At 44.1% G+C, this 137,313-nt stretch overlaps 9 protein-coding genes and 1 long non-coding RNA gene across 21 annotated transcripts; 2 read left to right on the plus strand and 8 right to left on the minus strand.

Annotated features, from left to right (window-relative positions):
• Window positions 1–12,853: 12,853 nt before the first annotated feature.
• Window positions 12,854–28,654, minus strand: LOC111847646 (uncharacterized). The gene is made up of 3 exons (XR_002839143.2): window positions 28,458–28,654; window positions 16,210–16,276; window positions 12,854–15,656 (listed from the first exon to the last, which is right to left on the minus strand). It is a non-coding gene; the product is annotated as an uncharacterized lncRNA (long non-coding RNA).
• Window positions 19,116–38,728, plus strand: prkacbb (protein kinase, cAMP-dependent, catalytic, beta b). 6 transcript variants are annotated; one of them, XM_072704106.1, is made up of 11 exons: window positions 19,116–19,496; window positions 21,084–21,147; window positions 28,871–29,048; window positions 34,001–34,062; window positions 34,346–34,474; window positions 34,995–35,093; window positions 35,200–35,409; window positions 35,563–35,658; window positions 35,790–35,912; window positions 36,274–36,438; window positions 36,662–38,728. In XM_072704106.1, the coding sequence occupies exons 2-11, from the start codon at window positions 21,112–21,114 to the stop codon at window positions 36,785–36,787; spliced, it is 1,224 nt and encodes a 407-aa protein (XP_072560207.1). In that variant the 5' UTR covers window positions 19,116–19,496; window positions 21,084–21,111; the 3' UTR covers window positions 36,788–38,728. The 6 variants fall into 6 exon arrangements, with proteins under 6 accessions (XP_072560207.1, XP_072560208.1, XP_023674792.1 ...); XM_072704107.1 differs by lacking the exon at window positions 28,871–29,048 and having other exon boundaries at window positions 19,118–19,496; XM_023819020.1 differs by lacking the exon at window positions 19,116–19,496 and having other exon boundaries at window positions 20,273–21,147.
• Window positions 38,729–38,938: 210 nt separating this feature from the next.
• Window positions 38,939–51,857, plus strand: LOC111847643 (sterile alpha motif domain-containing protein 13-like). The gene is made up of 4 exons (XM_023819029.2): window positions 38,939–40,751; window positions 44,638–44,680; window positions 46,500–46,611; window positions 49,778–51,857. The coding sequence occupies exons 2-4, from the start codon at window positions 44,643–44,645 to the stop codon at window positions 49,919–49,921; spliced, it is 294 nt and encodes a 97-aa protein (XP_023674797.1). The 5' UTR covers window positions 38,939–40,751; window positions 44,638–44,642; the 3' UTR covers window positions 49,922–51,857.
• Window positions 51,858–52,351: 494 nt separating this feature from the next.
• gng5 (guanine nucleotide binding protein (G protein), gamma 5) lies at window positions 52,352–54,939 on the minus strand. The gene is made up of 3 exons (XM_023819031.2): window positions 54,741–54,939; window positions 53,457–53,591; window positions 52,352–52,646 (listed from the first exon to the last, which is right to left on the minus strand). Exons 1-2 carry the CDS (start codon window positions 54,819–54,821, stop codon window positions 53,472–53,474), a joined length of 201 nt encoding a protein of 66 aa, XP_023674799.1. The 5' UTR covers window positions 54,822–54,939; the 3' UTR covers window positions 52,352–52,646; window positions 53,457–53,471.
• A 1,441-nt stretch (window positions 54,940–56,380) lies between these two features.
• Window positions 56,381–67,136, minus strand: ssx2ipa (synovial sarcoma, X breakpoint 2 interacting protein a). Its single transcript, XM_023818981.2, has 14 exons — window positions 66,924–67,136; window positions 65,183–65,318; window positions 64,565–64,719; window positions 64,204–64,407; window positions 63,786–63,896; window positions 60,082–60,217; window positions 59,866–59,941; window positions 59,604–59,784; window positions 59,363–59,510; window positions 57,888–58,024; window positions 57,619–57,792; window positions 57,405–57,504; window positions 57,192–57,327; window positions 56,381–57,105 (listed from the first exon to the last, which is right to left on the minus strand). Exons 1-14 carry the CDS (start codon window positions 67,119–67,121, stop codon window positions 56,961–56,963), a joined length of 2,037 nt encoding a protein of 678 aa, XP_023674749.2. The 5' UTR covers window positions 67,122–67,136; the 3' UTR covers window positions 56,381–56,960.
• A 2,621-nt stretch (window positions 67,137–69,757) lies between these two features.
• On the minus strand, window positions 69,758–76,462 carry LOC111847628 (lysophosphatidic acid receptor 3-like). The gene is made up of 3 exons (XM_023818985.2): window positions 75,298–76,462; window positions 73,789–74,562; window positions 69,758–71,521 (listed from the first exon to the last, which is right to left on the minus strand). The coding sequence occupies exons 2-3, from the start codon at window positions 74,519–74,521 to the stop codon at window positions 71,196–71,198; spliced, it is 1,059 nt and encodes a 352-aa protein (XP_023674753.1). The 5' UTR covers window positions 74,522–74,562; window positions 75,298–76,462; the 3' UTR covers window positions 69,758–71,195.
• Window positions 76,463–76,611: 149 nt separating this feature from the next.
• mcoln2 (mucolipin TRP cation channel 2) lies at window positions 76,612–85,309 on the minus strand. Its single transcript, XM_023818982.1, has 14 exons — window positions 84,922–85,309; window positions 83,927–84,086; window positions 83,435–83,608; window positions 82,829–82,970; window positions 82,394–82,478; window positions 82,213–82,309; window positions 81,529–81,628; window positions 80,888–81,000; window positions 80,652–80,801; window positions 80,235–80,336; window positions 80,024–80,146; window positions 77,970–78,176; window positions 77,699–77,820; window positions 76,612–77,361 (listed from the first exon to the last, which is right to left on the minus strand). The coding sequence occupies exons 1-14, from the start codon at window positions 84,963–84,965 to the stop codon at window positions 77,325–77,327; spliced, it is 1,656 nt and encodes a 551-aa protein (XP_023674750.1). The 5' UTR covers window positions 84,966–85,309; the 3' UTR covers window positions 76,612–77,324.
• Window positions 85,310–90,250: 4,941 nt separating this feature from the next.
• Window positions 90,251–98,591, minus strand: mcoln3a (mucolipin TRP cation channel 3a). Of its 5 annotated transcripts, XM_023818765.2 has the most exons (14): window positions 98,403–98,591; window positions 97,981–98,093; window positions 95,464–95,736; window positions 95,171–95,338; window positions 94,448–94,601; window positions 94,098–94,182; window positions 93,784–93,880; window positions 93,323–93,422; window positions 92,986–93,095; window positions 92,750–92,899; window positions 91,916–92,017; window positions 91,400–91,522; window positions 91,082–91,238; window positions 90,251–91,002 (listed from the first exon to the last, which is right to left on the minus strand). In XM_023818765.2, exons 3-14 carry the CDS (start codon window positions 95,671–95,673, stop codon window positions 90,797–90,799), a joined length of 1,662 nt encoding a protein of 553 aa, XP_023674533.1. In that variant the 5' UTR covers window positions 95,674–95,736; window positions 97,981–98,093; window positions 98,403–98,591; the 3' UTR covers window positions 90,251–90,796. The 5 variants fall into 5 exon arrangements, with proteins under 5 accessions (XP_023674533.1, XP_023674532.1, XP_023674536.1 ...); XM_023818764.2 differs by lacking the exon at window positions 97,981–98,093; XM_023818768.2 differs by lacking the exons at window positions 97,981–98,093; window positions 98,403–98,591 and having other exon boundaries at window positions 90,251–90,999; window positions 95,464–96,315.
• Window positions 98,592–105,967: 7,376 nt separating this feature from the next.
• On the minus strand, window positions 105,968–128,330 carry LOC111847636 (rho GTPase-activating protein SYDE2-like). 2 transcript variants are annotated; one of them, XM_023819000.2, is made up of 7 exons: window positions 125,836–128,330; window positions 122,880–123,443; window positions 113,374–114,425; window positions 112,456–112,582; window positions 108,991–109,172; window positions 108,379–108,610; window positions 105,968–107,232 (listed from the first exon to the last, which is right to left on the minus strand). In XM_023819000.2, the coding sequence occupies exons 1-7, from the start codon at window positions 127,760–127,762 to the stop codon at window positions 106,679–106,681; spliced, it is 4,638 nt and encodes a 1,545-aa protein (XP_023674768.2). In that variant the 5' UTR covers window positions 127,763–128,330; the 3' UTR covers window positions 105,968–106,678. The 2 variants fall into 2 exon arrangements, with proteins under 2 accessions (XP_023674768.2, XP_023674769.2); XM_023819001.2 differs by having other exon boundaries at window positions 127,651–128,325.
• A 1,843-nt stretch (window positions 128,331–130,173) lies between these two features.
• On the minus strand, window positions 130,174–135,987 carry bcl10 (BCL10 immune signaling adaptor). 2 transcript variants are annotated; one of them, XR_011984525.1, is made up of 4 exons: window positions 135,349–135,987; window positions 132,632–132,920; window positions 132,047–132,503; window positions 130,174–131,897 (listed from the first exon to the last, which is right to left on the minus strand). XR_011984525.1 is itself a non-coding variant. In XM_023819002.2 (3 exons), exons 1-3 carry the CDS (start codon window positions 135,397–135,399, stop codon window positions 132,100–132,102), a joined length of 744 nt encoding a protein of 247 aa, XP_023674770.1. In that variant the 5' UTR covers window positions 135,400–135,984; the 3' UTR covers window positions 130,174–132,099. The 2 variants fall into 2 exon arrangements, 1 of the variants encoding a protein (XP_023674770.1); XM_023819002.2 differs by having other exon boundaries at window positions 130,174–132,503; window positions 135,349–135,984.
• Window positions 135,988–137,313: the final 1,326 nt, after the last annotated feature.

Below are 137,313 nucleotides of genomic sequence, written 5' to 3' on the forward strand. Positions count from 1 at the left end.
CATCGGGTTCCTGAACGTCAGTTTTTCCCCACTTGCTCGATGCAGTACTTGTCATTTCAGACTTCCCTGGGGCACTGAGGGGTTTTCAGTCCTGATGTTGTCTGTACCAATAACTGTATACGTTTGTATTGGTTCCACTGGAAAGTGATTACCGTAGCTACATTGTCATTTCACATACCCTGTTTTGACTTCAGCTATAGCGATTGCTGTCGTCTCACTATTACCGGCTGTGAGGGCATCTCAGAGTGAGGAACCACACAACATCGGTACTTGGCAGCCATCAACAGGTTTATTAAAATGTGTATTCTCCTGTTCAAGAATAGGCCAGGACGGGCAGATGATCATGGGCCTGGGTCCCAGGTTACTGGAGGCGAGACACAATGGAATACAACAATAAGTACCCCCCCCCTCCCCCACCCCAAGACAATCAGTGTCCATGCCCCCCAAGCATATTTGTGCTTGTGACCAGATGATGTAGACCTAGTACAATGAACACAGGTGCAAGCAGAATGTTATTCCAGTATGCAAAATAAGCTGATATTAATTCTGTTCTGGTTAGGTCTGACATCTGACATTAGGCCTTACCCTGGCCAGGAGCAAAGCACATCTGTCATTCCCCTAACATTTTTAAACTTAAACATGCTAATTTTATTCATGTTCGGTACGATTTTCATATTTTCTGCTGGAATGACAGCGCAAAATGCTTGCGCAGTAATGATCTGGCCCGTAGACTCGTACCATGGCTTGCTAGTCGACATCTTACATTTGGTGTACGTCTATAGGCACCCATCACCGTACGATCGAGTGCAAAATGTAAATTCACAGCCAAAAAGGGGAAAAAAACAGCCAGATTTTCATTCCGTAGGCTGAGAACGACAGAAAAACCGGAATGGATCTTATAGCGCAGAACAGAACGTATTAGTGCTGAACTTATAAACGTGTGGTTTGAATATTGAACATTGTGCAGAACTGAAAGACTAAAACTTCAAAAACATTCTGGGATACAGTCCACAACCATAAGTACAGACTCTTTCTAGAAGCTTCAAATGGGAGCCTTTTGTTTCTTATTCAAAGTAGCTGTGGTTTAGAAACAGAAGCAATAATTTCCTATTTATTTTTCATTATACGCCTGGGCTGTAATTTGAACTAGGCAAACAATTTTTGAACCCTGTGCACATTGGTTGTCAGCGATTAAATCAGAATCAGAGAGCAGGGGAAACCCTGTCAAAACAGAGAGGGGTGATCATAATCTTAAAGTTGCAGCAGGTTTATTTGTCAGCATGTTGTTTTACCACTTCAAATAAATATAATAGTTATCAAATATTTATTTCATGTGATATGGGTTAGGGTTAGGGTTGTGTATACTTTTTTTTTCAATCACAACTTGTAAATGAAACTTAAAAATGTATTATTACTTCAAGTAATATTCTTGCTTATTCATTTGTTATGTCCCTGTGAAAATGCATTAAAATATCATTTTATTCACAGATTGCTTCTTACCTGTAGCAGAGTTTAGCTAAGTAAAGTTTTCAAGTATAGTTCTCTGTAGGCTGGAGTAGTGGGTGTATTGAAAGGTTTCTTGGGGTGTGGAAAAGTGGGCATGTGGAGAGGTTTGCGGGTGTGTTGAAGGCGGACAAGTCAAAAGGTGGACATTTCAAGAGGTTTGGAGTGTTGAAGGTGGGTGCGTCAAAGTGAGCATGTCTCGAGGTTTGCGGGTGTGTCGAAGGTAGGCGTGTCGAGAGGTTTGCAGGGGTGTCGAGGGTGGGTGTGTCGAAAGGTGAGGATTTCAAGAGGCTTGCGGGTATGTTGAAGGTGGCAGTGTCAAACGGTGGGAGTGTCGAGAGGTTTGCGGGTGTGTTGAAGGTGGGAATGTCGAAAGGTGGGGATTTCGATACATTTGCGGGTGTGTCGAAGGTGGCCATGTCGGAAGGTGGGTATTTCAAGAGGTTTGCGGATGTGTCGAAGGTGGGAATGTCGAAAGGTGGGGATTTCAAGAGGTTTGCGGATGTGTCGAAGGTGGGGATGTCAGTTACGACTCAGGACTAGGAAAGATAGGAGGTTGGGTGACTGTATTACACTTTGTTTATGAGCATTCAGAGGTATGAATAGGAAACCGATCCTTACACATACGCTTATGCATGTCATATGTATGGTTCTGCGAGAAACAAAATAAAGTAAAAATTGCTGCAGTCTTTATATTAACAACAGCAGGCTAAGCACACTAATGTAATGCACATCATACCACATAAGAGCCAGTATCTCGACGATCTGCTGGTGCATGTCACTGACTTCACTGGGGAAATCCAGAACCTGGAGACTGTTTTCTTTGTGATTCAGCGGGCAGCCCTGCAACTGCACCTCCAGAAGTGCTCTCTCCATCAGTGTAAGACACATTTCCTGGGCCATATCATCCACGGGGTAGGTGTGGCTACTCACCCGGAGAAGACTGCAGCGGAGCAGGGCTGGTCAACTCTATGTCTTCTTTTTATTCTGGACATGGATGGACATATGCTGTGCTTTTGCAGGCAGGACCTGGAGAGAAGTGCATGGTTGCGTATTTCAGTTGGACGCTTAGTAAGCAGGAGCGCAATTATTGCGTGACCCATTGGGAACTGCTAACTACAGGCATGTAAACATTTCCATCGCTACTTCTGCAGCCGGCGGTTCTAGTTGCAGATGTTCCATGCATCCTTAGCGTGGCGCTGGTTAGAGGTGCTGCCCGAGTTCATGTCCTGGATGTCCTGGTCCATTGCGCCCACACTGTGGCCGGGAACTGCTGCATACTCCGTTGGGTCAAGCCGATTCTGACAGAGCCACTGTTCTGTTGCTAAGGGCCTCGCTCTGGCAGGCAGATTAGCCACCACCATCGACTGACTATTTTCCCACTGTCTGAGCTTGAATCCTCATTCGGCCAGCAGAGTGCGCAGCAGATATGTTGGGGAAGCTCTCGAGACAGAAGGTCCACATAGAAGCGCTGTTGCACAGGCTGTAGAGTGTCTGGGAAACCATCTTGGCGTTTATGAGTGTACTGCTGCAGAGCAAAGACAGCGCAGCAACAGCTGCTTGTAGTGCCAAAAGGTAACACCTGGCTGGCTTCCAGTTGTCATCTTGGGTAAGGATGTGGGAAAGCTGCTTGGCATTCCGAATCTACCACGTGGGACTGGAGCAGCTATGGCCACATGTCAAAGACTGGGTGGCTAGCCTCTGCTTCAACACAATGGCAAGCAACACAGGAATCCATACAGGGCAATCGTGGGAAAAGATGCTTCTCTTCCTAGCTTGTCGCCATCACGTACATGAAATCATCATCGGCAGCATTTTCACTCTACATTTTTTGCATCCAAAGGGCCTGACATTAGCCACTTTGCATGGTTCAAGGCACACTGGCAATGACTGGACCACAACAACTACTCACCTCTGGAGCTAGAAGCACTCACAGGAACAGATTCTGATGTGGCCGAAGCAGAGAGAAAGTGGCTGATTGAAACTTGATCCAAAATGGTTGAGTTTCCCTGTCATAAACTTTCAGGTGTGGACCAGCCAAGAGACAACTATAAGGAGTTCCTCGAACTCAGCCTAATCATATTAGGTGGAGTTCCTACAACAGAAGTCTGGTTTCGTGCCCCTTGCCACCGTGCACAGTGGATGGGAAAGGGGATCTATTGTTTAAAGATCTTTTCAGAAAGCAGTTCGAGCTTACTCCTGAAGAGCTGGATTCCCTTCATCTCATCAACATATTTGCCTTCTCCATTTATGTCAAGCACTGGTTCGAGTCTTCCAATGCAGCTGATTCTCCAGTGAACGACCTCACACTCATGCATATACCGTCAGACAGTCGACAAAGCCATTGCTGAAGAACCACCTTTGATACTTGATCGAAGACCTGGTCTCTCTTGGGTTCTTCTTGGGTGCAGTCGACTCCAATGAAAAATAGAAAATGGTGGAAGCACTGAAGAAGCCTGCAAGAAAGAAGGAGCTGAAGAAGGCTGAATGCAAGACTATTACTTCTTTCCACACCATTGGGCTGTCGGACTTGGTAACGATTTGATCACTGAACCTTTTTCAAGCGCCTAACATTGACCAGTCCTACCTCAGCAATCACCGATCGACATGGCATCAGCACGAAGCTTTCGCAAATGGAAAGAACAGTGTTAGCAGCTTGTCCATTGTCATTGACTGTGCAGAGCGCGCTGTTAAGTTGGCAACAGACTTCTGCACATCGCCGATGAAGGACGAAGATCAGCACCAACTGGCCTTCCAGTTGATTGAGCATAAGGCCCATAAGGCCTTTTATGTCTGATTTGATTGTTCTCATTTTACATTTTAGCATAATGCAGACTGCAGAGTGCATTGACAGTTGAGTTTGTTTCTACTGAGTAACCAGTATCGACTACTGTATTAGTGTTTCGTTAATATTCAGTCACTGTTCTGACCGTGCTCATTTCATTCAAATAAAGTGACAATTGGTAAAAACTTTAACAGCTGTGAGCTCCCAGAACACGTTGACAGAAATGACAAAAAATCGGTAAGATTATTTGTTATTGTGAACCTCATCGAATAGAAGGGTATGTATGTGAACTTAATATGTAAAAATACCCCTAAGGTATGGAACACCCTAGTGGGGAGGACGTTGACTGGCCATGAGTTACTCCATGCAAAACCTGGAGATGTAGCCCTCCATAGTCGCTGCAGGGATTCTTGAGTTTGCGAATGAGAACGAGCGCATTTCCAGCATCGCCGTCCATCTGTAATCCACTTTGGCAGCTCTGTCACAGACCTCCCTTTAATGCTATTGCATCGACTGATGATGTTCGTTGCTGTTGCAAAAGAGACAGAGTACTTTGGGGAGTTTCTCGATTTTAGGTGACACAGGCTTGCCATACACCATAGGCTTGGTTTACTTTGTTTTATGGCAAACCGCCATGCTTGGACTTCTGCCTCTAGCTGAGATTCGCTCCTTTCCATGATCTGGAGGTCTCTTGAGTTGGCAGCGCTGTACCAGTCTGCTGGACTGACATTGCGGTTGAGCTTTAATTTGGACCCAACTCGCGAGGTCTTGTAGGTTGTAGGGGTTGAGGCTAGGGGTGTTAAGCTTCCCCTGGAGCTGCAGGAATTCTGTTAAACCATCTCTGTAGTATTTAGGTAGCTTGCTGAGTAGGCAATCGATGTGTGAGCTCCATACCTCGAGAGCCCTCCAAGGAGAAGAGCATACTGACTAGGAGGTGAACTTTCAGAGGAAAGTTTTGGAAGCTAATAGCATTGCTGGGTTTCACATCTGGTGCCGTTAAGATGGCTGCTATCTCACTCGGAACTAGTTGATGTGGTTGACCGTATTGGAATTGAAGTGCTTGCATGGCTGCTGAGTACAGTAAGGGATGATGGCGGCAGGACTGCTTGATCATCTGTGCTTCAGGCAGTTTGAGATGTTCTAGAAGAACATGATATCTATATTTCTCAGTGTGCTCTGGGTGAGGCTCTAGATTATGTAATGCTAGCTTCAGATTGGTGAACTCTCTTTCGCTGTCTGTAGTGAAGTCAAGAATTCTGGGTATCGGTGGACCATATGATGGTTGATAGGTTAGATAAGCCTAGGCCGGGTGGAGATCCGGTCTAATTGAAGGAGTGCTGTGTTGGAGCAGCTTAAGTAGGCTCACCCACTACTGAAGCTGAGTTTGGATGTAAAGGAGACACAGGAAGCCAAGGTAGGGAATGACAGTTCATGGTGCATTGCTGGTGGCAATAAATATGGCGGATCAGCTGAATGGTGGTAGGGCAAGTAGGATGGAGAGCTGAAAGTGGAGCAGCTCAGTATTACTGTGGTTCACATAGGCAAGGTGATGCCAAATTATGCTGTAGCAGGGAGTCAGATTTAATGAGCTGCTGATGGAGTAGTTCTGGCATGACTAATCCAGATGAAATAGGTGAAGGAGGCGTGCTTGGGCATTTCGCGTTGATTGTTTGGACTGGTGACTCTGACAGTACTGTTGCATTACCTCTGCTGTAGACAGATGTCCTCCGACCTTGGATTCCCTGGACTGTCTCACGGGGGCGCTCACTATGGCTTCTTTGCTAATATGAAATTTCACATAGTCAAGTGGAGTGACTGGTGTTTCGTGCTTGTGAAGCCGTGGCAGCTTCTGCCCCTTGGTTCACCTGCTCATCCTCTTGTTCCAAGAGGAAGGATGAGAGGTGCTCCAAAAGTGACTGGCGACGGTGCTCTCGTTTCTCGAGCTGCGACAGTTTGCTGGTGAGATGTGCGATCTCTGCTGCTTGTTCCCTTTCACTCTGGGAGATGGATTCGATGAATTTACGTAGTGGGATTACATTTAGGAGATTTGGGCTGTGTGAGGTTGCGTGTCCACCCTGAACTGAAGCTGCATCTGCTTGGCATATGTTTACAGTGACCACTGCTTTTCTCTGTTCCTCAGTCACTGTCTTGCCAGGGTGGGAAGAAAGGGCAGGCCGCTGATGGCCACTGTCAAGGATGTAGTCTTCCAGGTGAATGGGTGTGCGATGACATCTTACTGGACACCCTGGAACCTCAGTATTCTGGAGAGATGCTGCTCTGTCTGTGAATGACATGTTCTCCAGTAGCCAATCGATCTGGCTCGAAGGACCTTATGTTGGGGATTTTACCCCTGAATGCCAGTGTAAGTGTAATTGACCGCTGGAGGGCTCCAATCAGAGACCACAGAGTCATCAGACAGAATCGAATACTTTACTCAGTTTTGAGCATGATCCCACTTTACAGTTTGGAGCTTGAAAGAACAGGAGCTTGTTATGGACTGAACTGAACAGAATTTTAATTAATCACTCACATCGGCAGTGACTTCTGTATCATTTCTGCGCAGTGAAGAGAAGAATGGAAAGACGGAGACTGCCGTCCTTTACCCGGCAATTCTCTAAACCTGCATACAGGTACGTCATAATAAAAGTCCTGCACAGGAATAACACGACAGTCTGCACTGTACCAATAAGAGTCCAGAATGGGCAGAATTCACAACAGTTCCAGTTCATGCTCAGATAGATAGATACATACATACATACATACATATATACATACATACATACATACATACATACATTCATGCATACATACAGATAGAAAAACGACAGAGGGTGGAATGGGAGGATGAGGTCAGAGAGCACTATTAAAAAGTCTAATTGCAGTGGAGACAAAGGACCTTCTAAACCGCTCAGTTCTGCAGCGCAGTGAGAGAAGCCGTCTACCACTGCTGCTCCTCTGCCCAACCATGAGGCTCTGGAGAGGGTGTCCACTGTTGTCCATTATACCTTTCAATCTGTTCAATGTGGCCCTTTCTTCCACTGTTCTAAGTGACTCAAGCCTCCTGCCCAGCACTGAGCCGGCTTTGTTCACCAGCTTGTCCAGCCTCATGGTGTTTTTATCTGTCAGGCTGCACCCCAACATATAGCAGCATAAAGGAGGACACTGGCTACCATTGAGTGATAAAACATATGCAACATGTCATCACACACGTCAAAGGACCTCAGCTTCCGCAGGAAGAAGAGGCGGCTCTGCCCGCTCTTATAAAGAGAATCTGTATTTAGGGACCGTTCCAGTTTATCGTCCAATATGACCCCCAGATATTTGTAGGAGGTCACCACCTCGCTGTCCTGCCCCTGTATGGAAACTGGCTGATGGGGTGGCCTAGATCTTCTAAAGTCCACCACCATCTCCTTGGTTTTGGTGATGTTAAGATGGAGGCAGCTTCCACTGCACCAATCCCTGAAGGCCTCCACAAGGTCCCTGTATTCCTGCTCCTGTCCACTTTCGATACACGCCACAATAGCTGTATCATCAAAGTACTTCTGCATGTGGCAGGATTTTGTGCTCTATGTAAAATCTGCTGTGCACTGTACAGTGAGAACAGGAATGGTGCTAAAACTGTCCCTTGTGGGGCTCCAGTGCTGCACCTCACTGTCCCAGAGACACAGTTTCCCAGTCTGACAAACTGAGGTCGCTCTGTCAGGCAGTCTGCTACCCAAGATGTCAGGGAGGGGGTCACACCCATCCCCTCCAACTTGTCTCTCAATATGAGGGGCTGGATTGTATTAAAAGCACTTGAGAAGTCAAAGAAAAGGATTCTCACATAACATCCTGTCTCCGCCAGGTATGTGTGTGTCCTGTGCAGCATGTAAAGGCTGCATCCTCCACACCGATGTGCAGTGCAGTGTGGAAGTGACACATGAAAGAATCCAGGAGCTACAAAAATTCCCAATCAAGACAGGCCAGGAACTTGTCACCAAGGACCAGGTTCTGACACATTGGCTTGTCTTATACTACATGAACAAATATGAAACATTTAATTACAGATATCTGATAATCTTAGTTGTTTCCTAACCTATATGTCTAATGAATATATGGTCTCTTTCTGAAATAACATTTATTGACAACATTAGAAGTGACCTTTCGACATGTCCATCTTTCGACATGTCCATCTTTCGACATGTCCATCTTTCGACATGCCCATCTTTCGACATGTCCATCTTTCGACATGTCCATCTTTCGACTTGCCCATCTTTCGACATGTCCATCTTTCGACATGCCCACTGCTCTGTCCTGCAGAGACTCACGTCCTGGCAGCAGCAGAGTAAATGAAATAAGTCAAAATACATGGGACAGAAATTAAGGCATCGTACATGCAGGAATATCCTATCCACTCTGCAAATTAATGTTTGATCAGAGCTATTAATGAAGATTAACAGTAAAGCTGGTGAACAAAATTAAAAAAAAAAAAAAAAGGTTAACATTGAAAGAGATGGAGCTGTGCTCCAGCAAGGTGTGATTTGGAGATAAGGGGATAGAGCTGGGCTCGGGCAAGGTGTGATTTGGGCATAAGGAGATGGAACTGGGCTCTGGCATGATGCAATTTGTACATATGGAGGCGGAGCTGTGCTCTGGCAAGGTGTGAATTGGACATAAAGAGGAGGAGCTTTAATTTGGCTGTTATTAAAAAAAGAATGGCTGTGTATTTACATATATCATTTTCTATGGTATTAATAAATACCTACTATAGCTTTCAAGACCTTTCTTAAAGCCATTATTCACCCCCATAGGATTGCTGCGAAGAAATGGTATTTTATATTAATGGTATACATCAGAATGCACCATCAGCCTAAACTGAACAATTAAGGAAGCAGATGGAAACCACGCCAAGGAAGCTGACACTTCAGAATAAAGACAGACGCCCCCTCTCCAGACACCAGCAACTACTTAATAAACTTAATAAAAGCAGCGCCTGCGGCACAATATCCAGATATGCGTTAGATAGTGATAATTAGGTTAAGGAAAATCCATATGGAACTTATGCCAGCCGTACTGTATATGGCGCTGCATAGCTACAGAAATCATGATTAATGAGAGATTATGACAGGTAATCGAATCTTCCTTTCTGAGGTTGTGTAATTTCGCAACGAAATTAGAGCGCATACATTAACCTGTAACTAACTTGCAACAAGCATCAGTGCAGAGAAGCGCTCATATTATTTAGCGCTGATTGAAAATAAATTGCAAAAAAGACAGATCTCAATTTATTCCATTGTGCTGTGAGATTACAATTGTAATCTCTCACCCACCTGCGAGACTATCCCGGAGACGTCGTTCATTTTCACAATGCACCCTTAAAACATTCTGCTTTTAATATCCTAGTACCTGCATGACATTATTAGCAAACACGACCACGAACAGGACAATATCTCCATCTTTTGGCCCAAGTTTTAAAGTGAAATTCGTCTTACTGAAAGCTTCAACCATTGCCAGAAAATAGATTTAGTTATTAAAGCAAATGTACATTGTTTACATCGGCTGCAATTATTTGACTGAACTGGAAAATAGTTTAAACAATGAGTTAGCATATTCTGATTACAACGCTATAAAGTGCCTCATTCTCGTCTTTTTAAATGAAAGATAGAGAAACTGTAAAAGGGCATATAGGAGCTACCGGACGGAAAATCTGCTTTCCGATTAAATCCCACCAAAAATTTAGTGCAACTCAGTTCCAGACTTGGTGCAGCCTGATAAGGTACTGGGCAATTAACGGATCAAGGTCAGTTTAGATCTGACTGTGAGACATCGCTTGTCAGTACCGCCGCCGGCTCTTATCTGACAGTTGATTACAAAGTTGCATTTCTCCTTTTGAGTGTCCATGATTTTATATATGAGGAAAATGTAAAATAAAAATAAAATAAAACATATAGCCTAGACTCCATCTACCCAAAATCAAAGATCTTCCATCAGATGATCTAGTATACGGTATCGGGGGGAAAGGATCTATATATACAGTTAATGACCTCATCTGATCAACTGAAAGTCATCATCAACTATCAATCCAAATAAAGTTGAAAAAAACTTTACAAATATCAGAAATCAGAAAACTTTATTGATCCCGGAGGAAATTGCTTACATTACGACTGCACAACACACAAGAACAATACAATGAAGTAGAATAAAATACTAAAATACAATACTAGAATAAAATACTAAGTTACCTCGTAACATAAGTGACTCTGTAAGAAGTTTAAATAAATGTAACTTGAAGAGAAGAAAAAACTATATTGCACATTATCAGTAGAATGAGCAGTATGTGAAGTATACTATGTTGCACTGCATAGTCATAGTTCTATTGCACATGTGGGTAAACTCCAGCAGGTTGACGTTCATATAAAATAAGATGAACATATATTGCACTGTATCATAGATAGTTCTATTGCATCTGTTAAATTGTCATCAGGCAAAGGCATTGCACATTGGTTGTTGACTGTTTCGTAATTGTAGTAGATGTAAGCTATTGTAATAGTGTCATGCCCCGATCGTCCGCTCCTCTCATGTGCCACGCCCCCTCGTTAACCTCATGTGGAATCCCAGTGTGTTACAGCTGTTTCTGATTGTTGTCTTTAGTTCATTGTATTTAGTCCGCGTTTCCGTTTGTTTCCCTAGTCCGGTCATTGACGTTGTGACGTTGTTTCGTTGCGTGCTGCCATTAAAACCCTTGTTCCTGATCCCTGGAATCCTGCCCTGTTTATCTGTGCTCCGGGCACGTACACGATCCATAACAGAATGACCGGACTCAACAAGACGCCCCAGATCGGTGAGGCAGAATACCTCGACCTCACCGACGAGGTTTTATATTGGCTGTCAGAGCCCGAAGTTCAGGAGGATCCCCTGCTTCGGGCTATAGCCAGCCGGAGCAGGGACATATTAGAGGAGATGTCCCTGCCCAGAGACGCGCACCTTGCGGGGGAGGTGCGCGACAACGTGCGGCAGCTTCGTGCAGGGGTTGCCAGAATATCGCTGAGGCAGGTCGCGTTGGACAGCGGACTGCCAGACTGCTGCCAGCACGGATCGCCCTCGACACCGCTTCCCCCAGCACGGAGGAAGAAGCGGAGAGGCAGGAGACGGGAGGACAAGCATGAGGTCTTTCTGGGGGCTGTTTCTCTCTCCGTCGCTTGCCCTGCTGAGCACCGGGAGAATCCGCGCCCGATTCTCCACCCGGCGGTGTTTGCGGGTGACGTCACCGCCGCTTCGCTGCCCAAGCCTGAGCCAGCAGCCTGCCCCTTCTTCGGGACGCGCCTGGCCCTTAAAGGGGCCAGGTCCATTAAGGACGCTATCCCGCGAGTTCCGCGTTTTCGGAAGCGGGCAGCGCCCCCCGTGGTTCCAGAGGCTGCAGCGCCCCCCGTGGTTCCAGAGGCTGCAGCGCCCCCCGTGGTTCCTGTGACGGCTGCAGCGCCCCCCGTGGTTCCTGTGACGGCTGCAGCGCCCCCCGTGGTTCCTGTGACGGCTGCAGCGCCCCCCGTGGTTCCTGTGACGGCTGCAGCGCCCCCCGAGGTTCCTGAGACGCCTACAGCGCCCCCCGTGGTTCCTGAGTCACGGCCCAGTCTGGAGAAGGCTGGGAGATTTTTCACCCTCCAGGGCCTGTACTGGCGGGTGGTGAGTGACCCCGCCATAAGGGACTCCCCGGAGGCTTTAGCGCTCCTGGAGCAGCTCCGGAGAGAGTTTGCTGCCGTCTCTCCAGTGGCTCCGTCTCCACAGCTGGAGAGGGCGGAGGAGACCTTGAGGCGACTGCTCCAGCTGCGGTCAAAGCTGGCTCCTCCAGAAGCTCCTGCAGCGCCCCCTGAGGTTCCTGTGCCGCCTGCAGCGCTCCCCGTGACTCCAGCGCTCCCCGTGACTCCAGCGCTCCCCGTGACTCCAGCGCTCCCCGTGACTCCAGCGCTCCCCGTGACTCCAGCGCTCCCCGTGACTCCAGTGCCTGCTGGCCGCACGCCCGAGGCGCTCCCAGTGACTCCCGCACCTCTGCCTGAGGCCGCCGCTCTGCCCGCGCCTCTGCCTGAGGCCGCCGCTCTGCCCGCGCCTCTGCCTGAGGCCGCCGCTCTGCCCGCGCCTCTGCCTGAGGCCGCCGCTCTGCCCGCGCCTCTGCCTGAGGCCGCCGCTCTGCCCGCGCCTCTGCCTGAGGCTGCCGCTCTGCCGGTCCAGCCCGGCTCGCCCGCGGCCTCACAGGCTACCTCGCCTGAGCTCCCCGCGGTCCCTGAGCTCCCCGCGGTCCCTGAGCTCTCTGCTCAGCCCCCCACGACTCCCTATGCTCTTGTCCCCGAGGAGGTCCCTGACTGCTGCCATGATGCTCCTCCCTCCGTAGTGGAATCGGAGGGGGAGCTTGAGTGGGACCCCTCGGGGATTGCCTTGGTTTCCCCTGTGGCTTCTCCTGTGACTCCGCCACCGTCACCCCGGTGTGACAGACTCCAGCCGGGTCCCCGCCTCTCGGTCTCCCGGAAAGGGAGGGGACACCTGTGCCGGGGTCGGGTCCCGCCCACCCTACCCCTCGGCTCGCCTGCGGTCCCCCTGGCTGCGGCTCGGCGGTTGCCTGCAGTTCCCGTGGCTTCGGCTCGGTGGTCGCCTCCGGTCCCGCCTCCGGCGCCTCGTCGGCCAGCTGCGGTCCCGCCTCCGACGCCTCGTCGGTCGACTGCGGGTCCCCTGCCTCCGACTCGTCGGTCGCCTACGCCTTGGCCGGCGGCGGCTGCGTCTTCGCCTGCCGCGGCTGCTGCTCCCTCCTTCCCTCCGCCTGTGTCCCCTTCATCTTCCTCCTTGACTCCTCCGTTGCTCCCTTCGCCTTCCTCCTCCTCACCTTCGGCCTTCCCTCCTGCTCCCTCCTCGCGGTCGCCTGTGGCCCCTGCGGCTTCCGCCCCTCGCCTGCTGGGGTTCCCTCTGGCTCCCTGTTTCCCCCCGCCCTTTGCCTTTGTGCCCCCTGTGTCTGCTCCTCGTCCTCCTGTTTCTCCTTCGTTCTCTCCTGGTCCCTTCGTTCCTCCCGTTGGTGTTTCCCCTGGGTCTCCGTTGTTGCCCCTGTGTCTGTTTGCTTTTCCCGTGGTTTGTCGGTGGTTGTCTGCGTTGCTGTCCCTGTGTCTGTTCTGCGTGTCTGTCCTGTTCCCTGTGCTTCCTTGATGTGTTTTGCTCTTGTTTTTGTCTCCAGGTCCCGTGTCCCCGGTCTCGTCTCATCCGTCGCCTCCCCTGGGGCGCGCCCGGTGTGCGCGCCTTTGGGGGGGGGTTCTGTCATGCCCCGATCGTCCGCTCCTCTCATGTGCCACGCCCCCTCGTTAACCTCATGTGGAATCCCAGTGTGTTACAGCTGTTTCTGATTGTTGTCTTTAGTTCATTGTATTTAGTCCGCGTTTCCGTTTGTTTCCCTAGTCCGGTCATTGACGTTGTGACGTTGTTTCGTTGCGTGCTGCCATTAAAACCCTTGTTCCTGATCCCTGGAATCCTGCCCTGTTTATCTGTGCTCCGGGCACGTACACGATCCATAACAAATAGTATTGTAATAGTAATGCCTATCTCTATTGTTGACTGACCTGGCTGATCACGATGAAAAGGGGTTTATGATTTGCCAGCATAAGCATGCGCTGTTTTCGTGTACAGCGCCATGTATGGAGAAAAAAAAGAGGATTTCGTGACAGCACACCGCGAACAGTCCACGTGAATTTGACAGTGTGCTGATGACTCCTTACTGCGTCACATCGAGAATGTATGTAAGTCCAGGGTTCATCCCATCTTGTGCACTGTTTTCTAGAATGAACACTGGAAAAAATCTATAACTCATTGTTACTAACAGTCGACGGATGGATGGGTAGTAGTTGGATGGATGGTTGTAGGTTCACTCTAGTTACATTCAGAATATCAGACATCTGGATTAGAAAGAGAAGGGTTGTAGGTTTGAATTCTTCAGCAGTATATTGCTGCCAAAATTTGCTCAGGTTCTCTATATAAAGATGTAGGCTGCATTACAGTGCTAATCGCCCACTCAACCCTGTTCCACACACAACTTGGTACCTCGGCTGAACACTGCTTATGTTTGCACTGTCTGCTCATTTTTCACATTGTATATCTCCGGTTTTCACCTATATCATTGCATTTTGTCACAATATTCCGTACACTGTCAGAAAAAAAGTAACAATTTGTACCTTTCAGGGTACTATTACTTGTCACTGGGGCTGTACCCTAAAGGGTCTGCCAATTGTACCCTTAGCTGTAACTAAGTATACCTTTTAAGGTACATAAAGGAACATTTCTGTACTGTTGACGGTGCATTAATGCTGTTCGTCAGAATAAATGGAATGTTCTTCAGAGTCCATTTCTTTATTACAAGAGTACAGTCCCAGTGACAAGCAAAGGTACAAATTTTTACCCTTTTTTCTGAGTGTAGGGGTTGCTAGTTCAGTGTAATGTTCCCTTCATGTTCGCACCGTTTACCTCAGTCCAAATTCCTCCAGCAGTCTAAAACATGCGGTTATTTGATTTAATGTCTCTAAATTGCATCTTGTGATAGATTCCAGAAACTCTGTGACCCCAAACTGGTAAGTGGTTATAGAAGATGCGGGCCTATACATTCCGCTATAGAAGCCCATAAGCATCGTCTTTTGCCATACGTAGAGTGCTAAATTTGGATTATGATGGGCGCGCTAACACAAAAACGTATTATTACATTTTACAGATAATTATCAAAGACAATCAACTGTCCCTATACATGAGTAAACTCACGGGTAGCTTGCTGCAGTTCCTGTTATAAAATGCCCCAACATTTTCTTTCACTCTCTCGTTCTTATTGTAATGTTTGTCCACCCAGACACATTAACGAGTTCCCCTTTGCTCCGCGGGAGGAACATTTCTTGTGTTTCTTTTAACAGTCAATTATTCCGGCTTCAGTGAGCTAGGGCAAAAAGTGAATAACAAAAAAATTATTGGGGGGGGATGCAAAGTCTAGTCGGTGGAGGAATGACGGGCAACAATAAATAAGAGTTTTCATTTCAAAATATCTGTAATTACCATTAAATTAGACGCTAAAGAAAATAGACACTTAACAATACCAGATTCTAATACCATGCCAATATGAGTAAATGTATTTTCTCATTATTTAACCTTATTAAAATACAACGAAAGTTTCATTTCCGACAATTTGTATTTGAAACAAATTTAACAGGGAAATTCACTCAATATTCATAAAGCATGCTAGTCGTTCTGTTGTAAAATCATCATCTAATTCGGGCAAATGAGACGTGCTGGTGTCAACGCCGAGGTTAACGATCCCGTCCTTCCTCACCTTCTGCCTGTCAGGATGACAGCCGTGGTCTTCGCGGGGGTCGTCCCTTAACCCCTGGCAAATGTGGGAAAACAACATAATAAAAACAAGGGTCGGGCACAGCCATTAAAGAACACGGTTGCTGATTATTGTGTAGCCCAAACTAGGGAGTTTATGGACTCAGACAGCCTAATGACCTCCTCGCCCACGTGAGTCTGTCACGCCTATATAAACAAGGAACGGGGGGGGGGGGGACTTAGAATTGCATCTCTAACTGGAATCGAATGAAAGGATCAATGACTAGCCAAACTTTGTTTTTTATTATTGTTTTTCTGACACCCAGACTGGGAAACATGGAACCGCTTTAACTTATTTAGTTGCAGCTCACAGCGGCATCCGCACTGTATGCATGAAAATAGTTTCAGATCATTTAATGGGAAGGATTTTTGTAGAATGGTCTAAAACTTTAAAAAGCCGGGAAGTTTGTTAAGTAAAATAATTACTACTTTATATTCCAGTTCTATTAGAGATGACGCTGCTTTAGGTCACCGGAAAATAACACCCCCCTTATACTGACGTGCTTCGTGTTTGTTATTGAAATATTAATTTTGGAGTCCTTTACACTTACCTCATTTTGAATCGTGGTAACAGGGTGCTCCCGTCATTGGGTGTCTGCCAGATGTGTCTGAAAACCACTGAAATTATAAAGCATTAAGTATAAAGTGTTAACATTTTCAGTCTGTTTTTTTTTTTTTTTAATTTATGCATACGTGCCAAGTGATTGTGATATAGAATAAAACGCATTTCATTTGATTCATTAGGCCTACTTTGATCTGAATGGGACAGACTGAAATAAAAATGTACCACGGTCTACACTTTTGGTAAGCATGTGTTTCTCATGTCGCAGAAGTTCAATGAAATTCCATTGTAACAAAGTTTGTCTTAGAACGTTTCACCAGGAAAATAGATGCTCTACCGATACCTACGTATCAACACAAGAGGGCGACAGTACCATGATTATTTCCGCATGTAGCACGAACTTTATTATTAAATAAATATCCATACCGTTTGGTTCGGGCTTTGATTGGATTCATAAATACATAAAACTGAAGAATTTGACCGAGGTGTCATGTGTTGTATATTAATAAGTACAGCTATTCAAAACCTGATTTACTTCGACCTTGCTGGCAGCTTGCCAGAGTGCACGGTCCATCCAGTGTTCGCCTCAGTAGGATAAACGGGGGTACAACGTAGAAGGTTTAGGAGTAATTATGAGTGTCCAATTTCGACATTGCTCTGAGGACGCTTTCCCCCTGACTGTCTACTTAGGGTAAAGAGCAGATTTTTAAAAACATGACTGTAGTAATTCTACATAAAACAGTTTGAGTGTCTTTTTTGCTAATGATTTTGGGCCCCCTGAAAGCATATTATATTGGGCCCCCAAGCCAGACCAGTCACTCAGGGGCCCCTGGAATCGCCCTGACTTTCCCCACTTTACGGCCCTCCTGCATTTAGGTCTCTGCTCCCCTGTGAGACTGACATCTTTCTAAGTCACAGCAGGTCATACAACCACCCAAAGACTTCGCTGGGCGTTTGTGAATCTGTTTATGATTGATATCCCAGTCGGGCTTGGCGTTAGATTATACCTTCCACTGAGACAACCTTGTGTGGTCAGTTAATGTCAACAAGCCTGACCACCAACACCCCATCCCCCCCCCGCCCCCCCAGCTCTGCTACCTTGGGGTCCAATAAAAGACGTCTCCCTGGTGCTCCGGAGAGTGAAACTCATTCTGCTGTTTCAGGCATCGCTTACGCAATAAAATCGAGAGCGGTAACCCCATTTTTCACAGCTGGGTGGAACATGTTAACGTGTTGTTGTCATGGTCATTTTTTCTTGGGAAATAGCTATTGTATTGGGTGATTGAATGTGTGCGGTAATACATAGTCATATGTAATATTGCTATGAAGGGTAATAGGAGCAGTGGGAATTTACCCCATGCACAAAATCCTTTGTAATTTAATTTTCTATGTGCGTTTATGGATTACATTGCTTTTGCATATGTTTTTATACAGCTAAATGACCTGTGAGTTACCTCTGATTTGAATACACTGTGGAATTATTCATCAGAAATAATTCATCGGTCTTCTTATCCATAAAATGCACTGAGATCTGTTTTACCTTTAAAGCAGAAAGCTGATTCAGCAGCCAGATGTGAAACACAGGCCGCCTTCCTCTATGAAATTGGATTTAATAGCCATCTTCCCCTACAAGGCTGTACTGGGCAGACATAGTCCCAGTAGACACGTGTATAAAAGTGGTATCTCTAAAGATATTCTGCATATGGGTCAAAGATCCCAGTAAAATGCATCCAGCAGTAAGTATTTTTTTGCCATTATAGATACAGAGTAAAATAACAAAAGAGCACCCAGCTGTGATACATGGGACATCAAAGCACATTCCCAGTAAGACCCCAGATCAGTGGTTGCTGACGCGCCGACTGTGAGTGGCTAGTAGCCTATAGGGACCCAATGAGTAGCCTGTGTATCAATGATTAGAAATCAGGCCAATATTTTTTTTGTATTTTGAGTATAAATGCATATTTGCATATGTTACTTGGGAGCAATCATGATGCAAAGTGGATGTGAAAGGAAAATGATTACCGTGGCAACCCTAAGCACCTCCCCCTCACCTAACCCCCACAGCTTCCCAGATTAAATTCATTTTATAAGTAGCTCTCACAGTAAATAAGGCTGGAGACCCCTGGCCTAGACAAAAGCAAGGTGCTGATTGTGGGAGTTCCAGGCTCACTTTCACACCTGCAGAGGTCCGTAGGACAGCCGGCTGGCTTCCATTCACGCAGGTGCCCATCCATCACCACCTGTGACTGACCAGGGCTGGAGGTGCAGACCAACGGGCAGAGACCAAGCCAAAGCAGACCCTTAAGGCCACACATGGGTACGTCTCTCCTCTCTTCTCTCTGCTCTCTTCTCTCAGGTTAAGGGCAGCATGGTGGCTCACTGCATAGCCCTGTAAATCTCACCCTGCTCTCTGCGTGTGGATTTTGCATTTTCTCCTCATGTTGTGTGGGTTCCCTCTGGCTACTCTCATCTCCTTATGACCGTCAGAGTGCTCAGTGGGACTGGCAGTAACACCACACAAAACATAGCTGCTACAAACAGTATTCCATCAACTTTTAGTAAACTGCTTATCCAGAGAGGGTGACAGTGATCAAGCCTGGAACACCAGTCCTTCATAGGATACAAAAATACCCACACACTAAGAACAACTTGGCATAGCCTATAGGGTGAGGCCAGACAGCTGTGGGTCAAAGTTGTGTCTGGAATCTCAGGGCTGGGAGGTAATAATTATACACAGAAAAGTCTTGCTTTCTGTTTGGACTGTTTCTTTAATTAGGTTTAAAAATTTCCAATCATAGATGTGGATTCTGCATCCTCCTGCCTGCCGCCGTCCGGTACGGCTGCGCGCCCCCCTCTGACCGCTAGGTGCCAGCGCAGCTCCCGTCCTTTTCCTTGACCTACCGTCACTTCCGGTGTGTATTTGATGGTGGACGAGGATCAACAGTGGAAGCTAAACGGGGGGGAAGGAAAGAAAAAAAACACGAGAGAGCGCAGCTAGGGATAGGTAGCTACATGACAGCGACGTAGGTGAGGGTTTTACCCGCTAAGATACAGGGAAAGAAAAGAGAGAAGGGACCGGCGGCGAAAGCGGGGCCTCCCTCTCTCCGTCCCTCCCTCCCTCCTGCGGTTACACGGTTACCGGGCTGAGGACCGGGGGCATAACGGGGAAGCCTTTCGAGCTCCGCCGCCATCTGCCACACTCCCAACCGCCGGCTCGTTTTCTCCTCAAGATGGGAAACGCCGCCACCGCCAAGAAAGGCAACGAGCTGGAGAGCGGTGAGTCCCGAGGGGAAGGGGCTGCGGCCCTGGACAGGCCCACCGCCTGGGCCGAGTGCGGGAAGGAGTCCGGGGGGTGCAGGGTGTGCGGTGGCCGCGGGGCGCGCGCCCATTCATTGCCGCCGGGTTAAATGCTTAATATTCGCCCTCGTCTCCGCTTGTAAGAGGGTTGGAGGGTATTAATTATAACGCATTGAGCCGCGGTAAATATGAGGAGGGGGCCTGCAAGCCGCTGCAGCCCGGCCGCTGGACACGGGGTTGGCTGCCGATCCACAGTCAGATGGCATCGCGGCCCGCCGTGCCTCCTCCGTGCTCCGGCTGGGTGTAGGACGACGGGGCGGTTGGGGGATGATCCCGGAGACCTGGGATAGGTAGGCCTTTTCGGATCCCGGTCGGACCACGGTGGTGCTCCATTTTATACGGGGCTTTTCTCTCAAGAGAGGTATCTGCTGCCGTATGGGGGTCAGATACGGGGAGGCTGGCTGGCTGTCCGGCCGGGGTGGGCAGCTGGAAGGGACATGCATCGAGAAACAGGCGGCAGTGTTATGGTGACAAACGGCGGGTCTTGTTGCAGCTGTTGCCGCACACCCTGGCCTGTGACAAATGTTGTGGCCGATGCAGGAGTATTTGATTTTGCAAACGTTTCGGGAACCTTTTCAAAAGCATTTCGTGGTGTAAAACTAGAAAGTTTTAGTAAATGGCTGCTATACTCTGAAGATCCGCATCTGCCGTGTGTTTAAGACTCGCCTGACTTTTTATGAAAGGTTTATATGATCTGTGATGAAATGGTTAGATTGTTCAGCATTACATTGGCTTTAATGAATAAAACTGATTGGAACCTATCATAGCTGATCTCCGTGTCGTATATGCTCAATTACATTCCTTAAATGCTTAACCACCCCCACAACCAAGGAGTCTTTGTTTTTGTTAGGGTGAATACTGGAAAGACCTCTGATCTTGGGTCGAGGGCTACATATAGAATCAGTTTTAGTTGCACAATTAATTCTGACACACGCAGAATGTTTACTGGAAGAGGAGAGAAAAGGCTCTTTGTTTTTTCCCTAGTGTAGCAATTGATAAGGTTGGAATTTGGAGTGATTCTCCTCTTTTTTGGAAATTGAAGGAGTTTCTACCAAGCATTCACTCTCTCTGTATGTCTTAATCTGTTTAATGAGCGCTGTGTCAAATCCTTCATCTTCTGAAAGCAAGATGTAGCCAAATGAATCGTTTTTACATTCATACCTTTTAATCCAAGTATTAAATCTTACCCAGAGTGACATATGGTCAGCCCAGCAAGTTCAGAACATCGCATCAGGAGAGGCAGTATGAATGATTTAAAATCTTGCATAATGATGTGAAGAGAAACTGCATCAATGTGTATAAATAGTTGACAAAGGCAGATTTAGTGGTTCGGTTCCCACAGTTATCATATTACACAAATACTGTGCTTGGCTTTGACCGTAAGCAAGTCTGCACTCTGCCGTGTGCTGATCTCTGTGTCTGATGGGCTTCACGCTTTTCTGGGGCATAAACGGAATAATAATGGATGTCAGAACCCAAACACGTTTTTCCCTTTACGTGTTAAAGGCACTTGCGCCATTATTCAGACGAAGGAATGCTGTACGTCGGATGGAATCGCGTGCTAGGACAGGTGTGTTTGTATCCTTCCTGTTTCTGCCAGTTTGAATTTGGTAACAACTGGTAACAATGTGAAATCGTTAATCTTTTTATCAGTGTTGCATGTTTTTGATTGACAGTTTATTCTAAGTTTGAAATTAATATTGAAGTGAAAACAAACTATCTGCCGAAATGAATGTTTCTTTTTAGGATTTTTAGAATTATATCTATTATATCTTTGTAGTGGTAGATGGTGGTTTGTTTTTTATGCCTGGATTTAGTATGAATGTCATTTATTTAGACGTGTGCTGTTTATTATGGCATCTATGGGTTTAAAGTGTGTAAGGTTATTTGATTTTGTTGTTTGTGGAAGACATAGAATATTATCTACCCAGTGCCGCAGGTTGGATTTAAGAGATTTTGCAAAAAATTATGCATTAGTGTATTTTGTTTGATTCGTATAAAAAAAAAAGAAATATTTCTGTTTGACTTTGATGGCATGTGAATGATTGGCATGTATCCGTAATCCATGACTTGAAATACTAGAGATTTCCTCTTGTATTAGAAAGAGATGTTCTTATTCTTGCCAGTATAAGCAAACGATTATGAAATGTCAGTGTATGTAAGATCAGTCAGCCTTCAGACTGCTGCAGTCGCAGCTAATTAAGCGGTCAAAGGCTAGGGTCCCATGGGACATGCAGAGTTTGGGAACCAGTGGCCTGCAATGTAACTGAACCTCTTATAGGCTGCTGTCATCATCTAAGCTCCAGTCTGATTGGTTGGATAGCAGGCCTCAATATGTTTGGAGCTGTATTATTTCATTGACATCGCAAAATGTTCAGCAACACAGTTTTTACAGCATATGACTCAATTTTTTTTATCAATTAAGTGATTAGGCAGAACACCAGAAATAATGCTTAGTTTCAAGGACATCAGTATGTCTAAGTTTTCCTTCTCTGAACACCAGTGAAGGATTAAAGTTGTAAGAGGTTTTTAGTAGTCCATCTAATTTTTAAAGCTAGGTAAATGTAGGTTATCAATGTCGTTTTTTTTTTTGTCCCTATGCTTACAGAAGGAAAGCGATTTAAATGCTTAAGTGATCCTCACAATCCTTTTTCCCAATGAAATTAACATTCTGCAGATGTGCGTTATCTTAAAGAGTGACGCATACTTTTTCATCATCCCCTCTGAGATCATTATCCAATGTGACTACTTTGATTTTTAGTCATTCGCGCACCTCGAGCAGCCGGCCTTCTGCGCGTTTCAGTCCACCTTGGTAACAGCAAGGATTTGGTATTCCACTGTGCTTTGGCATGGGCATAAATTTGGGAAGTTGTGTGTGTCAGGGAATTTTGTGTGTTCGCAGTCTAAGCCAAAAAAAAACAAGGATCCCTGCTGATAAGTCATTATATGTTTCATGCACCTCTTCTTTCCCTATATTTGTCTTTAAATTTAACATGATACGGTTACGCCTGATTGCAGATTTTAAGTCAGAGTTTTTAAAGGTTTGGTGTCTGACTAAAGAAATACTATGTTTTGCATGCTATTGTGTTGATGAACTTTTACGGCGTACAGATACAGATGTTTATGTAAGCACTGCTTCGTCATGCGAGAGGCAGCTTGCAGTTCTCATGTCCTGAGAAGAGAGGTGGCTTCAGCACTGGGTTTTGGGGGATGAAGCGCTAACTTCATACTGTAGCTCTGTCCATGTCACCTGCAGCAAAGCACAACACACCCAACGGATACACCTCCTCCATACACTTGCCACGGCTGCTGCATTTTCCAGTGCTCTGCCACATTATTTAAAATAGACCTCAATCTTCAGATGTACTTTTTTGGAATATATTTAAACACTGCATCACTTCAGCACAGTGTTTTTGGTTTGTAGAGGAATCATATGTCCATAAAGTCAATGGCAATTGGAGTTTGTACAGTAAAAATGAGTTGATGCTTCCGTGAATTACTTTTTTAATGGAGTGTTTGTGAATATTAGCAATCAGAGTTTTGCTTGTCATTTAAAAATTTCCATTTGATTTAATACTAATTCATAAAATTAACGGTACCACTTTACAATAAGGCTCCCTTTGCCATTTGTAAATGGTAGTAACTCATTAATAAAAAGAAAACTGTTATAACTTGTTTAAAATTGTCTGTTAATAAATTACAAAGTGTTACAGCCTAATTAATAACCAGATAATAAACCATTCATAAACCTTTTATATGGGTAGCCTTATTGTAAAGTGGCACATACCTGACTTTAAATTAGTGATGCATCGATGTGGAAATTTTGGCCGTTTCCAATAACTAGGCTGATATTTAAACTTCACCAATAAACAAAGTTAAGAGCATTAGAGCTAAAGACGTAACTAATATAATGGTGGATGCTTTGGTCAATCAGCTGTTTTCCTCATTCACCACTTAGAAGTAGGGTTGCCACTTTCAGTCTGATGAAACAAGCCGCCACCAGCCCCCCACCACCGGGTCCCTGATGATAAAATTTGCTGGAGGGGACATCGGTTGCGCAGTCCGAAAGAAAAACATGGAGCAAATTCCTTCCTGTACTTCAACACAGGACACAGCATTTTATTATGCGGCACAATCACATAAAATACGGAGCACGTGGCGACTCTACTTAAGGGCCTCAAAGTGCCCCCTGCAAGGCCTGCAAGACGTTTTCATTTCATTCAATTAATTCTTTCTTAAATCTGGCCAGTAATATCATTGCGCTAATCACCAATATAAAATAAAAATATGTATGTTATCGGAACTGGTTAAAATTTCCATATTGGTGCACTATTACTATTTTAGAGTAATATTACTGGTAACCAGCTAACCTCTGAGCTTCACAGATTTGTAGCCGCATCATATTATACAGACAGTGAGACGTCGGTGAAGTAGAGCTAACCTGGGAGACTGTACCGAGGGTCTAAGTGATGAATGAGGCGGCAAAATCCTTCGTACGCAAGTACGGAAAATGACTGATTGCCCAATGCAGTCGTTTCCAATTATTGTTGTATGCTGCACTGTCCTTTCCACGTCTGGTATGTTAAAGATGGCGTTCACGTTAAGCCCGGTGCTGTAGCTAGGATACTGAGATGCCTGGGCCCCTTTTAGCTCCTGTGAAGCATCTTGTGACAAAGACCGTTTTTCCCGCGAAGACGAGTGGGGAGAACATCAGCGTTGTCGTCCATGAGAGGTGGACAGCAGGCCGGGAAGTGAAATTCGACTAAGCATTTCCATTGCAGTACTTATCTGCCACAGTAAATAACTTCTCCTTTGTGTTTACTTAATGCTTCACCACAGCCTAATATGGTGAAACGTCCAGTCCTCTGCCCACAGTCACAAAAGCAGTGGGGACATGCTCCCCCCCCACCCCTGAAGTGATTTATTTCCCCATCGGACCCTGCCTTTGCTTATCTTCGGTGGCGTGAAGGTCCGGTTGGACCACTCATTTAACCCCAACTGGAACCTTTGTCAGCGGATGAATGTAATTATGAGATTTCAAAGGCTTGACGCAATCACCTTGTATTCATTTGCTTGTCCTTTGACTTACATTGATAAGTTGGTTGTGATTCATAGAGTAGTGTTATATATACTTGTACTGTAGTGTTGTGTTTTTTTATTTATGGGAGGGTTATAACTCGGGAGGAGTGTTTGTTCTTTTGGACGATTTATGCACAGCTATTTATAGGCAAACAAATGGTTTCAAATCAGCAGTGGTGTTTCCGGCAGGATTGCAGCTTTCAGAGAAACCGGTTTACTCAAGCTGTAAAATATTTCTGTGGGAATACATTCATGCGTACTGATTTTAAGGTTCACACCTCAGTTTTGAGATTAATTCTGCTGAAGTAGAGTAGCGATCCTGTCTGTGTTGTAGGGAAGGACTTCAGACCTGACAGTCACATGTGGCATTTTTCTTGTGCTCCTCTTCTCGCGGGAGTCTGTCATACGTTTTTTGCGTGCCGCTTCAAATAATTCTGTCCCTCAATTCAGCATGACACAAAGCACAAAAGCCCTGTCACCATCTCCCATATTCAGCCTAGCTGGCCTATTGTGTGCTCTTCAGATCTGTCAGGGTCACTTTTTTTGCAGTCGATGGTGTTTAACCGGTCTGAGGGAGGGGATCGTTTTTGGATAGAGCATGAAAAGAGTTAGGGAAATAAAACGGAGAATCTTGGAGCCCTTGAAAATAATTTGAGTCTTCCCTGTTGCTAAGATGTGGCTGCTAGGTGCCAAACTTCATTGTTCGTCGCTACAGGTTTGGCGAAAACTTTGACTGTCATTCAGATGTGCGTAACTGTGAAACGGAATGTCCAAAAAGGTGAGCGCTCAGCAGCCTATCCCAGCCCAAGATGCCCACGTTAGAGCGCATCACCGCACCCCTTTCCGGGTGGCTTAGCACACTCCCGCCTGTGCCTATCACTGCCTCCCATTGGCCTCAAAACGTTCAAACGTAAGAGCCGGGGGGGTGGTGGAGGTGGAAGGACTGTCTGCGAAGCCGGTGGTAATACAAAGACCCTCATAAACCCTCACTCAAGCTCCTGTTCGTCTGCCTGTCTGTAGTATATCAGCAATTTTATGTCGTTAACAACTCCCCCTTTCAGACTCACGAAGATTGCAAAACATTACCAGTAGAGGGCAGCATTGCACTGAAGTACAAATGTCTTACAATAAAAAGACTGCAAGCTGTTCAAACTCAGCATTGTAATAAATTATTGGTCAAAAGGTTTTAAGCAGGTTGTGTCTTGCCCTGGGAAAATGCGAGAATGCGTGCTTAGCGGGTGAGGACAGGAAAATCTGTCTTATCTAAAGTCAGAAGATTTTGTAGTGTTGTCATGAAAAACAGAAAATGATGGTTTCATCTCCATGTTGAAATTATAGTGTGTCACTCTGGTGAATGTTGTGACAAATCATTAAGGGCTTCTTGCTTACAGGCTTCTAACTCATTTCTTGTATCGTTCAAATGAAGAATGGTAGGTCATTGTATGTAGACCATTAAAAGGCTTATCCTTATAGATTAGGGGTGTTAATCGTCGGCCCCAAGGCGATTCAGGTATGGTTATTGAGGGAATGATTCCATGCATCGTAAATCTTGAATTTGTATCACAGTCCGATTCGATTATTCGGTTATTTGATTATTTTGCTGACCGAAATTCAAATCTTTTTAATTTCCCTGAAAATAATTCACAGTTATTGCCATGGGAACTTACACACTATTGAAGGAGTACAAAAGAAATGCAATGCTGTTATTAAACAGGGAGAACCAGCCAGTGTACGATTGTGAAAAGGCCAACGACTGAATTGTGCAGATATAAACAAACACATTAAAGGAAACGCTGTTTGATTGTGGGTTGCTGGTTCATGTTCTTGACATAACATTTTTTGTTCTGTGGAAAACAAAATATCGATCTACGAGCCAGATTTCATAATAAACTATAAAAATGTCGCGGGCTGGTACTTTGAGACCTCTGCTATGTGGCGAATGAGCTGATGAAATCCCTCGTCCTCCACTCTGGAAAATGGATGATCGTACAATGCAATCACCTTCATTTTTTTAGTAGTTATGTCTTTAGCTCTGGTGCTGCTAACTTTGAATATTGATAAAGTTGAAAAATCGGCCAAGATCAACGCATCTGACTCATGTCAATATCTTGAATTTTAATTAATATCGGCCTATAATAATATGTTAATATCGTATTGTATATCACAAAAGCTAACGTCGCTTTTTACTTAGGGCGTTTTTCCACCACACCAGGTACCGTACTTTCGGTACTTCCATAAAGTGCCGAAAGTTTGGTACTTCTTTCATGCCGGTTTTCCACTGCCGTAAAAAATGGTACCAGCGCCAAATGACATCATCAGTGACCGCCCCTGACTAACAGCCCAAAATTAAAACTAACAGTTGAGGCTGGAAAATGTGGTTTATTGTTATGTCAGCTTCTGTCGCAGTATAAGATTTAGTAAAATCCAAATCATGCTGCCATCAATTACGTTTATGTAGGTACACTTACTTTGGCTAAGCCGATCAAAGCAGTAAGAATTGGCTTACTGCTAATTCAGTCTTTTGAAAACAAATGATTTAATTATGTTTTTTGATTTTCAAGCGGCATTGTTCGGTGTTTCGCTTGTGCCCCATTTCTTCCATGCGGCTTGGTATTACGGTGTTCCCGGCAATTCAGTTTCCCTATGTTTCTCCTGTCTATCAGGAAATAATGTTTCCCCTAATATTAAAGCAAAGAGGTATGTGAAATGTCTGAAAATCACTCAGGTACATTATTACATGTGAATACAGTAGATCGTCACGCATAATATAGTCTTATAAGCAATACTATACCATTTTCATCAAGAAATATCTCTATCCAGCGAATTAAGTAATTTCATTTTTTATCTGTAAAAACAAAAAACATAGAAAAGGCATGTGGTGTTTTAAAATTAATATATGGCTTGTTTACGTCAAGAGCTTCGTAAAAAGACATGAAAACAACAGCGAAACCGTGTACATATCAGCGCGCGACAGGAGAAACAGGGAAACTGAATTGCCTGCAATGGCAAAAACTTTATTTCGAGTCGTGCCATCCAAATCCCACTGGATCTGTTCATCTGACCATACGACGATTAAAGCCTGTGTTTCCTCGTTTGTCCATCCTTCCATTTTACTTTTTTATATTTTTGTTTCTACTGCTTTTTATTTTGTTTCCCGATGTGCTTGCTCTGTTTGCTGTGTGTTTCAAAAGATGGCGTTTGTATTTTTGTGTTTCAACGGCAGGCTATTTGCATAACCTATCGACAGCAAATACGTTTGCAAGTCCCACCCCCAAAGTACCGAAGAAGTACCCCAACTGGTTTGGCACTTTCGGTACTTTAACTTTAGGTACTGGTACTCGACCGGAAGTCAATGGAAAAGCGAAAGTACTGAAAGTACCGGTACTTTGTGTGGTGGAAAAGCGCCCTTAGTCTTGACCGTCGTTTCCTTTTCCAGGAAAAAGGATGACTTGTTTGTGCCACAACAGAGAGGCATTTCTAAAAAGCATTGTAACATAAGGTTATTTTTAGATGCAAAATAGGTCGAGTTTCCCCTGCTGCCCTATGTTTCAGACAATCGCATGCTGGCCTGGTACTGCAGCACGTGAGGGTACAACCCGGAAGTAGGAGTCTACCTTTTAAGGAGGATTTTGCCTCCAAAAATTAATTCTGCCATAAACAGATTAGAACAGTTGAACTTCCACTTTAATATTCGATTCATCGTGATGCATTGATGCATCTTTTCACTCCAATTATAGTTTGATTAACCATCATCATGTCCGACCACTAAAATGACAGAAAAGTTAATGTGACTTGTCTTACCCTGCATGTTTCAGAGTGAACATAGCTGTGGTAACTTCTGCTTTTGAGGAGGAACGTGAAGCATCCTTCAGTGAAAGTGAAACTGTCTCACTGTGTGAATCCCATAATGTGCAGAAGCCCCACCCACAGCCTGTGCAGGGGAATGTTAATTTCCCTTTGCACCTTACTGTAATGGACTCTTGTTTTACTTTGCTTATGTGGTCAGTATTTTTGTTGTTGTGTAGAGTGATGTCATTTCCTTAGAGGAAGCAGTTAGTGTCCTCTCTAGATGCGGAGGACCCGCCCAGCAAAGCAGGGCTTGGTGGTGGGGGGGGGGGGGGGGGTTCGCGTGCGACGTGCCAGGCAGCAAACAGGAAGTGACACACACCCTGCCTAGTTGCACTTTACAGAGAAACGCTCCCTCCCCCCACAAGCCACCAGACACGATCGATCGCGACATGGCCCAGGGCAAGGAACATCACGGGCGCTACAGCCTGCCCAAGATGGACAACCTGACCAGCCGCTTCTTCCAGAGGAGCCGCAAGAGTTCCCAAGAGCACAAGGGGGAGGGCCCCCGTGTGTCGGAGTTCGCCCTGCACCATGACCGGCTGAGTAAGTGTGTGTGAGAGGAGGGCGGGAGCTCGATGGGGCCCAGGAAGCCAGGGCACGGAGCATTTCGAAAACATGCACTTCGCAATGGTATTTAGGGTCATTCTCTGGCAGGGATTCTCCACAGATCCATAAGTCTGAATCTGACTGAAAGGTTTACCATTAACAAATGAAAAACAAGGTTTTTAGGGTTTTTTTGTGCAAAAGTGTAACTCTTAGAATGGGTCCCTTCGCAAAAATACTTTAATAAATAAATAACTAAGCAGAGTGATACTTTATTGATCCCTGTAGGAAAACCGCCTTTTCACCCATCCAGTCTCGCTTTGTATGAGACATACAGGTGAGAGAAAAAATCCGACCCTGGGTTTGAAGTAAGTGACTTTACTGGTTGCTTGCGATTGGTGCTCGTCGGGCGTCTCTTTTTGGCTGCTTGTTTGCGTGTGGCGTGAGGTTTGAACCCCACGGGTTGAGCTGGGGGTCACTGTGAGCAGCACCTCCTAAAGTTAGGACACCAAAGAAGTTGTGGGGCGACGCTAAGAATTTAGGAAGTGTCTGAAGACCCATCAGGCAGCCGTGATTTGTCGAGTTAGGACGTGAGCGTAGTCTCACACCTTGTTAATGAGAAAGGGGAGTGCAGAATGGCCAGACTCAAAAAAGCTACCAAGATGACCAGAAGTACAAAAATAGCAGATCAATGCAGCAAGCATCTGTAGAGGAGCTTTCCAGAGTGCACTTCTCAGGTCTGGAGACAAAACGGGTCCTACCTGGTACTAGCGAGATCATACTCAACTGAGTGTGTTTTGAGAGTTTTTGTGGCTTTTCTGGCAGAATCCCACTCTGAGTATTCTCTGTCTTGTACAAAATTGCTTAAAAAAATGAGAGAGATCTGCCAGCTTGCCTTGGTAAAAAGTAGCCTCCCTCTACTGTAGTGCTTCTCAACCCAATCCTCGGGAACAACAGTCAGTCCGTGTTTTTGTGCCCTCCCAGCTCCCTACCAGTCCACATTTTTGCTCTACGTCTATTTTTAATCCAAAGAATCTAGCCTTGCTCAGTTTAGAACCCATTGAATTAACATATTTTCCCGGTAGTGCTTAGAAATGTCTGCCTGGGAGAGAATGTGCTTTTCGAGCAGGCCCCCTCACAGCCTGGAGTTAGATGCTGATGCTGTTCCCATGGCGACGGGCTATGCTTGATCTAATTGCGAGGACTTTTGCATCATGATGCGGCTGCATCCCCTGTCTCTCTCTGGCTTTACTGGCATCCTGAAAATCGAAGATTTCAGTTTAAAATACAAGTGCAGATGCCTTTATTTGCACTTAAAATGTAATTTTGTCTTAATGTGTGTCGCTCTGCTGGATCATAATGAATGGTAAGTGAAATTATGCTTACAGATGTCTGAGTGTGTGTGTGATGGTCTGCGTTTTAAAGACAGCCGTTTTCGAAAGGGGCCCTTCTGTGCATCAGAGTGCCGCATGATGCAGTTTAAAAATTCTGCCTATTTGGCAGGTTTAGAGAGGAGTCTTAAATTGGCAGTGGTCGTCTGATGTGAAATGTTTGTTCTGTTATCTGCTGTCTTTGCAGGTTAGATTTTATGGCATTTACAAAATCATTTAGCTTTGCTGTTTGTGAAACTCTGAACTTATTCATTACCTCAATGGAGAGTGTGTCTACTTGTCCCCAGTGGTGAATCAGCTGTCCTGTTCAAAATGGGTGTAAGAAAATATCGATACATTCGAATATCATGATATTATGTTTCATAATGCTGTATAAATTCTCAAAAACACCGTAGTGGTTTTTAATGAATAGTTTCCATGCGAAGATTTGTGGCAGACAGTGGTTGTTTTGTGTCGTCTTTAGTCCCCAGACTGCTAGACAGACAGACAGACGCCATATTTCTTTTGCCATTTGATTCTTGATTCTTGCACTCCAGCATAACAGCCGAAACCGAGGCAGGAAGTAGTGCGCTGCTAAAATTAGCATTAGCCAACCTAGCAGACTACGAGGCTGCAGTCTTAATGTTACCACCGATGGCTGTGATCTAGACTGGCTCCCACGCCATACACAGCTTTATAGAGGCTCATATTAGCTTACACAATGCAGAAGGCACTAAGGAGAGCCGTGCCGTTTGCAAAGACTGGCATACTGCGAACCTTTAAAGCAAGATCTAAAAATATGTACTGTCTGTAAAAGTATGTAATGCTGTCTGCTCATCTTTATTTACTTAATCGGTTTGCCTAAAGAATCCTGCCAGCACTTTTATTTTTTAGATTGATATAGTCGAATGTTAATCCCTTTGCTGAAATTGCAGAAAAAGTAGCGCTGTGAGCCTGTGATGCTGGAGGTTACAGGGACTGTAGTTAATGTAAGAGGGTATCCCACTGCGCTAGTTTCATTTAAAAAAAAAAAAACAGCATTTTTTCTGGGATTTTATGCATATGGCGGCGAGTCCTTTATACTATGACAGTGTTCCTAAAAACAGATGTTAAAAATAGCAAAATTGGCTTCTTGTGTCGCAATATATCACAATGTATTGTAACCTCTGTATCATATGTATCGTACCGCCGGATTCTTGCTAATACAATCCTACTGTTCAAGCTGTCCCCCACCCATTGGATATCGATTAACCTATGAGCAAACAGCTTTGGAAAGTGGATGGATGGATGGAATTTATGTATATATATGATGTCTATGTGTACAGTGCAGCTGCAGGAGTTATACCCATCTGCAGAGGAATCGTGTCAGACGCGTACCTTGGGGAGTCTGTAGAGGGAGCCCTGCATGCTTGTCTTGCTTGTATTGTGTCTGAATGCCATCGTAAGGAGAACAGTTTCTGAAATAAGCCCTGCTGTATGTGTCGCGGGTACGACGTTACCGGGGGTGACCTGAGCAGTGCGCCGAGCAGGCCCTGACAGCCATGTTTTTGGTGCTGCTCTGAAGGGGAAATTCCAGCCAGCAGCGGAGGCTGTTACCTTCACACTGCCGCCAGCCGCCCGCCGCTCTGCTGCCGAACCTCCGGCCGGAGGTTTCCGTTTCGGCACAGCAGTTTGTGGCCTGGCTGCACTGCATTGGTGGTGCCTCCCACGCAGCTCCACAGACCACGAGACGTCAGAAGAGTTGTGCTGTTTCGCTAACATGCTGTTTACATGTGCTTGTTTCACCCTGTTGTTTGAAGGTCCAGGGGTAACTAATTGCTCGTTTGACGGCTGACGACAGCATGGGCCCATCGAGACCTGACAATTTGCTTGGAAAACCTATTACTAGGAGCATGTGATGCAGTGCGGTTTATCTTGTTAGTTTTTTTATGTCCTGTTCTTGTCAGGTTTCATTTCTGTCTGGGTGAGATGCAGAATGATGCAATATTCCAGTTATTCGTTATTTATTCATTCTGTTAAATGCTTGGTAAACGCAGAAATCTGTTCAGGTCCTACAGCAAGCGGCATGGTCTGTTCTGTTCTGTTTTTCAGCTTTTAAAATCTCTACGGTAACGAGCTTCAGTTTCCACTCAAAGCGGTCCCACCTCCCCATCCAGTGTTTTGGTCTGTTTTTTATGAAAGGAAATCCAGTTGTCTTCTCCGGTGAAGGTTTCCCCAGAGCTTTGTTTTCATTGTGGCTTTTCTGTTTTAAACTCACAATGTAAAAAACTTCCCATAGTAGCCTTGCTGTTTTTTTTAATAATAGTCATTAAGTCATACACCCTAAAATCTCAGCTGTCAGCCACCTAGGCGATAGTGCATCAGTGCAATTGTAAGTTTTTAATTTTATTATGTGAGAATACGTAGTAAAATGACCAGCTTCACTGGCTGCCCATATAGATAATTTTTTTAAACCATTTGGTCCATTTTCCTCTCTGGGATGCTGACATGATGGGTTTGTTCTAAGTGAATGGTGACCAAATGTAGACCAGTGTTTCCCAATCCGCTTCTTGGGGACCCCCATGCGGCCCATGTCCAGGTGCTGGGAGGAAGCAAAAGCATGGACCGTCTGGGGGTCCCCCAAGGCCCGGGTTGGGAAACACTGGCCTACAGTGTCTCTGTGCCGTAATGCTTTTGTCATGTCGAAGTTGTGTTCTTGTCATTGGTGGTATTCGGGGACTTGGGTAACGGTCAGTCTGTTCAAACCAGTTGTCCCCTCCATCTTTTTTCCTGTTGGTCTGATAGACACTAACTGTCATTGCCTCTAATCCACTTTGTATTTTTGATGTGCTTGTTGTAAATACATGAACTTTCTCTTTCTCTCTCCCCCTTTCTCTCTCCTTCTCCTCATCCTCCCATCCTTGTGGGTGTTCCTGCAAATCCTTGGTGATCTGTAGAGACCTTTGGTATGCTTTTTCTTCAACAAGATGTCCACAATCACAGAAACAGCCAGCCTCCCTACATAACTGTTAGACATTTTATCGGGTGTGCACCATGAGTCATTCTTCCTTTTAATTCGATACTTAAGCATGTAGAAACAATGCAAGCCTCATGCCAGCCCTTGACTGGCTTTGCGCCGGAGTTTCTGTGATTATGGCTGTCCCCTCCTGTCTGCCGGCTGTGGTCTCCATCATCTAGTTTGTCTGTGCCTTTAGTCGTAACGGCGTGCTTTCACTCCATAAAGAAACGATTTTGAAAAGACTAACATCTAGAAGTGATGCGTGACAGTTCCTGAATCTTACTCTTAAATATCGCTGTTCTGCTTTTTAAAAAGTGAATGCTTTACCTGAGAATCTTGCATCACTTCTCAGATTGCCTGCCTTTGAGTTTTTAATGTATGATTTTATAAAGATTCTAGATTGTTGAAAAAATATTGAATACATATTAATTTCCATATTAATAACTAAATACAAATTTTTCTGTAGTTGCTTAAAATTTTAATTTTGACTGCAGAAGTGACCATTCTTCCCTAACTGAGGGAAGTCCTCCTGTTGAAGTTGACAGTTTGTCTGTGTCTAACTATTTGTTTATGCTCCCCCACAGTGAAAGAGTTCTTAGCCAAAGCTAAAGAAGACTTCTTACGGAAATGGGAATGCCCTCCACAGGTACAGAAGCCCGCGGCTGTGATCCCGGCACCCATGTGCTGTATTATCCTAAGGGAGCACTTTCACCAGCAGGGCTAACTGAGAATGTCAAACAGAATGTGCTTTCAACAATGACCGCACTAAAACAGTTTGATTTGTAAACCCTTGACTTGCATTAATGTTCTTTAATGGGTGTTTAAGTTTAAATTTACTAGTAGGTGTGGGTTTGAATTCAGGTTCTGGATCTGGGTGGAGCTCGATCCAGCAACTCCAGTTTATAAATGGCTGGCATTTCCCTCCTCAGAGCACAACGGGCCTAGATGACTTTGAAAGGCTAAAGACACTGGGCACCGGCTCATTTGGGAGAGTTATGTTGGTAAAACATAGAGGCACAGAGCAGTACTACGCGATGAAGATTCTGGACAAGCAGAAGGTTTGTGAATGTCACAAATGACATACTGCCTGTTTCCTCCATCGCCCCCTGCAGGATGTTCAAGGAAATGCATATTGAAATAAACGTGTGCGATAAGCAGTGGATTTTCTCATTTTCAGAATAATTTACATTTTGTGGCAGATGTTTTGTGCGATGGAGGTTTTAGTCATTTAGTTTCAAAGATGTTTGTGGATTCATGCTGTTTTTTGTGTAACCCGTGCTCTCGTCTCCATAGGCAGCCCTTAATATATCAAAGTTTGTTGATTCTGTTGACTGTTGATAGAGATCGATCTTTTACAAGTATATCATGGTCCAAAATTAGTGTTTGTTATGCAAGTGAATTGCTTGGCTATTGTGAGTTTTCTTTTTTTTTTAAAAAAGCTATTTATATATTTATACAGTTATCATATTAAATGATTATATTACTGCCTTGACACTGTATGGGGACTCTTCAGGGACCTTGCGTCCTCTGCTGAGCCACCGCCCCTCGCTGACTGCTGGCCTGTCTCTCCTGGTTCAGGTGGTGAAGCTGAAGCAGATCGAGCACACGCTAAACGAGAAGCGGATATTGCAGGCGGTGTCCTTTCCCTTCCTCGTGAAGCTGGAATACGCCTTCAAGGTGAGGCCGGTGTCATGTGGGATTCTCCGCTCGTCAGTCCGTTTTAACTGCTTGAAAAGGTCAGAGCGAGTGCTTCCTCTTATCATGCTGTCATCCTTCATTCCAGGACAACTCCAATTTATACATGGTGATGGAGTACGTTCCGGGTGGAGAAATGTTTTCGCATCTCAGACGGATCGGCAGGTTCAGCGAACCTCACGCACGCTTCTATGCTGCTCAGATAGTCCTGACTTTTGAGTACCTCCATTCACTCGACCTTATCTACAGAGATCTGAAACCCGAAAACCTTTTAATCGATCAGCATGGCTACATCCAGGTCGGTGATGCCTTCCCAGCAGGCTCAGTCCCTTTTAAACTACTGGCGTGATGCGTTGAGGCTTGTTTAAGATTCGGTCCTGCTTCTACAAGTCCTTCACATAGAGTGCATTTGCTGCCATCTCATATAATTAATCTCAGCTTCTTATTTCAGGTGACAGACTTTGGTTTTGCCAAAAGAGTAAAAGGCAGAACTTGGACGTTGTGTGGAACCCCAGAGTACCTAGCACCAGAAATCATTCTCAGCAAGGTGTGTGACTCTCGCCGCATCTGTGTCACTCGTGTGTGGACATAAAACTAGTAAACGCGTCCAACCGGAACCCCAGCACGGGGGTGTCGTCAGCTCTTGTGGGTCATGACTTGGAAAATGTCTTTGTCTAGGGCTACAACAAGGCTGTGGACTGGTGGGCCTTGGGGGTTCTGATCTACGAAATGGCAGCTGGCTACCCGCCCTTCTTTGCAGACCAGCCTATCCAGATCTACGAGAAAATAGTGTCTGGCAAGGTATGGAGATCTTCAGACAGTGCTACCAGCACCAGAGATCATCTGGTTCCTTTCTCTGTTCAGAGAGAAGCTGGTGCCCCAAGCCGATTGCACTCGTTCATCAACAGATGAACGGAAACTAGTTTAGCGTTACTCAAGATAAGACATCGCATTTCAAGTCAGCTTCTGCACCTGAATTTGTGTATAGCAGCCTCTTGAATGAGGGTCTTTAACAGAAGTGTATCACCATTAGCTTATCTCCAAATCAACATAATTCCTTTGCACGGGTTAAAAATCACTTCCTGTCTCTTTAAATGAAGTGCATGTATTAAAATGTATCCATCAGTGTTTAGTCTGTGCCGTTCCAACCATTCCTCCGCAGGTACGATTCCCATCTCACTTCAGCTCAGACTTGAAAGACCTTTTGAGGAATCTGCTCCAGGTTGACCTGACCAAGCGGTACGGAAATCTGAAGAACGGAGTGAATGACATTAAAAACCACAAGTGGTTCGCCACAACAGACTGGATTGCCATTTATGAGAGAAAGGTAAGGATTCACCCTTTGTTGAAAAACAGGTTGCATTCGTTGTCAGGGTTTAGGTCAGGATTACTAGGGTGCCAGATATCTGGGTACTAGATCACAGGCAGATAATGAAAAATGAAGTTGTTTTGTGCAAAAGGAAGCCGGAGAGCTTAGATCTGTCATAAACCTTCTGTAGCCTGTATCTCCTCTTTGATCCCGGCCTCCTGTGATTTGTTTTTGTTGATAGGTGGAGGCTCCTTTCATACCAAAGTGCAGAGGTGCAGGCGATACAAGCAACTTCGACGACTACGAAGAGGAGGACATCCGCGTGTCTATTACGGAGAAATGCGCCAAGGAGTTTCTGGAGTTTTAGAGTGAGCGTGAGGTCACATCAGGGCTCAGACACTGGGATCATTGCACTCTGCTATGAGCTTGGGATTGGAACTGAGATCATCCAGTTTGTTCAAACAAATACCTAGTTCCTTCATTCCAGTGTGTGATGGAGGTCCTTATTGCCATGACCCATAATGTGTAGTTAGCACTGACATATACCGGCACATTTAAGCAGAAACACTCCCCAGCGCCCCCCCGTTTTCAAACCGTCGTAGTTGTCCTGAATGTTCTTTTGCCCCTTGTTTAAAGCAGTGGTATTTTACAGGTCAAAAAAATGATCAGCTAGGAAAGAGTTAACAGACATCCTTCAGTGTGATCAAGTGATCGTCCCTGGCGGTGTCGCATTTGGTGTGTAATTTGGGTTCAATTCGAAGATACATGTTGCTTCTAGTTCTTTCCAGCTGGAATTTGTCTGTTACATGTCTGGGGAATTTTAAAACCAAGAGCAAATCCTATCTTGGCTAAAATGAGAATCTCGATGACTTCATTCACAAGTTAGAGTTGCCTGTTCTTTGTGCACATGTCTATCAAACGGATAGCATCTAAACCGCCATGTGTGTGTTCAGAGAATGACCAAAAATAGAGATTGAGAGTATGGCAAGGGGATAGTGTCGTAGAAACCCGGTACCACTGACCCACAGTCGTTCTTTGTTTGGTCCGAATTCAGGCCTTTGTACAGCTGGCTACTATGGACAGTAGCAAAAAACAGGAAACAGTAAGCAGTAGATAGGTCATCGTACCATTTGTAGCAGTGTTTCCAAGTATATCAACTCATAAATAGCTAATTTTATATTTGAGTTCCTTAATCCAGGTATGGAAGTAATATAGTCAATTGCAGGATGGTACATTTGACGACTAAACGTTCAGGTGCGACAAAGCGTGGACTCTCAGACTTTAGCCTTTGACATCACTGTATATCTCCACCATATGCTCCCACCCAAACAGAAATGGCCGATTCACTTGCTCTGTAGCTAGCTATAAGGTCCGGGGGGAGAATGGGTCCAGCCTGGTTTGCCTGTGGAACAGTCCTGGTCGAACTGCTTTTCGGCCAGCGTGCGATATATGCTCCGTCATGAGTTTCTACCGCTTAAGCCGTTTTGCAACATTCTCAGAAGAGATTGTAAAACTGCCATATTCCCAAGATGTCCATTTTTACGTGCGTGTTTCCAAAATGGTTTATTTTGTTCTCGCAGCGATGTAGTTCAGCGGCTGGGTGATGTGTACGTTAAACACTTGATTAAGTTGCTTTCACGCACCGACTAAAAAGAGTTGAAGAATCCTACGTTTGCCAGCTTTTTGTCTCTCTATTCTGCGTTCGACTCATTTCATACGGCACATTTTGCGTTGTTTCTGATATTTGTTTTTATTTATACATATTAGAGAAAGATGCTGTCTAATAAATTTTATTTTTAAACTGTTAAGACGGGATAGTTTTGCTTACTTCTGAAGATTACTCTGCTCATGTGTATGAAATACTACCCATGTGAAAATACTTGCCTCCATATATATATATAGATTATATATAGCAACTATATTTGTTGGTGTGTCAGTTGGTATGAATCCTTTTACAGCCCTTATGTAAGCTACATGACACCCCTCACTGAAATATATATATTTTTAAATTCACATTTATAGCTGTTTCACAAAAACATTATGGGCTCCACTGTCAATTCTATGTTTTTGATTTAATGTTTTGCACATCATCTGAAAGGCTGATGGCAGTTTTTGTTTTTCTTTTTTTGTTTTTTTTGACCACCCCATTTTTTTTCTGTGTTCAAGGGAAGTACAAGATACTTTGCTGTAGCAGAATATGTAACAAATGGTCTGTGTGTATGTGCGTGTGTGCGCGCGCGTGTGTTATATAAAGATACCTATATCACATTAATAAAAGAACAGAAAATTCTTTGTATGAAAATATTAATCTTTTGTATTTCATTTAGACTAAACATGCTGTTGTATGCAAGCTGTATGCGATAATCTATGGTAAATTTGTCGTTTATGAACGTAAAAGATTTTAATAAATGCTGGAGATCACATTTATCATTGGTATTGAGAATTTTAGCTAATGTTCAGATGTTGCTGGTCCAGCCTAAATATGAAGCTCGGACAGCCAGCTACTGTTACTAATTGAATATAACAACATTTCATGGCACAGAACGTACAGACAAGCTACAAAATAACCATGTGTGTGATTTCCTCTGATCAAGTCCCAAGCATGCATGAAACAGACTTTCAATCACAAATACCATATTCCAGTCTGTTAATCTGTTTTGGTCTTATTAAATCAATGTGTCTGATTTACAGTCAGAGCGACAATCTAAACAATGTGAATCGGTACCACCAAATTACTTATTTTGGGTCCGCAGAAGCATGTTAGATGGGTCATGTCCAGTTTGGGTCACAAAGGGCACCAGCCATATGTAGGGACATCTTGCTTTTAGGAAGCAGAGGCTGGAGGACTGGTACAGCAGAGGAATTGAGAGTAGAGAGGACTTTTACAGTGTAGCAGGGAGGTGTACACCCCACACAGGAAGTGTCCTCTGAAGAGGCTACATATTCAGCCTCCCTTACAGGACAGACTTACGGGCAGCTGGGGGAGGTCCACCCGTATCACTGAAACAGGAACTGTCTGAGATATCAGGGAAGTCCAGGGCAACCTCTTGTGACTCCTCAACCCCCCAGAGCTGTGTCTCCTGGGTACTTTTGCGTGTTTACATGGACCATCTCGGTAGGTAGCATCTCTCCCTGTATGCTTTACCAGACGACGTGGTGTCTGAGGTCTTCATACAAAATGGTAGGAAATCCTTAATATTTCTAGGTAGGTAAATTTAGCTCTCAGGATCAGTAATGAAATTTCTCATCCCAAACCCATAATGTTGCACAGAATGCCAGCTACTTCACAAATCATTCTGTACCTGAATTCTCCTTTTCAAATGTTAGAGATTAAACAAAAATAAATGCATGCTCTTAATTTAGGAAGCTACCCCCTCCCACCCCCAGCCGGAGGACTGCAAGCTGTGAGCTACTGTATGTCGGCCAGTTTCAGAAGCTGACTAATTAGGAATGGAAGCAGTTTGAATTACTAATGAAGGTTGCTTGGCAGACATGTTTGTCCAGTTTCATATCAAGTCTGAGAAAACGGTCATCATATTGGTATGTTAGCACTAAAAAAGGGAGTATCTTTTGTGGAGGCGGATACTACATGTGTAACTCTTCAAAATCCTGTATATGCAATCTGTTGATTAATAAGGTCTCCTCTTAATGTCAGGGAGACTTTGACCCTCATATATGACCATTATTTCAACTACAGATTGTTAGTTAATCTTTCAGTGTAAATCCAGTCGGCAAAAGGTGTGTTTTTGATGCCATTTTTATTTTCAAAGAATGAACTGTCTTGTATGAAATGTTCAGACCTAATTACCAACTTAAAATAGCTAGTTTCACAGAACACCAAGGGTTGTCATCGTTAACATTATGTTTAACGATATGAATCTTATTATATATGCAGTATATCTGCACTGATGGCATGTGTACGTTGCAGAATAAAGACAACTTACATGAAACTGGTAAAGAAAATAAATATTACATGAGACAGCGATAACCCTCTGTTATCGGCCTGTGTACATGTACTTATTTTAACGCCCTTTACATCTATGTCAACCTTACTGCTTGCTGAAACTCCCTTTTCTAGGGTCTGAGCCCGCCGTCGTCCACCGTTCGGGTTTCCGTTCCGGTTGAACCGTTTCTCCAGAGCCAGGCTTTTTCACGCCATCAAGTGGGAGGTGAAAGACTCCACCTCCCAGAGTCCCCTTCGAGCGAACGGCAGCAACCGATTGGCCAAGGCCGTCAATTTCGCTGGGAACCGTGGCCGTGAATGTAGTCCAGGGAAGGAAGCTGCTCGCAAAATCTGGCTAACGAGCCAGCTGCACAAATCAGAAAATAAGGTAAGCGCCTTTGTTTTGCCGCTTGAAAAAGTGCCGGCTGACTAGTTTAATTTCGGGTCGGGGCGATCCAGGAAGTTCCCCCTCCGCCTTGGTGGCGATCTGTTGGTTTATTCGTGCATTTGCATCATCCAGCTAGCTAAATGTCACATTCTAGGCAGATGGCTTTGGTGTAGCCCATGCTGGTGTTTCAAATGAAATACAACGGCGGCGTTAACAAACGTGCGCATTTCGGGCTGTCAAAATAGGTTAGTACTTTTAATGCGTCTAATTATTCACACGACGATTTGAGTCTATGCCGAGTCTCTGCGATTTTGCAGAAATAACACAATTATTTGCGAGTGTAAATAGTACTGGGTGTATTAATAGAAAATCACCAGACTATTGCTCAGTTTTAAAAATAATTAATTCAGTTTATTTAAGAAGAAATCTATTGATTTCTCCCCACAATGACGTGTACAGCGAAGATCTCTTTTGGATGTTATAACAGTTAGACACAGTTAGAAAACAGTGTCAGGCGCACTAAGCTTGAATTTCGTGAGGGTGATCTGGTTTGACATGTTTTTGCAATATAAGGTCGCTAAATCGAGTGCTTTTCTGGGGCAGGCCAATGTGACACATAACCCTGCTTTATTTGTGTTTTTTATGTATCTTTATTTTTTGAGTACGTATTTTGTCACTGTGTTAAAAGCTGAACGTTATCGCGTTTATTTAAATTAACTGAAGGATTTGTTTAATTGAAAATTTTGTTCTAATTAGTTTTGTTTCTCAAAATATAGCTGATTTTAAATATGACAGTCCCGTGCTGTTACAATGGGTGACAACTTGAATGGGAGTTGGAAGAAAATGTTGTTTAAGTCATGTTACTTTGTGGGAACATTTATGGATGCATTTGTAAAGGTGACTGTTTCTTTGATTTCATGATATTAAGCATGAGCTATTGCTAAAAGTGTTAGTCCACCAATGTATTTTTCTGTTTCTCCAGCAACGGGTTGCAGTTGTTCATTAAATGGGTCATACTCTCAGCCGTAAACATCCCAGTGACTCCCTTACTTATGCATGAGAATATACGGTGAGTTATAGGCAGAGTATGATAAAGGACCCAGAATTACACAAGACAGAAATAAAGTCTTTAAAATAACCACGTTAGTTAAAAAATAACACATTTTCGTTGTCTAGTTCAAGTGAAAAGGCATAGTGACCCGTTTGTGTGTTTGTTGTGCGTGAGATAAAAAGTGTGTGCGTTAAGAAGTAGATGAGACTATTTTTATTATCTTTTGCTCGTTGAATACAGGAGCAAATTAAGTGCCTAGCCTGAATGACATCACCATAAACATTTATTAAAAAAATCATAAAAAATACATTTCTTTGTCTAGTTTTTTTGGATTGTATTACATTTGATATATGATTGTATTATGCGCAGCATGTGTAAATAAATCCTAACTGAGTTTCCATCAAGTATTCAGAATCATGCAGTGTCAGTCCTTTGACGTTTGTTATCCTTTCTGGACCGACACTGCTAGTGGCAATTTAAGTAGTATGATCTGTGCGTTAAATCCGAGACGTTCCTTCGAGTCAGAGTTAAGACGCTGCGAAAGATTTACAGTGAAAAATCATAATGAAATCAAAAATAGACATTAAGAGAACTAACTGGATTTCACGCGTTTAAGGCTTTCCAAGTGAAATCTGCCATTTCACAGTAAAATATCGGCGCCAGATCTACAGAACTGGATTTGAGACTAAATTGAGAAGTACAGTTTTGCAGACAGAAAAGACTAAAAGCTTTAAAGATACAGACCGCCTTATCAGCATTAGCGGTATCAAATTAAATTCTGGAGAGATGCTTTCTGAATGAGGGAAAATAGACTTTGAAATCTAAAACAGAAAACAATCAGGTATGCTGTGAGTTTGCATTATTATTCTTTTGCCCCTTCAGTTCTTGTTTAGGGCTGTTTTCTGACAGACTGCATTTTGGTATTGGCGGCGGGGGCAAGTTCCCTTCATAACTTGCACGTTGTTTACCGACATATTGGGGTTTACTAATTGAACTTAAACGCCCAGCGTATTGCATACACGCTACTGGCTTTCTGGCCCTTTAAGTGAACCTTTTTTTCTTTTTATACACCGTAATCAGCCCTATTGTTATATAACGCGGGCGCGCGCGATTCCGCGAGACAAGCGCCGGTGCCGCGATAATACGTGCCCCCGCGCGACGCCCGCTGCTACAAATAAAGAGACTTTCATCCCTGCTCTTTCCAAGACTTGTCATCCATCTGTGCTCTAAAATTAATGACAAATGCAGTAGCTGACAGAATAGATGAGCAAGCGTCGCTCATCAGACGCAGTCATCTTGTATTTTATGTGGATTATGCAATTTATGCTTTATGCTTAAAAGTATTCCTGTATCATTTTAGGCCTTGATAGGAGTAACAGATGTGTAGGGAAGTGAAATAAGCTACAGAAAAAACTTAATGCCAGCGGCTCGATTATATGACAGTCAAGAAAAAACAATTTTTCCATTTCAAGGACGCTTAGCTTTATTTTATTCTTAATTTAGCATGAGATTCAAGCAAACCCTGGAATAATATTGAATTTCTTTTTAATGAGTATTAAAGTACCCTTTAATAATTGATTATCAATAGCTGCTTAGTTGGTTTATGATTGCCAATTACATATTCAGTGATTTCTCTCTCCCCAACACTGCAGTACATTGTCAAGCACTGTTCCTCTATGTTGCTAGGCAACTGGCTCTCCATGTGCATCAATGGGAGAGCGCATTGTGGTGTGGCCAGGGGAAGGTGGGGGTGGGGGTGGGACCTGCAAGGGGGTGGCCAAGGAGTGAGCTTTAGCGGGAAGGGGAACAAAGTGGAAACAGCAGGAGGAGCTTCTGAAGCGAATGCCAGCAGAGTCTAGCTGTCTGCTGCTCCGCAGCTGCTCCCTGTAATCTTCAACATCTTATTAAAGTAACACACACATCTGGGCCTAACTGTAGGGCGACGGTGTGGAGGAAGAGTGGAATGAGAAAATTTTAGATTTATTTTGCTTCTTGTCCGCACCTTAGTGGACTGTTTACCTGTATCCAGATTGTCCCCTCATTGCACAGACAAGAAGTACTCTGGTGTTAGTCACTGGTAGACACTGTCAGAATGTCCAGCCGTCACAGCACTCACTGCTCTGGCTTTCGCTTCTTGACTTAAAGCACATGGAAGGTGTGCAGCGCATCTCCAAGGCTGATCACCCCCCCCCCCCCCCCCCCCGCCCCGCACACCTCAGCTTAACAGATTAATAGTTAATCGCTTTCATTTTCTGTTTCAACTTTCCTAAGTTGTCCCTCGGGATGTAAAGGGGTTCTGCTGTGAATCTCGCTGAGGTTTTTTTTTTTTTTTTTTGAGAAGAAATGTTATCTGTGGAAAAATCTTTTGTAACATAAATGAAAATTTACAAAAAAAACACGTGTGTTTCAAACGGTAAATCTGAGCCCTTGCATTTGTTGCTGTCTTTAGTGTTCCTCATTCGCTGTGTAAGTTTATTTGTGAACAGCAGTGAGTAGTTCAGCGTGCTTTGACTTGTGACGGGGCGGTGCGTGGCCCAGATGGTGGGAGATCCATCCTGATTTGGCCTCGGCCGCCCAGGGAAACATTTCCCTCTGTGCAAAAATAAAAAATGTGTTCAGGCACAAAAGTCATCCAGGGTCACAGCAGTGTTTGCCTTTGTTTGTACGATAGTTTTTGCACTGTTTATTTATGTTCCTGTTTCTAACCCTCTCCTGAAATTCTTCTGCACATGAACTGTGTCATGCATTTTGTTACTTTATCGAGATTATGTGATACGCCCTAATATCCTGTTCGGAACCATGAATATTCATTGATTTTGCTTGTTTATCCGTCAGCTGGCATGGAGAACAAGACAAATGGCTCTGTGGACACCAAGAAGTAAGTTACCGTCCATCCATATGCCATGTGTCAGCTGACAGCGGAGTGTTTCGTGGGGTGGGGGGGGGGGTGTGAATGGTCCCCTGCAGCAGGTAGGTGTTTTGTGCTATAGATCCATACTTGACTTTCATTCTCCTTCAGCTGGGGCTGTGGAGTGAGTTGTAATGGTCACCTTCAGTGTTTCCAGTATTGCTGGGAAAACTGGATAGAAAATTGACAGTAATATAGTAACACATAAGAACATAAGAAATTTACAAACCAGAGGAGGCCATTCGGCCCATCAAGCTCGTTTGGGGAGAACTTAACTTAATAGCTCAGAGTTGTTAAAATCTTATCTAGCTCTGATTTAAAGGAACCCAGGGTTTTAGCTTCCGCTACACTAGCAGGAAGACTATTCCATACTCTAAATACACGCTGTGTAAAGAAGTGCTTCCTCAAATATGTTTTAAAATGTTCTCCCGCTAATTACAAGTAGCTAAAATTAGTAAATCCTGAATTAATGGATTAGCTTTCTGCTCTTGGTAATGTAAAAAAGTACACGTATTTCTCATTTATTCTGACAGAGGGTGCTTTTCCACCACACCAAGTACCGTACTCTTGCTACTTTCGCTTTTTTGGCATTTGGTCAGAAGAACAGATACAAAGAAAAAGATCAGGATGCCATGGTTTAATATGCGTGCTGTCCTACCGATGGGGGCAGAGTGGTGGCTCTGAGGCTAGGGATCTGTGCCAGTACTTGTAAAGTTGCTGGTTCAAATCCTATGAATGCCTGAAGTGATTCTACTCCGTTGGGCCCTTGAGCAAGGCCCTTAACCTGCAATTGCTTAGTTTTGGGTGCGACATTATGACATATGACGATAATCTACATCCAGCTCTGATAAGGAGGTTCTCCAACGTACAGGGGAAAACTTGGGGATGGGTGGCAGGATTGGCCCTCCAGTCACCAGAAGAAACTCACACTGGTCCATTCAGACTGGTGTGGTGCTGAGGTATCGGCTGCCGCATGGCTGCGCTCAGGTTCTCATCCCTGCGGTGGTTTGTCGTGTGTTGGGTACATTAACACACTGTAATCAGTGCATGCTCCTTACCTCTAGCGATTTTGTTGTAAAAAAATATTGGGGTATTTGTAAAGCCAAATGGAGTTAATAAATTTCTCACAAACCTGTCTAGGGGTGATTTAAACAGCAAGGATGAAAATGATTACGATTGTCTGGGAGAACGCGTGCAGCACTAAAGCAAAAGCAAAAGGTCAATTTTAGACAGATTTTGAAACATATATTAGATAATCTATGAAAGGAATAATAATTGAAATTGCGAAGCTGTTGAAGTTTTTTTTTTCTATGAGAGAATAAAAACTTAAATGCTATAACATCCATACAGAATTGACAGTAAGAAAAAGCCTTTAATCTACCTAACTAGCGATGTGGGAATTGCATGTTGATAATATGTGATGTTGTTATTAATATTGCACATAGTCCAGTCCTATAATATGATATAAAATACCATTTTTTTAATTTAGTGCAAAATACCCCGCCTTGCGCTGTGATGTCATTCAGCGCTGGTACTGGTTTTTACGCCAGTGGAAAACCAACACCTTGAAGTACTGATCTTTTGGTACTTTGTCAAAGTACCAAAAGTATGGTACCTGGTGCAGTGGAAAAGCACAGGCAGACTTACAGCCTCATATGCCCAGGGTGAGGCTTTGCAATATTCTGTCAGTGTGTTAAACATGTATTTGAAATACAAAGATGATAACAGGAAGATGGATTCCTTGCCTCATTGGTCACTGCGGTTTGACTCTGCCCCCTCACTTTTGCAGCCTGCTGGAGAATGGAGAGCTGCCGGACCCAGCTGACTGGGCGGTGGCAGATGTGGTGGATTACTTCAAGGCCGCGGGGTTTGAAGAGCAAGCTGCCGCTTTCAAGGACCAGGTAGTCTCCCCCCCCAGTGAACGCTAATGGAAAAATGTTCTGAGGGTAGAAGGAGAAATGATTGGTTCAGACAGATATCTAATCAGACTGTAGAGGAGGTGGGTCCAGGCACCTCGAGGTGGGCGGAACCAACCAATCACATTGTCTTGTCCTGCCTCCTCTAGTCACTTGGACCCACCTTCTCTACAATCTGATTGGATATCTCTCTGAATCATCTTTCGTTCTGCCCTCAGAACATTTTTGTGTAAGTAAAACTCCCACAAGCTGAATAAACACTACCTCTGCCTCATTCCCCAGCCTGTCTTTCAGCAAGGTTAGCCCACACGTGATGGTAATTTAATGGGACGATGGTGTATTAATTTAAGGAGCAAATATGTCACAGAAATGAAAATGGGGGCTGTCAGTGTTCCAGTGTGGTGGCTGACTTAACCTGAATATACCCTGAAATAAATGAACGGAACATTACACAGGACCTGTGCCTGTTGTACAGGATGTGTGATGGGATCTTTCAGTAAGACGACCTAACAGCCAGCTATGTGATCAATTTTAAACGCATCACCTTTCATGCACAGATGTTTTTTCGGTAGGAGATACTTTTCAGGTGATTATCCCTTAGAAACACCTCCCACCGATACGGACAAACCTGCCATCTGGTGGACAGGGACGGTCTGAGTAGGGAGGTACTGATACCAGCATCGGGTATCGGGCCAATACTGCTCTCATATACTGATACTCATAAAAATTGTCCGATGCCAAGGACCAATACCACTTAATTGCAACATTACATTAAAACTCAAAGCCGTGGCATTTTGTCAGACTATAAGGTCTGTTCAGCTAAAGTGTCAAAAAGAGGTATTGACAGCACATCACTTAACATAAGCAATTTGATAAAATGACGCACCCTAATGCAGAGTACATGGAGTTTGCTAATGCTAGCAGAGAAACTCCACTACAACAAACTTTAATTGAGAATTCTCTATTTGAGAGAATCCTGATATAAATGATTGAGTTGAACACTCAGGTTTCAAGTAAGGTAAATAAATACATACTGTGGAAACCGTTTATAGTGATCAACCGCATATGTGGATCAAAAAGCTTGGGACAGAACCATTCCTGTACAAGTACTACTTAAATAATTCGCTTATAATAATCAAGTAGTCCGCTTACAGTGTTCATTTTGGGTCTTTTTATACATGACAATGTATGCAAAAAAAGGAAAACTACGTTTTGTTCTTTTTGGTTTTTACTTTGCCTTGCAGTAATTACTAGGGGTGTAACAATGCATCAATTTGTATCGATGTATCGACTCAACGGCAAACGATCCGATGCATCGACGTGTCCGCATAAATGTTGATGCAAGCGTTTTTTTTTCCTCTCACCGGTTCCAGTGTTGTTTTCATGATCCACTCCGACGTATACATGGTCTACACCAGGGGTGCCCAATACGTTGATCGCGATCTACTGCTCGATCGCAAAGGTAGTGTGGGTAGATCGTATGGCATAAAAAAATAGAGGATGGATGACGCGTTCAACCGCACCAGCTGCTGCAAGCTACCGAGTCGCCTAGTTAGCCTCCAGTTTATTTCTACTAAACCTAAGAAAGGGTATAAAGATGAATGGGGGAGCTGGACCAAGTAAGAAGCCAAAAACCTACCACTTCCATACAGAATGGGAGGAGGACTGTTTTTTTTCACCATGTCATATTCAAAGTGCATTTGCCTCATCTGTTAGTGTACCGTTGCTATTCCGGAGAAGGGAGATGTGGAGCGGCATTTTCGGACTGTTTATAAAAACTACGACATTAACTTCCCTCCGAAAAGTGAGCTGAGAAAGAGAGAAAGGTGAAGGAACTAAAATCCCAGTTCAATTCAAAAATACTTTATTTATCCCAAAGGAAAATTAATAACGATAATAGTAATAATAATAATATTTTTATACATAAATATATGTTTTGCATTTTTATAGTAGGTAGATCATTCTGACTTGGTCATTTATAAGTAGCTAGCGTACCTTCAGAGCGTGTGTTTAGTATGGCAGGTGACGTAGGACGCTACACTCAGAGCACACAATCTCCTGAACATGTTGACCATTTAATTTTTCTTAAAAAACCTCTCAAAGAAGATTACTGACATACTTGTTTCACCACAGAAGTCAGTCATGTTAATCTTCCTCATTCTACATGTCTGTCCATGCAATGTTTTTAATTTTTACCTTATTGTACTTTATTTTGCTTGTTTTATGGGACATACTTGACTACACTAGATTTTGTTTACAGTTCCCAATAAAATATGATAAAATGCTAATTATATTTGCCTTTTTTAATTCATTGAAATGTAAAGGATTGTGTGAAATTTCATCATTTCGACTACTATCCCCAGTATCGAACTGAATAGAATTGTATCGAATCGTATCGTATCGTGGGAATTTCTGAGGTATCAAAAAAATCGAACCGTTGGCTAAAAGAATCGATATTGTATCGTATCGCGAGGAAAGCTGTGATTTACACCCCTAGCAATTACCCCATCTGCTTCTGGCTAGCAACCAGAGGCTAATGTTGGCTGCACAGAGAACCTTAAGGGAAAAAGTAATTTTCTCTCAATGACAAATATAGACTCATCAAACTTATGATAAACTGCCAAACACGAGCCAATGACATGCAGCAGCGAAACTACAATAATCTATATTTTATGTACAGTAGAGTATTTGAATTATACACATTCCAGTAATTTCATTTGTATAGTACTGTAATTTGAAACAGTTGTACTGTATTTTGAACGCAAAGCCTACAGCTTATTAATTATACACTGGTATCAGATTAGCATTTGGTGTCGGCTGATACCCAAAGCTCAGGTATCGGGACAGAAAAAGTGAGATCGGTGCATCCTTACTTCTGAGCACATTTTTCCTTTAAAATTTTTTAAATGTGTGTTTCTGGTCTTTGGCAAATTTTGAAAATGGGGAAAATGTCAAAAATATTTGTTTCATTCTATATACAGTGTCGCTCCTTCAGGAGAGTATTGTTGAGTAATTGTTACTCTGATATTACAGGATGTGATCCACGATTTCCATATCATTACTACCTGTGTCTGAAGCCAACACTGTGCCCCTAATAGCTGCACCACCTGCTGGTGTTGTGTCCTAGCTGAGCGTTTGTCTCCCCCTTCAGGAAATCGATGGGAAGTCGCTGCTCCTGATGACGCGGAACGACGTCCTCACCGGCCTGTCCATCAAGCTGGGGCCAGCACTGAAGATCTACGAATACCATGTGAAGCCGCTGCAGACACAGCACCTGAAAAACAACGTGTCGTAGCCCCGCCTCCCGGCGCCACGCCAAACACGACAATCACCGGGGACTCTTGCGGACGGAGCTTTGCGCCTTATGCAAATTTACTTGAAGCAATGAAGGGGGCGATCTGTGTGGGTCTGTCCTTCACCATGCCGCAGCCGCTTGGGTCATACAGGTACAAGACTTTGAATTTCAGATTTTTGGGTCTTTTTTTCCTGTTTTGAAATGGAAAGCGTGAATTCTGTAGGATTTTTGTTTACTTGTTTTATTCTTTTTATTGTATGATTGCTGCCTTTGTTGTTTATGATGTAAAAAAAAAAACGTGTTTACCAACTATCACTTTCTGTTGGATATCCTGGACATTTGTTGGATGAAAGACCTACAGTGGAATTTTCTAAACTGACTTGGATGTAAGCAGAGAAGACTGTCGATTTGAATGATCCTCATGGGACCTGCATTAATAGTACCTGGATATGGCGTGGAGCTGAAGCACCTTTTTCCAGCAGACCGTAACCCGTTCCTGAGTCAGGCTTTGTTTGGACCTCCGAGGCTGCTGTCTGGCACACCTCGTACCGGATCAGACAGGCTGGGGTTGTGCTCTGGCTGCTGCTTGACCCCTGAAGTTCTGGGTGCCATGTTCCCTCTCATGAGTGTCTTCCTTTTGTTCTAAAAAGGGATACGGTACACTGACGGAACAGCTGCGCGATGAAACTGGAACGTCTGCCTGGTTTGGCAAGGAAAGGGATCCTGCATCCTGTCTGCTGAGAAGTTCGAATGAGCGTTTCACGCACCTTTTGGAGTTAAAGACTGAAATGCCAAATTATGGCAAAGAAAATTTTTCTGTACTGTTGTGAATAGTGATTTTCTTTTACTTTTTTTTTTCTAATTGCTTGATGGAGTATTCTGTGAGAATATTTCCAGCATGTTTGACTACGTTGTAACTCAGGCCTTAAGGAACCTGGCTTTATAAATGCATTCAAGCCTGATGGGTTAAAGGTTTGAAACGTACAGGTATAAAATGGTGCTCGACTTGGCTGAGGACAGGAAGGGGTGTCGCGATCTCCATGTACATACAGTCCATCAGGGATCATTTGCTCCAGCTTTAAGCTTGATTGGATTTCTATAAAATGCAGATTGTTTCTGACCATGGTTAGCAAGCACATGTACTTTTAGATAAAGGTTTTTCACAGTTGCATTTGTGCTGATATTTAATTTTGACAGAGCCGAGGAAATTAGTGTTTCACGTTATTTAGTTCAGCTGGTTATTTTGAGTTGATTTTTCTGTGACTAGTAAAATTTAGGTAATCAATCTGTGATCTACACACTTTTATTTTAAGATTTCAAGGGACTTCTAGAAACATCCATTCCACCACCCTGGCTGGTAGAATTGAATCCTTGGCTGCCCACCCGCAGATTAACGTGATCTGAACATTAGTTAATCACCAAGCTGTCACAGTTCTGAACCTTGCCCAGAACCTGCTCCTTTAATTTGGTCCTGTTTGTTTTAATTACAGACATGGTTAGCATTATTGTCCATGCCTTCGTACCACTTTGGCAGCGAGCTTTCTGGGTCCTCCTACACCTGTCTGGAGGACTGTGAAGGTGATCAGGTGCTCAGGTCAGCAGTGTTCTCTCTCAACCCTTGTTCTTTTTGTGAACTGGAAACTGGGCAAAGGTTTACAAATCTGATATTTCTCTTTTTAAATAACCCTGCAAGTAATCAGTGCCACTGCTCTCCTGGTACAGCGGACTGGTATACATTTTTTTTTTCTTGATTGCTTGGAAAACAAACTGAAGCCCATGGAACGTGGATTTGGGCTGGTTGGATAACCATGCGCTGAATATGTACGTGTCTGTTAAAGCAGTCTGTGAAGACGAATCTGGGACTGGGCACGTGGACAGTTTACTGTTTGTGATCTGGGTCAGATCTTTGAAAATAAAGTTGTCAGATGTAAGTGTATCGACAGCGAAACTCATTTCCTTAGCCTTCTATGGCTAAAAATTCAGTGACCCCTCAGAGATGACTACTTACGGTCATTTTAATAATGCAGTCTAAATCGCCACTCCCGACAACAGGATGCAACACTATATATACCACAAGGTGGCCAGGAACTACGAAGTTCCCAGCTGTGACATCAAGGACTAGGAACCAGTAAGTTCCTGAACTTCGGTAGGAAAGCTGCTAAAGCGGTTTCCCCTTCTTACATTGTTACACTCCAAGTTCCCTGCTCAGTAATACTTTATTTTGTAAGACGGGACAGAAAGAGCAGATCAATACATTCTCAGTGCAACAAAACATTCTGCCAGAGAGTAACAAGATAAAACATAGACGACTAATTGTTGACTGAACTAGTTCTTAGGCAGAGAAATTACTGAATTCATTGCTAGGCTTAACCAACAATTTGACACACAAAACCAGGTAAGTATTCCTCATAATAATGGAAAGGCATCTCATGGATTGTGTTTTGTTTTTATTTGTTATAAAAGTCAACAGTTGCATGTGAAAATAGATAACATCATAAAAAGGCACAAATGCAAAAACCAGTAAAGCTCTTTCCTTCAACTACATCCAAGTATAACAAGCACCTGCAGGGCAAGTGTCATATCAATGCTGGTGGGAAAAAACAATTGGCAGTTTAATCCCTGTGAGGCACAGAGTACAATGGAAAAGGTGGAGAGAGCCAGCTATTATCAATGCAATGCCCCATGTCATCCGGCACATATGGCTTCTGGGAAGGGGGTCAACAACCTAAACAGGACCCAAAAGAAAAAGAGGAAGTCTTAAAATGTCCATTGGGGTCACTGAAACATTCCAAATTAGTAACAGAACAGTCAAACATTTTTATTGTGTCGACAACCTTCAATATAGAAGCCACTAGTCTTCAACAGATTTCAGTACTCCACCCACAAGGGGACTGATGTAGATTTCATTTCAAGATATCCATAGAATAACTTAATGGATGCCATAATTGGGTCTCATAACTGGGAGGAATGGAGGCTCATGTGGACACCAAGGCTTTCACTGACAGTCCCAGATATTATATATTTTGGGTAAATATAAATGTTCATTTCATTAATCCAAGATGCCTATTAACAAGGTAAAAATGGGTTTATACCCAGAGTCATCTTTCAAACCATCTTCCTCGCTTTCACATCTACACTCATAAACAACATCAGGTGTTTTTCCAAACGCTTTAGCCGGTCATGGTTTCAAATTCTTACACAGATTTGGCAAACACCTCTCCTTTGAATTTTGTTGATAAACTGTCTACTGTTTGTGTTGTAACCCACTACAGGAAGTCCAAAATTAAGCTGCAAGTTCAGAGTCTAAACCCATAAGTGCAGTGTTCCAATGGCAATACCATGGAAACACATAACCCATCAAACTAGACATCTTTCCTCAAACATTAGCAGCAAAAGTATACTCACACGACAGTTTTGGTTCCCAGATCCTTGAACCCCAGTTACGATTAATGACCACGTGGGCAAGAAAAAAAAAAACTGGGCTCAAATCAAAACAGACTGCTCTACAGAAGCAAATACGAGGGGCTGACCTTACCATCCCATGAAGGCGTCACAAGAACGAGCAGACCCTCGGAGGCTTGAAGGGATTGGAAGACATCCCGGTCACCAGGGGGTCCTGCTGCGCATTCTCCAGGCAGAACTGCTGCAAGTCTGCAGCTGCCTGAGACACCTGAGGGTCAGAAACGACATGAGCTGATCAACAGCTGCTGGCAGCCAGAATGAGCCATGCCAGCCCAGAAGTCTGACATGATAGGAAGATGCCACAATCCAAAGTGCACATTTACTTTTTATTAAGAGTATAAAACCTTCAGAGAACACTTATTAATCTCTCACAAATACACAATTGCCACATTATCCACTGCATGACATTAGCCAAAACACCTCACACACACGATCACTCTATATACCATGCGTCTTAACAAAACATTACAATTTAAAATCTACACTTAAGCCACAAGAGGCAAGATCACGTTGAAGAGAATAAATGAGATGAGGATAGAGTTCATTCCCTTGTCTTTATGTTTTTGCCAAAGTGTACAATGTGAAGATGGACTGCAAACGAGTGGCACCCTCACGCTCCGGGGTTTGTTTCAGTGCGAACACCCATAACGAAACCGTAAAAACTCCATCTTATGTCACCCTGCCGTTTAACACCAATATGTTTCATCAATGGGTGGGGCACTTATAATTTAAGAAACAGTATTAGGTGGCAATGACTTAATAACGATCACCAAACAGGGCAAGTTAAAATCTGCACCTTGATTTCTATTTCGATGACAATGAACAACTCAAATGGTCAGTCAGCCAGTTTCCCTCTCAGCAGGGATGGTAAACTGGTCGTTTTACGTACCAGTTCTCTAAGGTCGATGTCCGTCTCCAACGGAAATGCGGGAATTAACCTACCGAGCACGACTGTCGAACCGAGACCGACACGAGACTCGGCGCAGAATTCGGTATCACACCTGTCCCGTTATTCCGGATTTACACACATTCCTACATTACCCGAAATAAAGACGACATGAAAAAGTTCCGTTAGTTTACCAATCCAGAGGTTACAACATCACTAAACAGGCCCATTACTCTTCCAATTGGTATATTACCAAAGAAATGGCAGCACAGGGTCGGAAACCCCATTTTTAAAAACTGGGTCTTCCAGTATGATGTGGGGATACCTAATGAAACCACATATGCCACATTTACAAACCACAATTATAAAAAGTAATCTCGCAGAGGACTCCCTCCCCACGCCCAAAACAGCCCTGCCCGCTTTTTGTACGCGTCTAACCGCCTTTCGCAAAGCAAAACTTTACTCGGATACCTTCACTCTGTTAATCTTTGCTTCGAAACGCAGCTGCTGCACGATCTTTCTCATGGTGATAAGGTTCGATGAGCTGGACATTTTGTCGGAGTAGAAGCTTGTCGGACCCAGCGCTGGATTTAATCACGCTTCCGCTTTTCGCCTCAGCTTCGCCTTTTCTTTGTGGGGTTCACCCTGCGCAGGCGCCAAGCAGCTCCACAGTTCCAAGGAGGATGAGGCTCTGATTGGCGGGGAGGGAGGACTTCTGCGCAGGCGTAAAACAGATCGCCGGAGGAAGATGTTGAGGTCCTATAGAATCGAATTATTCTAATTTGGAATAATACATATGCATAATAATACACACACACATATATAAACATGTATAACGTGTGTATGTATGTATGTTAAAAAATAACATTCTATCAGTTTCTCAGCTGATCAATCAAGAAGGACGTTCGCTCACTTGCATAATTTTTAAATAAATGTACTGTTCCAGTAAGTCCCAGAGAGCACTTTTGGATGCAATTCCTGTCGTATTAAACTACTGCAAGATAGTAACACAACAGACGTAATAACAGACGTAACGATAAGTGGTATTAACATAAAAGGTTTGTTAAAATGAAGTTACAATATGCCTACATCAAAATCTTAATGCACAGCTATGCTGCTTTGTGTTGTACTTTCTTTTGGAATACTCCGTTTGCAGATATAAATCGGAAGAATGCCTGGACTTAAAGCAATAAAAAATGTGTAACTAACAAGTAAGAAATACAATTTAAAACATATCCCGCAAACGAACATTTTATGAATGTTATGCGCATGTTAAATGTTATACTTTTGAATTGATGTAAAACACCTATTCGAAGCGTTGTCCGGATGTAAAATTCCCCTACACAAATGCTGTATTTTATTTTAAAACACAAGCGGAAACTATTTTTTATATTGAAATTATTTTATATGCCAAATTCTTTATTCACAAATGTAAATGAAACCAAACATATGGCGTTTTGTAAAATGCCTTGAAGAATCAGCTGTAAATGAGAAAGGACATATACCGTTACTCCTTTTTGTAATACAAGTTGCACTATACGCTTGAACTGCAATTTTTTTGCGACCATTAGTTTTTAAAAAGACGTAACCGTTAGTGCGCATGCGTAAAGCTGTTCCGGTGCCTGATGTAAAGACGAGAACAATTCTGCGTGTGCGCAAAACAACTCAGGCAACTGAACGAAGTTTCATTCGAAAGTTTATTCCCAGTTAGGATATGGCATTGGATTAATTGGAACATGTAATTGGCGAATCAGTACTAAAGTCCCACGTTTAGCGTGCATACATCTTAAAACTAGAATACATCCGCTAAACTAGTATTCAACTTTGAGGAAATGATCGAGTCCTCCACGCTTAGTAGCTTTACTCAAAATATATTTAAGCCATGTCGCTCTATATGGTCAAGATTGCAAAACAACAACACAGGATAACAGTTTTAAGCGATACCCTGTAAAGCCAATGCGACAACTTAGCCATTTCCCTGGGTAACAATCATACCAATCTTTTCACAGCAAACCGTTAAGAAACATCTTTCTAGATCCTTGGATTCATAATATTAAGAGTTTTATCCATATGTACAATTCACAATTTAAATACTTTATCAATACCAGGAATGTGTGAAACAGACAAGTTTATTATATGCATTTTAATGACATTTAATTCAAAAGCTAATTATTGCATTGACTGAATTACTCATGCTGCTCTTACAAACACCATGGATTTGCGAAAGGTCTATCAAGGGGTGGGGTGTCAGACTCATAAACGTTAGTCTATAAGTCTACAGAGATATAAAATTCTTAAAATGTGCAACTTAAGCTACATAAATTCCCCCCCCAAAAGATCTACACATTACAAAATAAATACACTGCAGTTATATAATAAACTAAATCTCAAATATACACAGACAAGACCTATAAAACATCTTTGAAGATTTGGGATGAATATTTGTACTACAGTCAGCTGTCAATCATCTAATGCGGGATGCTCCCATAGGAAAACTGCGCGCACACGTTAAAACTGGCTCATGAAGACAAATTCATCACTGGATTTATTAAAAAAAAAAAAAAAAGAGTTTTTGGCATGTTTTTTTCAAGCATCAGATGACCAATAAAACTGCTGTAAAAATAATCTTCATGGATGACATAGGGCCAGCATTTTTTAAATGTCTTTATAAAGTTGAAGAAGTGCAAAGCGTCAGTTTGGACTGCTTTCAGTGCCAACAAGCGAATAGATACTGCAATCGGCTGCTCCAAGGAATCCCGATTTGGCAGAAACATCTCGGCTGAGTATGACGTCGGAGTCCTGCCAGTTTCCATTCTTTGGTTGGCTTCTAGGTGAGCTGCAAAAGAATTACAAAGCATGATAATTTTTTATTTTTTTTTGCAGAAATCAATTAAGCAGAAATGCACTGAAGGTGAAGGGTACCCATGGTCAGGGAGGAGGCGGAGGGTGCGGTAGAGGTCAGCTGTTGACGGGATCTTTGCTGGCGCGGCCTTGGGGGTGGAGAAAGCGTTGTGATACTGCGATTCTGGAGCGACGGTCACTTCAGACGCCTCGGGACCTGAGGAAGGTCACAGCGTGATGACCGTGTTACACAATCCATTCTGCTATGATGGCACGCATCCAAATGGCACTCACTCTTTAAGGCACTTTGCGATTTGTTACGGTCCAGAAATGGCGTCATGTTCAGGAACTGATGCTTGAGCCACATCGCTCGGTCCTCCTCAAACGCCTTCCTCTGACGGACGCAAAGAGGAGAGACGTTTGTGGTCATTTCAGAAAGATGTGGGCCATAACACTTTTTTTCCTTAAAACTCCAGAGGAGCCCAGCATTTGTAAACACTCCCAGTACCTCATGGCCAAGTCTAATGGCAGCTTCTGTGAAATTCCTTCTCTCCTTCTCAAAATTTTTCTTCTGTTCGTCGAAGAGTCTCCACTCCTCCTTGAGGCGCTCCTTCTCCTCCAGCATGTAGCAGTCGTTCAGGAGGGCAGCCGTCTCGTCATCACACGGGCAGCTCAGCTGCTGCTACACTCGGTAGGGGGCAGTAGAGAGCCAGGTGGGTCATGCAGGTGACCACACTCGGTAAATGGTCCCATCAGACTGGGCTCTCCCAATCATACCTGCCACAGCTGCTGCTGCGTTTGGATGAAGTCCTTACACTGCTGGATCTCCAGCTTCAGCTTCTCCACAGTCTCCTCGTGGCTCTTCCTGGAAATGACTTCATTGTCACCCAGTGAGCCATTCTGCACCAAGGATGCTGTGTACCAAGCAGGGCTATTGTTAGCGAACACTACTAGCAGATAACATTTTCACAAACTGGAAGAAGATACGAAAATAAGCTACACGAAAAACTACAAAATATTGCATTTAACAGACGAAGTCAAACACTTTGTTACGATTTAATAACATTTTATAAAATGATGCTTTGCTTATACTGAAACATCATTAATACCAACAGCCTGTTTTGCCCACTTTGAGGACACTAGAACATGTGCAGTGTATTCTTGCAGGTCTCCCGAAAGATCAGACACATAAGCCAGCTCTCTAACTTTGTGTCCCTTGAAATAAAATTACTTTAAAAATAAAATAAAAAAATTACTGGAAAAAAAAGTAAATGGAAACAAACTGAAAACTATAAAATACTTTGTCAGAATTCTGAGTTTAGAAAAAAAGTCAGAATTCAAATAATATTTTCATGGTGGCCCTAATCCTCTTCTGTAAATACTAAACTGGATTTCAAAGGAGGAAAAAAACAAACTTAAATGTACAACAAAACAAACTTAAATGTAACACTGATGCCAGAAACATTTTTTAAAACTGTTACTCAAAATATTCATAAATCAACTACTGCACATAAATGAAGGCTCTGAACACTGTTAACTAAGGAAAAACAAACAAGCTGGCATAAGTAGGAAAAGCCCAGAAATCGCACAGGGTTCCACTTGGCAGATGCTTTGGTCCAGAGCAACATGCAAGTCATTAAAGCCTGGAGTCTGTGCACAGGGTCAGCATCCCTGGAGCAGTTTGGGTTAAAGGCCTTGCCCAGTCGTGGTATTGTCAGCCACAGGACTTGAACCAACAACCTTCTGGACACCTGCACAGATGCCCAACTCACTTAGCTAACCTACCTACATGTCCAAATAACTAAGAAAACGTCTGGGTTCATGTGACGCAAAATGTACTGCGCAGCCAATTAGACTTAATGAATTCTGAGCCTTTTAATGGGGATGGTTCTTGAATCAGTCGCTAATTAGCATAACCTGAATTTACCAGCTCCTAGTAATACAAAGAGCAAGAGACTAGTTAATTTCAAACACAGAATTAAGCTAAAGGGGAAAACAAGTGGGGGGAGAATCAAAGATCCGTCCGTAAGTAACACAGCAGTAATTAAATGAGATGATTAGCGGAAGCCAAGATACCAAGAGCTCAGTAATTGCACCACAATCAAATCAGCATGGATTTTAGTCAAGGAGAAACTTTGGGAAATAGGATGGCAATCCACAGCTCTAGATCCTATTGTTTCTAATACCTCATCAGGCCTGAGTCCAACCCCCCCCCCCCAAATTGATAATGGTACATCCCATCAAGCGCTCACCTTGATTGTCCAGCTTCTCCATGTGATTCTTCAGCCGTCTCCACTGCTGCCGGATGCTGTTGGTGAGCTGCTCGCGGGCATGCTCACACGACAGCTCCAGCGTCTCCCGGCTCGAATCGCACACCTCCTCCTCATTTTCGGACCCGGGCTGCAAAGACACGCCCCCACTTAGTCTGACACTTGGGTACGGATTTCGAATATTCCCTTTTGATTACGGGAGATGAGAGGGGAGGTCATTAACCAGGTCGAGGCTGTCATCAATCGTCTCTCCTTTCTGGCTGTGTTTCCTCGGACTCAAAATGGAGACCATCTCCTTTTTCATCTGCTGCAAAACCTTCTTGAGCTCCGCATTCTCCACCAACAGCTCCTTCTGCCGACTCTCATAATCATTCAAAAGGGTCTGGTACATCTCACCCTCATTCCTGAAAAACAGGCACCAAACTGTCAGTAAGACTTCCTAAGACGGCACCTACGACATCTATAAGGGCCAAGGCTGAACAAACCTGGCTTCAGTTTTCCCAGTCTTCCAAAGGCTTCTCTTGCCATCAGATCTCCCCACATAATTCAAGACTTCAATAGCTGGGGAATGAGGTTCAAACAAACCGTGTAAAATCCATATTCAGCATTCACACTAAAAGCAACCAAGAAAGCAATCAAGCAAGGTCTCTGATGGCTTTGAAACAGGGTTCATGAGCATCGCAGGCATGCAGGAGACGCACCCAGTCTCTTGTCCTTCTTGTCGATTAAAAGCTGGTTCAGACGCTCCTTCAGCTTGCTGAACTCCCTCTCCTTACGCTTCATGTCATGGTTATACTGGCTGGCACGACTGGATATTATATTCTGTAACTTTTGTACCTGGGGAAAGTTCAGACATTTAATTCAGACATTTCCTGCAACAAGGATGGGAGGCCAACATCTTTAAGGGTGAAAGATGGAGAGCTTGACCATTTTGTAAATGAATATGCAGAAGTTGTCCGTATCCGCGGTTTACCATAGGTCGAAAAAACCTGTATGTTTCTCATTGTCCATTTGTGGGGTATAAAAAGCATGATTTTCATTGTTCCATCATCCCTATAAATGATATTTTCTCCATTGCTCTACAGTCTCTAGAGAATTAGGCTACAACATAGTAATTATACAGATTACTAACTTTTGGGTATACATCTCAAAATGCATCTCATTAATATTTAAGCCACACTACTAATCTTCTTACCAAATTATGAGCGTAAATAAATGTCCGCATTTCACCGAAAAGCTGGCGCAAGACCAAACGCTTCGTCTGTCATCTGAAGCCCTGGTAATGCGCGATATAATATCAATATGATATTGCCCAGCCCTATGAAGTAGTTATGAATCCTGGATTTTAAGGCTACAAAAAAGCTGAGAGGAGAGGGTGACAGTTACCAAGCAAAAGGTCCATTTCTTTATGTTAGTGTTAAGTCCACAACCCGCCTCCGTATGATTCAATCAGCTACTAATATTAACATTAGCAAAATTAGCTTGCTAGTCCAGCAAATAATAAAACAAGCTTGCCGACTTAATCACCGCATAGAAGCTGACAACATTCATGTTCGTTATCTACATCGGTGTGTACATCAGCTCCGCCCTGGTTTGTCATGCACAGATGCAACTTCAGCAAGCCTGACATGGTCTGGCAGGATCTCCGAATAAGAAAAATATTAATGCATATTACTTGAGGAACAATGTACAGCCGCTCGGTAAATTTTACCATAGGGAACTCTCTCTCTCCCCCCCCCCCCCACTTAATTTCTGCAGTGGAGACCACCCCCATGTAAGGTGGTCCAGAATATCCAGCAGCACCCCTGCTCCGCCCAGCAAAAGATGTACTTGTCTTCATATGTACCCAATTAGCTCCCAAGTAATACAGTGCACTCCAGTGCAACAAGGAAAGAGACGTAATGAGCTGCATGCAGTGATCATCCAGCTGGTGAGATAAGGGCAGCCTTCAAGTAAGTGTCAGTAGCTGGCAAAGAAAGATAAACGCAAAAATGAGGCCGAGACAGAACATACCCCCCAAACACTGAGTAGTTTTAAACACCAGCCATGCATTTTCTGTCAATATGAATTCCCATCAGGGGGTGAGTGACATCACTGGTACAGGACAGTCTACTGTATCTGTAGGTTTTCACAGCACCGTTATTGCCTGGACAGTGAGACATGACAGGTCACTGTGGATCAGATTCAAAGGCCTGCATTTGTTTGTTTTGACAGAAGCCTTTCACGAAGGACGGCGGCTTGGCAGGCCGATCTGCACATACGGTAAAGACAACAGCACAGGTTTTCCCCCACAGGCGAGCATAACTGGGACACAGATTTGCTTCCAGTAACACAGTAAAATTCTTTTTAATGTAAGGACAACATGTCTGACAGGAATAGGCTGCACCTGCAAATTCCGTCTGAAGTATACTGATTTTCACACAAGCCATTTAAATACAAATCCTTCAGTCTTAATGTGGAATCCTGCTTTATAGTAAACTTTAGCACAACGGAACATGCACAAGTTGCAGGTTATCTAGACAAATACACAAACCTGGACACCTAGCCCAAGGACTGCACACAGAAAGCTAAAATTGGCTCCATGCACAGTAACCTACTTGCAGCTGGTCTCCAAAGACACCCATGTCAACCTCAGTGAGCTCAAAGCATCAATGAATGATCTTCAGACACAATTCAGGAGAAATGCTTCATATGAGCTACACGCAGACCAAGTACTGAAATCTAAATAGTGCCATGTTTGACTGGGGTCACCCTAGTCAAATGTAGTGCCAAAATTTGACCAGGGTGACGCCTAGCCAATCGTGGTGAGTGAATATTTTACAACTGCAAGGTAGGCCTACAGGACCTCCAAGGTGTACTAACTGCACTTCTAGCCTGAAAACTGAGAGCGTCGCAACCAATCGAAACACTTATACAGCAGAGCATCCAATCCAGCTAACATGAGGCCATGCCAGACTTTCAGTCGGTGTCGGCACAACCGGAGGAGGTTAGAATTAAAAAGGCTGATCCATTCTTTTGCACAGGATTCTGACATTAAAAGGCTTGAGGTCCTAGTGCACCATTTAAATGGGGAGCAGGCCTCTGCATGGCCCACTTTCTGCTCAGTACATACTGCAGATAAATGTCCTGGCACTATCCTCTACAGCAGTGTTTCCAGAAGCTGCTGATAACACTGAAGTCAGGCCTTCAGCAGCAGTCCACACCAAATGCTGAAGAACAAAACATCTGACCACACCAGACTTGAATAAATCAAGAAGCTCTGTTGAAGCCTGGGTTAGCCCAAACCACTACAATCTACAAACCTTAAAAAATTATTAGAAATACCCGTGGTCCATTCAGCCACCTGGAGTTCTGTTATGCTCTACATTCAAGATCTGAACTTTAGCAGAAGCCCATGGATCACTGAACCTTCAGGGCTCTTGGCCTCCATGAATTTCAAAGCTCTTTGGGATCTTCTACATGGGAATCCACCAGGATCACCACACCGACTGGCAGTGGAAGCACACAGTCTAAATTATAAGGCTGTTAAAACCAGATTAAGGATTGATAAGCAAAAACCACCATTCTGAGAATTAACAGTACACCTTCCTGAGGTGGATCGTTGGGCCGCAATCCCTTCCCTGTTGCACTCATGTGACATTTTAGGTGATTTATAAATATCCAGGAGCACTGTCAGAAAAGTACCAATTTGTAGCTTTGAGGGTATAATTACTTGTCACTGGGGCTGTATCCCCAAGGGTCTGCCAATTGTACCCTGGCTGCAGGTAAATGTACCTTTCAGTCTAATTCAGCGTTTCCCAATCTGGTCCTCAGGAGCCCAAACAGACCATTTTTCTCCAAGTTCCCAGTAGGAAGCAAATATGTGGACTGTCAGGTAGGGAGCAAAAACATGGACCCCGTGGGTCCCCGAGGACCAGATTGGGAAACACAGGTCTCATTTAAGGTACAGAAATGGACTCTTTCATGAACATTATTGTACCATTAATGTTATTTGTACCTTGGGGAACAGAACTATACCAGGGCTGTACCCTTCTTCCTTATTAAATTTCAGTGGTGCGTTAGTATTCAAGTGCACAAATTGAATTGCACCTTCACACACCAAGTCAAAGGCAGGTAAATATATGGTAAGACCAAAGTTCTGTGAATAGTCACAAGGGTTCGCACAAAACAAGATGTTAAAGATTTATACTTCAATTGTACGAGTCATGAAAGATTAATTATCTCCCGTTTCTAAAATACTTTGATCGAACGGGCAGACAATGGAGATTAACAAGACCGTACGTGCTCGCACAATTTACAGAGCACCAAATGAACCGCTTAACAAGCTCAGAGTTGCAACACTAAACCAACCTGAATTTAGAAATAAAATTTGCAGTTGCTCTCCAAAGCAGCAGCACATGCTCACCTCCTCCTTCTCGTTTTTCAGGCAGTTCTGTAAGCTCTTGACTTTCATCTGGAGTTGTCGCTCTCGTTCACAGAGCCCCGTGCTCTCCCTCCTGGACTGCTCCAGTTGCTCCTACAACCGACAGTTCCAGAGCTGTACTTTAAATTGTTGACATACTCTGTAGTAGCGTCACCATTTGCCCTTATACATTCAACTCATTTAAAGGAAAAATCAATATTTCGAATTTGTAATTCAATTATGAAGACTAAGCACGGAAAGAGACTATAAATCAAGACTGTTCATATGCAGCGTCAAAAAAGAACACCGCATATACAATTAAACATCTGTAATCGATGCCGGAGGTTTCATTCCCGCGTTTATTATCGGCAAGTTAATAAGCCGGAATTCGGCACGCGGCGCTACTCCCCCCGCGCGCCACCTTGAGCCTGGAGTTGCAGAGCTTCAGGTGCTCCAGGTGGCTGGCGCTCTTCAACTGCTCCGTCTCCAGCTCCTCCAGGGCTCGCAGGCTGCGGCGGTGCAGCTGCAGCAGCTCGTACATGTTGTTCAGCACCGACACTGCCTTCAGATCGCCGCCGCTGTCCAGCTCATTACACAAGGCGGGGAAGCCCAGTGAGGACATCTCCTATGGCAACCAAAACCAGACGGTGTTTCCAATTTAATGGGAAATATTTTTCAAACATATTTACCAAATATACAAAAGCCTTGCCGCTCCCCAGAAGATACACCAAACATGTCACTGTTACAGAGTTAAATGTTTTCAAACATCTGTATCCATTTACCTGATTTATGTATGAGATGCACTGCGCTATGTTCCCTTCCGAGCAAAAGGCACTTAAAACACTGTAGGACTGTTTGGACAAAGGCATCGAGGAGTGAGTGTGATTCCTCGAAGGATACATTAACCTGGAAGAGTTGCAGGACATGTTTGAGCTCTCTGTTAAAGTAAAGAGAGAGAAAAAAATCAAGAGTGAACTTCCTGTACTATTTAAACTGAATGCTACAGTTTGACCAAAAACCATAATTAAACAAGCAATTACCGATACTACATAAACCCATGTGACAGGTGTCCGAAGTTTTCGTTCTCTGCAGGTAATCACGTTTGCAAATGCCATGCTGATGAAACACGGCCTGCACCTCCGTGAAACCATTATTCTATGAGCCAAATCTGACTGTCGTGCCCTTCAACGGGCGCCAATTACAAGAGGGTTAAGAAAAGCAAGTCACCTTTAAATAGTTCCCATTCGCTCTCCTTTTTGAAAGGAGGTTAGCTATGTAGAACAAACACGCATTCGAGCTTGGGGGGGTGGGGTGCATTTCCACACATACATTTGCGAAGAGGATTGAGAATCCGGCCAACAGCCTTCAGATTAATTAATGCGCTATAGAGAAACGTTTACCCAGCGAAGACTCCGCCATTGCTGGCGTCCACCTATCTCCCGTATCCGCTGGATGCGAGAAGAGCTGGGAGTCTGCTGGTGATCGTAGGGCCAGTGCGACGCATGTAGCGATGAAGGGCTTCTCAGCACACAGGTCCTGAAATAGATGGTGCACAGTGTACCAGATTAGCGTCCCACATAAACATGAGATTAAACAGCACCCATGGGTCCGGGGTGGGGTGGGGAGGAGGGGGAGGGTGATCTATCGAGTAATGAGATAGCGCTCGTCTTTCTGCAGACTTTGGACCTTCTGCATGCTGGCGTTGTCATTAGTTTCAGATCTGGATGCTGTCAAGTACACGCACGTCCATGCGAACAGCTCTACACGCACACCACGTGTTTGTATCTAACCAAACACAGAATATGCGTCTCGTAAAATCATTAACTGGTAAGACGAGCTCACCCACGTTTTAGACACTTACCTAACAAAACCGGTTTTTATATAAAATTGCGAGTATATGGTATATCGTTCGTACATTTGCCGACGGCTAAAGAAAGAAACTAGTAAGTCAAATGGGGGAAAAAATCGGGCTGTGCGTGTATGTAGTGATCAATAAATCCGACTCGCAGATGCCCGTCCGCACTCACACGTGCACCTATTCTGCAAAACACAGTTCACAGTAAAATATCAATATTAGGACCTGAAAGCATGGCGCCATTTTTCAAGAATTGTCTTAACCTAACCATGCAACGTCACCAGTTTTAATGCGCTCATTCGTTTCCCCAAACCAGACTGCCGTACTCCGCTAAATGCGGTATACATGATGCTTTGCTTACAAGCGACGTCAATTGGGGCATCTTGGATAAGAGACCAGCTATTAAACATTTTCTGCTGTGACATATATCCAAATTACCTCCAGATCAGACCCTGATCTTCAGATTAGTGAACCAGGACGGACCGATGCCGCTATAATCTTGGCTCGCTGACGTTACAATCACTTAGGAAAAATACTATTTATAAATCCACGCACCAAATTTAGTGGCTGTATTAAGGACATGTGTTTTAGGTATATTAAAGACGTACAATACGGCAAATGCACGTTTAAATTTGGACAGCCAAATACGGAAATTAGTATGTTAGTAATTAGTATGTTACACGCAAAGCAAACTAGAAACCAATCAAGAAGTACTTAACCGAATCGCGTGAACTGCGACAGACAGTGGGGCTGGGTGGGGGGGATTATCTGCGGTACCTAACCCGGACTGTTTACGATGTACTGCTTAGAGGAGTCAACCCGATCAGGTTAAAATGAGGACGCCACGCAGGACTTTGACACACATTCACCAGCCGTCATGATTTACTGACCCCTTACACACACACTGATACCATAAAATACAAGTTTATCACGGATTTACAGCGTATTTCCAAAATGATACATCAACATGGTTTCCTCCACCATCCTCTACACCTTTCCGGGATTTAGGGAGCCCACGCAGGTATACAGGTGCTCATCCACCTTAACTCATGCAGTCGCCTACTTCGCAGACCTAACCTAGTTACACCACCTGTGCGCCTAAATCCTAGATATAGCCCAGATCGGCAGCACTTCAAAACAATCAATCGTATTTTTCTAAAACATACTGTGGCTTATCACCTTAATATCCGGCTCCGATACTAAACATTCCGAGCAAACCCATTCAAATAACCAGCGACTGACGGTTAGTGATCGGATTTTTATTCTTCTAATTATTTAAAACTCACTCTGTGTACACCGGACGTGTCCGAAACGTGGCGACGATGAAAACGCCGAAACCGAGCCCACCGGCCGCTGCCTGGGACGTATTTCGTTAGTCTTGGTCCATGACTGGCCACCAACTCCCTCCTATCAGCCGAGCGCAGGTTGGCTTGCAGGTTTGAAGCCTTACGACTACCGGGCGCAACAAGAAGCACGGCTGCCATTGGCCACTGTGTTGTCAAGCAACCAATACCTGTACACTCTATTGGACGACGCCCAGCCACTAGGCTTCATAATTTAACTATATATTTACACTTGTAGTTAAATATATATATAATCGCTATATACATAGGCAGTGCTGGTACCTAGGTAGAAGGTATTTTGCGAATAAGCAATGACCATCCTGTCTCCGAACCAATTTTGTAATTATAGCGTGGTTTTTGTGGTGTTTTTTTATTATATTTTCCAAAGTTGCAGATTTGAAATAGTAAAAAATAAACTAACAAATAACGACTATAGAGGGGGGCAGAGTTAAAGCGAGGATCGCGTAGTTTGGACTAGTGCCCTTGCAGTTACATCTTAATTGCAAATTGTGTCAGATTTTCATTTGCATAACTGTGTGCGTTGCCAGAGGAACCACCAAAATAAACACGATAGGCAGAAACAGATTTAAAAAAAACAGGCACATACACACAAAGCTTTAGTGTTCTGGATATTTCCTATTTCATGCTGCCCCTCATTCTGAATGGTTCTGTACTCATGTATAAAAGTAGATATATTATATGACATAGTGTAGGGCCCTAATTGTGATAGAGGCAGCACAAAACGGGGCCAGGGTGACATGTGCTTCTGGAGGCCAGTAAATGGAAGCAATTAGCTTACATAAGCCCCCCACCAGCACAAAGCAGCTGGGGCCTTACCTCATTATTTGAATGCCATCCAGTTGGGTGTAGATACACCCTCCCCCAGCCCCCAGCCCCACCCCCGTGGGACCTGACTGACCCTGCCCCTCCAGCATATATGCTTAGTGGTTGCTGTTTATTTGTCACAATCAGTAAGAAAAACATCAGAATGTATGAACATTAATACAGTTTTCTTTGACCACTCATTCATTATTACAGGTTTCACCTGCTACTGGTAGAATATCTGGGACAAGGGCAGTGATCCTCACTGAGCAGGAGGGTCTGGAAACAAGGCTGCTCCTTTAACATGAGTAATTCATTAAGGCGGTAAACGAGATTTGGCATGTTTTACGTCATACGTTTCAGTAGTATTGTGAAGTATTGTTAGGTCTGGTTGAGGAGAAACATGGTTAATATTCAATGAATTTAAATAAATTTTAAAAGCTATCTGTACTTTACATCTGAGACTGAGATTGACAAACATAATATTAAAATAGTTTATGAAACATAAACATAGAAAATAAACTGAACTAGTAGGAGTGGGAGTTATTTTCTGTATTTCTCCATGTCAAGGTCCTACTGTCAAGTTAAATTTCGACATGTTCATCCATCCATCTTCCACCTGCTTATTCTGGATAGGGTCACTGGACGGGGGGTACACACACACAAGCACAGAGCATGCAATTTCAGGACATCAATTCAGCTAACTGTATTCCTCTCCAAATAAATTTACAGTACTGTGTAAAAGTCTTAGGCAGTCAAAAGAAATGTTTTCAGCTATTTATCCAGGTAGTAAGTACACTTTTGCTAGGAACAAAAAAACACAGTTTAGCATTAGAGCATATGCAAATTAAGCATAACACCGTAAAATCTAGTAAGAATTTCTTCTCCAAAAAGTCACTGATATCTAGTTGGATGACTAGATGAACACCACTTCGGTTCCCAAACCTCTCCTCAGGGGCACCTCAGCCATTCCGTGTATTCATTAAATTTCACCACCAGCTCACTTAATTACTTTATTTAATTAAAAAGTCAATGAGATATTGATTAGCTATATGAGGTGTGCTAGTGGTCAAAAATCCATGGGTGCGCTGGATGATTGCTGGAAATACTGGGGTGATTTTAGCAGAACTGGCTAAGCTGACACACTTTGACAGGCATAGTAACATAGTTTTACACCAACATAAAGACCATGTAAACCATGTAGACAGCAGTCTCTCAGGCTGCCTAAGACTTTCATACAGTGCTGTGTACTTTTAACTTCTAATTTTATACTTCAGAGATTTAGTTTGAGTACCTACTTTGCTCCAGGGTGTAATAAATCAAGGAGCTGATGTGGGAAACAGGGCAGCTGGTTAGGGAATTGCAGATGCATTTATTAATATTATTACTATTATAATAATAATAATTAAGGGTCCAAAGCACGTAGTGCTATGGAACCTTATTGTTTTTGTTAGGATTATTTATTATTATTATTATCGTTGTTGTTTGTTGTTGAAACACGATGCACAGTGGCCTGTACTACGAAGCGAGGTTACTGGCTTATCGGGGTAATCTTACTAGATTTTACGGTGTTATCCTTAATTTGCATATGTTCTAATGCTAAACTGTGTTTTTTTGTTCCTAGCAAAAGTGTACTTACTACCTGGATAAATAGCTGAAAACATTTCTTTTGACTGCCTAAGACTTTTACGCAGTACTGTACATTTATTTGGAGAGGAATACAGGGGATTTAAGCTACCACAGTCTAAATGGACTTCATATTCGTTCACTTACATTTTGCCCAGACTACCTCAAATCCGACAAGTTACCCCGATAAGCCAGTAACCCTGCTTCGTAGTACAGGCCACAGGTCGTTTAGGTTTCAAAACAAACTACTTTCTGCTTTCCCCTCCAGTCATTTTTACATGCACAGACATACTCAGGCTCCTAATGGAACAAGAAACCTTAAACCACAGTGTTGTCCCTGAGCAGCATTTAATGGACTGAATACCCATATTTTGGGGCTACTTTTCAGTGACTCATTTATGGCCCAGAAGCATACAGTTTCAGTTTAGGCTTCAGGTTACATACGATTCTCATATTCGGAAGTCATAACACACCCCTCCATACAATGTCCACAGGGAGATTGTTTTTTGACATGCGGGACCAGTACAATGTCGTGATAATAAACCTGCCACATTGTTTGCAGCTGAAGTTTCAAGAGATAAATCATTGAAATAGCACCTGAATTTTGTAGAAGTGTGAAAGACAGTCAACACTGAGATCACACCTCGATAACGGCATCCTCAAAGTTATCCGACAGGAGTCCAGAAGCATCGGAGAGTATGACAATAACTAGGCCTATTAGTACGTGAGTTTAATGTTCCATGCAGACTTCGGTCACATAGAACCAATGGAATAAACAACTGGTTTTAGTCTATGTGGTTAGAACTGACATCCATCTATCTTCACACCGCTTATCCTGGTCAGGGTCTTGGGGGCACCTGGAGCCTATCCCAGAATGCACAGGGCCCAAGACAGGGGAGCAACCAGGGCAGGACATCAGCTAATATAGACTCTGCTGAACTGATCAATGACTTTTCTTGTGTTTTCAGTGTCAACCTGCAACACACACTCATTCACTCAAACATTTACATCTTACAAAACTTCTGTAGGCGGTATGATGAGCACAACAAAGATACCAGTATCAAAATGAAACCCTGTATATTGTGATAGTAGTGATTGTGGTAATTTTCTAAGTAAGGCGGATTGACATTTGTGGAACCCATTGATATTTACTATAAATTGAAGTCTGTCTATAACAAAATTAATAAAAATAATAGAATAATTTTTGAAAACATCTGCAAAGTTTGTTTTGTAAAAGCTCCCCCCCAACTATTTCCTAAAAGGAAATCTATAACCATCCCCCCACCCCCAGTACTTGTAGTTAGGCAAAACAGGTTCCCTTTGTTATTCAGTACCAGGTGATGGTACTCCCCTTGTCATTCAGAACCAGATACTGGTACTCCACTTGACATTCAGTACCAGGTGCTGGTACTCTCCTTGTCGTTCAGTACCAGGTACCGGTACTCCACTTATTAGTCAATGCCAGGTACCGGTATTCCTCTTGCTATTCAGTACCAGCAGGTACTGAGAGATGCCTGTACTCTGAAGAGAAAAACAAAGAGGTGCTGGTACTGTGTACTGGTGTGTACTGACCCACTTCAAGCACTGATACCCCCATCAAAATTCTCTGAAGGCAGTTCTTTAAGCCATCAAAAGCAAATTCCAAGGCAATTTAGACACCATGCATCTCCAGTAGGCCATGTCTTTGGCCAATGGGTCCAAATTCATCTGAAGCGATTGAACAGAAGGGTTAACATTTCCTTGTTCCCTTTCGGGTTCACGGTAGGTTCAGTCCTGAAGTTTCTCCTCGACCGAGCACTGGCTCTCGATTCCCATTTCCTGGATGGGAAGAGTGTCTGAATGGGGCTTCAGGCCCCGCTGGCTATTCCTTGGCCGGCCCCTGTGCCTGAGGCAAGCCAAAGAGCATATGATGTTTTTAATGGTCCTCCACATGTCCTTGTCCTTGTAGGAGTAGATGATGGGGTTCATCACTGAGTTGAGGGTGGCAAGGAGAAGAAACCAAGTTTTGAACTTCAGCACCTGGCACTTCTGACAGTTAATGCCATCCATCAGAAGGATCACTAATCCAGGAGTCCAGCAGATTACAAAGGCCCCTGAGAGAGAGAGAGGTGAGTGAGAAATAAGTAAGAGACTGAGACATCATGCCTTCCAAGGGCATTATATTAATACAGTCTGTAAACCTTTTTCCTGAAACAGTCCACACACCACTCCAGTGTACACTGTGGATGCTCAGAAAAATCCATCATCTTCCACTCGTCCTCAGATGGAGTAAAAACAGTGATATATAACCAGAAACTTCAGAGTATTGTGGAAGACAGGGGAGTTTCTAGCTACTGAGATGATCCAAGTCAAATTTACCTGGGGATTTTCTTTTTTTTTTTGAAGGAAGATTGGCATCGGGGCTAAAATACTCAGTGCTGGGATTAAAATACTGAGTGCTGGGATTAAAATACTCGGGGCTGGGATTAAAATACTCGGGGCTGTAGTCCCAAGTGATCGGACCTAATGACGCCCATGGTGGGAGAAGGAGCAGATCTCAATGAAGACTTCCTAGTACCAGAAAGTTCCTTACACTCTGCTACCAGGATAACACATCAGGACGGCATTTTCAGGGTTAGACCTGAAGGAGGCTGAGATACTGATATGCATAAATGGGGAATGGATGACTTCATCCTTTCCACAAAGGACTAAATAATTAAATACAGGGAACTGCTGCCCAGGGGCGTGCCTTTGTGACTGTGGGACATTTTTGTATCATTGCCTAATTGACTCACTTGACCACAAGGGGGTGTCATTCAGCAAGTCATAAAATGTTGCGTTGACAGGATAACTCATACCTGTAATTGGTTTTCCATAAACTAACATACCTTACTCAATGTCATCTCATTATAACTTCTATCCCAGTATGCAATAGTAAGATTCAGTCTGATAGAAAACTTCATATTAGTTAACAATACAGCTAAATTAATTTCTTTATCAATTAGGTTACATGAGCTGTCCTAAGTGCTTTGTTAACATTAAATAAATACTTTTACTTAACTTCTAAAAAGGATAATGATATGGAAAAACATGATCATATACAGTATATCCTGTGTATTACCAAGAATGAGTCCTCAAATAATTTACTACCAAAATGTGATAACTGGGCCAAAACCAGATAAATCCGCATTTAGGGATGTGGAATTCATATCATCTTCACATTCAATGCCATTCATTTAAATTCATATCTCTGTCTCAGAGGCTGAGTATATATTTACAATGAGTGGAATTTGAGAACAATGAAGAATGGTAACTCAGCATCCTTAAATGAAAACGACATCCTTATGACAGATCTCTCACCCCCCCCCCCCACACTTAAATTACACCCATATCTTACTATACGATGATTCACACCTATGCAGTCCATCACCACCCACACCTGGTCTTTACTTAAATGTGCACACTTCACAACTGTCTCTTTTTGGTGGAGGTTATGGGGGGGGGGCAGAATCTCCCTGTGTCTTTCCTGCTAAGTCAATGGTAGTGTTTTGAGTCGAGTGCCTTGGACATTTCCTGATTTCCACTGTATACTAAGATCTTCACCTTGAATTAAGATATTTTTGTAGAATATCAGCCACCACTTGGCAGTGAATTCCTCCAAAACTATAGATGAGACTGGCTTGATGTCACGTTATTCGCACGTGTGCGCTGGTCACTGGGGAGACGCTAATTGAGGGCAGCATCCTGTTTATGTCAGTGCAGTAAACAGACGAGGGGCACTCGGTGCAGACCCCGCGGCGTGTGGGCGCCCCTTCGCTGGTGGAACCCAAAGGCTGTCTCTCAGATCCCGGGGAGCCCATCTGCTCACAGGGAATATCCAGCGGTATAAACAAGCAAATATATAAACCAAGACCGACCACCGTGATGTCATGAATGGACAGTCAAGTTCTACTTCTTAGGTTAGATTTGGGGCTGAAGGTACAACAGTAAGCAACTCCACTCTACTCTTGGGGGCGGCGTCTGGCTGAGACTCGGCAGGAGAGTCACTTGTCAGAGGGCCCTTGACTTAGGCTCTTAACCCCCAGCTCCAGGGGCACCGCAAGGTGGCTGCCTTTCACTGTGACTCCCAACCTTGCTCACATCTATATGGAGAGCAAGATGGGGCAAAGTGGAGAAAATGAATTTCTCCACAGGGATTAATAAAGTACCACTATTCTATTCTATTTACAAAAGGGATCATTTTCCTTGGGGGCTTACTGGGCAAATATCACCAAGCTTTGTGAACAAGGCTTTAGAACTAAGAAATACTGTGGAACGTCCATTGTTGAGGCTTGGACTAATAATTCTGACACCTGAGCACCAGAAACACAAAAAAACACACCTAGAACCGTCATCACCGTCTTGATGAACTTGATTGGCATCCTCCTGCGGTTTAAGCTGGTATTCGGGGACAGAGCGACGGTCTTCCTCTTCACGTACGCATACATCCGTGTGTAGATCACCACCATGACCAAAAACACGACCAGGTTCGACAGCGACCAGAAGACGAGGTAGCTCTTGCTGAAGATGGGAGCGAGCGCAGAGCAGTCCTCGAGGTTGCAGAGGCAGTTCCAGCCCAGGCTGGGCACAGCGGCCAGGAAGAGGGCGACGGCCCAGACGAGCATGATCAGCAGGGAGACCCGCCGCTTGGTGAGGCCGCTGTGAAGCCTCCAGCTCATGATGGCGATGTAGCGCTCCAGCGCTATGATCAGTAGGTTAGCCAGGGACGCCGAAAAGCTAATATCAAGCAATCCCTGTCGCACGAAATACATGTTCACAGTCAGCGTTCGGGACACCTGGCCGGTGTTAAACATCAGATAGATATATGCTATTCCGGCGAGAAAGTCCGACGCCGCTAGATTGGCCAGGAGATAGTAGAAGGGAAAGTGAAACTTGCGGTTGATGACCACAGCAGCGACGGCCAGCCCGTTTGACGCCAGGATGAAGCTGCAGAGCAGAGAACCAAAGGACCTCACCACCACCAGCTGCGTGTCAGTCCAGTTTAGTTCCTTTTGGTGGAGGTCATAGAAGGCGGCCATGGACTGGTTGCGGTCACAGGATATGTTGTTGGCCATTTCTTAGTAACGGCTTCAAAACTGAGGAAGGTGGCTCTGTTCTAAAACATAAAAGAGGAAATTCTGTGCCAAGGCTAAGTTTCAGAGACGAAGTAACAATTGCGATAGCAAAGCCACATTAGTCTTCTAGATAGCAGTAAGATCAGTATACGGATCTTTGGCTTTCAAATAAAGGGAAAAACTGTCCGAATAGTGAACCTGAATTTTTTTACAGTCCATTTTCAATGCCCATATATCTTCAACCATAACAAAAAGGAAAAAAACAATCTGATGAAGATAATAGAGTCTACTCAATGCCTTTCTATGGGCAAATCGCTAACAAACTCTAGTATTAACCTATCGCAAGTATAAAAATCATAAAAACCATGTCTGATTTTGAAATTGTACATTTACGACTTATTTTTCCCCTCCGTATGTAATATAGAAAAATTACATTGGCATCCAGGTAAATTAAAAAAATAATAATCTATATTACTATTAGTAATTGCTTGCATAATGGCTGTTTCATATCCGTTTACTTCATATTTTTAATTGCTGTAGAAATTAAGGGAAATTGACGGAAACATAAGAAAACGCTCAGCTGGTGGGCATCGCTAAACATATTTAATTAAGCAAAAATGTACATTTCTGTAAGCATAGGGAAGATTAAAAAGTAACTGTAGGGCGAGGCACAAGGAGCTCAAGGAATTAAATGCGAAAGGAGTTTCTAGTATCGAAACCAAAACACCGTTAAATGATAATGAGACTGTGCAGAGATCCCTGCAGGATAAACTTACCTTACACTCCGTCCACTTCGGACTTGCGGGAGACTCCAGGTTTAGGGGCGCCGGTAATTCAGTAAACCATTCCGTTTAAGTGCATTTATTACATTAACGGAGTAATCGTGCTCGCTTCTGTGATATAAATAACCTGCACGTAGCTGTCTGAAACGATGGTTCCGCGGAAGTCTGGAGCCTTTCATTCCCTCACCTTGCTGGGGGAGGTCGGGGGCGTGTGTGCTGAGGGGTGGTCCATAACGATAGTGGATGAGACGGGGGGGGCCGAGAAATGTTGATCAACCCTCACTAGTCCTCACCACTTTCGCAATCATCTGGCGATGTGCAAATAAGGACGTTTAACCTAAAAAGATGTCTAAACAATTACTTACATTTTTTTTAAAGGATGTAATGCTGTACTGGTTTCCATTTTGCAGCCTGGCGCCTATCTGCCTTGAGGGTACTGGCGTTAATAGTCTAATAATGGTCTAGTAGTTGCTGGCCGATGCCAGGGCAAACTGAAGAGACGTCCATAATATTTAGGCAGCTTTTATAAGATTAAGATGCCGATTGCTGGTCACGGAATTCACCTCGAGTTGTATAGCTGTTGTCACATTTATGGTTTTTTCGCCGGTCTGGGTCGGCGAGCATGTTCAGACAGGCGCGCATTTTCCCGAGGCACTGACAATATCGTGGTGAAAGGAAAGGACTGACTCCTTATACGGCTCATGGCCAATTTGCATCCGACAAAACCTTAGTTTCTGCGAGACCTGGCGTCCCTTCTAGTGTACCCTGCCCTGCGAGCAGCTTTTTTTTTTTTTTTTTTTTAAACTGTAAACGTACTTTAGGCAAGTAGCCTATCTGTAGGAACATGATGGATTGATATTGACTTTTTTGATGGGCCCAAATATTCAGGGCTGCCAACTCTCACGCATCAGGCGTAACACTCACGCTTTCACTCTCACCCAAGAAATCTTATGGCAGATCTATAGTATTCCACTATAAACCCAAAATTAGCTAGTTATCCCCCTCCTACCGCCAAAGTTGTTCCAGACCCGTCAGCAATAGGTGAAAATCAGCGATATAGAAAGACCATATAAACAAACATTTCCCTGCACAATTAGTATGTTTGTGCTTTTGTTTTTCAGCGTGGGACTCCTATATTACCCACCTCAGTTCCTCGTATTTAAGGTAATGGCTGAATGGCCTCATACTAAAGACTAGGGATTCAAACTGAAAGACGAGTCAAGCATGCTTGTATGAAGCAAAGTTTGGGTGAAACATAAGACCTGGGATTGTGAACTGCTGCCCTGAAATAAGACAAGCAAAGAGACGTTAAAAGACACAACAGCTTTTATGCAGACACAGGCAAAGCAAGACTCGGTGCACACGTACAGCTTGGTGTAAACACTTAAGTATATTCAGTCTCCATTGAGATCAAGCAAGACGTGAACAGAAATTATTGCACTTTTCAGCAAAGGTGCACCTATGCAGGTAGCACGCCAATACAAATATACAGATTGCAAATATGTATAAAACAACTGACTAACGGGCAAGAGAAACCATCAGCAAATCAGAGCATCGCACCAGGACCTTGGGGTCAACATCTTTCTGCCTACAGAGGGCAAAAATTGCCTTTGCATTATGACTGATTGACCCTATAAATCACCAGGCACAGTAATCCCTTTTGCAGTGAATAAATGTGTATTCTGAGCTTGAAAGGCTACCGTTGACCAGAGGTGGATAGTTCATGTCAAGAAAGTAAAAATCCAGACCAAGATTTTGGTTTCAACCAACTCATTGAGGATTATGACTTTGTTTAAACAAAATCTTGGTCTGGATTTTTACTTTCTGGATCTGAACTATCCAGTTCTGCTGTTGACCAGCAATATGTAGCATTCAACATTCAGGTGTCTTAGGTCGTCTCTGGGTTCTCAGGTGGCCGTGTTCTTCAGCATAGCCCAGCCCAACCCCCAGTGATATCTGTGTTTTTGGTCTCAAACTCAGAGAGGTCCACCCTCATTTCCTGCCATCCAGAACAGCCATTTTCAGCAGATAAGCAAGATACCATCATCTTTCGGGAGCCTGTGTGAACAGATCATAATGACATTAACATTAATTACAGTAGGAATCTACAAAACAAACTCATATCTAGAACCAAGTAAAACCACTGACAAACAGCTCGCCAATTACAAGTGTCTAGCTTTTTGCACAAAAGTCTTTCATAACTTCTGTTAAACCTCTGTCAGCTTCAACCTGCATGCAAGTATGAAAGTACATAAAAAAGGAGGTTTCTGCAGGCACACGTGATTTTGTCGTCTGTAATTCGATCCCCTTAGGTGGGAACGAGGCTTTTCATCGAAGGGTGTGTGCACATTCCTCATGTCGCAAATGTCTTCCCCGAAGCATGGCGCGATACTACCTTTTGCAGCAGCAAAGCCCCCAGTAGTTGATTTCTCTTGGTCCCTCAGAGCAAGGAAAATCCCTCTGGTCGCTCAGGAACTTCTGAAGGTCAGTCATAGGAAAACCATTCTTCTGGTAATTCTACAAACACAATAAGTATATGCAAGAAAGATGTAGGTATAATGTGATCTCCCTGAATGGTTCAGGATTCCTAAGTGGGAAATGGGATCACTGGCACAAATCGAGTGCGTGCCTTTGTGTCCACGGCACGAAGACGACCAAAGGAGCACCTTTATGGTTTCGTAGGAGTCGGTGATGAGAGCAATGAAGAGGCTGAGCACCATGTAGATGAAGAGCGAGATGAAGGAGTAGAGGTATACCCTACTGAAGAGCCAGACCAGGATGCTCTTCTCCTGGAACTGAGCGAACGTGGGGAACATGTCGTCCCCGTTCACCAGGGAGAACAGGCACTCGGCGACTCGGCTCAAGCCCTCAAACTGAAAACGAGAGAGCAGAGGATCGGAAGGGTGCAATGCTGCTACGTGGGGGGCGGCGATGTGGGACACGTGGCAGGTGAAGGCTACGTGGTTGATGTTCAGTCAGACCCTAGCATGTTTAGTACAGTGAAGTTACACTCAATGATTAACCAGCATCAGTGAGGAGGTGAGTTTCGTGATTTAAATGCATCTTATTTTAGTCAGACATCAGAAGTCTTTTCCCCCCCACATCTTGAGATTTTTTGAGAGCATTTATTACCTATTTGATAAATCCATGTGATGTTCCCTAGTAAAGCATCTATCATTGCTTAATGGTAATATCTCAGGGTCCGAGCTGTATGTGACTTTATATCAGACACTATTCTACAGTTTTACGGATTCCCTGCAACAGGCTGCCATCCCATCCAGGGTGTTCCCTGCTTTACCGAAGCTGCAGGCTCACTGCAACCCTGTACTGGGTAAGTGGCTGCAGGATATGTGGATGGATTGTACACTTTCACTTCCTTATTTACAACTCCACAGCACCAACAGACCAAAGTCTGAAAACTATATGCACAGACTTTGTGGGAACCTCACAAGGAAGGCAGTGCTGGCCATAACGACTGACCTCTTCAGTCACGTGGCCTGATCAGCTAATTAGGCTCACAGTCCTTGTAATGAATGAGGTTTGTTTCATTTCAGATTAGGAGGGAATTTCCAACATGGCAGAGACAAAAAAACATAAACAGTAAAAATGTTTGGAACTAGGCTAATTTATTTATTTATTTATTTTTAAGTTGCACGCAGAATGATTGTGTCTCAACCATTTAGAGTGTTATGGCCCCAAAAAAAAAAGATTTTTTAGAGATATACCACCTGGATAACATTTAATGACCCATTTAGTGGGAGACTAAAAGCAGCAGTTACCTATAACCCATATTACCAGGACACGCCATAGCCATATCTGCCGGAGCATTGCACTTCATATTGCACTCATCTAACTTTTAGCACTGCCTATAGTCTCCCTTACTTTGACTAATTGCATTTATTTCCACCACCTTCTCCTGGGTGGTGCTACCTGGAGCCTTCAATCTATCAAGATGTCCAGCACACCCTGCAACATGTGACGTCGCCACTGCCAATGACGACCGTGCATCCAGCTCGCCGTTCTGCCAGTGTCATCTTCCTTGTACGACCCGCTCCCTGCCTTCTGGCTGCCTGGCGATTGGAGGAAGTGTTGGCACCGGCTTGTCATCTCCCCCCTACTCTGCGTTTGTGTTTCAGACTACACTGTATTTGACTCTCCCTGCCGGCCCCTGGAGGATGGGCTCCCCCTTTGAGTCTGGTCCCTCCCAAGGTTTCTTCCTTCTAGGGAGTTTTTCCTTGCCACTGTCGCCTATGGCTTACTCACTGGGGGCTTTGGGTGGGGATGCTGTAAAGCGCTTTGGGACAATGTAATGTTGTGATAATGCGCTATACAAAAATAAATTTGTTGTTTGTTGTTGTTGTTGTTAAGAGTCACATTAGTTTGTGCATGAACAACATCACATCTGGTCATAAGTCCACGAGGAGTTCACGAGGAGTTGTACCCTGGACGGGAATTTTGAGCTTGAATTGCCCCCGTGTCACTGGAAAAGTAAACCTGTCCTATTGAAAACCGATCTTTAGCAGATGCTTTTGTCCAAACTGACATTTCGGTACAGATGAGGATCAGAGAGCAGGATCAGGCCACGTCCCTGGAGCAACTGGGGTAAAAGGCCTTGTTCAATGTCCCAATGCAAACAACTCCGCCAGCCGAGGGACTTTAACAGGCCTAACGTGCAGAACCAGTGTCAACAACGCCGACAGCACAGACACTATACACATACCTTTTCATGGTAAGGTCCAAGGACAATCCAGCCGCAGAAGGTGTATCCGAGGTAGATCATGCCTGCACAGCAGCAGAAGCGCAGGACCTTGGGGAAGGCGGCCTTCATGGTGAGGATGAGCACCTACAACACGAACAGCGTCACGCTCTGCACATCCCAGAAGGCGTGGCTGAAATAAGCTCCGCCCAACAGCCCCCTCCCATTTCCTTACATTATATTTCTGGAAGTAGCCCAAGTATCTGATCACTCCCACCCACACCAGCAACGTGGACGTTCCAAGGAAGATACTGCAGACATCATAGCTTGTGAGATTCTGCAGGAAGAGGAAAAGGATGAAGATTAAAGCCCACTGACATGCGAGTTGACATCTTAAGTGATTTTTAAAAAGTCTGGGTTACATAGCTGTCGTGTCTAGGGGCCTGAAGTGATATGCATGTTAAATCATAGAAACTCAAAATAACAACTTTCATGCATGGTATATGGTGTCAAGTCATGGGTTAAGAGACAAAGGTCGACTAGACCATTAGAATACTCTTGGTATCAAAATGACTGGCTCATCCTGTCAAACCATAAACTTTCGCTTCTCTACACATATATATATAGAATGAGAACTGCATTTTGGAACTACCTTGGACTGTATTTCCATCTTCAAGATAGACCCCACTATGGCCAAAGAATCACTGATGATGACCATGACGTACCAGCCGTTCAAGAACTCGCGTTGGTCGTCCTCACACACCACGCGTTTAAAGTTCACGTGGAAAAACCTGGAAAACCTCTGGGCAAGGAGAAAGACAGCGTCAGGCAGCTGGGCAAAGGGGGGGGGGGGGCAAATTAATATGGAGAGAGAAGGGAAGGACTCACCTGCAGCAGCTTCACTGCCAGGAAGATAGAGCGAGTGCAGAGCACCGCAGATGACAGACAGACCATAATAATGATGCTATCAAACACCAGAAGATAATGCGGGTTCTTCTGGGCTGGAAACAGCAACATGTGACACGAGGAAAGGTAAACAGATAGCATGTGCCTTTGGGCCACTGCTCCATTCAGGAGTCTTCAGACCATCTGCAGAGCTGCAGCTCAGCCCAGACCAACAACACTAGGCTGTTTCAACTCTCACTGGGTTTATTTAAAATCGGCACTGACAGGGTCCTCAACATAGGTTTTTAGAGCTATTGGTTATGGAATTACACCATGTTATTTATTTTTTATTTTTTAAACGCAACATAATATAATTGGTACAAGGTGCAATTATGGACCTTTTCCAAGTTCTGCTTTTGGTTCATTTGAGCCTCGTGATTACTGCCCCTATACAGTCTGTCCTATAATACATGCATTCGAGGACCAACCTAATGAGATACTCAAGTAGACCTTCTGTAGTTTTTACAAAATGAATAACATGCATATGCATTCGAGTGAACACAAGGGTCCAGAAGGCATTTGAACTGCACAAAGTGGGTCTCAGACCAAGAGGGGAAAAAAATAAGATACTAAACATCATTTACCTGTTCCGGAAATCTTCCAGTTTTTGCATATGCTGCTGAGAGCATTGATATCAAAGTACACTTTGATTTGTCCACTGTGGCAGTGATTATCAAAAGCAATCTGCAAGTAAAACATCATGGCATCATTTACAAATACAGTAAAATCCATTTATAACGGATTTCAAGGGACCTGGCAAAACAGTCCATTATATCCAGAGTTGCTGTACGCCCAGAACACAACTACAGGACACCATTTACTCATGCCACACCTCAGCAGACACTTGTGGCACAGATTATATTGTACATGTAGTAATCCAACTTTACCTGACCAGATGCGTGACTATTAATAATCCCGACTACGTATCTGCGCTGGATATCACCGGCACGCCAGGCGCCTTGTAGGCCGAGCTGCATGTCCGTTATAGCCGGACAAAACTACAGCTAAAAGCGGCCCTGGGGACCAAATTGTTTGTCCGTAATAAGCGAAATTCCGTTATATGGGAGACCACTATATCCAATGCTTTTTCTGCATGTTCTTAAAGGCGCACGGCCGGGGCCAGAGGACCTCGTCCGTCATACACGCTATTCCGTTATAAGACAGTCCGCTATAACGGGATTTTACTGTATCTTAATGCAACAGACATTACACAAGGTACATCCATAACGAAAGTCAGCATAACCTCATTAGAAATCAAAAGCGATTACCGTGACGAGAAAATCATAACAGTCCGGTAGTTCGCGCACTTGGATCGTTTGGAGGTTGACTGCTTTCAGCCTGAACGTGATCTTAACGTTGACCAGCCTGCATTGAAGGGACGATATTAGACATTTTAAGTCAATGAAAAATTGACCTAGTTAAATGTATTCACATGAATTGTATTCGTACCTGTAAAAATCCAGCACAAAGAAAGACGCGTTGTCACGCTTCCATCTGTCATCATTCAGCGTGACTGGATTGAATTCCAAGCAAACTGTTGAGATATTAAAATGACATCGTGCTATTCAGCATTTGCGCAGGTACAAGGGAAAGCTTCTTTTTGAAAATCCCATCTTGCTCTCCTTTGAGACAAACATGTATACAGATCAGAATGAAGATTGGGGTCCAAGCAAAGGAATAGGCGTTTTATGTGGTGGAGGGTAAAGGGTCTGGCTCAAGGGCCAAACGGAGATGTGACTATTCTACCGAGGCTCGAACCAGTGACCATCTGACCACAAGCACTAACCCACTGAAACACACACCTGCCCTGAATGCATACACATGTAAAAGATGTTTATAAACAACTCAAACAAAAGTAATTATACTGAAGTAAGGAGCACCAACTTTTTTCAGTTTGGGCTTTGATGTTGTATAATTCTTCGCTGTCTTTCTCGTAGTGCTCTTTGCAGATCTTGATGGGCCACCACGTGTCATCTTTCTGAGCATAATTCACCGGTCCAACGGAGAGGTCCTTTAACTGGGCATACTGAAAGCATAAAATATCCGTGTGCGTGCTGTATGCAATGCGCACATTGCATTGGAGTCATTTTTTGCAGTTGTCTTTACTAATACTTTCCAGCAGGTGGCACTACAGGACAAGTTCACTTTGGGTACCGGGTAAAGCGAACTCCGCTACGCCAAGACTAGCTAAAAACATCTCCTTTCAAACTCACCTCCCATTAATAAATTACATGCTCAAGTTTAAATACATGAAACACCATTAAAAACACAACCTTCTAGGTCGTTGAGGGCTAGAGAATTGTTGCCACCGTCTAAAATACTGAAATTTAACAGTTAATTAAACAGTTAAAGGGGAAAGCCAAACAAAAACAGACGTTGCGTAACTGACTAAACTCCAGTGACACATACAGTCGATGTAGTTGTTCAGTGACCAGGCTTTTGCACTTCAGCTTCCTTCAAAACACACAATACAAGCAAAAAAACGCATACTTGCTCTATCACGTGGAACAGACTGTCGGAAACTGCCTGCTGCGTGTATAGGGCGATGCTGTAATCATCTTCATCAACACCGGTGTAGCCTTTCAGGAATAAACTCTTGAAAGCCACCGTGTTCTCCTCCTTATAGGAAACCACAAGTTGATTGTTCAAGCCGAAAAGGATAAGCTTTGAAACAAAAAAAAGCACAGTTACAACCCTTGACAATACTTCCACAAATCAAAGAGCAGGTTTAAAGTTCTGGCAAGAGAAGCGGACTTGCATCTTAATAAAGGTAATCAAATTGCTGTGGACTTTGTAACTGGATTTCCACAGTAATTTACCTGTCCCGACAGCGTGGTCTTTTTTTAACTAATGCTTAAAATGAAATGCATCAATAAAATTACACTTGCACTTTTTATCGGTTCCACAAGTGTGGATTCACGAGTCAGTTGTTAATGCAAGATCGCAGCCATCAGCGCCGTGTGAAATGCTTATTAGGCCTACCTGTGTGGTGATCATAATGATTTTCAGTATCTGAACTCCAAGCTTCCATGGGATCTGCCCACGTGCCCTGTACTTCTCACAGGGACTCATGAAGTAGTATTTTAGGTCATCCCTTAATGCCTTTTCCTCATCCTCTAACATATCAGAGCTTATTGTGGTACTGCAAAAAAATAAAAAATAAAAATAAAATAAATAAATCAATGTATACTGGTTTCCTCAGAGAAAGGAATGTCCTAATAATAATAATAATAATAATAATAATAATAATAATTTGTTTTAAAATAACCAAAGGGGGAAATGAAGAACCTTGTCGTTTTGGAAATGAATTGCAACCTAACAGGATCCGTTCGTATCCGTTTAAAGACACATCATACCGACAAGATTTTTAATGGACCGTTCAACAGCGGGAATCACTATAAATATGAAGTATTACTGGAAAACATTTAATAATCATTGGACGTTAAATGTTCTCCAACTTCGGGAGTTGGTGACTTAAGTGTAGCGTTCGGTTTTGAGGGCGTTTAACGCAAACGAAACAGGAAAGGACACCCATTCCGCTGTTCTTGAAAATTATTAACCTCAGGTGCGTTTTCAATTAGAAACCATGTTAAACAAACGAATGCATGGGCTTTCTATCTTAATATACTTTGAACTTGAACAGATAAAACTTTAAAAAAAAAAAACAACTTCATCGACCAAGCAAAAGCGGAACTATTGAACTGACCGTAACTGAGTTTTTTTTGAACGCCGTGGTTAAATATCATCGAGTGAGAATTAAAGCGCTTGCAGCCAGCTTACATTCCCCGGACGTCCAAAAGTTACTTTGCACACGCGTGAAGCGTAAAATCAGTTTGAGCCATTGGAATCGCGTTCAGGTCAACCTCGAAGCACGTACTCAGACTTTATTTTTTTTTTATTATAAAGCAGTACCAATTTAAACAGTTATCAGAACCTATTGTACTTCAATCAATACGCTCCCGAAAGGCAACCCTTACCGTATCGAATCACTTGCTTCACTGTATCTTACAAGAAACTCCATTTCGGTGTGGGAGTGCTCACATCACACCCCAGTAAGTGCAGCTGGCCGGACCCCGCAGCCAGCGATCAGCCCGCTGTATCTCGCTCCAAACCGTGTTAAAGTGCAACGTGTTCTGTCACGTGGTTGCAGCACCTACCCGGTGCCACTCACCCTTCGCCGGGCACTGTCCGTGGCCTGGAGGGGGCACGATTCTCTAAATATACCTTCAATCGCTTGTTCACGTTAAAACATCCTGGTTCTCAGCTGTCAGTGTGAATGTTGCCATGCAGAATAATGACTAGGGGGAAACATAAATGATCCCACAGGTTAATTTTTGTAGGACACTTCACGTCACGGCATTAGTCGTCTTCTCTAAACTTATTTTCATGAAAGGGTGTAAACTTAAACGTATTATCACTATGCGCCCTGCACACGCTCTTTTAGGGGGTGTCCCTCGTGCTTATCCACGATAACACCAGACAACGATTCATTTGGCGACTTGCAGCTGATAACACGCCACATCTAGTTTACCGCTTTTATTTGTCTTTCCCCACGCATAGGAATTTTTACAGGAAATGTTTATTTAATGCGTGAATACAAACATACTCTGCCGCATGGAAACGTAATAAAAAGTTAATGATCTTCCGTATTTCCTTCAACTCGAACAGTAAGGTTAAGGTTAAGATTTTATTGTCACCAACAACTCTGTACAAGCACACAATGAGATGAAAAAGCGTTCATCCCTGATCACAGTGCGCATATAACAGTAACGATACACAATAACTATACCACACAATAACATCTACCTATCTAAAGTGCAGACAGTGGGCATTAGACGTAAGACAATAAGAAGACACCAAAATATTTACAACACTGGCAACTGGAGATATAACTTGTAAATAATATTTCAATGCTTTGTATAATGGATATTTTCCAGTTCCTCAGCCTCACTCCAGGACAGGGATATCCCCTTATGGAGTCCTCACTGGACGTCCTATGCGATATGGGCCCCATTTTGATCTCTCAATTCCCTCTGCTCTAGAGGACATGGATGAGACCATGTTCAGATACTGTCAGAAACTAACCCATACGGCAGAAGACCTCTACCCAGGGGCAGACTTACCATAAGGCAAGGTGAGGCAGGGGCCCCTGGAAAGTAGGAGCCCCATGAAGAAAGATATATAAGAATATTACGTAATATGATCATTTAAATGAAGCAACGTGTGTGTTACTTGCATTTTTTGCAAGTTTTCAGGATATACAAAGTTGCCCCCGTCTCGGCTGTAACAGACTGGTCTGCTCGACCTCCTTTTGTCATGGTTAATCGTTTTAAGCCAAATCAGGAATCAGAAGTTGTTGCGTAGCATTTGAAGTCAAGTGTTTTATTGTAACTGCGGAGTTACAACCAAGGCTGGACACTCTGCAGAAGTGCGCCTAATACTGAATTACACTGATTTTTTACACACTTTTCATATCTCTTACCGGGATATTCGTCACAGAGGACGTCCCGAGAATCATCTCTCTTGACCACCTATCACTGTACCTCCTCTTCCAGGGCTCAGAGTCCTCGCCCCAAGGTTTTTTACCATTATTCCCTGTCTTTTGGGGGTCCAATTACTTCCCCAGCTCTATAAGTTTTGGCCTGCCAATCATTTCTTTGATTGAACCTTCTAGAAAACACGATCATAGCAAAACGACCTCCACAATGTTTTGTATACTCATGGCAGAGAGCCCAAGTACCGGCAAAGGACATTATAATGGAGCCTCAGGCAAGACACCCCAAACTGCTGTGAGAACTCAGGTGTTTTTTTACAGTAGCAGGCTGGCCACATGTTGCTTAGCTACAGAGCCAATTATATTCTTTGGCCTCCAACATAGCAATAAGCTGCAGAGCTGAATAAGGCACATATTCATACAACCAGGGCTAACACAAGATACTGATGCAGAAACTTTTAGTTTATGATTAATTGTCATACAAATATAGGCTAATTGCGACTAACGATTTGTCTTTTTCTGATCATTTTATCAGCCTAGAGTTATAGCCTAATCAGTTTAATATTACATATACCTGTACACCGCAGGCGCGTAGCCAGTAATGGGCCAGGGCGGCACTGGCCCGCCCACATTACTCCCTGGCCCACCCAGGCAAGTTTGATCAAAATACATTTTTAGTTTATTTTTATTATTCAAATGTATTAAAAAATATATAGACTATGTCTATGCTGGTGGTTTGTCCAGCCTTTATTGAGCACTGTTGAACATGATGGTTAGACGGTGTTTTGTTATTGCCTTTGCCGAATATTGCAAAATAAAGGTGTGTTTTTGCAGTTTGTTTGTCTAAAAATAATAATTATTTTTTCTACTCTCTAAGGTTTAATTATTATTTAAGTAATATTTTGTCTAGGAAAAAATATAGGCCCGCTCACTTTTTCAATGGCCCGCCCAAAATACAATTTCTGCCTACGCCACTGATACACCGGATGAAGAACTGAATATTGAATTTTCAAACATTTACATAAAAACTGCTTTTGCCTTTAAGCTTTGTAAACAAAAATTGTAGAGGCCTAATATGACATTAAGAAGTTGTCAAGGAGTTAAACGCCTCGAGATAAATAGTTGGTGTTGTCTTTTCCCGATCCATACCACCTGCCCGATTTTACCTTGTACATCTGCACTGCCCGATCTGTTCATCCTGATATTATACTGCAAATCATATTGTCTACATTTACAGCAAACTAATTAACTAATTAACTTATTGGGATTAAGGTAGTCTGGAGTAAATATAAGTGAACGAAGATAAAAACATTTCAAACTGGCGTAGCGTAAATCTGACACGTTATCCGGCTAAGTAAGAAATCTGGTTTTTGAAACATGATACAGACCCCTAGTTTTAAAGTTTCCATTGCCTTAAAAAAACAATCCATTTTTATTGTCATTTTAAATAAGTTTTCACTCCAGTTTTTGGGTCAACGCTATTACCTAAATATTCCATATCCGAAATTTTAGTTTATATCGAATATGAGGCTAACTTAACCGCGGTCAGTGACAAGTTATCTTCATCTTCTACCAAAGCAAATGGCCAATCGTAGTCAAAATTTTAAAAAACCAGTCAAAGGAGCGGAGATATTAGTCACTGTTCCCGCCTCCAAAGTGTCAAAATTCATCCTGTCAAGCGAGCGAGTGCTGTGCAGACGCGAGCGCGTAGATAGGGTCCAGCGAACGCGAGCGCGTAGAAAGGATGGGTTTTCAGCTCGCGAGCGCACGCGCGCGCGTGGTTCGACTTTTGGCACTAATGTAACGCCGATCGAGCGAGCGAGCAAGTACTGTGCAAACGCGAGCGCGTAGAGAGCATGGGTTTTCTGCTCGCGAGCGCATACGCGCGCGTGGTTTTTATGCGCGCGAGTTTTGGCACTGATTTAACGCCATACAAATTGCAGCATGTATCGCTTTACGTACGGCGAATGCCAAAACTTACAATGAAATGTATTGCTGCGCTTGCGCAGACGTGCGAGGTACAAATAGTGGGGATTGTACGCATCGGATCAGAAGCGCAACGAGATGAGTCATTAAACGAGCTCCAGTTAAACATTACACGATAGAAAGCTGTGAAAATAGAAATGACGGTCTCATCCAGCTATTTTTATACAGATGAATGGAGACGAGTTATAGACACCATGTGAACAGACATGGAGAGAATATGTACAAAAAAAATCTAGACCAACCAGAGGCAGAGGGAATGATTGAACTTGAAAATTTGACTGATCAATCCTCTGGGGCAATACCCCCCTCCCCCATCAGCAAATTCCCACCCCCACCCTTAAGTGTAGGTGTTACTGCTGGTATCCTGCACTCTGATTAGAACAATATTGATGTCCCATGGTTTTTAATTCCCTCTCATTTCTATTTTGGCTCTGAAAAGATCTCCAATAGCCCATTTAGGGGCCCCCTACCTATGTCAGCCTGGCCCCCCCAGAGAAATCAGTCCACTACTCTCTCTACCCCCAGGTAAAAGCAGTCCTTCCAGTCCAAAAGGACGGACCCCTGCATGGCTTGTAGCCTGGTGACTGGGTGGTGGTCAGAGACTTCTGAGGCACCAAGTGGATCCAGATCCTTCACGTCACCAGCACAGCGGTTAAAGTCCCAGAATGGCTCAGCCGCATCCATGCCAGTCACTGCCAGTAGGTTCTTGGGATCATGGACCAAAGGGACTGATGTGTATACCATTACCATGTACCTTTGTGGACAATTGCATGTTCTGGAAAAAGAATGTTAGCACAGCTAAATGCTAAGACTGTGTGGTGTAATTCTATGGTAGTAAGCTAATTAGGGCATCTGGGCCATAGATTGCTCTTAGTAGAGTAATTTTTTACTTGCACACACTAAAGAGTGCGGAAATGTATTCAGCTGCAAAGATGTAATCCTAATGAAGCACTAAAAGAAAATCCACCTTTGTTTTACTATCTGTTTGGTCCTTAATATAAGACACCAATACTAATTAGTTGCAAAGCTAAGCAGTTGCAAAAGCCCTACTACTGTCCAGTACTTATCAAAGGTGCTGGAACTGCCCTGAGAAATTGTTCATCTCTACTGACTGCCTCGACAAGCTGTCGTCTGCTCTGCTCAAGCAGTAAAGAGATTGCATGAAGCACTGAAATACTTTAGTTTCTTAGTCCAAGTTCAAAATGAAAAAAACCCCTTTATAGAAGAACCAAGTTACCAGCTGAAATTTATACAACTCAAAATGGACTGTTTAGTTTGCTTTATAAATTGAGAGTTGTGGGGGTTTTTTGTGCAAACCACCAGCAGAGTCTCTGGCACAGACGCCCTGGTGGGACACAGTGTACTCTGTATGGACAGCATCCCACTCGTCAATATAACTACACACAAACCTAGTACTAAATTTAAAATTGTCAACTTGATTCATTATTGCCTTACCATTAGTAGTGGTTAACATTATTGTGATGACTACCAACTGGCACACCAATACTGTAAATGAGGTTTACTGAACGGTCTTCACAAATGTCATTCTTTTATTTTTTATTGGCTACTCTCAGCGTGAGGCCAACATGATCTCGCACCACAGTTCATGATTGAAAGTGTGTTGAACATGCACGTATTGTTTTCAACTGCTCCCTTGGCTAAATGACAGCTGATGCACCAGCCCCATGCTCACCGAAGAAAGACTGCTGGAAGCTCCTGAATGAACATGTGACTACCTCCACAAACTACCGTCTGTTAGTGATGTTTCGTTTGCAAACAATCCGATTCTTTGTATCGACTCCTTGGTATGAACGAAGACAATCGAGTCGTACTTAAGCTGTTCTTTTTATTGTTCTGTCCAAATTTCATCGCCCGCCCTAAATCCTTCCACTCCCCTTTATATTAACAGTAGCACCAGCCAGTCACAGGAGGTATCGATTATCGCATTATGGTCCTCAAAGGTAGAATAAGCAGGATTTGCTAGTTACTGTTTGCAAACTCAATGTTCAAAGTTGGCACCTCCTCCTCTAGCTAAACCTAGTCCACACATAAGAAATGAGATCATATCAGTGGGATATAAGTTTGAATCTGATCCAAATCTTGCCCTATCATTATTCCACTGATTACTTTGTAGATAAACCTAGTAACCTCTACCCTGTAAGAAGGGACGAAAAATGAATGGTGAAGGAGCCATATGATCCGGCTCACTTCCAAGGGCAGTTATTCCCACCACTGCCTTTAACAGCGGGTGGGCGATCCTATCCGCAAAGGGCCAGTGTGTGTGCAGGTTTCTGGGGTAACCTTTAGGTCAGCTGTTCAAACCCAGGTTCGAGCAACTCTTCAGCCAATCAGCCCTCTAATTAGTAATCTAATTAAGGAGTTGCAGCGAAAACCCACATACACACCAACCCTTTCTGGATAAGGTCTGTTTTACAGGCTACGTGACACACCGAAGGCAGCTGCAAAAAGAGCATGAATCCGGTTCCTTGTCCAGCGTGAACTTCCCTGAATCCGGCAGGTCTTTGCAATCTATGAACGCCCTCAGTGCCGACTCCGTCCGGCGGTCTTGCTGCTGCTGCTTAAGGGAGAAAATAACAACTCATGACTCAGTTTCCTTAAATAGAAAACAACGCGATTCACCAGATAAGGAAACCAACCTTCACGGTGCTGCATGTGTCTGTGATAAGCGAGATGAAGAGACTGAAAACCATGTAGACGAAGAGCAAAACGAAGGAGTAGAGGTACAGTCTGCTGAAGAGCCACACCAGGTAGCTCGATCTCCGTATGTTCTTGAAGGTGTGGAAGACATCTCCACTAATGACGGAGAACAGGCACTCGGACACGGTGTTCAAAGTCTGGAACTTTGGACCCAAAAAGAAAAGACCAAACAGACCAATATTATTTGTTAATTACACAACAGTTAGCAGTCTATGCAGGTCTGTGCAGGATTGCAGAGAATGAGGTAGAAGGGTTACTTTTGAGTGGTAAGGTCCTAATACAATCCAGCCACAGAAGCAGTAACCAAGATAGATCATGATGACACATCCGCAGAACCGGAGGACATTCGGAAAGGCTGCCTTTAACGCAAGGGTTAGGACCTGCAGAATTAAGAAGGCAGTCTCAGGGTTAGAAAACTCACAGGCTGTGCATGGAGCAACGAATTAATATCAGCCAACTTCTTTTGGGTGTGTATACGTTTGGGTATGCCTCACATTTTAAATATCCTAATTTATTTTTACACCTGAACACATTTACATTTGCATTCAGTAAATCTCCCAGGCTCACTTCTACGTCGCTTTGGGCAAAAGTTTTGGCTCAATTAATGTAAATTTACAGAGCTGGACATCTTCCAGGACATTGACCCCGTGACCTCCTAGTCACAAGCCCAGTTGCTCAATCGCCACACTGACATCCTGCATTCACCATCAAAGTGGAACTGCACTCGTTTTTTAGCATTTCGTTGTGCTAAAAAATGAACGTAGCAGCCTTACGTTATATTTCTGAAACAAGTTGAGGTACCAGATGACTTCTGTCCAGACCAGCAGCGTGGCTGTACCCAGCAGAATACTACAGACATCATAACTGGTAAAATTCTGAAAAAGAGAAACCAGTAAACAAATGTTAATTTTAATTCTATAACACTGACACTGCAAACCAGACAATCAGTAAACTTGGTAAACTGCTTCATTTAAAAAAATGGGCTACAGTAAACTGGTATAGAAGGGTTCTTAAGCTATCTCTACATGAACCTCTGTGCTGCAACTGTGATGCCCCATAACCACAGACTAGGAGGATCCTGCTCAAAGATTAATGGCAAGAAAAATAGTAATGAAGAAGATTTTTAAAAATGGATTAACATACATGAATCTGAATATTGGCAATGCATTTCAAGGGGCTAGACAGGGCTAACAAAACACAGATGCAATGAATATGATTGGGCAGAGTGATTCACACTTCAGAGGCACATAAACATAGAATCTCCATGCATCTTCTGATACCACTTGTCCTATTCAGGGTCACAGGGCTATCCGGGAAGCTATGGGTACAAGGAAAGGAAAATCCCGGGACAGGGCACCAACCCATCACAAGGCATACTCACACACCATTCACTCTGTGGGGGGAGCACCAGAGTACCCAGACGAAATCCCATGATGACACACATGCAAGAGAACATGCAAACTCCACACACATGGAACCCTGGTGGATACTTGAGCCAGGTCCCAAAGGCTTTGAGTGCTAACCACTGCACCACCATGCCGACCCAATGTAAGATATAATAGACCTACATAAGATATACTTCATTAATCACAGTCGTGTAGAAATACCTTCAGGTGGATTCCGATTTTGAGGAGAGAGCCTGATATTGCCAAGGAGTCGCTGAGTACAATCAGAATATACCAGCCATTCACGAACTCCATGCGATCTGACCATGGTGGTACATTTTTGCGCAGGGCTCGGAAAAAGGCAGTGTATTCCTGAATGAGATTAACACACATACATGTAGATCAGACATTTCAGACAATTCTCACTGTACAATCATATCACTAAAGGTTTTACTTACGAACTGCAGCAGAATCCCGTTGATTAGCGAGTGGACACACAGAAGCAGCGACGTCAAACAGATGAGGATGATGAAAGAATCTAACGTAAGGTAATGGATGTTCCTGGGAACTGAAAATTACTTATATTATGTCATGACATATACATATCGCTATTTAGCAACAAGACATATTTTAGGCCTCTCAATTTATTGGCCGTTTTGCGCCACCTGTTGTCTAAATAGAGTAAACGCAACCCTTTTCCAGAGCGACTCATGACACTGTAATGCCGAACCGTACCGCTGTCCTGCCATCTAAAAACACAAAATAGTAGTGATGATAAACAGACGTAACACTTACACGTGAATGTAACATTCCCGTCTTTACACTCTTTAATGTCAGTATTGCTGTTCAGAGTCATTTTGATGCGTCCACTTTGAGCAATGTTGTGAAACGTGGTCTGTAGTGTGAGAAAATAACATAAATACGCATTTCTTGTGATGGTCTGAACACTAACAGCGCTGGTTTTTAAAACTAGATCAAAGCGGATAATTCCACTAGGCTACTTAATGCACAGTGGCTCAAACCTATTTGTATCTCAAATGGTTATTCCAAGCCTGCATTCGTGTTGTTGGCTATCTTTCTGGCCTAAAACAAATATGGATTTAGAAATATATTTTTGGCAAAAGCTATTTGCACTAGTCCGTAACGCAAACATAGCAGAAATAGTTGTATTTTTATAGTTTTTTTTTTTTGGTTCTTTTGGGGCTGAAGGATATTTTCCGTTTGCGACTGAAATGCGGAGCTACTCGGATACTTACCGCCACAGCGAAGACGTAGCAATCGGGCAACTCCTGATGAAAAAGCGTTTGCACGTTTATGGCCTTCAGTGCGAAATGGATTTTTATTCTAATCAGCCTTGAGGACAAGAAGGAAAAAATTGTCTAATGAAATCCTTAGAACAACGCTTTTGTACCCATCGTTAACAATCAAAATCACACATGAGAACACTATTCGGATTCATTCCGATCAAAATTTGGTCGTGCGCTTTCAGGACTACTTTTGGGGGACTTTACTGCACAAACCAGCTGTGGAGAGAATTTTCAGACAGTTCAAAAACTTATTTTTAAAGCACCTTTTAAAATCCAGAGTGATATTCAACTGTTTTTTCATAATTGTAGGGTCTGCAAGGAGCTGCGATGGATATATGTCCGAGCACTCTGCCAGAAATAACAAAAAGACGCCATTTATACTGCGAGATATATATAAATACCTAAATGTTAATCGGGAAGGAAAATATGACATTAATAATTATATATGGATCTGAAACACACGTCTGAGTAAATAGTTAACTTCTTGTTTCTGTGGTCACGCAAACCGACGAGAAATGTTTTCCACCCAATCACATATTCCATGACATTTTTCCGCTGAAAAATTAATATTTTCTACTTTGCAGAGATGGACGGGTCACTTGGACCCCGGTACCTGATTCAACGTGGGGATCAATGTGGAAGGTCTCATTTTCTGGGAAAATCAGGCTCTTTCTGTAGAAGTCCTGGCATATGGAAAGGGGCGTATACTTCCCGCCGTCCTTCTCGTATGCATGGTTGCCCGCAGAAAGATTCCACAAATTTACATACTAATAATAATAAATAAAATGTTTCAAACAGGCCTGTTGAAAAATTGCTACGTACAAATATTGAATAAAGCTGCACAACACACAAGTACAAATAAATGGCTAAAACCGAACTACAGCATGAAGAAATTATTTTCGTAATACGTGCTGGTGAGGTAACCCTTGTAAAATGCTGTATGCTTTGGAAAGTTGGTATTTGCTTATGCAGATTACACCAGTGTCAGACACCAAAGTGTTTTTTAATAGCAAGTGGGCAAATTTTTTTTATTGCATTAAAGTAACCTGTGAAGGTTAACGATTTCTGGTTTGGTAGTTTTACAGAATGCTGGCAGTAATTTTGGTAAGCGGCGTCAACAACAACTCATCCAGATGAGCCGTCTGAAATCAAGTGAATAAATCACATCGAACCCCATGACTTTGCCCCCCCACAACAGCAGCTGGTGACTCTCCGTGAATCATTCCAGAAACCAGTGTCCAGACAGTTAAGTCACAAACATAAGGACACATTAACCAAAACACACAGTGTATCCAAGTTAATCAATGTATATATTCCAATAAAATGGTCATTTTACCTGATCAACAATAAAATGGATGTGGTCATACACTTCAGACTTTGTGTATACGGCATAATTCTCAATATTTCTGTCATTATATCCTTTCAGAAGTAGATGCCTGAGTGTGACCAGAATCTCATCTTCAAATGTGACCATCATCTGGTTACTGAGTCCAAAGGAGATCAACTATAAGGCAGAAAGACATTAGCAGGTAAATGCACTTAACGTGAGACTGACATGCAACATACAGCATTACAAAGAGCAAATGAACGCGTAATCATCCACATCTAAATAACTCGTTTAATTTATACCTGGGTGGTGACAAGTCCGATTTTAAGGATCTGTAGAAGCAGTTTCCAAGATATCCGCCATTGCGTGTTGACTTTCTCACAGGGGCTCATGAAGAAGTGTTTGAGTTTCTTCCTGAAATCTTCAACAGTATCGGCATTCAGGGAGGTGGCGGAGCCGCTGTCACTGGGAGGGCTTCTCCGGCTGTCCAGGAAAGCCCTCTGCCTCTCCATCTCTCAGAGCCAAGAACGGGACGTGGAGAAGCCGCAGCTGTAATCGTATCCCTCCGAATCGACCTGTAAAACTATGGCTGTTACCCACACGGCATTCAGGTCCATCTACTTCCAAAGAAAGACAAACACAGACTAAAACATTACAAACACAAAGATAAAAATGTTGCCATTCTTTTCATTCTTCTTCTCAAGACTTTAATCTTCTTCATCTGCTTCCTTATACTCTAAAAGACTTGTTCCTTCTCATGGCACTTAATTTTCTTATGGCACCAAGCAAACTATAGCAATATAATACTATAAGTTAACAATAGGCCTGTAATATTGTAAAAATGGAGTACTGACAGATTTTTACCCAAATACATTAATTATTTGGCAGTGTCACATGGTCTGTGGTTTAGGACTTATGCCAAACAACTTTTCTACTGTAATGGAATGTGGATCCACAGGGTACCTCTGACAGCATGTACACAATTTCCAACCCAGTTCCAGTAAACCACGCCCCTTGTTGTGATCCCATTGGTTGTCAGGCAACTGTGACACTCCTGTAGCCAAACAGGTGGTAGGGAACTTCATGATAATTTGTAGACAGGCTCTGTTTCAAAAAATGCCAACATGTGTTTCATAAACTATAAAGATGTGTGCTACCCACTTTGGAGTTAGTGAGTCAAAAGAAAGGTATCCATATCTAAGTAAAAACAACAGCAAGACAACAACTGGTTAAAGCAGAAATAAGATGTACAACAAAAGCAGAGGACATAGTTAGATTTAATGTCTGAGATTGGCAGCCTGGGATGCACTATAGGCCAAAATTTCAATCAGTGAAATCAATATATATATCAATCAATGAAAGTCCCCATTATAAGCCTATAAAAGTTAACTGATATTAATTAATTAATTAAGGTTTGTCATGACTACCTGTCTAGTACAAATAAAATACAGAAACAGCAAAAATAAATTTATGAATAAAAGTATAAATCATACAGTTATTATAAGGTCTACTGTTGCTCCTGAAACAAACATCAAAGAGTGATTGAAAAACATGGAAAGTTACCCCAGGGAAGTTGTCACCGTCTGTCAAGAACTCAGAAGTCGGGAGGCCGACGTTAACCAATGACAATGATTGCTAGATCACAGATAAGGCTGAACCGGAGTGAGGGTAGGACAAAGAAGTGTGAACTGGAAGTAGGTTGGAAATTATGCCGACAATGGCTTCATCTTTTGAGCAGGCAACACCCTAGTAAACTGCCACCGGGGGGGGGGGGGGGGGGGGGGGGGGTGCCGGCGGTGACGCTTGCCAAGGGCGCAAACATGGGCTTCGGGCTTCGAATCGGTCCTGCACCGCACAAAATCTGAAATAGGCAGAACCGCACTTTGTTTTAACCCTTTACAATTCTTAACGAACGATAAACGACAAAAGTCTAAGTTTCTCTGGTTCATTTCGACAATTATTCACATATATGATATGAGACCGGGTCCGACTTCATACTCTCGTTCTTATAAGAACAGCATTCCTATTGAATACAACAATAACGATTAAGAAATCGTATTATAATAGCATTCAGTTGTATTGAACTTCACAAGTACCAATAAATCTGTGTACAAACCAAGAGAACAAACTTCCCGAAAAGATGTTAAACTCACGTTGTTCATTCATTCTTCCATTAGAAGGCGCCAGATTTCGAATGTCTTGTTTATTGTCAGTTTTTTTTTTAAATTAATAGATGTATCAAAACATCTATTAGGTACGCAGTCATAGGAAATGGATGGATGGATGGATGGATGGAGGGAACGACCAAACCAAAGCATTAATATATAAATAGACAGGATAACAATTAATATACCGTTTCGTTAAGTTATTTTCCTTCTTCAAAGACTAAAATGTAAAAAATGCAAAATATCCTGTTTGGGATCAATGAAGTATAAAATCTAAAAATAGTCAACTACTTCCGAAATGCTAACTGGATGCCTAGATAACTTTATGCTTAAAGTGAATGATACTATCGGAGTAACGCTGAACCGGTTAATGCTGACCTTTATTTACGGCAAACTCACTTCAGGAATTCAGCGTGTACCGTTTACTTGCACTGGGAATAGGAGATTACTTGCCACATAACAGAAATACTATCGACGTTATATAGTACTATAAGTTAACACAAATAAATCGGCAGAATAAGCATTTGGGGAAATGTGAACACACCTGCGATGAATATTTAGTCACTATGAGAGAGCTACACTCCTAAGGAAGGGTGCTACGGCTGCTCTCGCAATCTCTACCGAGGCTGCTTCTGGGGGGGGTGTCAAACCCACCCTGTGTAAGTGTAATCCGGCTGTTTTCATCGCCGCCACATTCCCCTCCGCCTGACGGGTCCTCGATAAGGAATTCCTTATTCCTAGGTGGCGGAGACAGCCAGTAGGCCTACCTGATAAAATGCCATTAAGCACAAATAACAAATGCAGGATTTCAAAACACCACATTATAATCTAGGCCTATACTGTGTGATAGGGCCGTGCCGTCCCCAGCAGGTCTGCGTTATTGCATCCAATTTTATTTTTGATTTTTATTTGCTTAATACAGAGAAGACTAACTGAAACAGAAACGCAATTAAAACTATATCATGGCAGTGGTAGACAGCCACCACATATTTCCCCAGATTACATAAGCAAAGCAAAATCAGGATGACTATTATACATTTCCCGATCCCCCTCGTACAGATACAGAGGAAACGTACCGCGTTGCAGCGCTCCTTGGGGCGAACAAGTATTTGTGAAGGGCACGACTGACTGAGACATGCAGGCAAAGCAAACCCCGCACGGTTTCCTGTCTGACAAGAATTGATGCAGGTGCCACACAGGTGTGAAACACGAGATACAAAGTGTAAAAAGCCGCATGTGCCTGATCAGATACAGTATCATTTACAGGATCGATACGTAGAAAAAAATAACGAAGACTGTAGTACTGGGTTTTCTCATATAAAAGACCCCCCCCCCCCCAAAAAAAAAAAAAAAAAAAAATGTATATAGGAGTATGAAACATATGTAGGCGTACATTCATAAGAATATTTCAGAGGATTGAAGTCTATACGGTCGCTAAGAGCCTACCTATAGCGTTGACGGCAAATAATAATAATAATAATAATAATGAATATGGGGCGGAACGACGCCGATTGCCTTCCTGGCCGTACTCCCCTGCCCCACAGTCCAAAAACATGATAAGGTGAACTGGTTTGGCAAAATTGCCCGTAGGTGTAAATATGTGTGCGTGCCACAGATGGTTTGGCGCCCCGTATTTCCTGCTTGCGCCCGTAGTAACAGGTGTTACACCATATTTTGTGACTCCAGGGGCGCTGTTTCACACGTTATTTGTAAGGAACGGAATGTTCCCGTAGACGTGCACGAGCATTTTCCGTACCGTAATTATTTTACCTTTTTCATTTAACGTACCGCAATTAAATTAACTTTTTCAAGGCAGCAGCGTTTCCACTTTCTGTTCCGTCCTCTTATTTGTATTTCTTAGTGTTATCTCAGGAGCTGTTATTGGAAATCGTATGCGTCTTCTTTCAACATTCGCGAATTATATAGCCTAAGTGCCTAACGGAGCTGCAAAGCATATAGCCAAGGTTGCAACTATTTTACACCATTCCTCGCTTTTAATTTATTTTGATTTATTTATTTCAAATGGCGTGCATGGAAGCTACATAGAATTATCGACAAAGGATATATTCATGTATGTAAATGCAGATTTCATATAAATGAATGTTTTAAAACGACATGATAGTTATTCTTTTCAGTTTTCTTATTATTCTGATACTTACACAGCTGTTTTTTTTTTTTGGCGTTTTATTTTGAGATGTGTGATACCGTGTATCGTGGTGCTCTACATTTACTTTCACAATCAGGAATGTTACATTGTCAAGAGTTTACCGAGGTTTCGGGTAATAAACAAAACGCACCAAGCCAACAGTTCTGAGGCGGAAAACTCCTTGTAATAAATTGATTTTTATAATCCACAGACATCGATTCTTTATTACGTCTAACCACACCTTGCTGCTGTAGTCTATACTTACTATAGGCCTAATATAAATGCGCAGCAAATTGTTCACTTTTGGGTTCAAACTGTGAAAAGACAAATGTGAATGTTAATGTAAGGGTATCTGAAAGGCTCGAGGTGAAGTAGATTATTTTCCCCAGTAAATTCCATAAACCTCTTCGCAGAAAAAAATGTCGATCGCTAGGGGGCAGTCGAAGGATATTAAAGCGCTGTCGGTGGCAGAAGACAACGCTGTCCCCCGGTCTGCAAATACCGAAGAAAGCGGCAATTTTTGTTTCTCAAAATTGTCCTGTCATGACCTGTGACGGCGCCAGGGAGGAGCTTGGGAGCGCTCCGGCTCCTCCTGCAATGATCGTTGTGCCTCCGCATGTTTCTTTTTTTAAACTATCTGTATATCATATAATGCATTTTTGCTGTTTTTATAGCCTACTCGTCGTATTTTTTGTCCAAAATACACATCTTGAAGCCTAAATGTTAAAACACCCGCTCTAAATAATAGCTGTCCTGTAGCACCTCTAACATTAAACTACTGCGTCGCCGCTGCCTGCCGCCCATTATATTCTGATAAAATATGTTAATATGCTTACTGATATAGCAAATGTAACTAAATATACCTCGCAACAGTTTACACTTAAAACACAAGCATTCGGAATATAGTACTTAACATTTAAAAATATAATGCTTAATCCGTCCGCGTATTATTAGTTACTGGACGCTACCCGTCAGGGTGCATGGTTTTCATTTAAATGTTAAACCCCAGGCCACATTGAGGTACAATGAAACAACAGGAAAACCATTCGGATCTAATAAATCCACATAGCTATGATACTAGCAGTATATTAGATCTTATAATTAGCGATACATAGACACCGTGGAGTGTGTCCCGGATTTAAATAGCCTGCGTTCAGACGGCGTGGGCCACGCACTGCAGGACCAGACGTCCGTGACCTCAGGGCACGAGTCGGATAACTGCAATGACTCTGTTGACTTTCAGCGCCGCGGCTGCCTCTGCAGAATGGCGGTGTGTGTGTGTGTGTGTGTGTGCGGGGGGGGTGGGTATCCATCTTTCTTTCAGATTGCATCTTCAAGCTCTTTGAAGTCATGGCGGGGGATTAAATTTTAACCAGACGGTAATAGAAAACCTACCAAACTCCAGCCTGCTGCTGAAATATTAATATACTTTGATTATGTTAACGATGACATCAGGCAAAATCTGAGCTCGGTGAAGAAAACAACATATAAAACAGATTTCAGTGATATGATTATGATATGTAACGTAACGTATGATTTGGTTTGTCGATTTGATTATTACATTAGCCGCCGTATTTCAGCGGGTTCCGTTCACTGTCACTTTAGGTAACGGTGTGGAAGGTAAAGGATGGCTTTGTGTTTGTTTCGTTGAATGTATAGGTTCTTTTAAAATTATTTTTGTAGAACTTTGAGTTATGACGCCTCTGTGTGCTGTAAGCGTACTGGGTGCTTATCATAAATATACAGAACATATTAAAAGCGCCATGCTGAATTCCGATTATTTTGCTTGTGTTGCATTACGAGTGCTTCGTCACCTAACGTAACAGTCATGCGCAGACGCTATGGTGTGTCAAAGCTGGAAATATTTCCCAGAAATCCAAGCAGAGCCTCTCATTCATTTCAGCTGTCCCTGGGAGACATCAGAGGGGTATCCCCTGTCAGACGGCCACTGCTGCGGGCCCATGCCGGTCGCCAAAGCAGCCTTTGAAGTGCGGTGGAGGGCAGGGTATGATTAGTCTGGCCACCGAGGTCCCGGCTTGCGTTTGTTCCTCCCCCAGCATGGATAGGGGAGCGTGCTGTGAGGCCCAAGACCACATGGCTTGGAGCCTGAAGGGGTTATCACTCTCTGCGGTGGGAAAACACCACAGCCACCAACAGGGGGCCCTCCACGCACTGGATGGATGGATGGATGGATGGATACTAGAACATTCTGAATGCTTTATAATTGGACCTGCCCTCAATATTATTAATACACTCCAGACCAGCAATAAACAGTCTACATTTTCATCTAGTAAATAGAAATGCAATTGGTGGGTGTCTTTGTCAAAAATCCGGGTCATGATTTGCCAGTCTTGGTACTTTATCCCTGCGACAGTAAGGACTCCGTCTCACGCATTCATTTCTTCATCCTTCCACTTATTAGCAGATCAAGGGAACAAAAATATAAAATGGTTATCGGGAGGTTTGAGTCACAGCATGCAAAAAATCAATCAGTGATGCTAAGTGACTCATTGAGTTTAAATTAAACTCTGGTCATCAGGACATCTCACTTCCAATCAGGGGGGCCTCTAGAGATTTTGGGCCCCGTGAAAGCATGTGATATTTGACCCCCAACCCAGACCAATCCCATTAGGGCCCTTGGGATCGTCCTATAGGTTTCCCTCCTTTTTATTGTAGCTTTGCTTCTCATTGGCTCCTTTGTCTAATGGCAGCATCACTTTGCGGAGCTTCAGTGACGCTGCAGGCTTGAAGATTATAAACGCCCCCCCCCCCCACACCTCTGTTATGGCCACCGGTTGCCAAGTTACACTTGTGGGTCATGTGTCCAGGAGTGCACGCTCTGTGGAAACAGTATACAGCAGAATCAGGGAAATCAAAGGCCCACGACTCCCCCCAGTTCGAGACTCACGCACCCCCTGGGGGAGCCACGGGCTCGGAGTGACACAGATACCCACGTGGAAAATGGAACACGTGAGAACGGCACAAAACACCACCATCATCATCTAACCACCACAAGACTGACGTTCATTTTCAAGGCACAGCAGACCTTTACAAACATCAGCGTGAATTTGTTTCGAGGGCCCCGTAGGCATTAATTTCAATAGACATTTTTATCATATTAGTAATTTCAGGCCTGAGGTAACATTTCAGGCTCCACCGGTCACCACACAATCAGATGCATAATTTAGGAATCGACGTCCAAACCCAGAAGCACTGACTACCTTTCGCTTAAGGTTGTCTATGTTATTGTTTTGAAGATGCAACTATTTCTGGGGAGATCACATTATGATCTGAGAATGTGTTTTATTGGCCTCTGTGGAGGAGATCATCCTGTCCCCCCAACCCCACGAAAAGGCGGCTTGCAAAACAATGCAAGCAGGTGTTGGGCAGAATAGGGTGTAAATTGGCCTTCTGAATGAATGGGGGGGGGCGGCCATTGTGCTGTGCCTCTGCAAGCAGTCAGCAGGGCTCCGCCCCCCCGGGCCACCATAAATCTGCCCGAAAGGAAATGCCTCGCAAACACTAAGCCTGGGTCTGTCTGGCTCCCTGCCAGACTCTGCTATGCGGGCCGCGGTAAAACAAAGCGTGTCGGACCAGACCGGAGAGCTGCTGTAGTCGAGGAATTCGATCTCGCTGCTGCAGACCGTCTTTAAGCCATTACTGCACCCTACAGAATTCATTGCAGCACCCGGAGCAGAAAACAACTTCAATGTTACTTCAAATATGGAGTCATAATTTAGCAGGCTGGCCCTTCCTGGGTAAGTACAGAGGGACACATTTAGCTCTGAGTCACGTCCCGTCCTCGACTGCTTTTATAAGGAAAAAAAAAAAAAACATTTTACGACTCCACAGTAATATAATTCATCTACCGCCTCTGGTAGCACTCTGCGGCTGTCAGACACGGTGTCTGAGTTTCACGTTCATCTCTTGTTCGAAACCCGAACTGGGGACAATAAAGGAGATGAAGATCAGGACGAGGCCGGCTGCAGGCGTGCCTTGGTGTGAACTGACACGATTTACAACCTTGAAACCCCCCCAATGCACAGGATCCCCCGTGAGCATTTCCTGGAGCCATATATGAGGTTTTATATCTGTTGATACAGAGCAATCAGAGTGTGTAGCCAGAACGAGAAACGCTTTGGGACATTATTGTATCGGACGTTAAAAGCTCACAGATTTAAATAGTGTGACAGGAACCGAGGCTCCATACTACAGTAAGACGATGAAGCAGAATTCCAGTGGAAGCCATTCAGAGTGTAAAATGGGAATGATTCAGGTGCTTGTATTTCTGCTAAGCAATGAATGTGATGCTAAGTTATGAATTAAAGCAACATGCCAGTTCTTCAAAAGCCGGCTGTTTTTTTTTTACTACGGCTCTGGAAAAGGCAGTGCGGTAGACCTCCAGGGTTGCAGGCCTGATTTCTGTTGCCCCCCCCCCCGGCCCAGTGCGCATTTATTTCATCAGCAGAGACTTTCATCCAAAGCAATATTCTGCTGAGAGCCAGCTCAGCCAATTGCTAGAGTAACGGGGGTTAAGGGCCCAACACTCAAACCATACAACCAATCAGGGATTTGAACCAGCGACCCTCTAATCATAGGCATGGTGTCTCAGCCCAGGGATCCACACCCCAGCCACTTACACGCCTACATCAGCTCTAGTGATAATCACATGTACTTCTGTATTTGTACAAGGTAACCATTCCCAGAGGTGGGTTGGGATTGACTCCGGTTCCCCATATAGCTACCATGCAAGCCGTTGTAACCTCTCCTTTGTTGCCTTTTGGGTTTTTCCCCCAAGCTCTTTGCATTATGGCTTTGTTAAGCTATCCTGTCAGTATAGATAAGACTGTGGAGGAACCACATCGGGTTGGACCACCTACCGCTTGCTGGACTTATTCAAACCAACCAACGAGTGCTCGCCCCCAGTCTGAAGCATGTGCTGGATCGTGCTGGGTTGGGGAAAGGCTGACCCAGCTTTCTCTGCCCACATGGACAGAAATTAACTTCAGAAGTTGTTTCTCCTCATCTTCTGCAGTTCAGGGTTTTCCAGCATCTTTATACTGCGATCAGAGGCTTGCGGCAGGATAACTTGTCAAATTAAGGTAATCTGGGCTAAATGGAAACGAACAAAGAAAGTCCATTTGAACTGGGGTACCTTAAATCCGACAAGTTATCTGGTTAAGCAAGAAATCCAACTTTGTGATACAGGCCAGAGATCAGCAAGAGACTTACCTATGGAAACATTATTATTTTTTTTTTTTGGATGAGTTGAGTCATTTTAGATTTCATTTTTGTTTTTCATGATCTGGCACTTCCTGGATTTCACATGTGTTCTCTGAAGGTGGTTCAACAGTTAAAAAAAATATGTATTCCTAAACTGTTATGCCACAGACAATATCTCCAGGACCAAGTGGCATAAAATTCTATTATGATTTAATAACCATCTGTATTTAAGATTAAAAGTTTATGTTAGCAAACATGTGAATGTGAGTCAAAGTAAATGAATTTCTGAAAATAGCTAACATTTTTTTTCACTCCCCACATACCTCAGTCACCCACACTGATGTAACCTTCTGCTGATTTGACAATTATAAACTTTAATTCGACGACACATTTCTCGGATGCAGCATCTCAACATTCATACTCACAAGGCCTACATGCAGAAGACAACATGCTATAATATACATCTTACAAAAATAAATTAATAAGTTACCATCCGCTTAATGCACATTTCCTGGAGGAAAACACTGTCACATAATGAGACTATCAAACACTGCAGGACACATAATTAACGAGCCGCCACAATCACATCCCCTTTTCACTCGACACAATTTCAACAGCATCAAATGGCTGAAAACCCTCTTTTTCCTGACAGGAAGCAGAGGGCAGGTGACCTTGTTTCTTCCGCTTGACATCCCCTCCAAGCCAAGCGTGCGCTTGTGCCCCTACGATAAGTGTACATCTCACCGCCGTTTGGCTGCCTTCTGTAGTGAAAACACTGTCCGGCTCCAAACAAAGGCTCCCCCCTAACACCCCTGGATCTACTCAGATGCAGGACCTAAGCTGCAACAGCAGCACACAGCTATGGTTAATTTCTCTTCTCTAACAAATACGTCAGGAAAATGATAAATGTATCCATACTCTTGTCCTTGGGATATACTTACACTGAAGCATAATTCAGAGTCCTTAAACAGAAACACTGCAGACTTCTGCAATGTACCAAATATATATACAAATAAAAATAAATGATATGTGTAGATCTCTGAGGTTGAAATAGTAGACTAAGGTTCATAAATTGCTTATAAACATAACTTGTCTTTACATTAATGTACAGGAAGTCTGATGATCAGTTCAATACTATTATTACAATATCTTTGAATGAGATAAAATATATGAATGCACATACCATATATATATATATATATATATATATATATATATATATATATATATATATATATATATATATATATATATATATATATATATATATATATATATAAAATATCTGAAATCAGATTAACATTCTTCAATTACCTACATGTTAAATATTGAACACTGGACATTTACTATTCTATAGCAAGCAAGGTCACTGCAGTGGGGGTCTGATCTGGTTTCTAAAAAACCTGTAGTAGTTTCACAGTAAGTGACCGATTCTCTATTTACCGCCATCGGAAACCACGCATGCCCAAGTGGTACCAACGACGTAGCTGTAGATTTCAAGTTCGGCATTTCAGACGAAAAACAGACATTTCTTCACGTATGACACGTACCATAATTCATGCTAACAGCTACAGAGAATCTGTCTAGGGTAAGTCACTCTATCATGCATTAAAACTTAAACACATAAGTAAACTGGTGCTCCAGACCCAGATCAGGTCCGAACTCCGAACCCGGTTGGCCCCAGTAGTGATTCAAGCATCGATCTCGCCCAGCGTAGAGTCAGCAACTTTGGCCATAATCCACGTCTCCTTCAGCTTCTTGAGAATGTACCTTGGTAAGTGGCAGGTTTCGTATCATGTCATCGGTTAACTGAGCACCGCCCTGCATAAATTAAGGTGCTTTTACAGCTTTTCGGGATTCTCCTAATAAGAAGAAAGCACCAACACAAAAGGGATCATTAACCGGGATAAAAGGAAAGAGCTACGGCCCGGCTGGATGTGGGTCAGGTCCCTCCGACACGTCATCAGGGAGGGGGGGTCTAAGTCAGTAACCCACGGCCAGCTTGTTCTTGTTGAGCTCCCTTTCCAAGCTGCCGATCAAGTTGTCGATGCTCTGCTGCAGCTCGTTGAGGTTCAGCGTGTTGTTCAAGACCGAGTTCATCTCGCGGATCTTCATGTAGCCTTGATACTCGTTATCTTTGGTTAGATCATTCGGGGTCGACAAAATGTTACTGTCCGGTTCATCGGGCAGGGAGGTCTTCTCCTCCACTTCCATGTCGTCCACCTCATCCTCCTCCGCAGCCTTGCCCTCCTCTGAGGTCCCCTCCTCCTCCCAGGGCACGTTGTCGTAGTCGGCGTCCTCCCCGTCACCCTCCTTGGACGGCTGGAGGTAGCGGTCCCGGCAGAGACTCCAGTCTCCGGCGTAGCGGTTGCTGGGGCTGTCAAGGCGGCCCGGTTTGGGACGCAGCACCCCGGCCACCTCCGCCTCGCTGAGGTTCAGGGCCTGCGGACGCTCCTTCCTCCGGCGGATGCACTGTGAGGTGGGTGACACCTCCTCCTTCTCCTCCTGCGGACTCGGGGTCTTGTTCGGGTCCACCACTGCAGAAGACAAGGACCCCCAAACCATCACTTCCCTGCTCTGAGGACAGTGCAAATATCACAGCAGACATTCCCGCCGAAACCAGCGGCCAATACCACGGAATATTTAACAGATTAAATATTAGGAGCAGCTGAGAAGTATTTAATTTAAAAAAAGAACAGTTTTTTTAAAAGAATAACTGTCTTTTTCAGCCAAAGTTTTCTGCCTATTAACTGGAGAGCGCAGTGAGTTAACTGCAGCTTTGAGGTCTAGTCGCGCAAACGCTCCTCCAGGGGGCGCCCTACATGACCAAAACGCCAACAGGGTACTGACAGGGAAGAGGCGGGAGGAGCAAGCCCAGGATTATAGCCTATGTACAGCCAAATATACGCGTTAAAAGGCGAAAATAAACATGGGTGATATAGGCAGATTTCAGTGTGGGCTTAACTATAGGAGTACGCCCTCAGAGTATCCACCTTCGCACCCTGAACCTCCCAATTCCCCTTTACTGGAATACACACTATAATGCTTTAAATGAAGTCCCTCCCTAGTCACTGAATATCATCTTTCAGGGAGCTACACAAGTCAGTGACCAATTCCTGGGCTGTTACTGGCGGCCGGCAGGACGGCTTAAACCGAGGCGGCTTTGCCCCCCGTGGGCCGCCGGTAACAGCCCCCGCCCGCGTGCCACTAAACCACGACGTCATCCTTAGAGTCACCTTGGGTCTTCTGCACAAAGAAAAAAATATATATAAACACACTAAGTGCATTAGGGAGAATCTGCAGTGAGGGGGCAAAAAGATCAAAAGAAATCTTTAATCTTTGAGCACTGGGCTTCAAGATAAACACTGCCCCCCCCCCCACCCCACCCCCCCAGGCCGTTATAGTGACTCAATCCGTCTAAAGTAGCAGCAAAACCACATTCTTTGCTGCACATGAAACAATCACATCGAGTTGAAAAAGAATCCATTCTTGACCTTTTTCTGTTTTAATTAACCAAAAGCTGGCAGACATATGAAAAACTAAGACACTCTAAAAGTTAGTATTTCCTGCATTCTTTAAAATTTGAATTAATTACACGTAATTAGAAGTCATTACGAAATTAGAAGTGCCAGCCCGCAATGACCCCCAACTTGGCGGCGGAAACTGCAGCAGCCAGACCTCACCTGGCCAGAGCTGCAGCAGGTAGTGAAGGACCTCGATGTGCTTCTTGAAGTGCAAGGCACTGGCCAGCTCCTCGCAGTCGGCAAACGTGCGGTTGGTGCGGCAGGCGGCCTCCTGCCTCTGGCCCAGCAGCACCGGTCCGAAGCAGACGGCCAGGTTCTGGCAGGTCATCCTATTCACGTCCTGGTGGGAGGCCACCAGCTTCAGGTGGTTCAACAGCATCTGGAGGGCGGCCTGCCACAACCCAGCAACAGGCATAACTAATCGATGGCCAATCCTTACGCTCGGTCGATACGAGACAAACGGATCTCTGAGAATGTGAAATAAGCCTCCCCGTTTTGTTTTGTTTTTTGTGTTCCCTCTTCAAGCTGCCAGCAAAATCCAGACAGACTCATATCATACTGCATACTGTCTGTCTGGCTTTCTAAGAGACAAAGGAAAAGTCCCCTCTATAGACTGGCATCCCCAGCTCCCCAGGGAGCCCGATCGAGTCGTCTGCAGTGAACCAGGTGAGTGTGTCCTGTGCTGGGAACCAGCCACAGAAGCTCAGCACTAGCCCTGGACACGGTCGCCGTAACAACACGCCACACGGAGCGCATGCCGAATCTCCTCACCTTCTCCACCGGCGGCAGGTGGGCGAGCAGCCCTGTGGCGTGCAGGGAGTCCGCCGGGTCGTTTTCGCAGCCCATGGCGCCCATCTTCAGAGGCCGCTTGGCCATGGCGTCAAGGACGGCCTCGTAGAGGCGGTCTGAGATGAGGGGCGTCGGTAGCTCCCGTAGGTAGTCTTTGAGGACGCCTGAGACGGAGACGAAACGTCACAGGTCACACGGCGGCTGCGATCGATCGGGGGAATCCCGGCTGCAGTACATCGGCTTCCTTAGGGATCCCGGTCAATGTGTTCCCACGCATCCTGCGTTACCACGGGCAGACTGCACGGCGTGCGGCTAACAAATGCAAACAGACACACCTGGCGTTGACCCCGGAAAGCCCCGCCCCCCCATTGTAGACACTCATTTTATCGAGGCCACTGGGACACGTGGAAGGTGACTCGGCGTGTCCGTCAAAGGATGCCAGACAACCTAGCAGTCAACAGCAGCCATGTGACTTCCCATCCCTGCCGAAATGTGGGCCACGCGAGGTTCCTCGCATTACCTCTCAGCAGCTACGTTGGATTTTTTTTTTTCTTTATTTTCTTCCCCCAATTAAATTTTATTTTGTTTTCTTCACTTAATGTTTGATGCATGACTGAAAAAAATTAGCAAACATCATCATCTCCGGTAAATACTTTTAGATTATTATACAGAAGGTCTAAAAGACAGACCAGGCCCAGACCTCCCAGCACAGGTGACCTCCTGACCAGCAGGGTTCCTGGGCACTGTGGTCTGCGAACAAGGGGACACAGGAGTTCATCCAGGTGGAGGCAAGCCCCAGTGCGTCTGAAGAGCGCTTCCAGGGGGAGAGGGATCATCCCCGCAGACAGCCATTCTCTACCTCGCTAATTAGGCCGAAAAGGGATTTTAGCCATTAGCCAGAGAAAGGCACACAAAAGCAGCCACTCAAGCAAGTCAGAGATCAGGTCAAAATTTACTTTCGGTTCATTTTCTACAAGTGTTATAATTAAGGAACCAGTGACTGCATTTTGTAACTTTGGCAGACTGCTCACTCAAATTAGCGCTTTTGAATTCCTGGGGGTGACAAATTAGCAGTGTAAAATGCAGCTCCCTGACCCCAGCTGCCTGCTAACCCCAAGCCATTTTTTATTTAACACCCCAACCCCCCCCCCGCAGCAGTAACCCACACTCCCCCTTCACAGGACTCTCACAATGCTCGCTGGCTCCGAAGGTCAAACTGAAACAGCACAGTAAAACTAACACGACTCAACATGCCGAACCTCCATTCCCTCAACCACACAAATCAAACCGAGCATGAGGCCTTGCCCTAACGGTGACCAGCATCCACAGCTCTGCCGTAATAAATAAAAACAAAATGAAAAACACTAAAGAACGGGGAAGCTTATTAGAGTTCAGCAGATAATCGCTAATTATTTTTTCCCCTTACAGACAGCTCTGTCACGATCACGTCACGATGTAATTGCGATTACATGCCGCATGTACAATCATCACCAGGGCTTTAGATGACGGGTGAAACATTTGTCAGGAGGCTGGATTTACTTATGCCTACAATTTGGTAAGCAGATTACTAGTGCGTCTAAAGTATTGAGACAGCCCTACTTACTGATATTTTTTCCATAAAATACATCGAAAAATGTGTGCAAAGAGTTTTCATTTTTAGTTACAGCTAATTCTATTTTCATCAGGTCAAACTGCGTTATCGGATAAAAAAAAAACAAACACACGAAAAAACATTTTTCCCTGCAGTTTTGTGATAAGCACACCACAGCAAAAAGACGAGATTCTGTTGGCAACATGATCAAAGATGGCTTCCTTTAATGTCGATGCTGACAAAGATTGTGGCACAAGCACGTCAAAGCAGGTCTTCAGTGCCACAGGCCACACTGCACGTCCACTGCACGTCCACTGCGCGCCCAGCTAAACCCTCGCAAAGTAAACATTCTTGAGGTTCGTGCTAAAAACTTCTGTGTAAATTCCTTTCCCAAATGGCAGCTGCAGTTTTTTAAAGAAATGAGAACGTACTAAAACATAGCTTGCTATTGTTGTGATTATGATGGTTATTGTAATTATTAAACTGCACATTGTTTACATTGGTTATACATTAATGACTACAGCCAGTGCACGGTTTATTTGGGCAACATTTCCTGCTCGTGTTTCAGCTGTGGGGAAAAAAAGGTGAAAATAACGCTTGATTGTGTCGAGTAGTTTTTGCACTATTAGTTGTAAACATCAATAGCTGCAAACACACAATAGAAGGGGCTGCGTTAGACTGCTAAGCTTTCTGCCCGGTGTCACTGCCCTGTGACAGAGAAATGGACATTTTACAAAAACAAGTGAACAAAATATTGGAAATCTTAGGCTGCAGAGAACTTAACTTCCCTAAGGGCATTTTCACAACATTACCTCTGTATTGTTTGAAAATGAAAATGCAAAATAGGCTGCATAAACGCATGGTAATGCTTCACATTAATTGTACCTTCAAAATGCATTCATAGAACATTCATAAGCAGCATGCAAGTACACCGTAACATCCTACCATACATTAACAGCTGTAATATACATTAATAACAAACATTCTATTTGTATAATGTATATTAAAGTTTCTTATGAATGTTCTACGAATGCATAATAAATGCTTTATTGTTGCATTTTTTTGCAACAATAATCGATAATTTAAATTCAGATATTGGCCCAACCCTAATTTTTTATCCTTAATCATTGTATTGGAAATTATTAATCTTTATTAGAGACTTCCGTGGAGTGTAATTCCAGTGTGATCTTATTTCCGTATAAAAGGCATTGTATACTAAATACACACACACGCACACGCACACACACACACACACGCACACACACACAAATACCCCTCGCTTCCCAGGAAGGGTTCCAATCCACCGTGACGATAAGTGGTTATTAATAATGGATAGATGGATGGATGGATACTGTCCAGATTTCATTTGCTGTTAACGATATGCCTGTAGATGGATGTTCGTCTCGACCCCCCTCCCAACCCCCCCTTCAGACAACAGCAAGTGTTGGACACAAGGCTTCCTGGTTTGGGAGGTCCGATGATGTCACACATTATCTTGTACAGATATAACGACATCACCTTGATCCTGGCATAGAATTACTGATATGTTACATCATTTTCAATCACAAATGCGAGAGCTGAGGTCTAACTGTAAATTCCAAATCTATACAGAAGTGATACAGCCCTCATATTCAGTATTATTTATCTGACACCAGGAGGTGGATAATTCAGGTCCGGAAAGTAAAAATCCAGACCATGATTTTGTTTCAACCAACAAGTTTAGTATAAAGAATGACAAGTCACAGAGTACTCAACTGGTTGGTTGAAACAAAGTCTTGGTCTGGATTTTTACTTTCTGGAACTGAACTACCCACCGCTGTTGCATGTGGTATAGAGTGCACAGTCGGGTACTTTACCAGTGATGACATTGATGTCTGGGTATCGATCTTCAGAGAGATCCACGCCCTGGCTGTCCCGCTCGAAAGCCTCCCGTAGCTCCTTTTTGACCGCCGCAGAACCACAAAGGCGGTACAGGCCCACCATCTGCCAACCGGGTCACCATGAGTCATTTTGGTCAGTTGATGAAGCCAAGACTATATACGACATTGCCGTTTCTCTCCGGCTTATAAACACCAAGATTAGCAACCCAATTTTGATTATAGCAATGATCTGAAACCTGGAATCACACTCGGATCTTTGGAACGAACTCACATGCTTTTATAAACATCTTTTATTTTTCTGGTTCTGATGGAAAATCCGCTGTATCCTCCCCACAAAGCTCTCACTTGCACTACAGTAGAATCCGGGGCCTGGTACTCAAACCGGACGGCCGTTACCCAATGAGCCCATCTGGCACGCATTATAAACAGCAGGCAATGCCAAGGCCAAGGAGAAGACCCGGCAATTCCTGCTTCCCCCCCCCCCCCCCCATCATCCTCTTCAGAGGAAGTGAAACACGACGCTTCTGGCTTCTTGGCGGCCCCTTTCAGCAAGAAGGGCGACCTAATTTAGCACGATAGCCTGCACAAACCCAGCAGGACACAAAGAAGGGACGTTCCAATAATAGCTTCCTTAATTCCAAATGACGATACGCTTTGGTAGCCCAAAGCTATTAACTCAACACTCCGCTGATGGTGTTGACAAGAGCCTCATTTAATATAATTGTATCCCGGCACTGCTATAAGATGGACTAAAGTCATATCGTAAAATCAAGTCTATTGCATTCCATGCACTTCTTTTTACTTTACACATCACATCCTAAGACCTAATTTATTCTACTATTAGTGAAATTAACGCATTAGACCTCACATCATGCGAAGGGAAGATGCATTTACCTGGCATCCCCTCTTCTCGATCTCTGTGATGCATTTCTTGACGACCAGGGGCACCGTAAAACCACTGGCCTCCCGTTCCACCACTAGGCTGGCATCCACCCGGAAGACCCGCAGCTCCTGCCCTCCGTCGGGGGCGTCCAGCGAGTTGGGCCAGCGCTCTATCAGGCCAAGCTTGACATAGATCACTCCCCGTGGCTCAAGCTGGACAGCCAGCTGGTGTGACCTGGTGACCCTGAAGAGCGTGGGTAATGCCACAGTGCCGTGGCAACAGACGCGGTGCCGGCGCGGGCTGGACTCCCAACTGAATACCACCAACTTCAGCTGCTGGGCGTTCTCTAGCTCGATGTTGAAGGCATGGTCCATGTCCAGGAAGGCCGTCTTGCAGGTCAGCATGGCCGTGCGGGCCTTGTTGACGGAGTCCACCTGGATGGCGCAGTAGACGCTGCGCGAGTCGACGCGGGGAGGCTTCAGATCCTCTGCCCCAAAGAAGTGGAGGCTCATGATGCCTGAAATGTACTGGCTGCACTTGGGCTGAGCTGAGAAGCTGTAGTGCCGGAAGGAGTTGACGTCCATCTCCGGGCCGTGGAGTTTGGAGCCGTTGCTTGCCGGGCAGTCTTTGTCCCTTTGTTTCCCTGACTTAGTGACCAGCTCTGGAGAGTCTCCGTCGCTGAGGTAGCCGCCCTTGCTGGCCGCCTTGGAGCCGCTCCGGGTCTTCTGGCTGTCGTTGTTCCGAGTGAAAACGCTGCTGTCAAGGTGATAACGGGAGATGACGTTTCTGGCAGTCTGACCACCGCCAGGAGAGAGGTGGGAACGGTTGGGGCCGCCCTCCAGTCTGCGGGTGACCTTTGGGGACGAGTACAGCGGATCAGTTTGGCTGCTGGAGACCCCTTTCACGTTCAGCTTCCTGCTGAGCTCCGGAAGCTTCATCTTCATGGACAGTTTCCTCATTGTGCGTGGAGACTTGATCCTGTCCGGAAAGGACCAGTTGATGGAGCTCCCCTTCTTCCAGGGGTTGGGGCTGGAAGGAGGCGAGACACCGGCCTCGATGCCATCTGCAGGGAACAAAGGCAGACAAAGGAGTGGAGGTCAGAAAAACCAGGAGGCCATTCATGCTTTGGAACGCCTGCTTCCCAGCACCAATTAAAGGCCCACGGGTCATTAGTGGCCCGTAAAAAGCCAGAAAAGAAGAGAGACACAAACGAGACTTGGAGGTGCCTGGTCCTGTTAGACTAAATGCTGAGAGAATAAGAGCATCATCGAAAACTTAAAAACAGATCATCCTATTCACCCTAAATATATACATGTTATAGATAATCCCAGCAAATATATGGCCTTTTAATGAAGAGATTTCCACATGCTTGTTAACAGACAGGGCAAAGAATACGCATGGGCCAAAAGTCTCGGACAACTCAAGTAGCTGTACTTGTTATCTTCTAGGCAACATCAGCTTTGTCCATAGGCTGGTGGAAAAGCACTTGAGCAACAGTTCAACTCCATAAAAGTCGATAAATCAGTGGAACGAGTTACTCTGTAAAATTTCCAGTGCTTAAGAAATCCATCAACTCTTATCAAACTAAGTGAGCTTCGATAATTAAACAGTAATTAAAAAGTAATTAGACACCCACTGCTCTCCCTGTTACTTCCTGTGAAAAACAGACACTCATCTTCTAACTCCATATCCTGGTCAGGGTGATGGGTACCTATAGCCTGTCCCAGAATGCACAGGGCACAGGGCTGCGATGCAGCCAGGACAGTATGCCTGTCCATCACAGGGCACTGGGCTGCGATGCAGCCAGGACAGTATGCCTGTCCATCACAGGGCACAGGGCTGCGATGCAGCCAGGACAGTATGCCTGTCCATCACAGGGCACAGGGCTGCGATGCAGCCAGGACAGTATGCCTGTCCATCACAGGGCACAGGGCTGCGATGCAGCCAGGACAGTATGCCTGTCCATCACAGTAAGAATTTCTCATTTGAGAGAGTACAGTACTGTATAACGTCCTTTATTATTATTGTATTTAATGTTGGTAATGTCTTATTGGCGTAGTTTATCAATTAATCTTTACCATATGTTTCTATGCAAAAATCACATTATATATGGGGTCCGCAGACAGTTCACTATTATCCGCGGTTTTGCCTACCCCCCAATAGGTCTCACGCATCACTGGTGGATACGGGGGGGGGGGGGGGGCTGGTGGATATTGCATTTCATTTAAATTATTCATTTCAACCCTAACCCCCAAAGGATTCATCTGCAAGTTAAAGGTGTTAAACTCAACGAGTCCAAAGCGACAGGTCAAGCGACGCTTCCCACTCAAACCCTGCATCTCTTTCCCTAGTCTTTCTGGACCTCCGCTCACTCTATACTTCAGGCTTGTTTTCCAAGCACCAAGTGCTGGTGTGTGTACATCTACAAAACACGAGTGATCCACAAGGGCAGCTCTATTTACAGAAGACCAGCTGTGCTCTACTAGGGAGGGGGGGGGGAGCGAGAAGGTTAAATGAAAAGGAACAATGTTCTCCCTTGTGTTACATCAGAGCTACACTTTGAGTGGGGAGTAGAGGGGCGGGGGGGGGGGGGGGGGGAGGCATGCAAACAGTGATAAACCACATTGCGTTTGAACACCTGTGCTCCTCACAAGCAGTTGCACACGGAAGGAGAACAGGAGACGCCAGAGGAGACGGCCTGTGGGCTCCAGCCAATCCCCTCTGTACCTGATGGATGTGAACCACGCCTACACCCTACTCAACCAACTCTTTGCTTAGGGGGCCGTCACATCAAGCAGGTGAATCTCTGCTCTTTGGAGGGGCCCCACCTCATTCGTACCAGTAACAGGAGACGAAGAGACCACCCCCCCCTCACCTGAGGTCTTGTTACATAATTCGAAACCAGATACTAATGGACCAAGCACCATACGGCCAAAGATGAGAAGGGCTGTTTTGTAACTAGAGAAGGCCAGCTCACCCATGGCATCACGCCCACGGCGTCTCTGAGGAAACATCACACGCTCTCCAGTCATGGAGTTAAATGTCAAGGGGCCTCACCGCTTAGCATCTATCTGTTCATCTGGTGGAAGTTATTGGCAGTAAAGCATTAGTTAATGAGCTGGCTGGCGAGGCAAATGTGTTTAGCACAGGAGGTAACAACATACCTAAAACCGCTAATTTCTTTCAGCTTCTTGGCCACGACATAGTTGTAAGTTTACCGCTCTAAAGACTTTACTGCTGACTGCTGTGAAAGTTTAAGGCCATTATTGCTTTTAACAAGAGTGTTAATCGCAGCAATATAGCTGATCTGAGCATTTACAAGACGCTAAAGCAGAACCTCATTCAGGGGACCCTAAGAGGAACATACTAAGGAACCTGGAGGAAGGCACCCGAAGCCAGTACTTTTTAAAAGACCCCATAATTTTCTGAAAAACAACCAGCAAGATCAGGCGAGGAAACGGCGAGATCAAGGCGAGCGCCTAGCGGAAACTCAGACGGGTGCCCTGTGGTACATTCAGCCCTGGGTCACTAAGCAGTGACTGACACAGGAGCAAGAGCTGAGCTGTCTCCACGAGAAGCAAGGGAGCCAGAAGACCCCGAAACAGCAGAACCCCAAGAGCAGCAGGCAACGACACTGACAGGTTTTTATGGGAACAGCTAATATTTATAATCAATCTAAATCTACATCACATATTAGATCCTAATCCAAATACAATATTTATTTCCATTATTGCAAATGCAGACAGCATGTCACACTGAAAATTATATTGTGTTGCCCAACGAGAATATTCATTATTTGCTTCCAAACCAGCATCCAGCAGGGAGCAGAGTGTTTTATTAGTACTGATTTAGATAGATAGTGTATCCTAGAAACCAAGGACCCCTCTCCAGGAGTGGCCAGCCAATTGCCTGAAACATTTATTCTGTTAAGTTACTTGCGTTACCATCTTTTGGTATCTTGGCTAAAGCAGAATTCTTGGTTCTATCAATCTTAGCATGTTAAATCTCTGACCATTCTTTACCGTTTGACCGATCAGTACCAAAAACAAACAAAAAAAAATGCATTAGTTTTAATGTTATCAAAGTCCAATGCAAGTAGAACGGCAACATGAAAACGGAACAACCATCTGGTCTCAGATAAGGTTAAAGACAGGCTGGCGTGTTAGGGGTCATACTAATACTGACAGAAACACACTGGACTTCCATGGCGTGACCTATGTCACAGCACCCTGGACAGGATCAATTCATTGACCCGGTCAGTTTTCAGGTAGGATACCATTCTGCACTATCTGCGCCCCACAGCTTAACAAATCCACCACAGCACCATGATTAGATGCCATTTTTGTAACCGATGACAGAGTGTTTTTTATTATCACAAGGACAGCTTCGCAGTAACCGGTTCCTAGGCAATCGGGATTAATGTGCCGCGTTGACAGCATGCTGATTTCACACCCTGGGTTACGGTGCTGTATACTCACCAGGGACCTACTCAGGGAGTATCCCGGCCCCTCACAGCCAGGTTGGCATCACACCCTCTTACTCAGTCCCCTTACTCCAGGGCCATGAAAACCTCCTGCCTTCTTATTTTCTAACTTTCTTATTTCATAAAAGCCGCCGTCACGCCCTTGCGTGCAGGTGGGACTTAAGCAGGCGCTCCTCTGTGTTCTACATTTTGACACAGTGTAACAATGCATTTTAAAAACAGTTGTAAAATACTTCCACTGGCCGCTTCCTGCCATACCTGGTAGGCCCCCATTTTGTTTCCAGACCTGGTTCAAGGGTAGATAAGTTCACACCTCACTGTTGACTGACCTGTTACTTTTGCACTTGTAGCCGTTACAGAGTCTTGCCATTTTCCTCTAACCTCACTGACCGAAGAGCTGCTCTCAGCAACAGCACTGCACCAACTGGATTGATTTTTAGACTTATTTTCAAAAATCACACCATTCACTGCAGACTCTACTATAGTAATTAAAAAACAAAGGCGTGGCTTGATTCAGAGAAGCCGCATTTAAAGTCGTTAGATCATGCATCTTAGCCATTCTAAAGCTGAGCCAAGCTGAGCCAAACTGAACCTCTTTATGCCGTCTACATAATATATGTAATCAGCGGTAGGCATATGATTCGCTGTTCATAGGAGCATGCCGTTTAGTTACAAGCAGATATACCCATACCTATTAAACAAAGCAAGAAATAAAATACATGGTAGACACAATCGCATAACTCAGAAACCTTCCTGCCACCAACAGTTAAAATCACAATAAACCCAAAAGTCAGAAATCATGCATTTTGTTTCCTTTTTTGGTTATGAGAGAAAAAAAAGTCTGTTCATTAAGGCCAATCAATGAAGCAATCTTAGACACTCCTGCAGTGTGTTTGCATGCCAGCAACACTAAGATCGAGTGTCAGGTCACATCACAGGCTGCGAGACAGCAAGCCCAAGAAGCATCAGTCAAGTAAGCTTATGACAGCAAAACTAATTACCTTACAATGGTATGGCCTGCACCAAACCTTTCTCCTTTGATGTTCCGTGAAGGAGACACTGGCTAAAATGGGAATGGTGAGCTTAAGGCAAGCACAAAGGTAACTACCTTAGAGGAACCGAAGTTCTCCTTTCAAATGACGTGCATAATAAGAGGAGTGTTGAAGAATCTCAGTCTATTTGTGCAAAAACCTTGATCTTAAACATACAGCTGAACAAAAGTCATCAAAATATCTCCAACAGAAACCTCAGGTACTGCTTCAAATCTAAAGCACCAACGATGACAATGAAGCTTGAGGACAGTAATTATCTTGAGCCGTGCCTTGTCTGCAAAGTTATCCCATGTCCATCAAGCCTACAGTCTCAGGGGAATAAGTTCCCCTTGATCAGAACAATTCACTTCTGAAGCTGGATTCCAACCTTTGAAGGTCGTGTTCCAGTCAAAAGAGAGACAACATGCTAATGACAGGGGACATAAAAAAATAACATGGCTTGCATGTTTTACATGTCTAGCTGTGAAGGATGATCCTTTAATCCCCGACATGATAAATTCAGATCCCTCTAGGGAATGCCAATACATGCATTTACTGACTACTCAAATCAACTCTGTTTGTCAAGTACATTACCACATGTTAAAAGTCTGTCTTGGTGCACAAAACTGTACACTTGACTGAATGAATCACATATCAGTCTAACAGATCAGATAAGTGCAACAGCATAAACATCATGAATTTCAAGATTAGTGGAAATTAGCATCAAAATATAGACAACCTGCCTACAAGTAGCAGTTCATGAGGGACAGTAATGATAGATTGGTTGGATTAGGGGAGTACAGATAGGCTGTCGTTCTAGGATTGTTTGTTGACCAACAAGACACTGGAAAAGTCAGTGTTTAGTCGTAGTGATTCCAGAAGTGATTTGTTGGAACAGGTGGCGTGACACATGGGAGGGGTCTGTGATGACCTTGTCTGTTTACTTCCTTATTCTGGGAAGGTCACTGGAAGGACGATGGCAGGTATTGCCCTTCCCTGTAGATCTCTCAACCTGTGGTTTGCCCTTGGCTCTGCCTTGCGACTGCCTTCTTCTAAGGCACCAACCAAGGACGTGACAATGTTTTCAATGGCAACTCTATGCAAACAGGTCAGCTTACTCAATCTGATTGTGGAAATACTGCCACGGGTCACTGGCCTCTCCTTCTCTATGTCGGCCACTGCATTCTCACACCACTGGAGTGTGATGAAGATGGTGGTCACCAGGAGGACAATATGACCGCAACTGCTTTATCGTGGATCCTTAAGGGGGAAGGGTAGAGGGGTCGTTTCCACAAAATGAGTTATTACTTCGTTTTTTATAGTATTGTGCACTCTGTTAGAACACGAAACACAGGAGGCAGGAGAGGATCCAGTGTTAATATTGGGCAGAATCTAAGGATGAAATGTTTTCAATATAATTAATTGCTGTACAATGAATCACTGAGGCAGATCGTTCAGGAAAAAGGACAGTAGCAGAACATTCAAAGCAGGCAGAAACAATGCAGTAGATCTGGACAGAAGATACCTAAAAACACTAAGGCCAGCTGTTTGTCGGAGGCCTTCAATGTCATGGGGAGACCAGTTCAGACAAGTTGCTGTACTGCAGTTTTGTTTCTTGAAGAGCTTAAAGATGTTTCATTCTTTAAGACGGCTGGTACGTGCCAGAGGAGGGGAGATGGAAGATGATAGAGAGGCACGGGGGCATGATGGGGGGCAGATGGATGGGGGAAGTAAGAGGACTGACAGCTTAGCAGACAGTCCTATTTCAGCATAACACAAGGTACTGAGCTTCTTATAGGGCTCAGCATTTTTATGGAGGAAGAGAGGAGTCCTCTGCCACTGGGGAGGATCTGAAGGCCCTTCCAGCCGGGGAACCAGCCTCTAATGGCAGGTCAGGCTGCTAGTTTAGCATTGTATTGTCTTTTGGTTACCTTCGATGTGGTACTGAGCAAGTTTCGAGCCTGGGACTCTCTCCTTAACCGACTAATATCTCGTTTCCACCAAAGAGCTGGTGCCGGGCTGGTTCTCGCTTGGTGCCTTTTGAAACCTGCCTGCATTTCCGCCGGCTCCAAAAAAAAGAACAGAACGGAAATGTTACATAGGCAGAAGTGAGTAAAAATAAAGGTTCCTATAAATTCAATTTTTTGGGTTTTTTTTTTTTTTTTTTTTTAAATCGGTTTTGGATTTTAAGTTTTTATAAGCTGCCGAGCTGAAAAAGATGAGCCTTTAAGTCTCATAGTTTTCCAGAGTATAACTCATTCAGTTCTGTCTCTATTGCAGATCGATATCTTGTTTTTCACAGAATAAAGAAAAAATGAACGTTACTCAGTTAAGTTGGAAAGTTGAATTACTGCTGGCACCAGTGAAATTAGACAAAACTATAATCGGCTATGGATTGAATTCTCCAGGTATGGGGAAGATTTTGTGATACTTCATGACCATTCTAGGAAGAATACTGGTCTCCAGGCATTATCCATCATCCAAGTCATGTCTTAATCTACCGATTCAATTCTGCCCTTGCAGTTCCAGCAAAGCACCAAGTGGCCCATCTACAACTCACTAGCTTTCTATTATTCCAGGTTTTATATCTGGGTAATAACCGAGTACTGGTCAGGGTACTCAAATGTCATGGTATACATCACTTATCCCTTTTTAGTCATAGTTAATCAGACGTATGTTTTTAAGGAGAACTATAGGCTGCTGTTGTTAAAACCAGCCCAAGTAACAGACAGGGAGTTTAGCTGGTTGTTGGCCAACCGTGAGAATCATTCAGGCAGCACATCTCTCACGGTGTCTGTGTTGGTCAGAGAGAGAGATAGAGAATACACATTCCAGAGATGCACATCCCAGAAAAAAAATGACAGAAGAATTTGTCTGAACTGAAGACAATGCAGCCGTTAACCACCGACGTCAAGCAGCTGACTCAGAAAAAGCTGCATCACGTCTGGAAACTGACATTGATGACCCAGCAACAATCGGCCTCCCAGCTGTAATCATTTAGGTTTAACCTCTTGCCTGCCACGACAAGCACTTGGGCAGCATGCCGCTGCCTGAGCACCCTAAGCGAGAAAAATGCACTGGCTGGCAATGCCAGATGCATGCCAATCTCGAGCAAAGATTTTTCATTCTGTCGCGGCGGACGAGACTAACAGGCCAGCTGTGCAGACTAACAGGCCAGCTGTGCAGACAGGTGGACTAAGACGACATCTCTGTGGAAGCTCCAGCTGGTAAGAGCGGCCACCCGCCATGGTTCACGTCACGCGGATCACAAACACGACGCGTTTCATGCGTATTCCTTCAGCGACTGCAGACACACCGGCAGATCTCGCATTGTGAACAGCCGGAGTGCAGGCGCCCTAATAAACACGGTCATGAGCAAATAATACAGAAGAGGAAAAAATGACAAAGGGACCATGTGACACTGGGCTGTCACCAAGTCTCACGCCTGCCCCAAACAAACGACCTCTGCCTTTCAGCCCTGGCATTCCAGTACGACCAGTATTTCCCAACCCGGTTCTCAGGGGTCCCACAGACGGTCCACGTTTTTGCTCCCATCCCAGACAGTAAAGGTTCTTGCAAAAACGTGGACTGTTTGGAGGTCCCCGAGAACCGGACTGGAAAACACTACATCTACCCCCAAACTGCAACATCCTCCCCCAAATCATACACCCCACCTAAGGCTGGATATTTGCTGGGTATTTGTACTACAATGGCTTTTAAATCTGATGGAACACCTCCGTAACTACGGAAGTTTTTCTGTTCAGGGCAAAACTGCTCCTCTGAGCTTGTCGGAGACCTAAGTAATTATATACAATAAATCCCTGCAGTGACTAGCCTTGCTAATTCTTATGAATTTCCTTATTAAATGCTATTATGTGTCACATGAATTTTCATAGCAGATTATATTGTCTCGATAAAAGATAAGCCCCCGTGTCTCAGATACATCTCCCCAGACTCGAGTGAGGGTGACGAGGGATTTAATCGCTGTACTTTTTTTATTTACCTGGAGCTGTGACTTTGGGAGGAAGGCTGTCCTCTGCAGATCTGCGAGTGAGGATGCGTCTGCGCAGCTCAGCAGGCTCCACGAGGAGTGAGCCGTCAACGAGCCTCTTCTCGCAGCTGCAGCCCTCCTGAGAGTGACGGACGCTGTCCACATCAGCAGGGCCACCGACCAGCGTGGGATCCTCATCTTCTGGAATCGGGTTGTACCATATCTCGCCGCCTTCCTCTTCCAGGTGGCCGCCGCCGTCCCCGGCCCGATCAGCGGCGTTTCCCCGCTGGGGGTCGGAGTTGGCACTGGCTGGCTGAAGGTGGGGGGCTTTGTGGAGGGGGGTCGGTGCCGGCTGACTGGCTTCAGGCTCAGAGCCGACGTGGGCAACGTCGGGTTCCACGGAAACGCTGCCCTCCTCTGATACGGGGTTCTTGGACGTACTATGGTGGAACCAGTGACGTTTCTTGGAGACCGTGATGGCGGTCAACAGCCGCAGCTTCTCGTTCGTTTCATTATGTCTGCTCACTATCGCCTCCTGGGTGTCTGTGACGGAACTGCGAACATTTTTAATATAAGCTGAAAAAGAAGAGACGTGCACAGGAGTTTATAAGCATCAGATGTTGAAGGGTCTTATTATTGTCAAAATAATGCATTTCAGGTACCTTCACACTCATTACATCTTCATTAGTCACACACTCTTTTCACCAGGGCTTGCAACTGCCTCACACGTCACCTGTGTTTCTCTGCTACGAGTGAGTGGCCCGTTCTTACCAGCTTTCGCGCTGATACTCATCTCAAAAACACCGGTTGTACTTTTTCCTGACCTCTTTCACAGATTCGGCAAAACACGGAGTCGGCCGGGTCACAGTACGCCAGGTGCATGCGTGCAGGATCCGTTCCGGGAAACCTAACCTAATTATCCGTGTTGTGGATCCATATTATTGATGGGAAGGGCGAGAGAGCGCGCGCGATCGTTAAAATGTAGCGTGAGGAGAGAAGCCAAGCTCTCAAAGAGCCAAACGCACAAAGCCACACCGAGCAGGAAGTCGAGTGCACGGCCTGTCATTTGTTTGGAAACGGACTCTACACACATTCGTGCTGTAGATTTATAATGATCTCAGTCGTTTCATAGCAACCAAGAAAATATACGACTGACGTTAAAACTTAAAGGGGGGGAGGCACTCAGAAAGCTGTCGGAGAATAAATTGACCTGCACTGAAAGGGGGGGGGGGGCATGTATGTCCATTTAAATGCATCTGTGAGCCCTCAGGGTGACAGATGGCCGGGATGAAACAGGAGGTCGTGTAAAAGTTTCGCCGTGGCACCAGCTCAGACAAAAAGAGCGGCTGTGGTGTCATGGAATTGTCTGATCCACAGATGCTTCCACTCCCAACTGCCTGAACCCCCCCCCACCCCGGACAATAACCCTCACGCAGAAACAGCAGGAACACTAGCAAAGCAGTGAAACTGCTGAACATGGTCTAAACTATAAATTGTGCTCTTTACGGTGTGGCTGTGGCGGACCGACAAACACAGAGCTTAAGAACGCCGCATCCTCGGTCAGAAAGTCATACCAATCTCCTTTAAGGAAGCCATGATTTCCCTGCAAACTCACATTTACAGTTTCAGCACCTGTAGCAGCTTTCCGTCTTTACAGAAAACAGGCAGCTGGAAATCAAGACTCCACAGGCGCCGTAATAGAGCGGAGCCCAAATCGTGCAAACGCTGCTGATGAGGCTCACAGGACCAGTTGAATAGAGGAGGGAGGGAGAGAGAACAGCAACCCAACTCAGCGGGACTGACCCCCGCAGGGCTGTGGCCCCACCCCGCCCCTCAGGCAAAGGCAGATTCAATTAAGGCCATTTGGTCTCCACGGTGACCCGCAGGTACAACAGCGCAACCTCAAAGGCCTAGCATGCCAGCTGCTACCAGAGCCGGAGGCTCCGCCCACCGCGGCAGGCCTGCCGTCTGCTGTCAGGACCACACACTTCTGCACCTTTGATGCTGGACGTTTATTTCTTTCCCCGTTCAATTAGCATCTCAGAAAAAGAAAACCTATTAGCAAAAGGGGAGAAGGTGGCCCCAGTGTCCCTGAGAGCAACAGGACGCACGATTAATATTAAAAGTTTAATGACTTTGAGTACCGTACTCACACACAGTCATCAGGATGCTAAACATTCAGCTAAAGATAATTAAACTGCATTAAAAATTCATGGTTTCTGTATGTGACAACACAGACTTTAAAAAGATACTGTACTATACTGAACATTTTCAAACTACCTTATCTGTATTTCAATAATTAAAACCCTACTCTCCATCTAAACAAACCATCATGCCTTTAAATGACGATATACACACATAAACAATTATTTAAACAAATAACTAGGTCCCTAGTTAGCAACCCAATGAGCAATCATTCATATAACTGAGACACACAGGGCAACAGCAGCAGCGAATGTTCACAAAGCTGGGGGAACTAATCAGGTCAGAAGATGCTCCTTCCACACACACACACACACACACACACACACACACTTTCTGAGTTTCACGACCTACTAGAAATGTTTATACCATTACTACAGTATTGACTACTTTCCTCCTCTCTAGAGCTTAAACATTTGACTGGACTCAAAAAACTCCTTATTGCATATATTAAACACTTGTGTCCTGTGTCACAGCAGTAAGAAACACCCCCCACTCCCAAGAGAAATAACTGGTAAGGTAACCCTTAAAATAGTTAAACACCAGCACTGAAACTTGGAAACCCATTAGTAGTTTGTGAGATTAGCTTATGTTAGTTAGAAGAGAGTGAACCCCAACCACCAGTCCAGAGAAAGAAAGCACAGGAAGGTCATCCCTCCACCCGTGTCCACATCCAGAAGAGCGACGGGCTGGACCTTTGAAGAGAAGAACACTAGGGAGCCCGGGTGAGAGCGCACCCATCGAACACGCTTGGCAACTTGCCTACCTGGCTGTTTGGTTCCCTGGCCGCGAGCCACGGTTCTGCGTTTCTGAGATCCGGTCACCCGGGGCGCCGCTTTTGCCCTGTTCAAGAAACGGGGGCAAGAACGCTGTGGGGGAGAGTCACCGCAGGCCTCGTGGAGAACAGAACCAGTGATGCGGTGCTTCATCTCAGAGGAGAGCATGCGTCCCTTCTGCATCCATTCCTGAATCTTGTTGACAGTGACCCCGTTGGGTTTCAAGACATCTTGGGTGGTCAATAAGCCGTGCTCTGTGCCCTGGCTTTTTGCACTGTTCACTGGTCCACTGGTTTCATTCAATGGGCAATTATCCCCCATCTCCAAGAGAAGACTGTCACCACCTTCGCCATCACATGGAACCTGATTCGCGAGGCTGACAAGGCCACTAGACATCCCCCAGTCATTCTCTCTCATGAGGGCTAAAGGGACTTTGCGTTCAAGGCGGCAATATTGATTTTGGTGGTACTCGATCACTCCATCACTTACGGACCTCCTCAAAGGTGGAGGATTCTCAGTGGGCAAGACTTCAAAGCTCTTGCTGGCTAAGGACCTTCTGAGACACAAGTTGTCGTTTTCACCATCGTGAAAGCGTACAGAATGGGACTCAGGGGGAACAGCCTCTCCAGAGGAGAATGCATCACAATCTACCACTTTAGAAGATACTTCTGAGCAGAGACTCTCCTGGGAATTACAGCTAGTAAGATTTACATGGCATCCAAGTCCATTGACAGCAACTTCATTATCCAAATTAATGCCTTGCATCGCACTTATAAGCAGAACACAAGCTTCCTTAAACTGGGTCCTTACAATGTAGCTTTCATACACCTTAAACCCGTCTGTTTCATCTTGTTTCCGATTCATCTCGACTTGGTCTGAATTTGGCCCGGAAGCTGCGCATAATAGTGGATTATAAAACGGGAGATTGTCGTTGTCGTAGTAATCCCCATCATCACTGCCGACCAAATTTTGCCACTGCATTTCTGCCTCGGTGCCCACATTTTTATCGCTTACAACCAAATCGGTTGGAAAGAGACTTGTATTCTGAAAACTTCTCACTCTGTAGTCTCCCGAGGGATTATTACTGACTTGGTGGTTCTCAGCTACCGTACCGACAGCAAGAAACTGATATATTTGTGCCCCATTTATAGCAATATCAGTGTAGGGCATTCGAGGGAGATTACAAAGTAAATCGGCATCTTTTTCAGCATTTGAAGCCACTGGATTCCCCTGATGCTCCCCGCACTGATGCACACCTACCCCGATCTCTTTACCTTGTACACCGTTTCCACTCATTTCAACATAGTGATAGGTCGTTTGGACCGGAGTTAACTCCCTACACAATCCTACCCCGTCTAAATCTAGTATTGGTCCTGGAGGTCCGCTCGGATAAAGTGGATGGCTGTTTTCCCGCATCATCTCGGACGACTCAGTGCATGCATCTTTGGAGAGGTCTAACTCCAGCTCATTAAAATAGTTAATCCGGTTTCCGTGGCTCGCCCGAGTCTGCATTTCGTTCTGATCAGAGACCCCCAGGCGTCTCTTATGAACTCGACCCGTATGATTTAAGTCCACACCCCACCAAGCATAATCGCCCGATCCTACGTTTAAATGCACGCAAGTATCGTCCCGGGGCGACACATTTTTAACCACGGCGTTTTCGCAATTCGATCTCACTGCCCCGCTTTCAAACGCTATGTTAAGGCAGCCCTCTTTATCTCTCATGATGTCTGGCAAATCATTTAATTCAGTGATAATTTTGTCCGGTGTTTGCTCATCCACACCGCACAAAACTCCGTCTTTACCTTCTCGGTTATCCACAAAAGTTGCGACGCCGAAGCCCCCGACTGCGGCCGCTTTCCTGGATTTCTTCCCCCGAAGTTTTGCCAGTATTGTCCTCCGCAGAGGATCGGCCATTCCTATCGCTCCTTTATACCTCCAGCTTCAGCGTTTATTTGGCGAGTTGCGGGCGACTTGTGCTTCCCTTTCTCCGCTTGAAAAACGTCCAGGACTCCGAGGGCTGCGCCATTCCGCTTGTCACTGCTTGGTCGCGGTGTTCGCTCTGGCGACCTGCGCAGCCCTCGAGCGCGTCTCTGCCTGCGGAGACAATGAGCGCGTCTACGGGCATTTAAACTGCGCAGCGTCTGCGCCGCGTCTGCGCAGGAGCCGTCCGGCGTGAAAGTGAAACTGCGGCAGCGTGAACTCAGCAAGAAACGGCGTGTCTCGGTATTGAAGATAATCAGTCAAAGGCGCTCAAGATGCTCCCCCTTGTCAAGTTGAAAGCGCCTGGCAGGACTCCATCTCTTCTCTTTGCCTAACCATTTTGTATAACCGCAAAAGTGTTTTTCCTCTGTTATTTATAGTTCTTGGGTTTTGAGTTTTGTGGGATGAAAATAAAAACGGAAAACTCACAAAAACAATACTTGGCAGAAAATCTTACTTCTAAGAATAAAAAACAAACGCAATTCTGGATCACTCTAAATCTTACTTCGCAGAAGCTAGACAATATAGTCCTCAAATAATATACTTAAGGCGTGGTCAACGCGTTTTCAATCCTTAGTGTAAATAAGTGTGAGGTTTCAGGCCATTTCTGATAACTGGGTACCGTGCTTTATTTTTAGAAGTCATGATGTTTAGTTGGCCAGATACAAACTTTACTGAAATGTTCTTGACTAAACAGCCAAATCTTTGCAGTCATCTCAATTTGTATGGATATGTTTATCTCATTCTATTATAAGGTCAACTTGACTACATCAACAACAGTAACTGTGTTTTGAATTATTTAATGGTTGTTCAGACCTCTGTGCTTTGTTTGATCCTCACGTGGTTCTAAAAACAAACAGAGTTTTATTACATTTTTAAAATCGGTTTATTTTCTCGTTTTTTTGGCCAGGTCCTTTTGAAAGTATGGATTGACAAACTCAAAACAAATCAAATACCGTGACCCACACATCTGTGGCGTTTCAGTGGTCCCCTGTTTAATTACCCCCGGCTTGGGTGTCAGCGGTGATTCCAGTTCTTTCGCTGGCATGGCTGAGGGGAGCATATCTCGTCCATGTGACAATGCTCCACCCATCCAGCATTTCTGCAGCTCTGTGGCATAAAAGGCAGCCCCCACTACCCACCAGTTGCTTCACCCATTGTGATGTTAAATCAGAACATCTGTTTGCTTGGCCTGTGTTCAAACAGCCCCGGTCACTTGATGGGCAGTGAGGACAAATGTGCTGTGTTCAGCTTCTTCATTCCCCTCCATGTGGGATCCACTCCAATAGCCTCAAATGAACAGATTATTTTTCATTTCATTCCTAATCTTTTCTCACAGGATTTTATCACATAAAGCACATTACACATACCACACAATTTTATATTAGAAATATTCTTCTCAGTACAGCAACAAAATCTGCTTAAAATGGCTCCTTGTTTTAAGTGACAGCTCTGAAAACTGAGGGCTGATCAATCTGAATTAATTCAAAGGGTTTTATTTTCTTGGGTAAGTCACCTTTACTCTAAAACTCTGATCGGATACGAAGAGGTGAAAAAGACGACGTTCTGGCCTTTCAAAGATTTGCCCTCTGAGAATTTGTCCCCACAGGCACCTGCAAACATTCTGCAAACACCCCCCGAAAACCAAGCATTCCTGACAGCCCAGAGTCCCCCCCCCCGACACCTCTAATGAACGGACATCAATCCGGATAAGGGACGCGTTGTAAAAGTCAAACCTCAAAGTACTCGTGCCCACTGCCTACCTCTCCTGTCTGTGAGCTTTTAAGCGTCATACCGACTAATTTCCGCTGTGCAGCGTTAAATTACAAGGCTCCTTGCTACAGTGATTATATATCAAATCAGGCCTAGAGTGATATTAAAGGATGAAAATGTATTGCATTTCACGAGGCACGATGACGTAACATGGCCCGAGACTTACACCCATATAGAGGGAACGTATATGCAAGGGGGGAGGAGGAACTTCTGCACATCTCAGCTCGATGGTCACGTCCTTGGGAGACAACCATCCTATTTTTAAGACGTCGTGACCAACTGAGGTCACACAGGTATGTCTCGAGCGCCGGTATGTGACCTTTTTGTGACCTTTAACCAGCGATATAATCAAAAACAGAGTAATTAGCCAGCATATTTGTTACCTCCCCAAAGGGGGTGACCTATCACCCAATACTAACCCCAAACTACCCATCAAACTAACCAGGCAGGAGGACATTTAATTCTTGAAACTTAAATGCACAATATCTCTGGCAGCGGGATTCGTATTTCAAAACTGTGTGATTCAATTTGGTTTCCATGTTACAGACGGTACATTAGAGAACCTAAATCCATTTTCCTTTTGAATGCATTTTATTCAGACACGGCAATGACAGCTGCAATAAATCGCAGGTGGTACAATTATCAGAAAAGCGCAGGGACAAGCTGGCTAGCACCTTTAAAATACGGAAACCTTGGCAACAAACACATTTTAGCACTTTGAAAAGAAACTGAGAAAATCTCTCTCTTTTTTTTTTTTTAAAATACTGTAAAAACAGACAAAGGCTTGCCATCTCACGTCCCGCCGTTACTGTCATAACATCATCAAAATCACAATTCAAAAGGTAGTGCTTCATCAAACCCACTCAACGACACTCAAGGCTGTCTTGGGCCTTTCAAACTCCAACGCAATGGTAAGCATGGGAATGAAAGTCAAAGAGAGGACACTGAGAAGACCAGACAATAAGAGGGAAGACAGAGCAGATAGTCACCTGACAGACACGGCAAGCGTCTTATTGCTGTTGACGACACCAACAAAATAAAAAAAAAATAATTCAGGTAAATACCAGGAATTCCCCACAGGTAATTACACCGCAAACAAGGTGAACCTGTAGGTATGCTGCCCAGACAAGGCCGTCCCCGTCTGAAACAACCCCCCAAAAGCATCAGTGACTGGGACTACAATCAGCCCAATCTGCAGACATTTCAGGGATCTTTGTCAGCAAGGTCTTCGGTGAGGTCGAGTCCCACCTCCACGTCAGTGAGACACGGCCCTTTCCGTGGAGGAGCAGAGTTGGGAATTAGCTGGGGAGCTTTTCTGCCGGTAATGACAGCCTGAGTCCCAAGTTCGGGTTTTCCGGCATATTCTACAACACAATCTACTATCTACCCACCACAAAACCTAACTGTAATAATGCACCATGCATAATAAAAATTTGCACTATAAAAATGTCCATTTTTAAATATAATTACAATCTCCCTGCTATGTTTTCGTGGCCTACCTCTTTGGCGAATGTGGTCACCCACAAAGACCCTACAATCACACCACCTCGCCCCGATAAATAGCCAAAAAATTCTCAGGATTTGGTTCAGACCATTCAACTAACCAAATGAATTCATTACCAAGGTTTGCGCTGAAAAAGCAGGAACACCACAGTTAATATGTAAATAAAACTGAGTTAAATGCTAAAGTTGTACTTGGTGGCCTAGATAATGGAAATACATATGTAAAAATTATATCATTCACAGATTGCCCTATTAGCTAAAAATACCATGTTGATTACTAACGAGTTGCTGATAATGTGGGAAATCTTAGTTTTATGTACAATACTAAAAAATCAAGCAGTTCGAAGTAAGAACCAATGCATTTTCCCTATTTATGGAAATTTAAGAAGTGAATTACATTTTCTGTATTATACAAAAGGCTACTGTGTTACATTTCAAACTGGAGCAAAACATTAAAAAAAAACATACTGTTAATCGTCGGTACAGATATCAGAAATTCTTTACTGTAGCGTGAACAGTGTGTACTGCATCCTGGTCGAGGTCGAACAAAAGCCATTATAAGACAATATGGAAATCCATAACATGCTACATGTTCAAATAACCAGGAGGCTATGTTTATATATGCAGTGCATACTAAGGGTATAATGTCCATGCCATGTTGACACACTGTTCAGCTAAAAAGGTCCCTTTTCCACTGAGGCCAAACCTTGGTAATGGGGTCCAAGACATAAAATGCAGGAAACAAGGAAGCGACAGCGGGACATGGAAAAGTGCACAGCACCTGTGAGCAGAGGTGGAAAATTCAGGTCCAGTAACTACAAATGAATCGCCCAGTTGAGCATAAAGAGTCACAGGCACTGAGTACTCGACTAGTTGGTTGAAACAAAACCTTGATCTGGATTTGTAGCTACTGGAGTTGAATTTTCCACCTCTGCCAATGAGGTTACACAGTGGGCTGATCCCTGGGGAGGTGGGTGCTAGCTTATGGGGGGGCCTCACCGGGAGCTCTGGAGGGGGGCATTCTGGCAGGGCTGCGAGATGCAGCGTGAGCGCAAGGGCTGGAAGGCGGAGTCACTGCCTGTCGTGCTTCCACAGGCTCCCTCGGCCTCCGCCTGCAGCTCGGGGGGTAGCGGGGGGGCCCCATCATCGCCGGGCCTCGGAAGGCCGGATGCGGCCGAACGGATGATGCTGCTGCACAGGGGTGCGGCCTCTGAGGCCGACCCGTGAGGAACATTCAGCGAGGCCGATGTGGAAGAGACTGAGGGACTCCACTCTCCCTCAGGGTGATACAGCAGGGTGGAGACGCAGCCCTTGTCAAAATTGGAGTCGCTGGAGAATGTCCGGGAGAGGTCATTCGTTGCCCCTGTGCATTTCGTCGGCAAGAAGGCGCTGAAGGACGCTGTGGAGGGCGATAGAAGAGGGATCAGTGTGGGCCTGGGGGCCATGGATGGAAGACTTCAGGGTGCAGTCACTGCGAACTTCAACACAAGGACTCGCAGCGACCTGCCGGGAGCTGCACTGACTCACCTTTGAGGGACTCAATCCTCTCGTTCTTCAGCCTCTGGACTTCGTCGGTGATCTTGGTGATGATGAAGTCCGAGCACCGGGTGTTCTGGATGGACTCAATGAGGGTGTCCAGACCCTTGGGGTTCTCGGCCAGGTAGTCCAGAAGCTTGCTCGTCTTCTGGCGGCTCGTCACCTTCCAGCTGATCTCCTCGGTGTCCTCGCGGTTCAGGATCTTCTTCGAACGCAAGAAATCGAAGTGCCGTTCTGCTGTGATCTTGTCACAGAGGTATGGCCTAAGTCTATCCAACGCCTGGAGGACCAGAACGGTTACAATTATGCAGCGTTCCATTTGAACTCGTAAATTCCAAGTTCCTAGTCAGAAATTCCAACTGGAACACCCCCTGAAGTTGGAATTCCAACTCATGAAGTTGGAAGAATCGACAAAACCCCAAACTCAAAATTCAAGATGGCTGCACCCTTTATCAACAGAAGTTAAAGAATACGACTTGCGTTTTATTTGTGTCTCATTAAATTGATTGTACACACAGTACTGTTCAACCATGCAAAATACCACGTAATGTGTTGTTACCCACTGATATCACTAACAATAGCTAACATTTAACCGAGCTTGGACTGGGGCCCAATTCATTAAGCAGGATTATTGCTTAAGCAGACATCTTGTCGGATTTAAGGTCGTCTGGGCTAAATGTAAGTGAACGAAGATAAAGTCCATTTGAACTAGCGTAAATTAAATCCCACAAGTTATCCGGGTTTTTGAAACGGGCCCCTGGTACTGTTAAATGGCTTTCCGACTTTCTGTATTGGAACACTTAAGTCGTGTATGACATCATTCTCAGTTCTGAGTTCCGACCTCCGAGGTAAATGGAACGCATCATTATCCACAACTTGGGGTGGGGGGTGTAGGGGTGGGTACTTCAGCAGTAATTATTTTCATGCAGTGATTTCACCCTTGTGAACAGTACAGACGTCCTCCCTCCATTATGTCCTTCATGGATTCTGGCTCGGGGTCTGACTCAGCTGAACATAACAGATCATCAGCTACCAGAAATATGTTCTTAGCTGAACTGTCCTCTAACCCCCGAATCCCTTCCTCAGGTGAGACCACACTAGCAGCCAGACACTCCAGACAAATGCCCTTTCTAAACACCCAATGCTCATTTAGCGGCTCCTGTAATAGAATTATTTTGATTGCTTCACCTATGAAAGGATGAAAAGTTAATTTACAATCAGTCCTGTATCGTGTCTGCTGCAGGTGAGTTGCGTTTTACAAAGGCAGTGTGAAATCGACCCAGATCCACTCAGGCAGCCCTGCTACTGTATTTTCGGCCGACTGTGAAGGATATACGACTTTTCCTTTAAAAGCCCTCTAGGGCGGTAAGCTATGATTCAGTCGGAATAGAATGCCATCTCAAAAAAGAAAACTCTACCTCCTGCAGTAAACACCACCCTTGCATGACTGCGCTGAAGGCATTTAAACACCGTACATATAAAGACGGGAATAAACAAAGGCACACTAATTACCCGTGGTTAACACCCGGGACTTAAAATTAGGCCCAAAATGACCAAGCACAGGGTGGCGATGTCAGAGGGTGCCCACAAAACGGTTCCCTTAATTTTAATCTTTAGTCTCTGTCACATACACGAGGGATGTAGCTGGTCTCTGGTATTTTGGACATGTGGAGACTCTCCTTGGGCCAGGAAGGCCAAGAACCTTCAGGTAAGTGGAAATTACTCAGGTCAGTGTCTCCCCCTGCTGGCCACGTACCCCAAATCCGCCTTCGTCTGCCTCCGAGTATAAATGTTGCGTTTAATTCATTGATAAAAAGTTGTGACGCTTAAATAGTGAGATGACGTGGCGTGCCATACCTTAAATCCCATTCGCTCTGTATCACTGGATCTAACTGGATGGCATTGTTTGGGAATAAATGAATAGGCCTACCTTGGATAGAAATTAGTTAAGGAAATAATTAAAATAAACGGGAGGCACGACTTATACTTGTGTTTTTCTTAATAAATCGTGGTTATTATAATGGTTAAGTGAATTGGTTTATGGGCCTCTGACTGCTATCAAAGCGCTAAAACCGCTCGGACTGATAATAAGGGGTGGTGTATAGGCCTAACCACCGATAATCCCAGGCTAGGAAGTGAAAGATTATCACACTAATATCAGATTCGAAACAGCTCGCAGTAATGGAAGAGTCATCGTGACGTAGTCAGCCCGCCCCTAGTTTGATTGACAGGCTGAAAAACGTGAATCACTTTACTTTAAGGCATAAGAGACATAACTTAAAATAAATGACAAAACCTACAAAAAATAAATCAGATTTTACGTATTGGCCACTGAACTCAGCGTCATGAATATATGGTGCTTTCTATAATCTGGGGGCGGCAAGTGCACTGGAGTGAGACTGGGACTCAAAGTGGCCCTGTTCGGAATGGGGAAAAAGATGGCAGTCTTAAGTAGAGTCAGGACGCCGACTGCCTTTCATCCCAGGGCCATCTTGTGAATTACTTATCCCAAAATCGGACAAGATCTTAGGGTCAGACACAACTTGAACATAACGATAGGGAGAGCCCTTCTTCGCCCCCATTTGGCACAGAGTCGCCGCACCTTCCCCGCGGAAATCTAGATCTGAGCCCCGTATGAAAGCACCTCGAAAGCCGGCCACATCAGCTCATGTTCAAAAGGGCAAACAAAAACAGGATAAAATACTCACTTCCTTTTTTATTTCGGTCATTTCTTCTTCTGTGAGATGTGGTATATCCATTGTATTCGGTCGCTTATCTAAGTTGGGTCTTCCGGGGGTGCGGAGGGAGGTCGTTTAAATCGAGCACAAAATAAAGGTAAGCTGTCAGCGGAGACTTCACACTCCCCCCCCCCAAAAAAGTTGCGGCGATCAGCCGAAGTATCAGCAAATCACGCCGGCAATGACTGTACACTTTATCAGGGCAGAATGGCCCTTTTAAGTCTCGTATTAGTGTTACTTGGTTCGGCTTGATCTCCAGTAATTCAATGTGGGGGGAAAAAACCTGCAGCTTCCTGGTTTGTGCAGAATGACGCCAATTGTGGAGCCGCCGTCAGGGTTTCTAAACCAAAAGCTGCGTGATCCGTACAAGTGAAGTTTATTTCCACGAACCGGGTGTTATATTCTTAACATGATTGCGCTGTAGCCCCGATCTGAAGCTGTTTTAAGAAAACAAGTGAAGTTACAGGTACTGCTACCCTAAAGCACACTTGTTTTGGAAATGCTCGCCGTTTTCCGTCCCCATTGACTGATTCTACTTGCAGAATTTGAAAGGGTGACGAACCGAGAGATGTGACGGAAACCATTTCATTTTCAGCTTTTTCCTTTAGAGAGGCGAGCACTTAATTGTTGCAATTCTTAAATGTCAACAGACTCTCCCTAAAGCTTAAAAAGGCTCCTTAAAAGGCTCACAAATGTTCTCTTTTGCCAGATCGGCCAAAGTCACACATTGCGGTTTCTCTAAGGCCAACTGGAAATGCAGATATTAAAAGGGCACGTAGACTGTAACACTACATGCTCCAGATTTCTGCAAGGCAAATCCGTCCTGCATCAGATCTATGGGCACGACTGTAATAAAATAAACCGATTTCCTTTTCATGTGCCAGGGCGCAAGGTTGCTGATCACAGTTACACAAATGTTGACAAAAAGTAGGGTTCTTCCTGTACAAACGACATCCACGTCAGCCGGCGTTTTCTGTGAGATGAAGTCCATACTCCTCGCATTTCGGTTTTGATTTTTTTGGCAGATGGAAGTGTATATGATAAGATATGTCTGAGAAAAATGTGTGGCTGTTTTGGTAGGTCCTACATTACCCACGTTAAGCCCTTACACGTTACTTGGAGCTAGTGTTTGTCATTTGTGTGGGCGACTCTTGTACAGCTTGAAACAGCTGTAGTGCACGGGTGTGGTTTTTGCAATAAGCTATTACAATTGCTTTTTAAAAAATCCCCGCGATTCTTCATTACCTGTTACCAGTAAGCAATGCCGCTGTCGGGCAGCAGGTGGTGCTGTTGTTACGACGAAATACTTGTAACCCGGGGGGGTTGATTGTTCAGTTCCCCGGATATTCCCTGCTGTATAGAGCTACTGAAGAGCGTTTAACCTGAGCTCCTACAGCGAAATATCCAGACATTTAAACCATTTTAAGACACTTTAAATGTAAACATAAGCTACTAAATAAAGTTACCTGTTAATCAGAGGCACATTAACATAGTCAGAATCACCTGTGTTATTTGAGCTGTCGGTGGCCCTCTTCTATTTTCTACAATGATGTAGCTGTCGACCGGGGGAGGGGTTGTGCGGTCCAGGTTAAATTATTTTTGCGCTTCAGACACGAAAATATAGGTTAGATGGCGTCCCTTAGGTCTGTTGGTTCAAAAGGGGACACCGTGTATCATTTTTCAATACGGGACGCGGGAGGAAACTCCAGAGGCTGAAGTTGCCACCTTTAATAGACATAATGCATGTTCTGCCGAGTTGACAGCAGTTGATCTTGCCAGTGTCATACGTCTGTTAGAAACCTCAATACCATGTGATAGACCAACTATTACACTTACTATATGAAGATATTTTACTGTATAGATTTAAAATAATAACCCCGTACATTACAGCGCTCCTGCTGTTAATTATCTGAATAAAATATTCCCACAAAAAGG

The sequence above is a fragment of the Paramormyrops kingsleyae genome, chromosome 21 (assembly GCF_048594095.1).
Source record: "Paramormyrops kingsleyae isolate MSU_618 chromosome 21, PKINGS_0.4, whole genome shotgun sequence".
NCBI lineage: Eukaryota > Metazoa > Chordata > Actinopteri > Osteoglossiformes > Mormyridae > Paramormyrops > Paramormyrops kingsleyae.

Bases quoted from the DNA above. Each gene is read 5' to 3' on its own strand.
- mcoln2 (XM_023818982.1), bottom strand. From the start codon at position 84,965: ATGGAGTTTCTTGTAAGATACAGTGAAGCAAGTGATTCGATACG. The intron at 82,479-82,828 runs GTTGGTGCTCCT...ATATCTCAACAG, and splicing joins CAAAGCCCAAACTGAAAAAA to TTTGCTTGGAATTCAATCCA. The intron at 78,177-80,023 runs GTATGTGTATAG...TCTCGTTTTCAG, and splicing joins TTGGACCTTACCATGAAAAG to TTTGAGGGCTTGAGCCGAGT.
- ssx2ipa (XM_023818981.2), bottom strand. From the start codon at position 67,121: ATGGCAGCCGTGCTTCTTGTTGCGCCCGGTAGTCGTAAGGCTTCAAAC. The intron at 63,897-64,203 runs GTGGCGCGCGGG...TGTCGGTTGTAG, and splicing joins TCTGCAACTCCAGGCTCAAG to GAGCAACTGGAGCAGTCCAG. The intron at 57,106-57,191 runs GTACCCTTCACC...ATTCTTTTGCAG, and splicing joins CGCCTCCTCCCTGACCATGG to CTCACCTAGAAGCCAACCAA.
- gng5 (XM_023819031.2), bottom strand. From the start codon at position 54,821: ATGTCCAGCTCATCGAACCTTATCACCATGAGAAAGATCGTGCAGCAG. The intron at 53,592-54,740 runs GTATCCGAGTAA...TCTGACCCTCAG, and splicing joins CAAAGATTAACAGAGTGAAG to GTGTCTCAGGCAGCTGCAGA.
- prkacbb (XM_072704106.1), top strand. From the start codon at position 21,112: ATGCTGTACGTCGGATGGAATCGCGTGCTAGGACAG. The intron at 35,094-35,199 runs GTGAGGCCGGTG...CCTTCATTCCAG, and splicing joins AGCTGGAATACGCCTTCAAG to GACAACTCCAATTTATACAT. The intron at 35,913-36,273 runs GTATGGAGATCT...ATTCCTCCGCAG, and splicing joins AGAAAATAGTGTCTGGCAAG to GTACGATTCCCATCTCACTT.
- LOC111847636 (XM_023819000.2), bottom strand. From the start codon at position 127,762: ATGGCCGATCCTCTGCGGAGGACAATACTGGCAAAACTTCGGGGGAAG. The intron at 114,426-122,879 runs GTAAATAAAAAA...TGTTCCCTGCAG, and splicing joins TCCCAAAGTCACAGCTCCAG to ATGGCATCGAGGCCGGTGTC. The intron at 112,583-113,373 runs GTAAATGCATCT...CCCGGTTGGCAG, and splicing joins TCGAGAAGAGGGGATGCCAG to ATGGTGGGCCTGTACCGCCT.
- LOC111847628 (XM_023818985.2), bottom strand. From the start codon at position 74,521: ATGGCCAACAACATATCCTGTGACCGCAACCAGTCCATGGCCGCCTTC. The intron at 71,522-73,788 runs GTGTGTTTTTTT...TCTCTCTCTCAG, and splicing joins GACGGTGATGACGGTTCTAG to GGGCCTTTGTAATCTGCTGG.
- bcl10 (XM_023819002.2), bottom strand. From the start codon at position 135,399: ATGGATATACCACATCTCACAGAAGAAGAAATGACCGAAATAAAAAAG. The intron at 132,921-135,348 runs GTGAGTATTTTA...CTGGTCCTCCAG, and splicing joins TGACCGAAATAAAAAAGGAA to GCGTTGGATAGACTTAGGCC. The intron at 132,504-132,631 runs GTGAGTCAGTGC...CGCCCTCCACAG, and splicing joins GAGGATTGAGTCCCTCAAAG to CGTCCTTCAGCGCCTTCTTG.
- mcoln3a (XM_023818764.2), bottom strand. From the start codon at position 95,673: ATGGAGAGGCAGAGGGCTTTCCTGGACAGCCGGAGAAGCCCTCCCAGT. The intron at 92,900-92,985 runs GTAAGTAAAACC...AATCTCATTCAG, and splicing joins ACGGGATTCTGCTGCAGTTC to GAATACACTGCCTTTTTCCG. The intron at 91,523-91,915 runs GTAAGGCTGCTA...TTAATTCTGCAG, and splicing joins ACTTGTTTCAGAAATATAAC to GTCCTAACCCTTGCGTTAAA.
- LOC111847643 (XM_023819029.2), top strand. From the start codon at position 44,643: ATGGAGAACAAGACAAATGGCTCTGTGGACACCAAGAA. The intron at 44,681-46,499 runs GTAAGTTACCGT...TCACTTTTGCAG, and splicing joins GGCTCTGTGGACACCAAGAA to CCTGCTGGAGAATGGAGAGC. The intron at 46,612-49,777 runs GTAGTCTCCCCC...CTCCCCCTTCAG, and splicing joins CTGCCGCTTTCAAGGACCAG to GAAATCGATGGGAAGTCGCT.